The sequence below is a fragment of the Mytilus edulis genome, chromosome 6, assembly GCF_963676685.1.
Source record: "Mytilus edulis chromosome 6, xbMytEdul2.2, whole genome shotgun sequence".
Lineage (NCBI taxonomy): Eukaryota > Metazoa > Mollusca > Bivalvia > Mytilida > Mytilidae > Mytilus > Mytilus edulis.
The window spans coordinates 11,780,950-11,925,128 of record NC_092349.1 but is presented as its reverse complement, the minus strand read 5'-3'; the positions used below and the strand labels follow the sequence as shown (position 1 = coordinate 11,925,128).

Below are 144,179 nucleotides of genomic sequence, written 5' to 3'. Positions count from 1 at the left end.
CAACACCAAAAAAAAGAAAATGCAGCATACATAGACACGAATTATTAGATTACAACTGCCATATTCCTGGTTTGGTACATGACATTTTAAGAAAAAAATGATGGATTGAACCTCATTTTGTGGCTAGCCAAACCTCCGTACTTTATGGCAATGTTACATATACCGCTAAAAAGACAACAAGCCATGACGAGAATACAGTTCAAATAAATGCAAGAACATCCAAGACAGAGAACTACATTAATAAATAATAGTACATTTCGATATGTCAACCACAAAATAACAACGAATAACTACATTAATTAAGTAAGTAAAAAACCCAGCTTAATGGAATTACGAATTGTGTGTCTAAATAAACTCATCACATATAACACGATTGAAATTTTGAATTGGAGCCAGACGCACGTTTCGTCTACAAAAGACTCATCACTGACGCTAGCGATCGAATAACAAAAAGGTTAAAAAGGCTAAATAAAGTACGAAGTTGACGAGAATTGAGAAGCAGACACTATTGGTCATAGTGACTTACTTTTATTGAAACGTATATTTACAATATGAGACGATTGTTTACAGTAGTGAATATATTGTTGGCACCAGGGTTACGGACAAATGACATGAATGCAAAACTTCACCAAATATAAGCGGAAGGACAGAAGGACAAGGGTTATATATAAACCAATTGTCATTCACGGTCGGGAACTACAAAAAATATAATTAGTGTTTTATCTGGTCTACATTTGTTTATTGTTGTATACGAAAATAAAAAGGAATGATAGTGTTTTGCTATGTTGCATTAACGCTTGGTTTGGCTTGTCATACAAACAGAAAAGTTTATATTGTATGTTGCCCTCTTTGTGATGTGTGCATGCCTAAGTATATACGATTTCAAATGAACACACAATGTGCTAACCATGAAACGCACACGCAGTCAATCGACAAAAATTAACAGAAAACGCACGAAGTTCAAACGATGATTACAAAAGTAAATGGCACACGGAACGATGAATTATGTACGCAATTATATTAATTGAATGAATCATGACGCAAAACGTACTCTGGACGTACGAAACACAACGAAAGAACGGAGAAATGTCAGTTTTCAAAGTTTATATTAAAAACAAAAAACTTCATGTACATTAAAATAATATTGATATTAAAGAAGATAATGACGTTGACTGATAACAATTCTTTGTAATGACGTCAACGTTTTTTTTAGAACTAAAAGGGAAAAGGAAAAGTGTTAGTTATCTTACCTTTTCTGAAAACCATAATTTTAAACAGCTGACATCATGATGTACTTTGTGTTCTGAACATTTCCATTTTGCTGCTGTTGGTATTTTGTTGTGAAGGAAAAAACATAATTTGTTTTTGCAATGAACTCCAAACTCAATTTCAAATGGCATGACCAAATGTAACTCCGATCTTTTATCTGTGGTAAATGAGTCTTCTGAAAGAGTTGAGTAAAATTCTGAAATTCTGTGAATAGCTGCAGTCAGGCATTCTTGGACAGAAGTTGCAATTGTTGGGACAATGTCCTCTTTCATTTCTGCATGGATAAGTGACACAATCACTCTATTTTCTATAACCTGCACTGCCACATCATGCTTTTCGTCTACTTCCACAACTGCTAAATCGCTGAAAAGCATTTGCTCCTTGTTTTTATAATTTTTCACTGACCACATGTCTACAAAAGACGCAATAAATCTGTATGGAAAGGCTGGTGGTATTACTTTCTCAGTAAACTTGTACGACAGCAAAATTGATTTTTCAGTCTTGCAATTTTTTCTCAGGTAATTCGTGTTGTTTGGCCTTGTAATCATTGATGGAACAATAAATTTTGAAACTTCATCAAGCGAATTGCTTAAATCTTCTGTGTTCCTACTTTTAGCAACTAGTACATCAAGATGAACCAATACTTCAATAATGAAATCTTTATATGACAGAATATCCTTAAACGTTTGTTGGTGCCAAAGGACATCAATATCGTTGCGACTGAGTGCTCCTGTTTTCTCCATGGTATGGAAAATACTTTGTAATTGTTTCCCTTTTGGCCAAAATTGTTTCTCTGTGACAATGGATCTTAGAACCTGCACCAAATATGTTGGTGTTATGATAACAAAATCTCGAAGATTGGCTACGTCAAAGTAGAGCAATTTACCGAGTGAATGTTGTGCTTTAAGGAAAGCTTGCAACTGCTTATCTGTCAATACCGTTGACTCATTTTTAGCATTAAACATCTGTAGTTGTTCCATTGTCAATATGTTCACACCTTTCTCTACTTGTTGGGCTAGATGTATTTCTAATGGGACCCATGTTGTTGGCAGTAGTTTAACCCATCGAGGATGCTCTTTAGCTCTATCCATCAGACGTTGACGTAATGCTTGGATCTCTGGATCCGCTTCGTTCATAGCATTGACGAAAATCAATGGTTTGAATTCAAGATGTTTGAGCCCTGCGTGTGATTCAAATATATCATGAATGACTGTCTCCAATTTCTGCCTGTGTTTTTCAACATTCTGGAAAAAAATATATGGTTGAAGAAAAGTATGATTTTAACAGTTGCTTTGTTTTTTTAATAGTAACTTATGAGTTTCCACTAATGTGTGCAGTTTTCAAAAAGTAAACAGGGACCTAAATATAAAACTAGTGGAACAAAAACCACAATGAACTCTACTGCATAAACAGTTTGGAAGATAAATAATAACACTCTAGTGCTTCTTATCATTGCTATTTATTAATACTTATCCGTGAATTCCATAGAAAAAGTCAACAATTCCAGAACACGTAATATATTAGATAAAATACAGAACGGAAATGGGGATTGTGTCATAACCGACAAAAGAGCAGAAAACATCTGAAGGTAATTAATAGGTCTTCAATATAGCGAGAATATCCCGCAACCGGAAAAATGATTTAGTAGGACCCTAAACAAAGATGTGCACTAGTTCAGTGATAATGTACGTCATATTAAGCTCCAAAATTAATAAGTGAATTAAAATAAAAAATCATACAAGACTAACAAAGGCCAGAAGGTCCTGACTGCGAAGAGGCGAAAACATTCGACGGGGCTGGATGCCTAAGTTAAAAACAAGTTAATAACAATGACCTTGGACGATTTTCAATCTTTGAAATTACATTGCATTTCTCATTTGACTTCGTTAACATTGATATGCTATTGACACAAACAAAATATTCCATCAAAAGTATGAGGAAGAACAACAGATATTGAATATCTATAAAGTGTTCGGTCAGCCAGAAAATTAGTAAACCGATATGGTGGATATTCATCTTTAACACTAGCGATAATGTGTCGCAGTATAAGTTTTTGGGTACCATAAACATGGCTTGTTCTATAATAAATTAACCGATAGTTCTATTCCACATCTGGTGACATAAATTGGAACAGGCATGCAAAAAAATGCATTATTAGACATATATATATCTTATCAACAAATCATGTTGCTCCTTTTTGAGTTCAAACAATTCCATCAGGTTTTGCTTTTCACATTTGATTTTTATATGCATTCTCTATACTCAATTTGGCGATTTGAACATCGGTAGAATACTGTTGCCTCTCAATATAACACTTGTTTTTGCATATATGTTTGTAATTTATCATGTTTGAACATTTGTAAATATATATCATTTTGTTAAACATGTTTAATCAACTTTTTAAATCGCTGTTTTTGTTTGTCTGTGAGCAGTTTTTTAAAAATGTTTACCTTTAACATTGTTTAGGTGTTAAATTCTGTGTTTTAATGATTAAATAATTCAAAGTATGAGTGAACCTGGTACAGATGTCGTATTTATTTTTATATTCAACGAATGACTCAAATGATATTTCTCAATCAAAGATGACAAAATCAAGTGCAAACCCTTCGTAATAATAGCGCAAAAAACATTTTTCATATAAAATTAACAATTTGAAATCGAAACGCGTTAAACTTGGAAAGCAGAAGGTCACTCATTCAATCAACTCAATATTACGGCAGACACTTACTGTATTATTACATCATTGCTCAAATTCAACATTCAAAGAAATACAGTACCTTGTGGATCTTGTCTTTATGTGTTGCAACGAACACTATTCTTGGAAATCCATCATCTGAACGCTTGCAATATGTCAATATTGAGTTCACCCAGTGCCGAAGATAAACTGGAAAGAATATTATCAACAGAAACATAATAAATTAAAATCCAATAACACGTAGACTAGTGTCAGCTTCAGGGATAAATATACAATAAACTTGCATGTTGCATTGGGACTACAGTAGAATAAATTCAACAATAATCAGAAGATCTCCTTAATTTGTCATCAGAATCTCGTGTAAAATCAATTGCACCTGAAATAATTCATCATTGCTGTTCATTTTTCATTGATTTCATATTGTGCCTGGTGTCTTAAATACAATACCTTTCCCTTTTAACGATTGTAACCTACCGAATTTTCTTGTTTTGTACTAACATGAGCAATACGACGGGTGCCAAATTTGGAGCAGGATCTGCTTATCCTTATTGTTGGAATAATTCAATAATGGTAATACAAAATAACGCTTGAATACTTGACAACAGGAGACCTTACACGAATATATAAATTCACCTAATTTATTTTTCCAAAGGAAGTTTGAGTCTCAGTTTCTTAATAATATCTAAAGTTTATCAACAGGTGATTCTAAAACGATGTCTTATTGATAATGTGAGTTGAGAAACACAGAGTTTCGAGGGGATGATACAATCGAAAGCAAAAAGTCTGACATCATCGGCATTGAACCACTGTGCAAACAAATTGATATTTCACTTGAACTTCATCAGAGTGACATTTATCCGTAGACAACACAAAAGATCATCGATAATAGTTAACATACGTCAATTGACTACCAACACGTCACTACATACCTGGATACAGTGTAAACCAACTCATTTTCGCAGAAACTTTGTAACTCGTTTCACCCTTTCAAGACCACTTTGAGGCTATTCAATTTCATGATTTTCTTATTCACATTATGTAATTTAGTAAGGAAAGATCCAAGTTTTACATATTCGCAGCAATTTATATTCGCGTTATTTTTCAACCCCGAAAGTTGCATGCGAAAATGTTTGTTTACAGTAACAGAATTTAAAAGATACCAAGGTAACTATTACATTCCATAAACCGAAAGGAAACCGACAACTACCGATATTATACACACAAAAAAGGATGACGGGATTTTGATTATTGCAATTGGAACATATCTTCGGTCACTTGTGATACATATATTCCGTAATAGGCCACCAATTGATAATGGCGTTCAAGGCAAACTTCAACTTTACCTCTCAAAATTTATGGTTTAATAACATCATAGGAAGCAGCTTTTTCTATAAAGAAAACAATGACATGATGCTTGGGAATTTCGCTTCAACTTGGAGATATACACTATACAAGCAGGCTTTGCTGGAATATTACACGTATGTAGAAAAAGTTTAGATCTGGATGATATTTCTATACCAAAACGTGCCTAAAAAAATTATGAAACTTTAATTTTGAACCCAAGAGAATCAGTTACAAGTTTTTTGATTTTCTTATTTTACAACGTGTAAAGTCGTAAGTGACTTTTATACATGCATTAAACATGTTAAAGGATGCGTCTTTAATTATTCGATTGATAAAACTAGATAAATTCTGATAATATTCTTATATAACAATGTTATGATCTACTGTTCACTCAGTCAGATGTGATTACTAAAAATAATACCGCTAGTTACGGGTCTTTATCCACGTTGTCCAACATGCAAGTAAAACAACAAATAAAAACGCACTTCGAGGGAAATTCTAAACAGAAAGTCCCTAAGCAATTGGCAAAATCAAAAGTAAAAACATATCAAATGGATTGCAACAAACTTGGTATAGACATTTTCTTATGTGGAAAATTGTGGATTAAACCTGAATTGATAGCTAGCTTATGCTCATTGTCCATATAGTTATTCGTTATGCTTTGTTAGTAGAAGAATTCGGACACCACTGAGTTCTAGATCCAAGATAAACAGATCCACTCCTCTTGAACATAGGAATACCACCCGGTCTAGCTTACATATACGACAAACAGGACTAAGTATTTCCATTTTCGAATTATCAACTTCCCATTTCTCAAAGGAAATAGCATATAAGCCCCTATCGTATGGTGTTTACATATATAATCGATAAGTTATGCTCATATACGCTATACAGGAGCAGCATCAGCAGGGGTGAGCTCATGAAAAAAATTCTCAAGCAGGATGATGAGGAAGAACGACTGGAATCGACACTTGGTTCAAGATGAGCATTAGTTTCTCCATAGGCGGTAATGGTAACGTTTTCTTCTGTTGCTCAGACCATATCGTCAACTTGGATATGTATGATAGCTCGTTTTGAAGATGAGACATTTTCACATATGTGGTAAAATTTTCGGGGTACGAAGTGACATTACCTTTTCCGTAAATTAGCAAACCCCGAGTATCATTTTGTGATGCGGCTCCTCGTGGTAAAAAATCCCATTTTTATCGCAATAAGTTCTTTGAAAATTGAATACTTTGAACGCATTTAATAGCTCCATCATGTTTACACATTTATTCTGTGTTCCCATACTTTCTAAATTAACACAAATGGTTAAGCTTAGTCATTTGTTGATCATAAAAATGTGTCAAATATCACACTACACAGAGTTTTTTTGTTTACACCAAAGGCTGCAAAACTTGTGAAATTTTAGTTACAGATGCTGAATTCACTAGCAATTTGACCAAGCAGTCATATTTTACAAGACGTAACGGTGACCTGAATTGTAAATCGATAAATGTCGTCTACGGATTAGAGTGCAACCTTTGCGGATTGATATACGTCTGTGAAACGAAAGTAAGCCTAAACAAACGTATGTGCAGTCATAGATCAGACATTAACCTCAATGCTAACGACATTCTACACCAGCATTTCAATCAGCCCGATCATTCCATCGTTTCTATGACAGTTTGCATTATCGAAAAGATATAGCATAGCTCTAACAATCCTAATCTTTCAACGACTCTCCGTAGACAAAAAGAGGACTACTGGATTAGACAATTGGGAACTGCGAGACCTCATGGTTGCAATGACAAAATTGATGGTGTAGGTATTCTATCTAGTCCTTCGTGTAACTCGGTGAATGTGATGAATATTTTCTACTCGACTCCTCGACGTAGACGCAGTCTTGGTCATCGTCATTATACATCACCTTCTCTGCATGATGTCTCTATTACTGATTTGCTGCCATTTATACAAAAGCCGTAAGTTATTCATCACATTCGCACGAAACTTTATTCATAACCCCTTTCAAAACTTTATTCTCTGTTTAACATTTGTTTGGAATCCACTTTTATAAACCCTCATTCAAACCAATACAAACTTGAAGCTATAATTTCGGATATTGCAAGTCACAGAATTTTCAAGCCAGTCCGCATTTGAAAAGATGAAAAAGAGAAAAGATTTTTCCTTAATATTTCCTTTGCCAACAAAGGTATCGATGGCGTCAACTTAGGCAATATCCTTCATCATAAATTAGTTCAATCGAAAATACCTCCTTATTTCAAAGACCAGTCTGTACCAATTATTTCTTATTCCTATACCAGACCTATAGCAACTTAAACTTTCAATTACAAACACGTTTTGCAGGATCTCGATATTGACGACTTCAAGTCTAAACCTCCTGATTGCACTTGTGCTAGTTCCCAATTCATATATAATTCGGCTGGCCACGTTATTACCGGTGACCTCAACATTGTTAATAACACTCAATTGGAAATACAACTTTAAAATTTTGATGGATTCAGTCGAGGATTATGCCAGACAATGGGCAGAGCGCAAGAAGGAAGACGTAGACACTCATTTCCAAATGAATTAAGGCAGTGAGGTCGTTGATACAAATCAGAATTGAGAAACTGAATGGGTCTTTAAATGCCCATGATACGTCAATCATAAAGGACCCAAATGTTGCAAAACACTTATCCTACCTCCATGACAAATACGTTGTTGTCCCCGCAGATAGAGCCCCAAACAACATCGTTATTGTGTGTAAAACTCATTACATTAAACTCTTGATAAACGAATTAGGTATTGACAATTCACTTGGAAACTCAACATATACCCTCACGACACTTAACAAAGAGGCAATCCTGGATAATCATAGGTCTGTTCTGTGTTCCAATTGGAATTTTAACCAAAGATGAAGAACTGGATATTCCATCACTGTATTGGATACCTAAACTACATAAGTGTCCTGACAAAAAAAAAACGGTATATTGCTGGGTCTTCCAAGTGCTCCACGAAACCTCTTTCTAAATTATTTACATCTATTTTATCAGCAATCAAAGACGGGCTTCAAAGTGATTGTGAAACTGCCTATTCTAGAGGTTGCATGAATCAGATATGGATACTTAAAAATTCCATAGATCTTTTAGAGTACATACTAATCTAACTCTCTTTCATCTTGTAACAGTATTAAAACATTTGACTTTTCTACTCTTTACACAAGTATTCCACATTCCAAACTAAAAGTCAAATTGAATAGTCGGTATTGCTTTGCTTCATAAAATAGAATGGCCAACGTAGATACAAGTATCTTGTCTTAGGGATTCAAACAAAAAATTCTCTGAAACTGATATTATCAAGATGCTTGATTGACAACATTTTTGTTACGTTCGGAGGACGTGTTTTTCAAAAGACTTTCGGCATTCCAATGGGAACAAATTGTGCCAATCTACTTGCGAACTTGTTTCTTAACTATTATGAGGCTGACTTCATGCATGAACTTCTTAGAAAGAAAGCTTAGAAGTTATCGATATCCTTTAACTCTTTTTTCCACTATATAGATGATGTTCTTTCACTAAATAATTTAAAATTTGGTGACTATGTGGAACGCATCTATCCCATCGAACTAGAGATAAAGCATACTATAGATACAGTAAAGTCCGCCTCATATATTGACTTATATCTAGAAATTGACAATGAGGGTCAGTTGAAAACAAACCTTTACGACAAAAGAGATGATTTTAGCTTTCCAATTGTGAACTTTTCATTTATAAGTAGCAACATTCCAGTAGCACCTGTATACAGGGTATATCTCCCAATTGATACGATATTCCCGTGCTTGCATTTCCTATCATGATTTTCTTGATAGAGGGTTGCTGCTCACAAGGAAGCTATTAAACAAAGAGTTCCAAATGGTGAGATTGAAATCATCCCTTCGTAAATTTTACGTACGCCATCACGAGTTGGTTGACCGTTATGGAATAACCGTTTCACAAATGATATCGGATATGTTCCTTACCTCGTACCTACAAACCCATTCCCTTTCATGAATTTGACCTACCGAATTATATTATTTACCGGATTTGTTATAACATAAGCAACACGACGGGTGTCACATGTGGAGCAGGATCTGCTTACCCTTGCGGAGCACCTGAGATCACCCTTAGCTTTTGGTGGTTGTTTATTTTTTAGTTTTCTATGCTGTGATTGTGTACTATTGTTTGTTTGTCTTTTTCATTTTTAGCCATGGCGTTGTCAGTTTATTTTCGATTTATGAGTTTGACTGTCCATTTGGTATATTTCGTCCCTCTTTAAAATATGCAATTATTACGTTACATATATTTATATTGAAATGCATGAGTCCTTCATCATAAAACCATAGATAGTATTGTTCTAAACATCATAGTGATCGAGACGTAAGCCAAGCTTGAAGGTGTATGTTAGGAAGACAATGCTTTACCAGGTACCAAAATGACATAGAAGTTAACACTTACAGTGATTGCATTGCCGGCAACAATGAGCGAAATTCATTCTTATAGTCGGCTTTTAAAGTCTCCGAAATGAAAAATTAATAACAATGCAAACGAGAAATCTACAGGAACAAACAATAACCGCTGAATTACAGTATCTATACTTTGGACAGGCACATTTTGCATATTTGCGGGCGCCCAACCCATTCGCTTACATGTGATAGTTGTTTGATAGCACGACATATGAACAAAATAAAGTTACATATTTAAGTGCTAGGTGAATGATACTAAGCTGTAGATTAACAATACTAACACTAAGATATGCGAGTACAACCATATAAATTGGAAACAATTTATTATCAATATTGTATTCGTTCTACGAAAGGCAGTTAATCGTTGATACTGTACCATATGTTAAACGTTCTGTTATGCACGTCGTTCTTTAGGAATTGTATACTTATGTGTTGTATGAACACATTAAAACAAAATTGTATTCCTGGTTTTTTTTTTTATCTTCATGGCGTTTTGAATATTTTTATTCACAGCAGTTTTAAATTAATATAGCTTAGCTTACCTGCGATGGTTGGTTTGCCGAAATGTCCTGGTAAAAATGATAAATTAAGCGTAGGTTTAAGCAGATTTACGCTACCATTAAACACCACCACAAATATTCCTCTGCTAGTGATGAAGAGTTGATGAGTCATGTAGTAATCTTTCTGCCCTCCAAAATCCCATATATCAAACGGGATAATATTCTGCTTATACATCCCTGCCCGTATAGAGCTGATAACCATTTCATGGAGTTTGCCATGCGACAATTCATCAGCTACTTCTTTCATTAAATTTTCTTTGAATTTTTCTCTTACTCTTACAGATTTATTACCTTGACTTCTATCTGTTTTTATAGATGAGGCAGTACCGGATTCAGACTTGGTCGATGTTTGTGATGTCTGGAATCTTCGCTTTAAAGTTGAAACAGTAGGCATTCTTATTCCTGCAAATGAATAACGATTGGTCGACTTATTTGTTCTAAAGCAGTTTCAACTGTTCCGCTACCTACTGCTGATATGTCAGTTGAAGCATGGCTTTCTGAATCAGCTGCTATTATTTTTCTTTCCACATTTAAAACGTTAGCAGTATAACAGATTTGGCTGTTTTGCTCTGAAACACAAGCTGGAAACGTGTAGTCATGGTCATCACAATTTTCCCTCGGAGGACTTTTGAAAATGCGGTCTGTATGCACGTCAATTTGAGCAAAGTTTTCTACTGTTAAAGCTTCTACTTTGTTCCTGTCCATACTACTTTGCCTGCTATGAGGGTTTATCTCTGATTCATTTAAGCGTGTTGTTTGGTTTGTTATGTCCATACACTCAGTCGTTGATAAAGTCCTCATCATGTTAACCAGTATTTCTTCAACAGCCTTACCTTGAAAGTAAATTTAATTGTACAGTATGTTTTTAGAAACCAGCTGAGGATAAAACACGAAAGAAAATTCAAGGTCTGTATGTTTAAATTTAATAATTTTCATCTACACTATTGATTTGACTATATCTTGAACATTTTAATAATTTCAATTATTAGTTCAGCTCCATATAAACATGTTAAAGACCGTACTTTGATTTATAATGATTTAATTTAAATTGATAAATTGTAAATTGGATGGAGACTTGTCTCATTGGCACTCATACCGCATCTTCTTACATCTATAAATAAATATTGTATAAGTACTTCTCACTCACTACTAATAATTGTATATATATATGTTCCAGACCGTATGAGTATTTGGACCGTACGCGTACGGTCTGGACCGTATGCGTACTTTTTCAAAATACGCATACGGTCTGACTGATATTAAGAAGTAGGTCAAGTTTATTATATACAAATGTATATAACAGATCAACATAACTTATATCTCCAATTAACATAAAATGTTCAACAGCATTTGACATAAAAACTTAATATTTTAACTATCTAAAAAGATCACGCTTATTTAATCTGTTAATCTCCTGTATTTTGCAGGCCGGTAATTCATTAATTGCAGCTCAGTATGCTCATTGAAATTGAAGTTATCGGAAGTAAACATAATGTGGGAGGTCAAGTGTTTTAGAATATTTATGAACTTTACAAAAGAAATGCATACGCAAAGGAACATGCATTAACAAAACATATAAATGTAAAAAATACGACGTTCTTATTAGAAGCAAGTGTCACCTTTGACCAGAGTAATAAAATATAATTCACGGATATACAATTAAACAAATATTCAATTTCAATTGTTCGCTTATTCACTTTATCCATCTATTTTGTAATAATAACAATTTGTATAACTAAAAATAAAGATTTTGATAAATGTTTGTTTAAATTTAACCCATATGATCCCAAAACATGTATGATCAGCTGGACCGTACGCGTATACTCATACGGTCCGACCGTACGCGTATGGTCGGACCGTACGAGTATACGTATATGGTCCGGACCGTACGCGTACGGTCCAAATACTCGTATGGTCTGGAACATATATATACATATAAACAGTGTATTATCACTCTTATGATCACATATATATTAAGCATATATTATTTGGATTGTCTTCTTATTATTACTGGCTGGTTTTGTTTTCAAGTTGAACATAAAAAAAGCAGATATGTCCTATACTATACTATAACTATACCAACCAACTAACTATACATATAATGTTCGGCTTAAACCATTGTTTGTTAATGTATTATTCATTTTATTCATAATTATAAATCATTTGTGTAAACAATGCAACAAATGAAGATCAGAAAAAAGTTATATACAATTTTTAATGTGTAACATATGTTCTTTTTACAATTTCACCTTTCGGAATAACAATCCATTCTTCACCATTTACATCCATACCGGCTCTTCCCATATATATCAATATACCATCCGTTGATTCGCGTTCCCTAGGTAATACATCCCCTACCAGAAGTTTTGTCAGACAACTTTTTCCAGAAAAAGAAGGCCCAACAATATATACCCTGTTCCAGTAGCACTTATAACTGCCTAATTTCATGACCTTCTTAAAATCATCTTTTGTTTCCATACCAAGACCTCTCAATTCTCCTTCTAGGATTGGAAAATGCAAGATTAACATAGTTTCCGTTTTGCATGCTTAATTATAAATTCAAAAAAAGCATTAGAAGAAAATAATTTACATGTTTTAAATACAAAGTAGAATTTGTCTTTAAAAGAGGAACAAAAGATACCAGCGGGACAGTTAATCTCAAAGATCGAAATACACTGTCAACGCCATGGCTAAATATGAAAAAGACAAACAGACAAATTGTAGTTCACATGACACAACATAGTAAACTAAAGAATAAGCAACAAGAACACCATCAAAAACTTTGGTGGGCTGTTTGATTGATTTTAGTTGCATATATGTTATTGTTTACAAAATGGATGCAATGTTATAACTAATAACACGCCAACCATTAGAGCCCCAATGACGTGTATTGAAGTGGGTGAAGGTAACTGTACAATGTTTCATGATGGATAGAGACGTACCTTAGTTAGATATAAAAGACTTTGACATGCTACGGAACAATTCATACGATCAACAGACTAAAATGTGCCAGGCTCAATCATATTTGTTAGTGTTTAACTCTTTTTATCACCTCACCTGGTTACAGCACAACATAAACACCAAAGATAACAATCATTTGGATAGAGTAAAACACACGAACAAACCAACTAACAAATAGGCAAACGCAACAAAATACCTTGCGAAGAGTACTCGCTGCTACTGAATGCTGATTCAAGGCCAATCACAACTCATTGATACGTTATAGACAAAATACTCAACACAGTAACAAAGGATACAATAAACTCATCATAGATACCAGGATTGAATTTTGAATTTACGCCAGACGCGCGTTTTGTCTAAAACAAGATTCATCAGTGACACTCGAATCTAAAAAAGTTTAAAAGGCCAAATAAAGTACGAAGTTAAAGTGCATTGAGGACCAATATTCCTAAAAGTGTTGCAAATACAGCTATGGTAAACTATTCATGAGGTATTAGTATTTCAAAAATTCAAAAGTTTAGAAAACAGTTAATAAACTACTGTGCTAATAGTAATTGTTATTACTGAACAAATGAAATTATAAATAATATTTTTACATCTTTCTCAGGTTTGCTTTTTATCTTTTTAGTTTATACTGGTAAGCATGCAATCAGTTCAATGTGAAATCATCAAATTATTAAGTCTGGCTCTACCAAGGATATGTTTGTATTTTTTTTCTCTTTCCATGAAATGAAAACTCCCATGTGTCTGCGTCGATTTCTCTCAGCTCCAATCAGTGATCTAGATACATATTTCGTTTACTGTACAGAAAAGGCATATACAAATCGCTAGCTCGCTGAATGTGTTTCTGTAAATCAAAAATTATTCCATTCTGCCTATGAAACCGAATGATTCCATAGTAGGAAGTTACTTTTTTTTTATGTCAGATAATATCGAATTGTCGGAAGTTAAGAATCAGGCCTAATAGCTTGAAACAAAGAACCATTGATTAGTTCATCTAAATATTTGATAAGTTTACTCGATTTCAGAATGCAAATAATAGTCTCCCGTATATGCGTTAATGACTCACTATTTAACACGTCATTAAACTAATGTTTAAAAGCTACATATTAGAGATACACTTCCTTTAAACCAAAGTCAATGAAAATAAAAGTCTTTAAAATGTTATTTACAAAAAGTGAAACAAAAATACAACTCAAAAGCACATCAAAAAGGGGAAGTCCATAAAAGTGACGCAATCAAAGGCTTTCTATAAAACGAAAAACAACTGCCATATTACTGATCAATTTTGTACCTTCAAGTAAGATCAGTGCGCGCGCACACAGAGAGAGAGAGAGAGAGAGAGAGAGAGAGAGAGAGAGAGAGAGAGAGAGAGAGAGAGAGAGAGAGTCATAGAGAGAGAGACATATAGTGTTAAGTTATTCAATTTATAAGACATTTTTTATTACATGTACAGCAGTTGATGAGTATCTATCCTAACAATTTCCTACTATTGTTATACATGTGTTTATATATATACACAGTATTTTAAAACCAATAAAACTTTAAAACAAAATAATAACAGAGATATAATACATTTGTATTATAGTTAGGATTGATCGATTTTAGGTAAACACGTTGTCTCGTTTTTATTTTGAAGCATTGTGTATTTGCATTACGAGCATACTTACTTAAGACATAACACTGAAAGAAAGAAGAAAAAGATTTTTATGTTGTTTTGTTGCTCATATAGTCATGTGATATAAGTTACAACAGGCTCAACTAAATACCCAACAACACGCAGTCATGATTAATTTTACAGTTTTGTTGCAAGAAATAAGTTTTATTTGCCGGCAGATATTTTGAAACTCGAAGAGGTGTAGGTAGCAATCTCACATTGATCAGCAGTATAATTAATACAACGCTACCCATGTCAATTCAAATAACACATGTTACATTTTGTGTACTCAAGAATTGATTAAGAAATAATCCATTGGGGCTTGAATATATCGTGATTTTACCACAGGTTGGTACTTTAGGGCAAATATTTTACTCTGAGCGATAGCATATAGTGATATATTCAAGCCCCCGTGGATTTTTTTTCGATTCTAATAGGACAAATACGGCAATTCTTTTGGATCGAAGCGCTCTAATTGAAGGCTTTATTTGTGGTTCCAATAAATAAATGCACTATTGAATTGACGTAAAAGAACGGAGCAAGTTGAATAAGTGACATGCTTAAACTATTTTCAGTAACATATTTAGAAAGGTTTGGATGAATGTTTATGATAATTGTACTTATACGTTTTATATGTAGGCTAAACATGGCTTATATAACACACATTTTAGCATCGTTTGTTTACGTTTCCTTGTGATGATTTTCAGTTTCACAAGCGTGTAATTTCCTGTAAAACGCTTATTTTATTATTTCATTGTTCTATGAAGTCGGGTAGCTCATTAATAAAAAAAAAAAGCATACGACGTGGGAGTACGATCGGAACAGCCCAAACAATATATTCATATTTTACCACGGGTGTGTTCTCAAAGCGTTTGAAGGACGTAATGTTAGAATGGTCAATTAGCAGTAGTTTCAAACAGAAGATATAAAGATATCCGTTTAAAGATTTACATAAACATGTCAAACATTTTCAAAACCATTTTTAATGGGTTTCGTGCAAATCTTGGTCATTCAATGGCATTCAATCATATTGAGGTCGAAAAAAGCTTATTTAGAAAAGAGTGTGTAAAAAGAATGAAACGTGAACAAAACCAAACACAGTAACCGAATCCCATCCAAACATCTGGAGGAAATTAGCAACAATTATTTACAGACACAACGGCTTCAGTTCTTTCCTGCTTGTTTTGCTAAAAAAAACACACTGAATACATTTCTTTGCAATAATATTGGAAAATTTGAGAGAGTCGTCTTTATTTTTTATTTAATATTTTAAGTTTTTGTTTCTGTATTCCATTTTCTTCAACTTGTTATCAATTTCCACATTTTAAAATATACGTCAAGCAATGAAACACAGTGCATATTTTTTTATTCTGTAGTTATTAAAAATCTAGATTAGCACATAACTCATTGATAACGCAGTCTACGAATACATATTAATAATCGTAGTAAAATAACATATATGTATATATGATACGTCAAGTGTACCTTTATTAAGTCTGTTATTGTTCTTTCAGTTTTGTTATCTTCTGTTAAATTCCAATCCCTTGTCTCAAACACATCAAATGTTTTCTTATTTTCCTGGATTAAAATCAAAACACAACAGTTTTTAAAATATTCCCATTGAATACATGTTTGCACTAATACAACAATTACACCAATCTATCGAAAAGAATAAATTTAATAATCATGTTTTTAAAAAAAAATAATAAAGTGTAAACCCAAATAACAAACCATACATCTTAAATATTAAAAACGCATCTTCAGAGTTCAACATGATTAATAATTGTGATTGTTTTCCTTGCACTATCGCCGTCTTACTCAATAATTGGAAAGCCTAGTTTGTGGATGAAAACTATAACGACTCTTTAAACTGATTATTTATGAATAGCGGTAAGTACACGTTTTTACAGATTTCAATGAAGTCTATTCAAATTTATTCACGTTATTGTATAAATAATTTTCTAAGCATGTCTTTCTTATGAGAACGAATCGATATATATTTGTGTCTTTTAAAAGTGGTCTTTTCATAATGTTACAAAAACAGATGGACGAAGTCCTAACATATAGAAAGCTAATTTAGAAAAGACTTTATGGCTGCTTTTGAAGTTATCGTAAGAAACTTTAAGCATATAAGAAAATTTACTTCTTTGGTAGTAAATCAAACCTAGTTTTGCTTTTTTAAGTTTGCTGCTGACCTTTTGACAACTCTACTGCAAACCAAACCTTTGAGCACATCTCTGTTGATCAGTCCTGAGGATATGTCTGTTTCAAACAAGACATGGGGACATTTCTGCCAAAGATCAGTTTTGTAAACATGTCTGCTATTGACAAGACCCCAGAACATGTCGTGTTTAAAACTTGCATATTAAGCCTGAGCTTTCATCAAATAAACTGTAATCAATTACACTGTAGTTCTTTAACCCCAATGTAGTAAATAATTATCAAAGTCGTTATTGACGCTGTTCACATATATTCGACAAAGTTCAAACATATTTCGACATGAAGAATGACAGGTGTGATATATTGTTTTATTTAAACTAATTCGTTCGTCCAATGGTTCGCGATTGCAAATGTCTGGTGGACTCTAGCAAATCAAACATAAAAAGGAACATTCCACTATTTATCAATATATCGTTTCTATAAATGCACCCTGTCTATGCTTAGTGCAAATGAGCAGGTGAAATTAGTAATTCATAATCATTAAGTGTCTCCTTCGTTGTTCCATATTCCCGTAGAAGAATTAAGATCGAGGGGAAAGTGAAAAGCATTCAAATAGATCAGTGTGTCGATATTAGATTTATAGACAATGTAACAAAGAATGATCTACCTTATTTACTTTATCTGCATCTATATCTCTTCTCTCTAATAACAATTGGACCATGCTAAGGTTCCGACGTCTAACAGCTATGTGTAATGGAGTGTCGCCGTTGTACTGAAGTTAAATATTAATTTGTTCGATTTTCGTGTTTAAACGTACACTTGTATTCAAAAGTATCTGTCAATTCTTAAAGAGCAAAAAATCAATTCAGACTTGTTAATGAAAATCAGAATATAGTTTGTATCATAAATATCGCCTTTCTCAATGAATGAGATTCATTCATACAATTGCCGGCTCATCTGCATATTTGACTAAAGACTTGTCCATTATATTGACAAACAGTACGTCCACAGTGAATGAGGGTCTCAGACACACTGTGAAACTGTTTAGTTGAGTAGTGTATTAACCATTGATAGATTAAAAAAAAAAGACTTAGTTGATAAATATCCCTTTCAATTTATACACGATGGTCGGAAAGTATTCCAGGTACTGACGTTGTTTATCATCTTAATAACGTGTGACAGTATTATTATTATTATGGCACCCTCAACGGAGTTGTGGTGACATATTGTTATTGTTCGTTAATTTGTTTCTTATATTTATTCTTTCACACCTTTTTGTCCATGCTATTTCTCAGAATTAGCTTGAACAATATTGATGGAACTATACCATAATGTAGAACACTATATGAAATTGTGCAATCGGGGTATGGCATCATCAAAATGGCTACCGTTGCCATGGAAACTGAGAAAATGTGACAAAAATGCAAATTTTAAATTTTTCATTACAAGACCTAGCTGGATGAAACTTTATGGCAATGATTCTTGGTAGGCCTAGATGTTGTGACAATATTAAAAATTCCAAATTGGCCGCCATTGTCATGGAAACAGGGCGAAAGTTTAACATTGACCCTATGGGAAAACACATTGAAGCTGCATTTCCTGCAAGATTATTAGATCAAGATTTCTGCAGCTTAATGGATATGTAACATGGCATTTCCAACCTGTCTTTGGAATTTTGAAAATTGTACCCGTTACAATGGAAATAGCAAAAATTGGATATGTGTGTGTCTCAACGATTTAGCAATTATATTATCCGACTAATCTATGCATACTCTATATTTCTATTTTGCAAATCATAATAACATTTTGACTATATCCAGTTCTCCTCTTCTTAGCTTTAGTTTGAGGATTTAACAAAAATTGGACAAGCATGTAAAGAACTTCATCCCTTACCTTATATCCTTTATTTGGATCTATATCTGATCTTTCTAATAACAATCTTATTATGTTTTGGAATCCACGTAAAGCTGCTATGTGTAACGATGTAGCATAAGACTGAAATAAAGAAAAGCATTCGATGTTTTAGACAAATAACATGCTTTTGGTGGTCCTTTTGATTCTGTTGACAGTGTTTACTTTTCTACTTTTTACACTATACTTCCTCACAATCTTATCAAACAAAAGTGTTCCTATTTGATTGAATGGTCGTTTGGTAAATCTAAATGAACTCTTTGATGCCTTCTTCTCAAATAGACTTACAGGAGGTGTGATGAGATGATTAAAGATGTTATTGTTTTCCTTAATAATATTTGTGTATGTTTCGACAACAAAGTTTATTGACAGGTTGTAGACATTCCAATAGCACCCCTTTAATAACATACTTGTTTTTTGTACTGTAATATATCCTAGTGTATGCTTAAACTCAGTAAAGACCCCTCTAAGTCCTTTACGGGTGCCGCATGTGGAACAGGAGCTGCCTACCCTTCCATGGGCATAAGATCACACCAAGTTTTTCAACTACACTCTATTTGTATTCAGCTGATAAGTTATGCCTTTTTCAACTGATTTTTATGGTTCGTTCTTATGTTGTAATGTTACACCATTGTCTTAGGGTAGGGGACGGTTGGGACCCCGCTAACATGTTTAACCCCAACCAAATTTTGTATATATGTGTCTGTTCAAATTCCGGAGCCTGTAATTCAGTGGTTATCGTTTGTTGGTGTGTTACATATTCGTTTTTTTCGATCATCTGTTTATACATACCTAAGGCTGTTAGTTTTCTCATTTAAATTGTTTCCCATTTATCTTTTCATGGCTTTTAATAGCTTACTATGCGGTATGGGTTTTGCTCATTGTTGTAGCCGTACGGTGACCTATAGCTGTTGATTTCTGTGTCTTTGGTCTCTTGAGGAGATTTGTCTCATTGGCAATCATACCGCTTCTCCTTTTTAAATTTGCAAACTTCATTGTATCATCATAATAAGAATAATATTGAAAATGGAAATGAGGACTATGTCAAAGAGACAACAACCCGACCAAAGAGCAGAAAGCATCCGAAGACTACCATTGCTCTTCAACACAGCCAGATAATACCGCAGCCGGGTTGGGATTCAGGTGGCCCCTAAACAAAAGTGTATATTAGTTCAGTAAAAATGGACGTCATGCCAAACTCTACAACATATACTTGAACTAAAATCCAAAAGCAAACAAGACTAGCAAAGGCCATAGGCTCCTGGTTTTGGTTGGGCAATAAGATGCAACGGGGATAAACAGGTTGAGTGATATCACTACCCCCTCTTTACCTCTAGCCAATGTAGGTAAACAAATACACAGCAATACGCACAGAAAAACTCAGTTTAAAAGATGTCCGAGTCATATGTTAGAATAGGTGACAATTTTTCATATGTTCATATATATCAGGACTTATGCATTTTAACATTATTTTAAGTCTCAAACTATTCAGCATTTATCCCTTTTTTGCGGGGATGGGGGTGGAGGGATCTGTTTTTCCTTATAACAATTAAACTATTTCCAGTTTTTCTCTTCTTTGAATTTGATGGAACATTTAAAAAAATTAGACAATCTTGTAAAGCTGTCATCCCATACCTTATTTTGTTTATTTGGATCTACATCTGCTCTTTCTATTAACAAGTTAACTATTTGTACATATTCATATCTTACAGCTATGTGTAAGGAAGTATCATCATACTGAAATAAAAAGGTTGCACTGTTGATATCATGAAGTTTGAACTTATTTAAGTTTATTAATTTTCTCTTACATTTGTACTAGTATTCTTTAAAGAAATTCAGCGCACATCATTCATATATACGACTGGGATTTTTTTTATTGTTTGTGTCTTTTTCTTTTAAATTAGTAGCTATAGTGCCTACGCTATATGTTGTTTATGAAAGTCAGGTTACATGTCAATCTGATCCTACCTTGCAAAAGTTTATTCTATTATTTTCAGTTTTAAACGATTTTTTAACCTGTTTAATAATGGTTTCTTAAAGGTAACTGATAGTCCAATCACTGAAATAAGGAACCGGTACAACAATAGTTAAGGGAAACAAGTGAGTGGTTTAGCTAGCTATAACACATGTATAATCCACCATTTTCTACTTTAAAATATGCATGTACAAAGTCAGGAATATGACAGTTGTTATCCATTCGTTTGATGTGTTTGAGTTTTTGATTTTTCCATATGATTAGGGACTTGAATTTTCCTTAGAGTTCAGTATTTTTTTGTGATTTACATTTTTATTTATGGTTTTGTGTGTAATAATCGCGTCAAATGACACTGTGTAACTTCACAACGCATGCAAACACTAAATACTGCATACCTTATTCGTGGAATTGGGATCTACATTTGATAATTGTAGTAACATTTGGACAATTTCGAGTTCCCCTCTTCTAACTGCTTTGTGTAAAATAGTGTCACCATTCTGAAATACCAAGGTTGCAATATTCAATGTACTCACTTTTAATGTATAATGATTGCATACGTTCTGTTAAAGATCAAAATGTAGCTACGAGTTGTTAAATATATGTATTGAACTAAACAATATATTATACAAGGCGTAGTACGTCACATCTTAATGAATACAAAAATACTAAACTCAAAGGAAAATCTAATCGGAAAGTCCATAATCACATGGCGAAATCAAATGACAAAACACATTAAAAACGAATGGACAAGAAATGTCATATTCCCGACTTGGGACAGGCATTTTCAAATGTAGAAAATGGTGGATTGAACCTGGTTCTATAGCGCTAAACCTTGAATTGTGTTTTAAATTTACTTGACAATTATAAGGTTGACAAATCATGAACAATATACATACATGATATATATGTGGCTTTATAGAATATACTGTTATTTCAAGTTATACTTAGTACAACCAAAACAAAAGTAAATATATATGCATTGAAACCTGTTTTAAGAGACCACTTACGGTAGAACATTAAAGTGGTTTCTTAAGACAGGTGGTCCCTTAATACAGGTTCAAACTATACATTGCTATACGAAATGCACTGCAGCGGGACCTACAATTAATAGTCTTAAAATACTATAGTGTCGGGACATGTTTTAGACCATCAAGAATGTGTCGAGATATATTCAGACATATTTTAGACTGTCAAGAATATGTCTAGATATATTCAGACATTATAAGGAATGTCAACCAATATATCTTCACTGATCAAGATATATTTTAGACAGTCGTGAACGAGTCGGGATTAAACAAGAAACTTATCAGATGATGAAGAAAGTGTTGATAAATATTTAAACAATATTTATTCTGTCAAGAGACATTTATAAAAGTTTTTTTTATTAAGAACAATTCATGCATTTTCAGACACAAATTGGTCTTTTGCATAATTTTAGACTTTTGTAGTGAAAGCACCATTATTAATTTCTTATTTTTTGTGTCTATAGAATATTTTAAAAACTTGGGGTTTAATGGCTACTAAAGCTTGTACACATAGAAAAAGAAGAACAATTGATTGGTTAACTTCTAATGATGGTTATTTTTCTATTTGCAATGAAATGTTAAGTGAAATTTTGTCTATAGTACTGGACAAAAAACATACTGAACTCATGCCAAGTACTTCTTTATTTAATTTTTTTTAAATTTTGAAGCAGTAACAACAAATTATTCACTTTAAGGGAGGCTTCTGATGTCTCTCCCTGGAACGTAGTCTTAATTTAACGTTTACCTACTAAGGACTTATTGAAACCTCCTTTGAGTTAGTAAACTTTTAAATGGATAGTTCATTCAGCTTTAATACTTCAATTACTTCATTTATTTGAACATTTTTTTTTATCATAAATGAGTGAAAACTGCCTCAAAATTTTGATTTATTGGCAGAAAAAGTTTTGAGGAAATGAGAGGTATAAATTGACAAAATGAAGCCTTTTAATGAAGACAAAGACGTCCATTAGTGGTATTTATCATCGTAAATTCATATGTTGTGTCAAACTGAACTGTATGTAGGCAGATGAGAAAAATATTTGATCATGTATGGGTCAACAATATATTCATGATATTCTATCATGACACGACTTGATTTGGATTTTTTGTCTAGTCGCGCAAAAGTCGTCTTTAAATATAAAAGATTTTTTTTTCTGAAACTCTTAAACTGATTATGATAAAACTTGACAGTAATGTTTGAAAAAACAGTATTACAAAGGAAAAAACGCATTATGTGTTAAAAAAGTCTTTAAAAGTTATCTTTAGGTGTAATACCGCCAAATCATAGTGCGTCACATCTAGTGGCATACAAAAGAGGGTCGAAAAAAGTTTTCCTTGAATTTGACAGTTGTAGGAGGTTAATCCTATGTTTCAATCGCCGTAAAAAAATTAAGCGTCATCAACATCTAATTTGGGTGATTCAAAGCACCTTTGATTCTATATATTGTGTGATTACTTGAGGTAACAAGTCAGAAATCAATGGTGGTATTACACCTACAAAATGTTTCATGTTATTTTGTAGATTTATTAGATTTTTGCAACATTTTGATTTTATTTTGGACTTATAAAAACACAACTGTCTACTAGCAAATGAATTGAAAGGGATCGCACAACATGGATGTCATTGCAATTTTCCTGGTTCCCGCACGTCCTTTTTATAAAATAGGCTCTGAAGTTTATGTGTAAGTTTGGTACAAACCCGATCAGGCAAATCCTATTAAATAATACATTCCATACCTTATATACTCTTGTTGGATCTATGATGGTTCTTTCATATAACAGTTTGACTATTTTGAAATTTTCTTGATCTGCAGCTAAGTCAAATGGAGTGTCCCCATCCTAAAATAGAAATCTTGCAGTGTTAAAGTTATTTGATAATAATAATACATTCTTTATTTCAAACCAGTAAACACAGTTAGTTACAATAAATTAATCTTCCCTTGGTCTTTACATTCAAACTACAATAAATCAGAAACAAATATTTACACATAGTTAATTCACATTCAAGTAGTTCAATGTATTATTATTAACATGACAAGTCATATCGCTGTTCAAGGTACATAAACTCATGCACTATATATACAAGGATTGAAATTTTGTATTTGCGTCAGACGCATGTTTCGTCTACAAAAGACTCACCACTGACGTTCGAATTCAATAAGTTAAAAGGCCAAATAAGTACGAATAGAAGGTGAAGAGCATTGAAGACCAAACATTCCTAAAAAGGTTTGCAAATACAGTTAAGGTAATCTATTCAAGTACATGTAATAAAACAATAAAAAAATAGATGGGTCTTTGCTAATTTTTGTCAAATATTGTTGCCCATATCAAAACAGAAACAGGTCTGCAATAAATGGTGTTAACGGTTAATCCACATTTGAATTCCTATAACTGTAAGATATATGGAATGTCCAAAGCGAACAAATATATGTTCTAGTACAAATTTAAATGCATTCATCTTGGCAAATAAAAAATAAATACATTAAACCGATTGATGTTGTGTGGCTTTTAACACTTCCCCTTTCCAAGATGATTGTAAGTGAGGACATTGAATAAGATTTAGGGATATTGCTAAGAAAGATACACATTTTATTGGGAACTTTGTGCGGAAATTAGTGTTAATAACTATTTTTCTTTTTTTTCAACTTTAGATATTTTATTTCACTACTGGTTGTGAACATTGTCCCTTAGCGCTACAACAATGACGCTAAGGTTCCTCCCTGTGTTGTGAATTGCTAATGAAACAAGGGGATTTGATTAGCAAAATATATCTTATATTTATATCTTGTGTTAGTTGCATTTTACAAAGTATTCATACGAGCACACAATACATATATATTATTCAGTGATCCTATATATAAAAAATCATATAAGAAAGTAATAAAAAAAAGAATACAAAATAACCGGATTTTTGTCCGTCATTTGTTTTGATTATATAAAACTAGTTTAACCGAAAGTAGAATGACCAAGAATGATCAAGCATGGTTGACCTCATGGCTTGACAAATAATTTCATGAAATGTTGAGTAATTTTTTACAGTCATCAAGTCACTTATCAAATGTGTAAATTTTTAAACTTATAATAATGGAATATTTCAGGAAAGTAAGAATGAAATATATTGAAGAGATTAAAGAAGGAGCTATTGACCCCTGATCTTGATTGATTTGTAAATTATTAATTGATGGATTCTTTGTTATTTAAATGCTGTAGTTTTTCTATAAGGTCTAATTCTCATAAACAATAAATATAATCAAAGTTTTTTTCCTCTGAAATTGTCTCAAAAAAAACTATCTGGATGATATAACATTTGTGTTTCAATTTCATTTTTTAGAACTGACAACATGTTCATAAATTTAGTTCTTTTTTCTGATAAATAAAAACATATATAAATCACAAAGCAAATCATTGTTATGACATGATTAGGTGGATTATATTCAATATCTTCAATTTTATATCCAAGTACAAGATTTTTAAGACAGAAGACATATTGATCTATATTAAAATACATAAATATGTCATAAATTATTGACCAATAATTTTTTATCCATTTACATTCAACGAAAAAATGATTATAGTTATCACATTCGGACCAAATCACACAATTTGGATTATCAGATATTTTCCAACGATGCAAATAATGATTAATTGCTGTAATATTATGCAGTAATTTCCATCTAAACATTTTCATTCTATTATCTTTTAAAAAATGGATTGTAAAAGTAAGGTTCTTCTTTATAAAATAAGTAACATTATCAAAAGTGAAATGATTTTTCCATACATTAAATCCTATTGGGAGCACATTGTTAGATTTAATTAAAATATTATATATTTCTTTGAATGAAATTTTGTCCAGATTGTAATACAATCCATGGCTATTCATCTTTATATCTTGTTGAAAATGAATTTTAGTATTTGTAGATGTTTTACTCTTTAATTTTTCTTTCCAAGATTTGGGTATAGCTTTACGTAAACAAGAGGCTCTCAAGAGCCTGAATCGCTCACCTGGTAAACAATGCCTTATTGAACATATTGAACCATGCCAGGCAAACATGTACAGCTAACAATTCTTCAATATTACAAATATATATGACTTACTGTTTATAAATAAAGAAAATGAGACCAAAACACAAACACTTAAAACTTAGCAATGGACTTTTGCTGATCATTTTTGCTGTTTACAGTTTATCTTTATCTATAATGATATTCAAGATAATGACCAAAAACTGCAAATTTCCTTAAAATTACCAATTAAGTGGCAGCAACCCAACAATGGTTTGTTTGATTCGTCTGAAAATTTCAGGGCTGATAGATCTTGACCTAATGAACATTTTTATCCCTGTCAGATTTGCTCTAAATGCTTTCGTTTTTGAGATATAAGCCAAAAACTGCATTTGACCCCTATGTTCTATTTAAAGTAAGGGCGGCCATGTTTTTTGACGGATCAAAAATCGAAGCACACATTTTGTGCAGGATAATCTAAGGAACTATCATGCTAAGTTTCATCCAAATCCATTCAGTAGTTTCAGAGGAGAAGATTTTTTAAAGTAAGCAAATATGATGAACAAATTGTGAAAAATTGTCATTAAAGGACATTTACCCCTTAAGGGGTCAATTGACAATTTTGGTCATATTAACCTATTTGTAGATCTTACTTTGCTGATCATTTTTGCTGTTTACAGGTTATCTTCATCTATAATAATATTCAAGATAATGACCAAAAACTGCAAAATTTCCTTAAAATTACCAATTAAGTGGCAGCAACCCAACAATGGTTTGTTTGATTCATCTGAAAATTTCAGGGCTGATAGATCTTGACCTAATGAACATTTTTACCCCTGTCAGATTTGCTCTAAATGCTTCCGTTTTTGAGATATAAGCCAAAAACTGCATTTGACCCCTATGTTCTATTTTAAGTAATGGCGGCCATGTTTTTTGACGGATCAAAAATCGAAGCACACACTTTGTGCAGGATAATCTAAGGAACAATCATTTTAAGTTTCATTCAAATCCATTCAGTAGTTTCAGAGGAGAAGATGTTTGAAAAATTGTTAACGACGACGACGACGACGAACGCCAAGTGATGAGAAAAGCTCACATGGCCTTTTAGGCCAGGTGAGCTAAAAACATGTTTCTGCTATCCAATTTTGTTTCCTTTTAAGTTTGTCTAAGATTTTTTGAGAAATTTCTCCTTTATCGTCGATTATATCGTTAATAAAAATTATATCTTCTTCTATCCAATATTTAAAATACAAACTTTTGCCTTGATTCTTCATATATTGATTTCCCCATATAACTTGTTTCCTGATATCTAAAAAGTCCTCAGTTTTTTTTTGTCTTCCCGTCAACATTTTAATATTTCTAAGTAAAAAGTAGGCAGGTTTTTTTATGTTTTCTAATGATTTATGAGAACCCAGATTCATTTTTAATATGAGGTTTTTTCCCCCAAACTCACTGAAATAGTAGGTTGGAATAATTCTCCAGTTTGCCCAAGGTTCATCTGTAAGTCTTTTAACCCAATTTATTTTCATTGCTTCAATGTTAGAATCTAGATCTGTCATTTTTTACACCCCCCCCTTCTAAATATTTTTTTTCTTAGCACTGAGCGTTTAACTTTCTCACTACAACCCTCCCATAAAAAATTATATATCATCTTCTTAAACTTAGATATAGTTTCTTTGCACAGATTTATTAGTGATGCAATATATGTTATATTAGGTTTGATGATAGTGATTTAACAACCATGCTAATTTTCCTTTTTTTCCAATCATTAATTCTTTTTTCTGATTTTCCAACTGTATTTCTGTATTAAGTTTTTGACAATTTTTCTTGTCAGAGCCAAAATAAATACCAATAAAATTGAGAATGGAAATGGGGAATGTGTCAAAGAGACAACAACCCGACCAAATAAAAAACAACAGCAGAGGGTCACCAACAGGTTTTCAATGTAGCGAGAAATTCCCGCACCCGGAGGCGTCCTTCAGCTAGCCCCTAAACAAATATATACTAGTCCAGTGATAATGAACGCCATACTAATTTCCAAATTGTACACAAGAAACTAAAATTAAAATAATACAAGACTAACAAAGGCCAGAGGCTCCTGACTTGGGACAGGCTCAAAAATGCGGCGGGGTTAAACATGTTTGTGAGATCTCAAACCTCCCCCTATACCTCTAACCAATGTAGAAAAGTAAACGCATAACAATATGCACATTAAAATTCAGTTCAAGAGAAGTCCGAGTCTGACGTCAGAAGATGTAACTAAAGAAAATAAACAAAATGACAATAATACATAAATAACAACAGACTACTAGCAGTTAACTGACATGCCAGCTCCAGACTTCAATTAAACTGACTGAAAGATTATGATTTCATCATATGAACATCAGGCACAATTCTTCCCGTTAGGGGTTTAGTATCATACCATCATAACATATATGAGAAGAACATAACCCGTGTCATGCCAACAACTGTTTTTAGAATAAATGTGTTTAGTTCCGATGCAAAGACCTTATCAGTGACTCAATATTAACGCCAAAATATGCAATCTTTAATGACTTGACAACAGTATCGTAATTATATCCCTTCTTAATAAGTCTATTCAAAGGTTTTGTAAGTTTCTGAGGTGAATACTGACACCTTTGTGCTTTATAAAGAATATTTCCATAAAAAATTGGATGTGAAATACCTGAACGTATTAGAAGTCTGCATATTGAGCTATATTTACGAATGATGTCTTTATACCGATGATAAAATTTAGTAAATGTTTATGATTTATGACCAAGATTTTTTACGTTATGTTTCCAATTAATGTTTTCGAATTTGTCCGTGCAGTGTTTAAGTTTACCTAGCCATATACCTTCTGTTTTGTTTCTATTGAGTTTGAGTCCAGAGAGCGATCGAAAGGTTTCAATTATATTAAGTGCATGCTTTATTTCATTTTTAGATTTAAAAAAAAGAGTTGTGTCATCTGCTAATTGTGAAATTTTTAGACTATGACTTTTTTTTATCAATTTTGATTTGTATTCCTTTTATATCATTAGAGTCATCAACTGATAAAACAGACAATAAAGCGCTTAAAGGACATCCTTGTCGAATTTTGCGCTCAATGTTAAAGGTTTCTGAAATCCACCCGTTATTTAAAATGCAACCTTTTAATTCATAATATAGGATTTTAACCCACTTCTGAAATGATTCATTAAACCCAAATTTCTTTAATGATTCCAACATAAAATCCCATTCCAGTGAATCAAATGCTTTAGAAAAGTCGATAAATAATATACCTCCTTCAATATTAAAATTTTCAGAATAATCAATAATGTCTTGAATTTGACGCACATTGAATCCTATATAGCGATTTTTTTATGTATCCATTTTGGATTATTAATGGTAAGATTTGCTTAAGTCTTTGTGCTAAAGTATATGTTATTAATTTCACATCTATATTTAATAAAGTTATTGGACGGTAGTTATCCAGGGACAAAGGGTCATTGTTCTTATAAATTAATGATATAATCCCAATCTTTTGGGTATTAGATAAAGATTCTTTATCATAACAAGTATAAGAGACTTTCAAAACTATGTTCTTCAGTTTTGGCCAATAGTTATCAAAAGTACCAGGATTATAATTTAGTACACCAGACGCGCGTTTCGTCTACATAAGACTCATCAGTGACGCTCATATCAAATATATATAAAGCCAAACAAGTACAAAGTTGAAGAGCATAGAGGATCCAAAATTCCAAAAAGTTGTGCCAAATACGGCTAAGGTAATCTATGCCTTGGATAAGAAATCCTTAGTTTCACGAAAAATTCAAAGTTTTGTAAACAGAAAATTTATAAATGATCACATTATTGATATTCATGTCAACACCGAAGTGTTGACTACTGGGCTGGTGATACCCTCGGGAACGAAACGTCCACCAGCAGTGGCATCGACCCAGTGGTGTAAATAGTTATCAAAAGTACCAGGATTATAATTTAGTAAAATTCTCTGTAAAACTCTACAGTTAAACCGTCTTTCCCAGGTGTTTTTTTTTAGTTTCATTTTAAAAATGGAGGATGTTAACTCTCTGCTTCTAGTGTTAATTTACCATCTACCTGTTTACTTTCAGAAGATGTCAAAGAATGATTTATGTTTGTACCCTCAATATATGATTTTAAGATTTCAGTATCAGGGTTAGTGCTTTTATATAGGACTTTGTAATACTCTTTACTCATATTAAGAATTTCACTTTGATCTACAGTTACCTCCCCATTTTGGGACAATAACTTATTAATATATTTTTTGATTGCCTGTGTTTTTCTAAAGTTAAAAAGAATTTAGTATTTTTTTTCACCTTCCTCAATCCATTTTATTCTTGAACTTATTTTAGTACGGCGGCTTTGTGAAAAATTGTGCACATCCTGCTACAAGCATGAAGTTTGGCATATACCTACCTCAACTATTACTCTTTTATTTCAAATAGGGAGGCATTTAAAAAAAAATGTCTCACTTCCGGTAAAATCCAAAATGGCGGACGTCGTACTTAAATCAGCCCAATATTGAAGGCTAGTGTGTAAAAATGTGTTATTATCATGCAACTATCATAATATTTGGTACAAACCTTTGTCTTTTACTACTTGGTGATAAATTTTATAGATTAAATGTCTTAAGAAACCATACTTCCGGTTAAAATCCAACATGGCGGACATTGTACTTAAATAAGCTTATTTTTTAGGGAGGGGAATTGAAATATGTTTTAACGTATTGCTTCTATCATTACATTGAGCAGGAACCTTTCTTTGGTGCTTCTGATGGATACAATGTATAAGACATATGTCTTAAAAACCCTTACTTCCGGTAATATCCAAAATGGCGGACATAGAAATATCAATTTATTATTCAAATTTTCAACTTTTCTTAAAATGTAAAGAAAATGATTTTTTTTTTGTGCTGGTCATTAAAGTTATATTTTGGCTTTAAGATATCCCCAAAAACGACTAATTCTATCATGTTGTAAATGTTTAAATATAAAGTTGACACTTCCGGTTAAAGGACGTAAATTTCAAAGATGAGTCGATCCTCAATCCATGTCTTTGATATAGATTGATTAAAACAAAATAAAAGCACTATTATAATAGTACTAAAACATTTTTAAAATTACTCCTATTTGGCCAATAATACATGTTTATTCACAGTGACCACCACATGCACACAAGGCAGTGCACGGGAAACCCGATTTTCCACATTTAAAATTACTGGCGGTATCCTTCCTTACATCCATAATGTACAAGCTTCTGACAAAATGATGAGGCCTCAGAAAGAGTTTTTTAAAAGGGACCATCTTTTCCCCTTCGCAATCCATTAGTGCCTGGACTGGGTAGCATAAAAGCCAATCCCAAGCTCGTCTCACTAAACACCTGCATTAGTATATTGCACGTTTTACATGCTTGAAAAGACTAGACCACATTGTGGGAATAGCCTCACTTATAATTAGCCTTCCATTTTGTGCAAAAAATGATCTAACAGTAAAACCCCGGTGATTTAGGTTGATCAATCATCATTCTTTATGTTAAAGTCACATCTTCAAATACCAGCAATGTCTCCCATGCAGTCTTTTTACCTTTTCAAGCAAAGAGAGAACCGTATCACAACCGATAAATGTATGGGTCAGAAATAAGTGTGTGTGATCACTCATTGCCTAGTGCATTTGAAAGGCCATTGATAGATATTAATCCAAAGTTTTTGCCTCCCCAAACACAATCCATAGTTCGTCTGCCCCTATGTCACGGAATAGCGAAATAGTACTGACAGCATCATCAGTGACTGTTAATCATAACTCGTTAAAGTTCGTGTTTTACTGCATCAGACACATGCGCCATGATTTTAGTGTCTGTCTCTTTATGTGAACATGGTGCTACACTTGAAATACATCACGTGGTGGATAAGATAAAACATCTTGAGAATTTGTTGCTAGAACTACCATACTCATTCAAGACTTCATCCACTCTTGTTACAGTTTGAAGGTATTTTGTTAAGGTTAGGACATAATACCCAATCATCATACTCGTTAGGAAACACATTGAAACTGTAACAACAGTGGATGTAGTGTCGGATGCAAACATAGACAATACTGGTAGCTTGAAATCTGCTAAAAGAAGCAAGAGCAACATTTAGGGGAAAGGGAATACACTGACCAATCCAGGGTTAAAAACATCCTCAAAATTGGCAAAGTTTTCCGAGGGATGACGACAATCAGAAAGAACTTTTAAGTTTTCATTCACAGCAGCTTGCTCAATACAATTTTGATTACAAAGTAGTTGTAGCAACAAATGCTCAGGATGTTCAGTGTTATCCACCACTTGATGATGTTTCAAGTTTAGCACCATGTTTACACGAAGAGACTGACACTAGAATGAAGATGGATGTGTCTGATGCAGTGAAACACTAACTTAACAGAGTCATGACTCGAACAGTCGATACTGATGTCATTGCTTTTTCGCTATTCCGTGACATAGGGGCAGACAAATTTTGGTTTGCATTTGGAAGTGGGAAAAGCTTAAGACATATATCTATCCATGACCTTTCAAATGCACTAGGCATTAAAAGATAACACGTTTACTGGAAAAGGAACTGCATTGGTGACATTAATGGCGTTTGAAGATGTGACTTTGGCATTTAGAATGATGATTGACCAGCAACATCACCATATGGATTTGATAAATTTAATGTCATTGAAAATGATACGTGGTTTTGTTGTAAGATCGAAAAAAAAACTTATCAGATTGGGTTAACAAAGCAAGAAAATATGTGTTTTTGGAATTTATGGATGAGAGAAGCAACAGTCTTTGTAAATGTGGGAAATCAGCTCTCCGATTGTGAATGGCGGCCTAACGAGTATGCTGATTGGGTATTATGTCCTTACCTTAATAAAATACCTTGAAACTGTAATACGAGTGGATGAAGTCTTGGATGCGTATGGTAGATATAGCAACAAATGGTCAGGATATTCTATCTTATCCATCACGTGATGTATTTCAAGTTTAGCACCAAGTTCACATTTAGAGGCAGACACTAGAATCACGGTGCATGTGTCTGATACAGTGAAACACGAACTTAAACGAGTCATGATTCGAACAGTCGTTAATGATGATGCTGTCACTACTGTTTCGCTATTCCGTAACATAGGGGTTGACGAACTATTGATTGTGTTTGGGAGGGCTAAAGACTTTGGATTAATATCTACCAATGGGCTTGCAAATGCACTAGGCAATGAGTGATCTGACACACTTATTGTTATCCATGCCTTTACCTGTTGTGTATGGTTCTCTCTTTGCTTGAAAGGGAAAAAAGACTATGTGGGAGACATTGATTGCATTTGAAGATGTGACTTTAACATAAAGAATGATGTTCGATCAGACTAAATCACCGGGGTTTTACTGTAAGATCGCACAAACTTAACAGATGGGTATAACATGGTTAACGAAGCAAGAAAATAAATATTTGCGCAAAAGGGAAGACTTTTTGAGGCTATTCCAACTTGGTCTAGTCTTTTCCAGCATGTAAATCATGCAATATACTTAGGAAGGTGTTTAGGAAGACGACTTTGGGATTGGCTCTTATGCTACCCACTCCAGGCGGGGACAAAGAGAATAACTTAAAAAAAAACTCTTTTTGATGCCTCATTATTTTGTCAGAAGCTTGTACATTGTGGATGTAAGAAAGGATGCCGCGGTAATTTTTAATGTGGAAAATCGGGTCTCCCGTGCACTGTGATGTGTGCATCAGACTCGGACTTCTCTTGAACTGAATTTTAATGTGCGTATTGTTATGCGTTTACTTTTCTACATTGGTTAGAGGTATAGGGGGAGGGTTGAGATCTCACAAACATGTTTAACCCCGCCGCATTTTTGCGCCTGTCCCAAGTCAGGAGCCTCTGGCCTTTGTTAGTCTTGTATTATTTTAATTTTAGTTTCTCGTGTACAATTTGGAAATTAGTATGGCGTTCATTATCACTGGACTAGTATATATTTGTTTAGGGGCCAGCTGAAGGACGCCTCCGGGTGCGGGAATTTCTCGCTACATTGAAGACCTGTTGGTGACCCTCTGCAGTTGTTTTTTATTTGGTCGGGTTGTTGTCTCTTTGACACATTCCCCATTTCCATTCTCAATTTTATATCGTGGTGATCGTTATTTTTGGCCGAAAATTGTAGTAATTTTAAATATGTTTTAGTACTATAGTGATTTTATTTTGTTTTAATCAATCTATCCAAAACTCTACATCAAAGAAATGGATTGAGGGCTCATCTTTGAAATTTATGTCATATTTTTACCGGAAGTGTCAACTTTATATTTCAACATTTACAACATGATAGAATTCGTCGTTTTGGGGATATCTTAAAGCCAAAATATAACTTTAATGACCAGCACAAAAAAAAATTATTTTCTTTACATTTAAAAAAAAGTTGAATTTTGGAATAATTAATTGATATTTCTATGTCCGTCATTTTGGATATTACAGGAAGTAAGGGTTTTTAAGACATTTGTCTTATAAATTGTATCCATCAAAAGCACCAAAGAAAGGTTCCTGCACAATGTAATGATAGTAGCAATACGTCAAAACACATTTCAATTACTCTCCCTAAAAAATAAGCTTATTTAAGTACAATGTCCGCCATGTTGGATTTTGACCGGAAGTACGGTTTTTGAAGACACCTTATCTATAAAATATACCCAAAAGTAGTACATAACAAAGGTTTGTACCAAATATTATGCTAGTAGCATGATAATAACACCTTTTCAAATACTAGCCTTCGATATAAGCCTGATTCAAGTATGACGTCCGCCATTTTGAATTTTACCGGAAGTGAGACATCTTTTTCAAATGCCTCCCTATCTAAAATAAAAGAGTAATAGTTGAGGAAGGTCTATGCAAAATGTCATGCTTGTAGCAGGATGTGCACAATTCGTCTGAAATATGCTTGTAGCCGCCGGACTATTTGGGCCCCTTTTGCCTTTAATGAGTATATATGGTCTAGTTCATTTTCTAATTGTTTAATTTCATTAGAAAGATTATTTGTGTCCATAGGTAATGTAAAAAATGTTTAAAGTTTTAATTTCGCTTTCCAAAACATTGATTTTCTTTTTTCTTTCTTTGGCTTTCGATTTACAATATTTAATTGTAGTGTCTCTGGTATCAATTTTGAACAAGTCCCACTGAGTAAGAAGATTTTCATTATTAAATTTATTCTCATACTTATCAGTCAATTTATTTATTATTTCTTGATATTGAAAGTCAGCTAATATACTATTATACATTTAAAAGTAACCCTTTCCTCGATTACTTGAATAGATATCTAATTTTAAAGAAATAGCTAGGTGGTCTGTACTTGAAATTTGAGCTGGTCTGATGTCAGCTGATACTGTTAGCATGCGTACTTGTGAACTTATTATAAAAAAAAATAACCATTTTTCTTGATTTAACAGAGGTGGACATTTCTGACATGAACTACATTCCATACCTTATTTCCTTTGTTTGGATCTGTATTTGTGTTTTCAAGTAACAACTGAACTATGCTGGAAAGTTCATTTGCAGCAGCAATGTGTAAGATAGTGTTACCTGACTGATAAAAAAAATGTATAGTGTATAATGGTTTGTATATATACAGCAGTATCAATTACGGCTAAATAGAAATATTGAAAGATCGACTACAATCATTTCAGTTTTACTTTAATACAAATTATTCATTATTAAGGTATTGTTATTTTGGATTTTAGGTAAATTTTAATAGGGTAAGGTTGTTGTTATAAAACAGATAAATGAAAATTGCAAACGTGCAAATGTCTCGAACCATATTTGGCAACATGAATACTAATAAGTCCTTAATATAGAAACTAAATTATCATCCTTTGAATTATTATAACTTATTTGATATAAACGCATATATGTAGGAACTGCATTTGTCTAAATAAAGGCAACAGTAGTATACCACTGTTAAAAATTTATTTATCGATTGAGAAAAAACAAATTAAGGTTACAAACTAAAACTGTGAAAAACACGTCAAATATAACACTAAGTTGCAACACGCACAGAAACGAACTATAAGATTGCAAGAGCCATTTTCCCGACTTAGTACAGGACATTTTAAGAAAAAAAAATGGTGGGTTGAACCTGGTTTTCTGGCTAGCTAAACATCCCGCCTTAATGACAATGTTATATATAACACTAAAATGACAACATTACACGACAGGACTACAATATACATAAATGGGACAGAGGAACACACAAATAAACAATACAAACAATACAATACAACATTACGACAAGCTAACAGTTATCAAACATTTTTTAAAGGTTACAGGCTTAAAATTTAATACGTCGGACGCGTGTTTCGTCTACATAAGACTCATCAGTGACGCTCACGTCAAAATAGCAAAGTAAGTTAGCTTTCCAATTGTAACTTTCCATTTCTAAGTAGCAACATTCCAGCAGCACCTGCATACGGGGTATATATCTCCCAATTGATACGATATTCCCGTGCTTGCATTTCCTATCCTGATTTTCTTGATAGAGGGTTGCTGCTCACAAGGAAGCTATTAAACCAAGAGTTCCAAATGGTGAAGTTGAAATCATCCCTTCGTAAATTTTACGGACGCCATCACGAGTTGGTTGACCGTTATGGAATAACCGTTTCACAAAAGATATCGGATATGTTCCTTACGTCGTAACTACAATCCCCTTCCCTTTCATGAATGTGACCTACCGAATTAGACTATTTACCGGATTTGTAATCACATAAGCAACACGACGGGTGCCACATGTAGAGCAGGATCTGCTTACCCTTCCGGAGCACCTGAGATCACCCTTAGTTTTTGGTGGGGTTCGTGTTGTTTATTCTTTAGTTGTCTATGTTGTGTCATGTGTACTATTGTTTTTCTGTTTGTCTTTTTCATTTTTAGCCATGGCGTTGTCAGTTTGTTTTAGATTTATGAGTTTGACTGTCCCTTTGGTATCTTTCGTCCCTCTTTTCAAACAAAGATAAAGAGCATTGATGACCAAAAATTCTAAAAGTTTGTGCCGAATTCGGATAAGGTTATCTGCCTGGTATAAGAAAATCCTTAGTATTTAGAAAAATTCATATGTTTGCAAACAGTAAAAATAACCATATAATTGATATACATATTAACTACAGAATAAAAACGAATACGTAAAACAACCTAGATCAGCTCATAAAAAAGGAAAGCCGAACAAGGCATGGCATGTCAGCCGAATAGATCGACGCACAAACGTGACGTCACAGGTAAATTTCTAAACATATCTAAAAAAAAAAAAGGATAGAATTCGAGATTTAATTTGTAATACTGTTTTGATAGCAAAATATCTGAAAGTCAAATTAAAGAATTTCACAAGATGCCTTTTTTTTTGTCTTTTAGAAGGTTTTGAATAAATTCTGCGAATACGAGTACAAACACTAATCGGCCAGTAGGTGTGCACAATAAGTACCTATTTGAATACCGACTGTCTGTTGAATTATCAATCCTCCAAAATTAACAAATATATTGTCGATCAAAAAGTTCAGCATTTTGATAATATCCTCTTCAGTATATATTCTGGTAGATTCAGTGTGGTTTTTCACAAAAAAAGAATTATTCAAATTTGTATCTATGATTCCCATTGTTATAAAAGCATGGGGAATATTAGTCTAAGCGTAGAAAAATCAAAAGTCTTTATGTTGCTGCAAAATTGCAAGGATTGCGATTGCAGATTAAGTAGTAGATCTTTCGAATTTTTGAAATTCCACATCTGGAACACGGTATTCTAACTTTCCAACAGGTTTTTTTTGTTGCTTTCAATGTCGCATGTGTTGTGAAAATATTTTATTATGACGCTATTTACACAATTTGACCTCTATTTATTAATATCAAAATCCCGTTAGACATGATACTATATGTGTATTAAACAAATGTATTGAATTATGTTGTTTTCTTTATGGCATCTTTTAATCCATGGATAACAACTTTAAAAATGTAGTGTGCTTCGAAAACTAAAATGAAAAACGATTCAAACCGAAACTGCATATGTTTATTAAACGCTAACAATTACGCATTTGTTGAAAAAACAAGCTTTCAGTCTCTCATATCACTACCATTAGAAATTTGTATACCAATATAGTCGTCTGATCTTGAATGTTGCAGCTTATGACATTTTGAAAGTTCCGTCCGGTTGTATTTCATTGTTATAGTTGCAGACACCTTTAAAACTTCAAATATCTAAACAGATTTTCTGGCATCCTGTATCAAGTTTGTAATTTGCAGCGGTGAATGTAATTAACTAACAAACTTTTCCACATACATGACTATCACAACAGATGTTTATTCTTATTAATGTTATTTTTTAATTTATGTTCAGAAATTAACATAACAATAGAATGATAGTTATCATATATTGGCTCATTTCCGAGGTATTATTATGAATGAAATTTTGAATTTGTCAGTTGTAGAAAAATAATCCTACATTTCATTGCAAGGTCATAAATATATATCATGGGTGTTTCAAATTACCATTTATTAATGTTTGATGTTTCTATAAAATATTTTGTAAACTTGATGTTACATGGTTACTAAAACTTGCACACAGGGAAAAAAGAGGTGACAATTTGATAGGTTAACATCCAGTGATGGTTATTTTCTTATATGCAATGAAATGCTTTGTGAAACTTTGTCTGTACAAATCCGGTCGAGCAAAGGTTGAAAATCATTTTGAGTAGTCAATTGCATACCTTATATACTTTTGTTGGATCTATGATTGATCTTTCAAATAACAATTCAACCATTTTTAAATTTTCTTGATCTGCAGCTAAGTCAAATGGAGTTTTCCCATCCTAAAATAGAAATCTAGCAGTGTTAAAGTTATTTTTACAATTGAAGTTTGAAATTGCTCACTTTTTCTGTCGGCATCTATCAATGGCGCCGATATTTCCCTTTTTTTCATTACCACCAATTATAAAGAAAAAAAGAAATTCTTAAAATAAATCGTGTACAAGCATTACATGTTGTATGTATTTTTTTATTCCTCCACAATCTAAGCTATATGTTGTTGGTTTTTTTTCTTTGTCTGTCTGCATTTTGCCATTTTTGTATGTTGCACACATTCAACTTTGGTTGGCAATAATCAAAATTGCTTACATTTATTCTTGTATTTTTTGGCATTATATTCAGTACTTTATATATATCAGAGTAGAAATCTTTGATAAAACTGAAGCAATTTAAATTTACAATTGTAATAAATTTTGTCACCAGCTATTAAAGGGTCCAATATGTTCGTGTTGGTGTCTGTACGTAGGCAAAACATTTAAGAAACTGCAAACGTTAATTATATATAGATTCTACCACTGCATCGAGTGTAATACGATATTTATCCACTCGAGATAGTTAAATTTTCAAATTTAAAACTGTCGAGAGTGGATAAATATCGTATTACACGAGATTTGGTGGTGGAATCTGTTTCTCTAATGATTTTCTAACATTATGCAGGCAAACTTATTCCTTCTTTTCGAATGATCTGCAAAAAGATGTGTTCTTTCTATGTGACGTCATCAGGCATGGTCGCCTTTTTTTCATGCCGTCACAATAGGAATTTCAGTGGAAAGCAAGAAATTTCGACGTCATAATCGGATTTTAACCAATGAAGTACTGAGATCAAACGAACCACACGTTGATTTTTTTTATATATAATGGGTGCAGAAAGGGATAAATTGACGAAGAATTAGAGAAAAATGTTTATCTATAATTCGATTAAGAATATATACTTCAAATTGCAATGAACCATGTACTACAGGTAGATTTGTTATGACTGTATTGTCTGTAAATAATGTTTTTGAGACACTTATATTTCATGTGTTGTAATTTCAGTCTTCGAAGTATTTTGATTGTTTAATTGCAGGTCTTTACGCATGGCCTAGCTGAACGAAACCGACAGAATGTTTAATTTACTACACATACAACTAATGCTTACATAAATATTTCCTGTATCTTATTTTTGAATGATTTTTAAATGTTTGTGTAAGCGAAATTTTATTTACTTATCGTTTCCAAAATATGAAAAGAACATTGAAAATTTACAAAAACCTATATAATCTGATTAGGAATTGAATGAACTATCAAAATCACTGAATCCAAATACTCATGTTTTTACACACAATAAATTTCTATTTCATTATTTTCATATGCTGTGTTACAAATATTATTAAATATAGGAGCATGAAAATTACTTACAGCATGTAACAATTAGCCATAAAACACTCACTATATTGTACTAGAAGCCGGGATGTAACGATGTATACATCAATCCAATGTAGTATTGCAAGTTATCTATTTACAGGATTTTATGAATCGAAACATACAAATTTGATAAACTTCGACCTTCTCTTATATAAACATAAAGTTACGAACATTTCCGTACTGCATATAGTTTGTAGACTGGATTTGTTTTTGCGTAATTAAACAGCAGTATGCTACTGTTGTCTTTATTTATATGTCACTCAGCTCTTGTTTTAATATTGTACGTCAGAAAATCATATGCCATTATAGTCCGTAAGAATTGTTAAATTGTAACTTTATCGAATTATAGAGAATAAGGTTTAGTCTTACTTTTTACAAATTCCACTTATTTCATTCAAGATTGATGGGCTTTAAGATTTGATATGATTAGCAATATTTCCTGCTTTGCGAAATTACAATTTACTTAACTCATCAGATGAATTTGAATACAAAAACATATAACAAAAACACGTATACGTGACCTGGTATGCATATTATTTGTTTTCTGTTGTGTCATATGTACTATTATTTGTGTGTTTGTCTTTTTCATTTTAAGCCACAGCGTTGTCAGTTTATTAAGGATCATATTCGTATCATCTGTGAAACGGATATTCCATAACGGTTAATCAACCCGTGATGGCGTCCGTCAAATTTACGAACTAAATGATTTCAATTTAACCATTTAGAACTCGTTGTTTAATAGTTTTTTTGTGAGTAGCAACCCTCTATAAAGGAAATCATGGTAGAAAACACAAGCCCGGGAATATCGTATCAGTTTGGAGATATATATTCTGTTTTCATGCGCTGCTGGAGTGTTGCTACATAGAATTGGAAAGTTCACAATTCGGAAACAGAAATCATCTCCGTTTTATTGCGTTAATATTATGTTTTCAATTGACCCTCATTTTCTAGATGTAATTTAAGATTTGAGTTCGATTTAACTGTATATGTTGTATTCTTTACATCTAGTTAGATGTGATAGAAGCACTTAACATAGTCATCAAATTTGGAATTATTTAGTGACAGAACATCATCTATATAGCGAAAGTCAATTCGAATTATATTGCTAACTTCCTTTCTTTCTTCCAAAGACGTTCCTGTATGAATTATGTCTCATAAGAATAAAGAAACAAGTCGGCAAGATGAGGGGCAAAATTGGTTCCCAAGGAAATGCCGATAGTTGGTTGTAAAAAAAGGTCCCCCAAACGTACAAATATGTTGTCAATCGAGAAAAATCAAGAATCTTGATAATGTCAGTTTCAGAGAATTTTTTTTTGAATCAGAGTGATTTTTTTTACAAAGCATGACTTGTCTCTCCCTAAGACAAGAAACTTGTATCTACGTTGGCCATTCTTTTTTTATAAAAACAAAGCAATACCAACTCTTTCAATTTTTATTTAGTTTGGAATGTTGTTTTGGTGATTTTCAAAAGGACGTGCACTGTTAATTTGTTTAGAATAAGACATATTAGTTAGCCGACCATAAACATGAAAATATATATAACTCTACACCAATATTGCTCTCATTTATCATGATTATTTTATACAATCTAGATACAATTCGTTATTCATTTCATCTGATTACAAAGTTTATAAGATTAATGCTGCATTTTAAAACACATCAGAACTTATAACATTTTATATAAAATAAAATATAAACGACTTAAAGAAAGTGATAATTATTGGAGTAAATATTCAATGCCATTTAGAATTGTAACCAATATCGTTTTAAATTTATATAAAGGCAGATCACAGAAAAATTTGTATAACAACCAATGGTGTATGCGAACTTTATTTTAAATATATGTTTTTAATCTGTCTTGTATGTCAAGAAACAAATACATTTAAGAGATTTGAAAAAAAATAGATGTCGAGCAGTCCTTGTCAAAAGTTAACTAAGGGTTGAGCAGACCAGCTAAAAGTTAACTCAGTGTTGAGCAAACCAGCCAACAGTTAACTTAGTGTTGAGCAGACCAGCCAAAAGTTAACTTAGTGTTGAGCAGACCAGCCAAACGTTTCTCTGAGATTAGTTCTGGGTCGAAGGAAGTTGTCAAAATCAAAATAAAGACTGAAGGCAGGATACTGGTTTTGAAGTAAACTTATAAAAGAAGCGGACATGTATCAAGGTTTCCTTTTTTCTAGTCATTAAAACAGTCCTAGGACCAAGTCCACTTTTCCATTTAACTTGATTGTGATCCTAGGACTGATCAGGGCAGTCCTTAATCATGTCATACTTTGACCAGTCAAAATGATTGGTTTGCCAGGTAACTTGCTAACAGGTTAGTACTGCATCCATCTGTTGATAGAACATTTCTTACAATAATTATATTTTATGATATTAATGAGCAGTACTTCGACAGGTGAATTTAGGAAAACTATGTAATATAAATGAATTTTATAAAGATGTCAAACTATAAAACACCGACGTAATATTGTTTTTGTCATTAAACTAACATATTTACTTTTCTGGAAACCATTAACAATTAAGATCAAACATTCGATCACTTTCAAATACATATATGGTAAATGGGTTAAATATGTTAATTTTAAAACTTAATTAAGCAAAATTGTTTGATTTTTATGAAACTCAGTCAGCATAAAACACAGAAAATTAATATATGCTGTTTTATATGATACAAAGACAAGAGTGCACACGTTGAAATGTCTCGCCTTCTTTACTAATCGTTGATATTATGTTGATAGACCTAAATATAAAGCTTTATTACAACTGTCAAATAAACTCAACTTTAATTAAGAAAACTAAACATTGATTAATGAACTATGAAAATGAGGTCAAGGTCAGATGAACCATGCCAGGCAGACATGTACAGCTAACAATTCTTCAATACAACAAATATAGTTGACTTATTGTTTATAAATTAAGAAAAACAGACCAAAACACAAACACTTAACACTTAGCAATGGACCGTGAAAATGAGGTCACGGTCAAATAAAACCTGCGTAACAGACATATAAATCATAAAATATTTCCATACACCAAATATAGTTGACCTAATGCATAAAGTATTAGAAAAACAGACCAAAACTCAAAAACTTAACTTTGACCACTGAACCATGAAAATGAGGTCAAGTTCAGATGACACCTGTCAGCTAGACATGTACACCTTACAATTATTCCATACACCAAATATAGAAGACCTATTACATATAGTATAAGAAAAACAGATCAAAACACAAAAATTTAACTATAACCACTGAACCATAAAAATGAGGTCAAGGTCAGATGACACCTGCCAGTTGGACATGTACACCTTACAATCCTTCCTTACACCGAATATACTAGACTTATTGCTTATAGTATCTGAGATATGGACTTGACCACCAAAACTTAACCTTGTTCACTGATCCATGAAATGAGGTCGAGGTCAAGTGAAAACTGTCTGACGGGCATGAGGACCTTGCAAGGTACGCACATATCCAAAAATAGTTATCCAATTACTTATAATAAGAGAGAATTTAACATTACAAAAAATCCTAACTTTTTTATCAAGTAGTCACTGAACCATGAAAATGAGGTCAAGGACATTGGACATGTGACTGACGGAAAACTCGTAACATGAGGCATCTATATACAAAGAATGAAGCATCCAGGTCTTCTACCTTCTAAAATATAAAGGTTTTAAGAAGTAAGCTAATACCGCCGCCGCCGTAGCCGCTGCCGCCGCCGGATCACTATCTCTATGTCGAGCTTTATGCAACTACAGTTGCAGGCTCGACAAAAAACGGCATTTGTTTGTAGATTTATGAAATGTTTTCTAATCGGCATCATTTCGTCAGTTGTTTGTGAATTTTATTAACTGAATCTTTGTAAATCTTGTTTTGTAGTAAAACTACATCTACAGTCACCAAGGATTCTTAATTTCATACTTTATTCAAATAAGTAAAATATACATGTGTTCATGAATGATAAATCTTTGTTTTAATGTATCTGTGCAACTGGAATACATAATAAACTGAAACTAAGAAAACATGTTTAACATGTTTGTTTCCTATAAAATCTCAATAATTTGAGTGTAAATATTTCTTGGGAATTCGAATACTTTGAATATCCAAAGTTATTTCATTCTGACGAATAAAGTATTTTGTGGAAATATGTATAAATTTTAAAAGCAGCATTATGCAGATATTGATTTTGATAAAAGATTTAACAAAATTGGTCAATTATGTACAAAAAGTCATATCGTACCTCATTTTTTTTATTTGGATCTATATCTTCTCTTTTTGATAACAGTTGCACTATATTTAGATTTCCATTTTTTACAGCTAAGTGTAGGGTAGTATCACCATCATACTGAAATGTAGATTAGATAAATAACGTGTGTTAATCATGTACATAAAACATGTGCATGAAGATGTAAAGTTGAATCCCATTCACATTGACAAGGGTTGCCTGTTGTGTAAAAGTTCAGTTGTTATCTGTGCTTATTCCAACTTCCTGCACCAAAAAAAACCTAGTCGTCTTGTAAAAGCCAGTATTAATGTATGTGTCATCAAACTCAACAAACCAATAAATAAACATTGTCATGGTAAGTTGAATCACACTCATGTTATGGAGCACCTGAGATCACCCCCAGTTTTTGGTGGGGTTTGTGTTGCTTAAGTTCTACGTTGTGTATTTTTTTCTATTATTTGTCTGTTTGTCTTTTTATTTTTAGCCATGGCGTTGTCAGTTTATTTTCATTCTATGATTTTGACTGTCCCTCTGGTATCTTTCGTCCCTCTTTTATATAACAAATGATTTCATCACGGGCAGATTTTAAGAAGGAGGTCATTGTGGCGGCTATCGAAATATAAAAAGATGTAGGTAAAGTTGTCAAAACTATATAGCAGAAACAGACAAACCGCTAACATCTACGTCATGTATTACGTAGTTGAAAGCTGTCTCTTTTGCAATCATTTTTTCCCTTTTTTATTCGATGTTTCAAACGATTAAACAATTATACAGGGATGGTCACGATTACTGACACATGTAATCGATTAATCGATTATATCAAGGATTTTTGTGCAATCACGTTTGTCATGTTTGTAAAGTGGAACTTTACCAAAAACAGCATTTAAAGTATTGTGTCCAAATTATAAGTTGGTTGTGTTTCTAGATGGAATCTCTTCTAAGTATCAGAAATATTTAACAAATCTTGAAATTTTGACTTTCAACATGAATGAGAGAACTTATTTATATCAAAAGTATTTTCAACAATTTTCCTTTCGTACTGACTTGAGAGAGCTTGTTTTGTTTTTAATGATTAAAACAATTTTTTTAAGCATAGTTATGTAATGTACAATTTTGAAAGATTTCTCTGCAAACTAGATAAATAAGAAGAATAATTCAATAGTTCAGCTAATTCTTAAGATCAAATTTATGATTATAATAACATGCAAGAATTTGTCCTTTTGTTTGGATAGCCACCCTTATTACAAGTTATAAAACTGTTAATAAAGTAAAAATTAAACTAAAGGCACATTTCTTATTTCTAATATTTTCTTATTTCAAATCAATCTTCTTATTTCAATATAAAAGGTTTCAAGTTTAATTATTGACAAGCACATAAAACAATTGAAACAAAAAGCTACAAATAAAGTAAGATCTGGTTGATCATACTGCAGCTAAAGACAACATATAAATGTAGAAAGAAATAAGGCAGTTGATAAAGTCTTTCGTCATATAAATATATTCTATTTTGTCTGTACTATGAAATGATGAATACATACATTTTAAAATTAATATAGTTTATATTTCATTACACTATTTTACTAAATTAATTGAAATGTAATCGAAAAGTAGTCGATGATTACATCACAATTTTTGCTGTAATCGATTAAATTACGATTACATGTAACTGAAAATGTCTTCCATTAGAGATTACAGTCGATTACTGGGGAAAATGTAATCAATGACAATAGATTACGATAACAGTTTACGATTACCCCATCTCTGCTTCCCGACCAATCTATTCGAACCCTATCTTTGTTTTAGGGTTTCTATATTTCATTTAAAAAGCATGTCAAGTTTTATTCGTCTTTGATTTTGATAGAATATGTTACAAAGTTGGACAATCTTGTAAAACACGTCATCCCATACCTTTTTTTCTTTATTAAGCTCTATATCTGCTCTTTCTAAAAACAATTTAACTATATTAATAAATCCACCTCTTACAGATGCGTATAAGGGAGTACCATCATTCTGAAATAAAAAAGATGCAATGTTCGTATTTTCTAGAGAGGTATAGAAAAAATTATGTCATACAAATGATAAGGGTACAAAAAATCATTGACCAACAATTCGATATTAATGCATGTAATGAATTTCAAATTAGTCAATTTTATTTTTGTGGCAACTGTTCCTATGGATTCGATTAATAACTTGTGTCCACAAAACATTCTTCTGGTGATGAGAATTCGAATCCCATATAAATTGACAAATATTTAGTTTTCCAGAAGGTCGGGTGTTCTGTCCCCATGGTAGAACCAATATCACTGAACGTGCCATTACACTCTATGAATTGCACTTTTGTTAAACTGTAGATCTGTTTTATGCTAAAAACTTGTTTACGCAAAATGTGTTCATGGTGATGTGTATTCGAATCGATGAAATCGATATAACAGCTACTAATGATGTCAAAATATGTCAAAATTATAAAGCAGAAGCAGAAAATCTGTTAATGTCTACGACATTTGTAACGTAGTTGAAAGGTGTCTCATTTGACAATTTTCCGATTTATGTCCAGATCTGTGTATCTTTACCATCCAAACAATCTATTTTGTATGTAGTATTCCTTTTATTTGATTTTTATGGGAGACTTTTACAAAGTTGAACAATCCTGCAAACAACGGCATTTCTTACCTCACTTTGTTTATTTGGATCTATATCTGCTCTTTCTAATAGGAGTTTAACTATTTTGATGAATCCATTCCTAGCAGCTGCGTGTAACGGAGTCGAATTATCCTGAAATAAAAAGCTTGTAATGTTTAAAAAGGCAAAATTCAAAACGGAAAGTCCCTTATCAAAAGACAAATTAAAACCTTAAACACATCAAACACATCAAACAAATGAACAACAATTGTCATATTCTTTACTTGGTACAGGCTTTTTCGTATGTCGAAAATGGTGGATTTAACCTGATTTTATAGCTAGCTAAACCTCACACTTGTAAAACAGAAGTTTAAAATTACATTATACTGACAACGATGTGTGACCAAAACAAACAGACATAACAGCTAACACTTTCTAAATTCTTTGACATACCCCTGGTTCATCAACTTTCTGCTCAGAACATGGTTACGTGTTACAAAGTCTGAGAAGCAGCTGCAAGCTCTTGATAACCGAATAAGTTGGAAAATGTGTATTCAATATGCAGGTGAAGTTGCATGTATGTTGCTATTAAGGTGGGGGAAATTGATAATTTCAAAACTTAAATTGTCGCTTGATCATAAAAACAGCAATGTCATATAAATGATCAAGTACACAAAATATCATTGGCTATCAATTCATGCTTAATAATTTCAAAATCGTTTTTCAGAATTGTTTTTGTTACAACTGTACATGTGGATTATGTCAATAACTTGTGTATATAAAACATGCCCATGGTGTTATGTAATCGAATTTCTTTACAATTGGCAAATACTGGTAGTTTTCCAGGCCTAGGTAGATAATTTTGCCTTTTAACACCAGCTTTATTTACCAAAAACAACTGATTGCCATATCATTGCCGTGATCTGAACAAGCAAATAAACGAACAGTAGAATGGTAATCTTTCTTACATTCCCATTATAACAATTGATTCCAATACGTACAAGTTTAAAGAAAAATGTCTCAGTTAATGCAACCAAAATAAATTTTAGATATAGTTTAAGCTTTCAAAATTATAAAGCAGAAACAGACAATCTGTTAACATCTAAGACATTTTTAACGTAATTGAAAATTGTCTCATTGGCAATAATACTATATTTTTTTTCATATATATCAGGATATGTGTAAGTTTTCATCATGTGTGTATTCGATTTCTCACACAATCAAGCAATAATACTATCTGACCCATCTTTCTTTTTTGTAGATTTAAAATTGAGAATGGAAATGGGGAATGTATATTTTGATTATATTTCCAGTACTGTTCTTCTTTGATTTTGGTGGATGATAAAACAAAAATGAACGATTTCGTTAAAGAGCGTTATCTCAAACCTTATTTTCTTTATTTGGATCTATATCTATTCTTTCTAATAGCAATTTAACTATACTGATGTATCCACTACTGGCAGCTGCGTACAAGGGAGTTTCGCCCACACACTGAAATAAAAAGATTGTAATTTCGTAATGTCCAACAGAGGTTAAAAAAACATTGTGAAAAAAACATTGGCCAACAGTTGGAGATAAATGAATATTAAAACCGTTTTTATGAATCGCATTTTTATTATAAGAATTAACTTAAAAACTTGTGTAAATAAAACATGCTCATGGTAATGAGTATTTGAATCTTATTTAAAATAACAAAGATTGCCAGTTTTCCAGAAGGTCGGTTGTTCTGTCTATTTACTGAAACTTTCTCCACGAACAAAAACTGGATCCCATGGTATAACCAATATCACTGAACGCGGTTTTATACACCAACAAACGAAAAAGTAAACAATATTATGATAAGTTGTATCATCTTCATAGTATAAATAAAGGCAACAGTAGTATGCCAGTGTTCAATAGTTTAAATTGATTAAGCGAAAAAAAATTACAGTCACAAACCAAACCCGACGGAAATACATTAACTATAAAAGGAAAACAAATGAACAACAGAAACACTGAACTGCTACAAACGCCAAAAATAACTGTTGGCAATTCCATGAAAGGGGCCTTAGTGATGGCACTCACAATAAGATAAGATGTTGTTAAAGCTGTCAAAATAATTTAACTGAAACAGACAATCTATTAGAATTTACGTCATTTTTTCGTAAAGAACAAATCAATATATGCAAGCTGTTTCTTTTTTACCTTCTTTTTTTAAACCTTAGAGTCATATGAAACTTCAAAGTAAAAGAAAATGACGCATATGTTTTATAACTAAATGGCTAGTGTTTATTATAAAACTTACGTGCATATACTTTTTTCTCAAGAAAATTCTATAATTTGTCCAAATTTAGCAGAAATTTACTTTTTTAAATTGTTTGCTTCCAATAAACATTTCGCCGATATGTTGTCCGTATGCAGTGACCTTTCTCGTAAAAATCCGGTGATCTCAATACGGATGGATCTGTCATGGAAATAAACTATTATCGTATTGTAAATGCTATACACGTACTCAATATCCATGCTTCTTTTTTTATTGTTTAAACGCGACAAACGGTAAACTACGGCTTTAAAACACAACAATTAATTAGATGCCATATTTTTTCGTCATAACAAACCGAGAGAGAAAAAAATGACAATCATATGATATGGATGCGTAAAAATGATAAAATCGTGCATAGAAGACTACGTTTATGATATATACATGCATTGGTTAAAGAATCGTAAAAACAATACACTCGTTTCATATGACTTTAAAGTACAGAATGAAAAAGAGTACGAATTACTGATATTTTGTTAGTATCCAGTTGAATAGCTGTTCGATTGATCAATCATACTATCTTACCAATCCCTATTTCAAGTCGATATACTAATTGGATACAATCATTAATTTATACGAACTATTACTGGGGAGAACATCATCAACATAACTGTTTATGAAGGTAAAAGATCTAGCTAATCGGTTTTACTTGGGGTTTTGTAAGTGTCTGAAAAAATCCGACTAATGTTAAATTTATAAAAGTCCACAAGGAGAAGCGCATAGTTGAATATAATAAGAATGTCGAAAACTGCTGGTAAATTTCCCTATTTTTTTTCTGCGTCTCAGCACAAAAAGATTATATCTCGTCGAGAGAAAATTTCAATATTTTTGCCAAGGAAATTTTGATATCAGACATAATAACAAATGATGTCATTAAAGAGATATAAGAAGATGTGGTTTGAGTGCCCATCTGACAACCCCCTAACCAAGGCTTATTTTAAAGAAAGCGGTCTCAGCGACGACAATCGAAACATGATATAATGTAGGGAAAGCTGTCAAAATTATAGAGCAGAAACAGAGAATCTGATAACATCTACATGATCTACATCATTTGTGATCTAGTTGAAAGATATCAAATTGGTCACCATATCACTTTTCCTTTTTCAATATGTATTAGGAAATTTGTAAGTTTAAAATCGCTTTTCTTATTTTTTATTCGGTGTTTAAAACGATTTAGCAATTATACTACTCGAGTAACCAATCCATACCCTAGTTGTTTTATTTTTTGTATTATTTGTATATTTCAATAAATATATTCCCAGTTCACTTCTTCTTTTATTTTGGTTGAAGATATAACAAAGTTTGAGAATTGTGTAAGGAACGTTCTCCCATACCTTATCCTCTTTATTTGGATCAGTATCTGCTCTTTCTAATAACAATTCAACTATGTTGATGAATCCACCTCTAGTAGCTGCGTGTAAGGGAGTACCATCATACTAAAAAAGATTGCAATGTTCGTATTATCCTACAGAGGTTCAAAAACAATGCTATACAAATGAAAAGAGTACATAAAAAAGTAAGGGTAATAAATTGAGAAGTTCATGAATTTCATAAAGGTTTTTTAATCGCATTTTTGTTGAAAATATAAATCTTTCTGAACTGAGGCGACGTGAAGCAATCATCAATTAACTCGATTGTAGAATTTACTTTTAGTTAAGTAGAATTAACTATTAGTAAAGTAGAATAATTTATATAAAACTGAAATATTATCAGTATTATCATACATTATTGATATAAACGAATATCAGCAGATTAAAAATCATGTTCCTTTTTAAAAATGTGACCTTTCGAATAAGCAAACTTACCGATTTTGTCATAACATTAGCAACACAACGGGTGCCAAATATGGAGCAAGATCTGCTTACCCTTCCGAGCATCTGAAATCAATCCCAGTTTGTTTGTGTGTGTTTTTTTTGGGGGGTGGTCGTGTTGCTTAGTCGTTAGTTTTCTATGTTGTATCTTGTGTACTATTTTTTGTCTGTTTGTATTTTTCTTCTTTAGCAATGACGTTGTCAATTTAGGTTCGATCTATGAGTTTTAATGTCCCTCTATTATGTGTCGCCCCTCGTTTCAATACATTCAACTTAAACCTGTTAAAAAGTAGTAAACCTTACTTGCAATCAAAGCAAAAAGTAAAATCACAAAAATACCTCATCTCACTAAGATAATTCCCTAATTAAATGGCAAAATCAAAAGCTTAATCCCATTAAACAAACGAATAACAAATGTCATATTCTTAAATTGTTACATGCACATTCTTATGTAGAAAATGGTGGATTAAACTAGGTTTTATAGCTAGCTAAACCTATCACTTGTATGGCAGTCATATACATGTGACATTGACAACGATTGACAACAATGTGTGAACAAAACATACAGACATAATAGGTAGAATTGTAAAAAATAGACAGCAGTCAACATTCAAATATATAAACAAACATTCACCATGGCATAAAAACACAATGACAGAATGTATAAGTACAAAGTCAAATCCTATTTTACAAAGAAACACATAAATATATATAGATAAAGCCTATTAGCAAAAATGAAAGCTAAGAATACAAAAATTATCATCTACTAGTGACGGGATGTTTAAGTACAGAGCAACGGCGTATGCAACAAAGAAACACCAAAAGGCATAGAGACAAAGACTATTAGCAAAAATGAAAGGCAATCCAAACACTATCATAAAACAATAACACAATAACGGGATGTATAGGTAAAGAGACCACGTCAAATGGATACCACAACAAACAGACTAAACAGTAAAAGTAATATTAATAAAAATAAAACAAATAAAACAATTACACGTTATTAAAATGATAAACAACATCAGTCCAAATAATCTATACTTCAAGACCATCGTGCATTTATTTATAGGTGAACTCATTATCATTGTTCATTGATCAATGTTATTTATGCATGTTTCTTATTCACTGTAAGCAATAGATCTTTTGAATTATTCCATCGAATGACAGACGAGTGTGAATTTCATTCTACCATGGTTCATCTTCCTGGCCTTTTTGTCATGGTTCAGTGGTTAATATTTAGTTTGAATTATGTATGCCTATATCTGAAATCCTACGCTATATATTGAATATGAATGTAAAGTTAATTTAAATGTCCATCTAACCTTGGGCTCACTTTCATGGTCCATGGGTCAATATTAAATGTTCTTGGTTTTAGAAGCCTTTTTTTGCCCTGATACTATAAGCTATAAGCAAACAATACTTATTTTATGGGAACTTTAAAAGGTGAAAAAGTCAGAGTGTAGTGTTGATCAAACCATGACCTTATTACCAACTGTCATATATTATGGTAGCTGTCGGAAAACGTTGCCTAAACTTTCAAATTAAAATCGTGTTGATTACAGCAACTAAAAGGTTCAACGGTCGCATTCTAGTTTGTCTTTCTTTAACAATGGTTTTGGTACATTATGAAACTGTTGGGTTTGTCTTTATAGAGTCAGACCGTCAATTAAATGGAAATGTTCTACATATCGCTGATTATTTAGTCTAATATGCTTTGAACAATAAACTATCATGTTTACAATGTATCTGGAAATGAGAGTTGTCTCATTGGCACTCACACCACATCTTCCTATATCTAAAGCTTCCTTTATAATTGTCAAACAGAACAACACTCACAATCCATGATCAGAAATGTAAACAAATTAATAATGCATATCAACTTTTCTTAACAGTCATTATCACGTATTATGTTACAATTCAAATTAATTACTTATAATAATATGTATCCATTATAACAGTTCATTCTATGAAATTAGCCCATCACTGTCCCATTACATAAGTTACTTTAAATTATTCAAAATTAAATAACACAAACATCTTTATACCTCAATTTCACAAAATAAAGAAGCAAATTTCACATTTTCTGCATCTTTCAACAAATAGTTTAAAATCTTATTAATACGCATTAAAATATTGGGAAGAGAAAATATGTTTTTTATTCAACACAATATATGTACAGAACATATGTATGAACAGTATAGAAACAAATACGGACCTCTAAAGATAAATTCAAAAACGAGAAAGATAAAACAAACATTTAACATGTTCAACCAACGTAAAGAGTGAATAAAACAAACAACTGTCACATTTTTGACTTGATATTGGCATTTTCTTAACGAAAGAGTATGTTAACTCAATTTTGATGGCTAGCAAAACTTCCTAAGTATAGTAAAGTTGTTAACAGTTCCATTAAATTAACAAAATTGAGTGAGCCACCCAACCATACTTACTGGTTTACGTGACAATAATTTGGAGCCAGTATGACTGTGTAGGACATACTTCACAGATACTTACACATATAATATAACTGAATTAAAATCTAACATACTTAAAAGATATATATAACAAACACTCCAACAAAAAAGTTGCTGCACTTGAGAATAGAACTGACTACGATATATAAAAAACAGTTGTCGATGACGAATACGCATGGCAAATGAGGAGAACGCAGTAAAATCTCCTTCAATTAAACACCGTTTTTGAGAGGTAAAGAAAGGCAAGAGTAGTATACCACTGTTCGAATTTTATTAATCGATTGGGAAAAAATCAAATCCGGGTTACAAACCAAAACTGAGGGAATCACATCAAATATAAGAGCAGAACAACGACACAACAGTAACACAACACTAAAATGCAACACACACAAAAACCAACTTTAATATAACAAACGCCATCTTTCTGACTTGGTACAGGACATTTTAAGAAAAATTGGTATGTTGAACCTGCTTTTGTGGCTAGCCAAACCTCCCGTTTTTATGGCAATGTTAAATATAACATTAGAATGACAACATTACATGACAGGATTATAATATAAATAAATGAGAAAAAATACAGTTGAAATAGTTGTTAATTTCTGTGTCATTTTTGTCTCTTGTGGACGGTTGTCTCAATGGCAATCATACCACATCTTCTTTTTTTATATATAAGGACAGAGAAACACACAAATAAACAAAAACAACAATGCAACACTCACAGAAACAAACTGCAGGATAACAACTGCCATTTCTTGACTTGGTACAGGACAATTTTTAGAAAAAAAGTGGGTTAATCTGATTTTGTTGCTATTCAAACATCCCGCTTTTATGGCAATGTTAAATATAACAAGAAAATGACAACATTACATGATAGGATTACAATAAAAATAAATAGAAAAAATACAGGTCAGAGAAATACACAAATTATAGTTATCAAAAGGAACCAGGCTTATAATTTGATACGTCTGATGCGCGTACCGTCTACATAAGACTCATCGGTGACGCTCAGATTATAAAAGTTCGAAAGCCGAAAGAAGTTCACATGTGAAGAGCATTGAGGACTAAAAGTTCCAAAAAGTTGTGCCAAATACGGCAATTTTGAATGAATGTTATTCAGAATTTATTACAGAAGGTATTACTAATCAGAAGAACAATTTTATAAATTTCTTTAATTTGCTTTCTCACAAAATATTGGTAAAGAACTAAGTCGATATTGATTCATGACAAATAGAGAAACATTCAGAACAAATATCTAGCTATTCTCACTTTAGTAAAATCTATAAACCTTTTACACTTGAAAGAAACTGTTGAAAGTCATAACTATTATTAAATCTTATAAACAACGAAATCTAACAGAATTATAATTGCAGATTAATGTTAGGGAACAATGAAAAGTTATTCTCTTTGAATTCATTGTTCTCTGTCAATTGCATGTTATATTGTTATCGTGGGATACAATTTATTTGATTTGGTAAGCTGTCTAGCATATTATCCTCACCCAGCCGTGTCTGCTGTTTATATCTGCACCTTCGGCTAGATAATTTCTGACCTTTACTAGATGTCCGGCTTCAGCTGCGTGAAAGAGATCCTGTAAGAAAAAAAACACATATGTAACAGAAAAACAAAGGACATGATTTATTCTTTTTGATAAAATTTCAACTTAAGCAACAACAAAAAACCGACAAGCCAAAAATATAGAAAATGCACTTGTATTACTGTTATTCATCTCAAAGTAACTCTGATGCCTTTTATAATGAGCAATGAAAACTTTCACCTCACTGCAAAGGAGTAGGTCCAATAAGACCCCTTTTTGGTCCCAAAATATAGCAGTTTTACAAAATTGTTATAATGTAAACTTTTAGTTATTTATTGGACAGAAGAATGCTTCTGCTACATAAATATGGGCTGTTTTTGACAATACAATGCACTTATATCGGGTACTAACACCATTACGTCATGCTAAATTACTGAAATCTTCAAAATTCTCTCGTTTTAGTTAAATTTTAGACGGTTTTCGTGTAAAACGAAAGTGGCCGCATTCGTGTTCATCCTTAATATTGAAATGTAGGTTGTATTTGATAATAACACGTAACATATATAAAGGTTGAGAATGAACATGGATGCGGCCATTTTCATTTTTGACAAAAACCATCTGAAAAGTGACATTTTTCGGTATATTTGGTATATTTTTCATATTTGAGCTTGAATCGGATCGTTTTTAATGACTAAATCAGTTAAAAATTACCAAAGTTACAGTAAAAATCTATTTCAATTAAATTCAAACAATTATGGTCAAAATTAAAGAATGGCATCCAAGAAGCACTTTAATAAGATTAAATAACATCAGTACATGTGTGTTTTACAGGTAAAGCGAAAGCCCTTTTTTCTTAAACTTGTATTTTACTAATTGAGTGAATACAAAAGGCCTTGCGATTTAAGTCAAACAGGATGTTGCATTTTTGAATGCATGCTATTTTAGAATTTATTACAGAAGGTATTAATAATCTGAAAAACAATTTTCTGAATTTCTTAAGGTTGGTATCCCGTTTTGATAAATATTAAATATAGTAACACCCAAATTATAATAATAGATATATTTCTTATATAAGGTAAAACAATTTCATTGATGTTGTTGACTGTTGTTACCTCATTTAAAAGATAACCATATAACTAGTGGATGTAACCTTGAAACCTATGTAGGTTTTATTTAAGGATTTAGTAAATGAAGTTTTAAAAAAACACACATGTCAAACAAGAAACACCTTAGTGGGGTTAAAAAATCTAAGTAAAGGTATTGTTTTTAGGCACCAGAAAATCTTTTTTTTAACAAAACCCTAAAACTTCAAAATTGATATAATTAAATTATTATATAAGATAATTTGATCTAACTTCATCATGTGAATATGTAACAATATATTTATATATATCTTTATTGTATGGTGACTGTTGTCATTTCAGTTGCAAAAACAAATAATTAACAGTTAGAATTAAGTAGAGGTTATTTGGTCAGGTTTGGTTCAGACTGACAAAATAGGTCGAGTAGAGGTTGAGAATGGGTTAAATTAAGGCAACAGAAGTATACCGCTGTTCGAAATTCATAAATCGATTAAGAGAAAACAAATCCGGGTCAGAACCCAAAACCAAGGGAAACACATCAACCATAAGGAAAAAACAACAAAACAACCGAAACACTTAAGTGCATTAAAAAGATTGTTTCAGACTGGTCGGAAAATAGTTCAGACTATTCTCAATGAGAAAGTTAAGGGTCAAGTACAAATCAGTACAGTCGAGTATGGTTAAGACTAGAGACGAGTAATGACGAATAAAATTCAGACCAATTCAGACTGTTCCAATACAAATCAGTACAGACGAGTACAGATATAGGCGATTTCAAACTTTTACTTTTGCAAATAGTTTCTTCGTTCGAGTGTTTAACATGCTAATAAATAAATAGATATATTGAAAAGGATATACATCGGAATATTGAAATAAAACCAATGTTACGTCAAATCTGAATTCGGAATACCAAATTCATGCAGTTTGTTTAATGAAACGATGATACCGTTTCATACAACAAAATCGAATCATATTAGGATGTTTTTAATGGGAAAAGAGGGGCAGAGTTATAACAGTTACCTGATTTAGCGTAGCTCTGTCCATCTTCTTTCTGTAAAACAAAAAACAAAATTGATTTGAGTTTTGAATATTTTTAGAACATCGTTTTGATAGAGACGTACGTCAAAATAAAGACCAGTTGACAAAAAAAAACTCATCAAAGATACAGGATGGAAGTACGCACGACGCTGTTTCGTCTATATTAGACTTATAGGTAGCTCTGAAATATCGACAGTTAAAAGGTCAAGTCAGTTAGGAATGATGCAGAGTATTGAAAACCAAAAAGAAATAATTACACGTAGTGACAAATTAGAATTTAGCGGTTTAAAAAGAAGCATCTAAATATATGGAATGGTTTTTAGTTCAAAGGTATACTTAACAGTTTATGACGATTAACATGATTAACTGATATATTATGTCAGCATAGGAGTATAACTAATTATTGGGCTGCTGATAAACTCGGGCCCTGTTCTGATAAAAACTCACCCAAGATACAATATAATATTTAATCTAATTTTGTTTTTCTTGATAAATATTAAGGAGTAAAATCAACCGGAAAATGTACAAATTGCCGATAAAACTGAATACTAATCAATATTTACTTCTCATAAGTAGTTTCTCTTACAACGAAATTATCACAAACTTTAACATGTAAACTAAAGAAAAGTTATAAAGTCAGTAGACCATGACATAGGGGCCCGTGAAATGATATACGTGGATTCTAATACATTTGCAAATGAGATATCATAAGGTAACTATTAGTTGTCCCTTTAAAATGCACTAATCAAAATCTTTATCTGATCGTTGCCACCAACGTCGATTCCTCCACCACCAGAAACATCATACATATGTTTCGCTTTATAATTTCGTCAACGCAATAACAATAACTATTTGATATTTCTTTGATTGATAAGCGAAGGTCAATGTTGCCAGATCGACTAGGAATTTTAGTTTCTTCGAAATATATAAATTCCTAATATGATATAAACAAGACAGAAACTGAACCTTACCTTGTAATACTGATTTTCTAACCCATCCTGAAAACTTAGATGTGAAGTTTGCTATGTGTTGTATAATTCCATTATCATTGTTAACATAATTATAATAAATGTACAGAAGTTGGGAAAAAAAACTTCCTGATAACAACCGTATGGAGGGTCAGGAAAGTGGTCCTCATTTTTTATTTATTACGTTGAACGTAATTATCTATCTTTTCTTTTCTATTTTTTACTTCTACTATCAATGATATTTTTAACAACCCCATTATTTTTTTGTTGTTTTGTCTAGTTTGTCTATTTTGTTTTACTATCTATTCTCTATAGCCCCAATAGAGACCCTCATGAAATTAAGTTAAGTGGCCCGTTTTAATCAATTCCTGTTCAATGAAATGCGTAGATTAATTATAATTATTTTGTGTTTTCTGTCATGTTAAGTATTTGATATATATTCAAAATTCTTTATAGAATTAACCAAATTCACTTTTCTAATTTCTGTTGCTTTATTATTTTATAATACACATTACTATGCATTTCATATATGTTTCTGTTAAAATTAAACAAAAATATGTTTTTAATGGTCATTATGACTTTATGAGAGATGAATTTGATTTTACCTTTAAGAACCAATGTTCAATAATTTCCTTTCAAGATGCAAATCTATATCATCAAACTCAAGCATAACATGTATTGCAAATAGTATGTTTGCCGGTTAGGTTAAGGAGTTTGAGAGTGTCAAATCAAATACTTTACATTAAAATATCTAAAAGCTAATTGAATTTCTATTTGGTTGTTTAATACCTGTTCATGAACGGTCCAACAGTTTGAAGCTTTTTTGACATTATTCTTTCATTTTATATTAACGTCAATTCCTAAATTGAACAGTTGGAATTCTTCACACTTTAGAATCAAATGTTTTGCCTTAAATGATTGAAACTAATAAAATTAAACAGCAAGTTTGTGTTATTACTTTTGGTCTTGTTCATCCTGATAAAAAGGATTGGTTAACACGTTTCAAAGCTTTATAGACTCATATCTCTTTTAGAAAATTTACCAAACCTTATGCAGTTTGAACCCAAATGTCCTAATTACTAATAAACTCATCATAGATACCATGATTGAAATTTTATATTTGCACCAGGCGCGCATTTCGTCTACAAAAGACTCATTAGTGGTGCTTCCATTATACTCAAATTTATTGTCGTCTTCCAATTACTATTAAAAAAAATAACACACCAACGATACTTGTCTTATAATTCGGTATGGCAAACGCGCATGTTGTTAAATTACGACTCAACAATGGCGGTCGAATGAAAAAAGTAGGAAGGCCAAATCAAGATGAGGAGCATTTGGGGAAAAAAAGCATAAAAAAGTATGTTAGTACGGCTAATGTCATCTACGCCTGGATAAGACTTATTGAATGGCTGTTTTAAAGACAGATGTGTTGACTACTAGGCTACTTTTATCCCTATTTGGACAATTTTCCCTTTTATGTCTGTTTTGTTCACGCATCGTAAATATACTTTTAGTAATGGTATTTGAAGCGGCTGTCATACACGTGAAAATGCCTGTACCAAGTCAGGAGTATGACAGTTATTGTCCATTCGTTGTTGGTTTTATCATTAAATTTTGCCATTTGATTTTGCCATTTGATTAGAGACTTTCTGTTATAAATTTTCGTCGGAGTATTTTTGTGATTTTACTTTTTACAAGCAAAGGCTACATCGCCCAATGAGCAAAGAAAGCCAATGATGGCAAAACTAGCATGGTCCAATGCAAAGTAAGCTAATATTGGTAAAACTAACATAGCCGAATTTGCAAAATAAGCCGATTGTCAAAGTAAGCCAATGATGGCAAAAACTGAAATGGCCCGATTGGCAAAGTAAGCCAACGATGGCAAAAACAAAAAATGACCCAATGGGCAAAGTAAGCCAATGATTGATAAAATTAACATAGCCAAATTTGCAAAATAAGACAATGATGGCAAAAACTAAAATGGTCAAAGGGTAAAATAGGCCAATGATGGCAAAAACTGTTTTGGCCCTATGTGCAAAGAAAGCCAATGATGGCCAAAACTGTTAATGCCCAAAGTGAAAAGAAAGTCAATGATAGTAAACCTAACATGGTCAAAAGGTCAAAGTTAGTCAATGAGGGTAAAAGATAACATGGCACATTTGTCAAAGTTAGTCCAATGATAGCAAAAACTAATATGCTGCAACAGGCAAAGAAGCAGATGATGGCAAAAACTCATATGGCCAAATGTGCAAAGTAAGCCAATGATGACAAACACTAACATGACCAAATGTGCAAAGTAAGCCAATGATGGCAAAAACTTACATGGCAAAATGTTAAAAGTAAGTCCATGATTGCAAAAACTAACATGACCCAATGGGCAAAGTAAGTCAATGAGGGTAAAACATAACATGGCCCATTTGTCAAAGTTAGTCAATGATAGCAAAAACTAATATGATGCAACGGGCAAAGTAGGCAGATGATGACAAAAACTCATATGGCCAAATGTGCAAGGTAAGCCAATGATGAAAAACACTTACATGACCAAATGTGCAAAGTAAGCCAATGATGGCAAAAACTAACATGGCCAAATGTGAAAAGTAAGTCAATGATGGCAATAATTGGAAAATTAAGCCAATGATGGCAAAAACTGAATTGGCCCAACGACAAAGTATAAAAATGATGGCAAAAACTAACATGGCCCAATGTGCATAGCAGGCTAATGACGGCAAACAATAGCATGGTCCGATGGATAAAGTAAGCCAATGATGGCAAAAATGTAATGGCACAATGTGCAGACTACGCCAAAAAAAAATTCTCTAATTATGAAACGTTTTGATATTGTTTTTTTAAATGTGGATTTGTTTGTAAATGTACTACTCATAGATCTGATAATTATGGGATCAAAAGTTTACCTTAAGATGAGGTCTTCTGAAGTATGTTATCTGGTCAGGTCCTTTGAACACAAAGGTCCTTAGACGAAAATCATCTGCGCTAAAATAATAAAGGAAATAACCATAGCATTGTAAGTGCTGACAGCCAGCCAATCCCACTTGATCATAAAAAGCAGTGTATTATTACATTCAATCTTCATTTCCCCTTGAGGGCCTCGGTGGTCGAGTGGTCTAAGTAGTTACTAATGTAAACATTAGCCAGTCAAAACTAAGGTTGTGAGTTCAAACCCCGCTCGTGCGTGTGCACTCAACTCCAATTTTTATTGACTAGGATTGTCAGTTTTCCTATCAAGGGTCGATGGTTTTCTCTTGCAACTCTGGCTTCCTCCACCAATAAAAACTGGCTGCGACGAAATAGCCTAAATGCAGTGCTTGCACCAAAAATCAATCAATCTAATCATTTCACGATTGCTTTATTCAAAGTATTAGAACATGTAGAAAGTACAGACATACATCATAGGAATAGTTATCAAAGGTACCAGAATTATAATTTAGTACGCCAGACTCATCAGTGACGCTCATATCAAAATATTTATAAAAACTCTTAATTTTGTTAATTCTATTCTAACAAATATAAAATTTAGGAAAATCAACATGAGTTGAGGAAAGAGGAAAGTTGTATTCATAGTTCATTTGTTGAAGAAGAACTAACAGGATGGCAAAAAAGTGCAAATTACTTCTGCCTTATATTTCTAAATAATAAATTAATGAGATTGAAATTACTCATTTTAAAACTAATAATCATGCCATTTCTTGTAAAAATAGAAGTTAATGAATTTTACATTATCTCATATTAAGACTTTAGCTTAGTATTTAGCAAAGTCACTATATTTTGACAATGCTTAAACATCATTAACATACAACAGAAAGTCCTCTTATGTTTTGTGATCGTATCATATTTATAATAAAACAAGAATGTGTCCACAGTACACGGATGCCCCACTCGCTCTATCCTTTTCTATGTTTAATGGACAGTGAAATTGGAATAAATTCTCTAATTTTGCATTTAAATTAGAATGATCATATCATAGGGAACATGTATACTAAGTTTCACGTTGATTGGACTTCAACTTCATCAAAAACTACCTTGACCAAAAACTTTAACCTGAAATTTGCACTATCATTTTATATGTTCAGTGAACTGTGAAATTGGGGTCAAAACTCTAATTTGGCATTAAAATTAGAAAGATCATATCCTAGGGCACATGTGTACTAAGTTTCAAGTTGATTGGACTTCAACTTCATCAAAAACTACCTTGACCAAAAACTTTAACCTGAAGCGGGACAGACGGACGGACGAACGGACACACAGACCAGAAAACATAATGCCCCTCTACTATCGTAGGTGGGTGGGGCATAAAAAGGTCTACCAGGAAAACAATGATGAAATTTCATAAATTCGGATTTAAATTATCTTTTTCTAATAAAACTCAGTAAATACGGTGAAACTTTTTGATATCATTGTTGTAACATGATTATATAAGGAAACAAACAGAATATATCACAGTTTAAATGAAGGTTTTTATCATAAAATCTTGAAAAACAGGAAACCAGAATATTTGTCAAATGTAATCTATTTGAAACATCACTGATATGACTGTACATGGAAAGGGAATCTCACAAAATCTCGTTACCGGAAATGAGTTATTTGAAACCAAAAATATGAGATTTTTATCAAGTTTCGAAAAACAGGAAACTAGAAAATATGTCGAACATGTCGAATGCAAATAACTTAAACAGAAATTAAAAAATGTGTGTTTGATTTTGTTTTGTTGCATTGCGGTGTTCCTGTTGTTCCGTTGTTTTCCTTTTATATATGATGTGTTTCCCTCGGTTTAAGTTTGTAACCCGGACTTGTTTATCTCATGACTTTTGAACAGGGTATACTACTGTTTCCTTTATTTATTGGCAGATTGTCAGTATTCCTTTGGTTGTGTCGTGCCTGTCATAGCTGATCATATAGTATTGGGTTTTCTTATTCTTTACAGGCGTACTGTGGCTAATAGTTATTAAGTCAACTTCATTTCGACCTCGCTGAATATTTTGTTTGTCATGGCTATCGTACCAAATCTCCCTTTTTCATAATATTCTTTCTTTTTAAGATTCCAAGTTTATAGTCAATTTGAGTAAACATATATAAAAAATCAATTGGGAAGATTGAAGAACATTTAATGCTAGTACCCTAATGAAATGTGTCGCTTTGAATAATTAATCATTACTTGATTTTACTGTGTTATATATCCTAAGGAACTAAAACAAAGGTAATATGAAAAGTAATAGTTTTCCTTATTTCAGTTGAATACTTATCAAAGGTACCAGGATTATAATTTAGTAGAATATTTGTTTCGCATTAGAAACCCTGGATCATATCAACCAACAGGCCAGACCGCCAATGGTTGATTTATGTAATGTTATATTTCACATGGCCATAAAAGAGGGAGGTTTGGCATGCCACAAAACCAGGTTCAACCCACCATTTTTTCCTTTAAAAATGTCCTGTACCAAGTCAGGAATATGGCCATTGTTATATTATGGTTCGTTTCTGTGTGTATTACATTTTAACGTTGTGTTTCCGTTGTGTCGTTTGTTTTCTCTTGTTTTTTTAGTGTAAATTTACATTACTATAAGACGTGTCACGGTACTTTGTATTTGGTTTTGATGTTATATTTGTTATTCTCATAGGATTTTGTCTAATGCTTAGTCCGTTTCAGTGTGTGTTACATTTTAATGTTGTGTCGTTGTTCCCCTCTTATATTTAATGCGTTTCCCTCAGTTTTAGTTTGTTACCCCGATTTTTTTTTTGTCCATGGATTTATGAGTTTTGAACAGCGGTATCCTACTGTTGCCTTTATTTACATTGACCAAATACAGGTTGCAGAAAAGCAGATATTATAGATTTATCTTATATCCTTAGGTAGTCATAAATCTATTTAGTCTAGCTATTCCCTGAAGGATATTAGTCTACCTCATCGGCTGACTGGATTTTTCTTCGTCCAGATTCTGTCATCTCGACAGAGATCTGTATATGGTGTCTGCTTTATCACTTGTCTTAGCCAGTTCTTCGCGAGACACATGTAAGATGCCTGGCTCGTACAATGATAAGACAAACCAATTTGACACTGGGAGTCGGATTGTGACATACTCATGTTATCAGTATTCAACTAAAGGTATCAATTAAATTATTTACAACTTTTCTGGTGACTTTCATGGATTTCGTATCTTTAATGAATGAAAGTAGATGTGGGAATACCTTAATGGGACAGCAACCAAATGACACAAACATTTAAAAGACATCTAGATCGACACAAACAAGTGGCTATACAATATTGCAAGCTCTAAACTGTTCTGGGTCTAATTAAATTGAGAATGAACGATCAGAATTCAGGATACATTTAAAATGTAATCTACTGCAATCAGCTATTTTACTATACAGATAAAGCTATACGGATAAACGTAAGCTTTATACGTCAATGACCTCAACTAACCTTTAAGCCCCGCCTACTTACTGGAACTACTGTATTTCATCAACAACGTCACGTCACAACCATGACAACGTGTAGTAACAATGGTCAAATTTTTATGAATTTAAACTTGTTATGTCTTCAAATTGGTAATTTATATACCATGTTTATTAAATGTTATTAATTAAGTTCATTTTCCCTGTTTAATTCATTAAAATGTCAATGTCTTACCGCCTGGACTACGGTCATAGGGAAATACCCCAAAATGGTACCCCAAGAGGGAAACACTTTTTTTAACAATATTTGTTACATATTTTTTTTAATTTATTTTTTTATTTTTTATCGATTTAAGTATAAAAACAATATACGTATAGTGTCTTGAAATATGAAATTTATTTGTATGAGGCACGAAACAGGAACCTCGCATTTCCCCCGTTTCTAAGCCTCATACAAATAAATTTCATATTTCAAGACACTATACGTATATTGTCTAAATTTAAGTAAAAAATTAACAGAATACTTTATCATTGTCTTAGATACATATGTATACTAATAAAATTTGTTGTTAGTCTTTGTCGTAACAAAATTTGAACTCGACAAAACAGTAAATGTTATTTTGTTAAGAGTGCAAGACATTTCAAAATATACCAAGAGACTTTCAGTTGAAATATGATGTATTTTTCACACTACATTTTATGATTTCAGTAAGTATCCAAATACTTAACTCATTTCTAAAAGTCGCTATAGTTAATGAGCAGTCAAGAAGGTCAGATTACCTGTCTCTTTGACAACAGATTAGAGTTTATAAAGTAAAATCATTCCTGATTTTGATTTTAAAATCCAATAAACTATCAAATTTTCCAGTAACACGTAGGTACATTGTGGAATATATGCATGTATCAAGAAAATTTATCCTTGATAACTGAACCAGGAAAATGAATCAGTATAATCCTGTCTGCAGACATTTATGCCTACCTTAATGAAATAGAGCAAAGCTAGGTTGCCTTTAACTCACTGTGTACTTATAACTTAACTAATGCACGAATATCAGGTCAATTTACAGTGAACTCTACCAGATGGACATGTACAACTAACAATGGTTCTATAGTCCAAAAGTATGTAACCTATTTGAGCAAAAATAAAGGCAATAGGAATATACTGTATTTTAATAGTCATACATCGACTTAACTTAAACAAATCCGGTTCAAATACCAAAACAAGGGAACAAAATAAACTATATTAAGAGGAAAACAACAGAACAACAGAAACACTGAACTGCTTCAAAAACAAACGCCAAAGCATGAAAGTACATAGAAACGGACTATTTGATAACAACTGCAATATGTTTTTAATTGGTACAGGATATTTTAAGAAAATTTGGTGGGAGTGATTGTGTGCTACATGTAATTTTTATATGGCGAAAACGTTTCATTCTTAAAGGGGCACTAGCTACGAGATGTATAAAAATCTAACGTATGGTGGTTTTTTTTGTTCAATCAATAATAAAAGCGAAATAGTGAAATAATAATTCTCCTTTAACAGCCGAAATGGTTCAATTTTGTCAAATTAAGCTAAATAATATTGATAATGAATGATTCACTTGCAAGTGAATACGTCGACCTCAATAAATCCGTATTCATGTGAACTTCAATTTAACCCCTTAACTTGAGATGGACAAGCATGCTTTGTACGTGTACTGTTTATTTAAAGGAAAGGAATGTCAACATTGAAAGTGAAACAAAGGTAAATCATTTGATGACTGATTCGATCCACTAAAAATATTTCTTCTACATGTAAAAACGATGAGAAACATATATTTTTAATCTATAAAATAAAATTAAACAGACCTATAAAAATTCAACTGCACGTGTTGGCTTAATCTATTTTTTAAGACAGATAGCTAGATACCATAAACATACTATGTATACACATGCCAGAGTCTGAGCTTGATTTGCTATATGATATAAAAACTAAACTGACGAAAAAAGGTCATTTATTCAAAATCATAAAATGCAAAAAATACAGTTTGCAAATAAAACATTTGACATAAAAGTTCCTATTTAATATGAAATAATAATACATAATTAATACGAAATTACATCAACTAATATCATATCAATTGAATAAATGACAAAGAATAGCCAAGGTGGGGAGAAAAATCTACCCCATAAAAAAACATATATACATATCTACTTCAAAAGATAACATTAAGGGAAGTTTGTGAGTGGGAATTTAGAACAAATAATTTGATAAGAATCACAAGTTAACACATCAAATGCTGATGATAAAAGGAAGTGACCACAATGCACTTACACGTGAACTCGTGCTGACCCGCAAGATCATTGACTAATAAGAAAGATGAAATCCAATCATGCATTGGTCATAAGTGAAATTTCTCTGCATGTGAAAACATGTTATCTAATTTCAACAATTTATCGTTTAATTAAGTAGGACACTCTGACCCTTTGACCAGACTAGAGACACCATACATTTAGAGTATTAATAGCTCACTCTTTTATTTAAGTCGGTTAGTATTAACCAATTAAAACAGAATTATCTTCTCTGCTGTCTTAAATTATTTTATTCGGCTTAATTTTCAATTAGCAAATAAAATTGGTTATATCTAATCATTAGTATATTTATGTTTACATCGCTTATATGGTCATCTGAGGCCAACTCGATATTTAATTACTCGATATTTAATTAGATGGAATCTAGACTAAAATACACACGAAACAAAACTACATATTATTGAACCTATGCTCTGTAAACTGTTTATTTCACACTTTTGATAGTTTGGATAAATGTTTTACATTGTTATAAATAAAATTGAAAATTTGAGTCAAATCGGTGACCATGAATTTGACAGTTAGTGCCCCTTTAAGGAATAACTTTATCTGTTCTGTGTAAATTTGTTTTATGATGTGCTGTTATAAATCTTTTTAATGATTAATGGAGTGTTGATAATTCCTAGAGAAGTGTAACCCCGTCACATTATCTGTGTGGCTGTCCTAACGGAAGAGCTTAGCTGTAAGATAGGAATTGTCATTGTAAGCTATATTTAGTTCTTCATTTATCGTTTTTAGAATAAACTGGGCCTTTTTCGACTTGTTTCACATTCTGTCATGCCGGAGCTTTTTATAACAGTATTTACAGTTAATATTTTGCTCATCCGTGCTTTCGAAGGCCTTTGGTGGATTACCTTCATCAGGAACGCTCAAACCCAAACATTTGAAGTGTGTTTTAAATAAAAACAACCGAAGACACCATATACCCTGTTAAGGTGCAGTATTGTAATTGACTGATCCATAGGCTTACATGCAAAACAGCTGGTCTTTGAAAATGAAAAATAAAAAATGCTAATCTGATGTACAGTAGTTGTCGTTTGTTTATGTAATTTATACGTGTTTCTCGTTTCTCGTTTTTTTATATAGATTAGACCGTTGGTTTTCCCGTTTGAATGGTTTTACACTAGTAATTTTGGGGCCCTTTATAGCTTGTTGTTCGGTGTGAGCCAAGGCTCCGTGTTGAAGGCCGTACATTGACCTATAATGGTTTACCTTTTTAAAATTGTTATTTGGATGGAGAGTTGTCTCATTGGCACTCACACCATATCTTCCTATATCTAATTAGAAAAACAAATTATGTTCATATCATGTATGTACTAATGTGAAATTGTGATTTAATCGAAAAAAGGTGGGTCATGCACGAAGAAGAGAAACGTTAACGTTATGTAATCCTGAAGTCAAAAAGATTTTTTTTCTACTTTCTGTTTGCTGTTTTTACTATGCCGCACCACTTCTAGTAAAGATGATATCCTTCCACTCTCCTGGATTGATATCCCTAAAAAAATGCAAGATTTTTTTTAAATCTATATATATGTTTCAATTCAGCATAAACCTATAATCAAACAGCAAAAAATTTAGTCTAGAAAAAATGGCCTATTTTGTTTCCCTCCATGTTTTGACATGCACCGGGAACTGGCGTTGTAATACAAGACTGTACCTTAAGTCAATTCATATTTTCTACATTGAAATTATAATTGAAATACCTAAACGCTTTCTTAATTTAGAAGTAAATTCTTAGGGTTATCTCGATTCTTGAATTCCTTTCCTTGATAGTCATATTCCGTTAATCTACTTGAGTGCATTTTTTTTATTGGTTTTAGAAGATTTGCTGGTGTCTGCAATGTCATCTTAGTTTCCAGGAATTGCAATATCAGGAATACTTTTTTAAGATTTTATAACAAATGTAGATATTCATATATATATAATTCAATCTGCAGGAGTTTAACATAGAGTGACCTTTCTAACTAGCCTTTTTGTGGTTATATAATTCATGAAGTTGAGGGATTGTGTTTTACTACATACCACAAAATAAACAACTGGTAAAATATTTTGACATAGTGCTTCAATGAAAAGTTGTTAGCATGAAGTAAGTTCGGTGAATCAAAATACATTTCATCAAATTTCAAATAGTTGGTGTCTTTATCAATTCAAATAAAAATATCGATTGATTGATTGATTGTTGGTTGCTTAACGTCCAGTGGAGAATAAGATGAGTCCATGGTTTAAAAAAACTTTTACATGAAAACTTCGATCCTATTTCATTTTATAAATAATTGATTTATATGTCAATCATTATATAACTTTGTGTTCTAAGAGGAAATTATTTTGCAAGTGTGATTTGGATAATATTTTCTAAAGAAATTACTACTGATCTGCTGGCATTAAAGGGAAATTATGCCTACAAAAAATTTATAAGTTCGATTCAAATCAAAATATGCAATTAGTACTAAGTTGGAGAGCATTGAGGAAACATAATTACGAAAGGTCTTGCCAAATTATGCTCATCAATACCCTAATCCTCCGGGTAGAAAATTATTAGTATGTTGAACAATTTAATGTAAAACAGTTAATCTATAATTTTGACCATATCAATAACAACTCATGTCTCACCAGGGTTAGGGTTATAGACTCGTTAGAGTAAGTGTTATAGACAGCATTAGGGTTAGGGTTATAGACAGCATTACGAAAGGGGTAATAGACAGCATAAGATTTAGAGTTATATATAGCATTAGGGTTAGAGTTATAGACAGTATTATGGAAAGGGTAATAGACAGCATTAGAGTTAGTGTTATAGACAGCATTATAGTTAGGGTCATTGATGTCATAAGGGTTCGGGTTATAGACAGCATAAGGGTTAGGGTCATTGACATTTTTAGGGTTAAGGTTATAGACAGAATAAGGATTAGGATTATAGCCAGCATTACGTTTAGGGATATAAACAGCATTAATATTAGGGTTAGAGTCATTGACAGCATTGGGATTAGGGTTATAGACAGCATTAGGACTAGGGTTATAGACGGCATTAGGGTTAGGGTTATAGACAGCGTAAGGGGTAGGGTTATAGACAGCATTATCGTTAGGGTTATAGACAGCATTATGGTAAGGATTATAGACAGCGTAAGGGGTAGGGTTATAGACAGCATTATTGTTAGGGTTATAGACAGCATCATGGTTAGGGTTATAGACAGCATTAGGGTTACGGTTATAGACAGCATTATGGTTAGGGTTATAGACAGCGTAAGGAGTAGGGTTATAGACAGCATTATGGTTAGGGTTATAGACAGCATTAGGGTTAGGGTTATAGACAGCATTATGGTTAGGGTTATAGACAGCATTATGGTTAGGGTTATAGACAGCATTATGGTTAGGGTTATAGAAAGCATAATGGAAAGGTTTATAGACAGCATTATGTTTAGGGTTATAGACAGCATTATGGTTAGGGTTATAGACAGCGTAAGGGGTAGGGTTACAGACAGCATTATGGTTAGGGTTATAGACAGCATTATGGTTAGGGTTATAGACAGCATTATGTTTAGGGTTATAGACAGCATCATGGTTAGGGTTATAGACAGCATTATGGTTAGGGTTATAGACAGCATTATGATTAGGGTTATAGACAGCGTAAGGGGTAGGGTTATAGACAGCATCGTGGTTAGGGTTATAGACAGCATCATGGTTAGGGTTATAGACAGCGTAAGGGTAGGGTTATAGACAGCATCGTGGTTAGGGTTATAGACAGCATCATGGTTAGGGTTATAGACAGCGTAAGGGGTAGGGTTATAGACAGCATTATGTTTAGGGTTATAGACAGCATCATGGTTAGGGTTATAGACAGCATTATGGTTAGGGTTATAGACAGCATTATGATTAGGGTTATAGACAGCGTAAGGGGTAGGGTTATAGACAGCATCGTGGTTAGGGTTATAGACAGCATCATGGTTAGGGTTATAGACAGCGTAAGGGGTAGGGTTATAGACAGCATTATGTTTAGAGTTATAGACAGCATTATGGTTAGGGTTATAGACAGCATTATGGTTAGGGTTATAGACAGCATCGTGGTTAGGGTTATAGACAGCATCATGGTTAGGGTTATAGACAGCGTAAGGGGTAGGGTTATAGACAGCATCATGGTTAGGGTTATAGACAGCATTATGGTTAGGGTTATAGACAGCATCGTGGTTAGGGTTATAGACAGCATCATGGTTAGGGTTATAGACAGCGTAAGGGGTAGGGTTATAGACAGCATTATGGTTAGGGTTATAGACAGCGTAAGGGATAAGGTTATAGACAGCATTATGGTTAGGGTTATAGACAGCATTATGGTTAGGGTTATAGACAGCATCGTGGTTAGGGTTATAGACAGCATCATGGTTAGGGTTATAGACAGCGTAAGGGGTAGGGTTATAGACAGCATCATGGTTAGGGTTATAGACAGCATTATGGTTAGGGTTATAGACAGCGTAAGGGATAAGGTTATAGACAGCATCATGGTTAGGGTTATAGACAGCATTATGGTTAGGGTTATAGACAGCATTATGGTTAGGGTTATAGACAGCGTAAGGGATAAGGTTATAGACAGCATCATGGTTAGGGTTATAGACAGCGTAAGGGGTAGGGATATAGACAGCATTATGGTTAGGGTTATAGACAGCATTATGGTTAGGGTTATAGACAGCATTATGGTTAGGGTTATAGACAGCATTATGGTTAGGGTTATAGACAGCATTATGGTTAGGGTTATAGACAGCGTAAGGGGTAGGGTTACAGACAGCATTATGATTAGGGTTATAGACAGCATCATGGTTAGGGTTATAGACAGCATTATGTTTAGAGTTATAGACAGCATTATGTTTAGAGTTATAGACAGCATTATGGTTAGGGTTATAGACAGCGTAAGGGGTAGGGTTATAGACAGCATTATGGTTAGGGTTATAGACAGCGTAAGGGGTAGGGTTATAGACAGCATTATGGTTAGGGTTATAGACAGCGTAAGGGGTAGGGTTACAGACAGCATTATGGTTAGGGTTATAGACAGCATTATGGTTAGGGTTATAGACAGCATTATGGTTAGGGTTATAGACAGCATTATGGTTAGGGTTATAGACAGCATCATGGTTAGGGTTATAGACAGCATTATGGTTAGGGTTATAGACAGCTTAAGGGATAAGGTTATAGACAGCATCATGGTTAGGGTTATAGACAGCGTAAGGGGTAGGGTTATAGACAGCATTATGGTTAGGGTTATAGACAGCATTATGATTAGGGTTATAGACAGCGTAAGGGGTAGGGTTATAGACAGCATCATGGTTAGGGTTATAGACAGCATCATGGTTAGGGTTATAGACAGCGTAAGGGGTAGGGTTATAGACAGCATCATGGTTAGGGTTATAGACAGCATTATGGTTAGGGTTATAGACAGCGTAAGGGGTAGGGTTATAGACAGCGTAAGGGGTAGGGTTATAGACAGCATCATGGTTAGGGTTATAGACAACGTACGGGGTAGAGTTATAGACAGCATCATGGTTAGGGTTATAGACAGCATTATGTTTAGGGTTATAGACAGCATTATGGTTAGGGTTATAGACAGCATTATGGTTAGGGTTATAGACAGCATTATGTTCAGGGTTATAGACAGCATTATGTTCAGGGTTATAGACAGCATTATGTTTAGGGTTATAGACAGCATTATGGTTAGGGTTATAGACAGCATTATGGTTAGGGTTATAGACAGCATCATGGTTAGGGTTATAGACAGCATTATGGTTAGGGTTAAACACAGCGTAAGGGGTAGGGTTATAGACAGCATCATGGTTAGGGTTATAGACAGCATTATGGTTAGGGTTATAGACAGCATTATGGTTAGGGTTATAGACAGCATTATGTTCAGGGTTATAGACAGCATTATGTTTAGGGTTATAGACAGCATTATGGTTAGGGTTATAGACAGCATTATGGTTAGGGTTATAGACAGCATCATGGTTAGGGTTATAGACAGCATTATGGTTGGGGTTAAACACAGCGTAAGGGGTAGGGTTATAGACAGCATCATGGTTAGGGTTATAGACAGCATTATGGTTAGGGATATAGACAGCATTATGGTTAGGGTTATAGACAGCATTATGTTTAGGGTTATAGACAGCATTATGGTTAGGGTTATAGACAGCATTATGGTTAGGGATATAGACAGCATTATGGTTAGGGTTATAGACAGCATCATGGTTAGGGTTATAGACAGCATTATGGTTAGGGTTAAACACAGCGTAAGGAGTAGGGTTATAGACAGCATTATGGTTAGAGTTATAGACAGCGTAAGGGGTAGGGTTATAGACAGCATCATGGTTAGGGTTATAGACAGCATTATGGTTAGGGTTATAGACAGCATTATGGTTAGGGTTATAGACAGCATCATGGTTAGGGTTATAGACAGCATTATGGTTAGGGTTATAGACAGCATTATGGTTAGAGTTATAGACAGCATTATGGTTAGGCAGGGGTCGAATTTAAGCTTTTTAGTGCACTGGCCAGCCGGACCAGTGGACTTAAAATTTACTGGTCCGGCTCAAAATTTACTGGTCCTGCAAACATGACATTCATTTGATAACCACTAAAAGATATGACAGATGTTTAGTTTTATTTTCCTAAGCTGCTTTCCTTCCTTTTTATTCCAGTAGATTTTTGTGCTGTTCTGTTTGTTCATGAGCAAATACACAATCTTATTTAAAATTTGAAGATCCCGTTACAAAAATACATTTCTCATCTAGGTCTGTGACTGCAAATTGTTCACATATTTTACAATGCATTACATTACGATCGACTTTACAATTCAACCATTCAAGATCTTTACCCCAGGATATTTTATATTTACGTTTCCTTTTGTCAGTTTGAAAAATCTTCCTTTTGAATGTCGCTTAATTAATTAATTTGTTTTGCCCGGCGTTTTAACTCCATCCAAAAATTTCCACATTGTGTGTTGTTGTGTAGTGCGCTCACCTGAGATATTAATTAAATACTTTTAAGATAGTACCCCCAGTACCCTAAAAATAATTTCTCAGGTTTATTTTTTTGTAAACAAACCGAGATAGAGATGCAATCAGTGATTTAAACGACAAATTTCTACTGGTCCGCCGGACCACCAGCTGACAAAATCTACTGGTCCGACACAAATTCTACTGGTCTCGGACCACCGGACCAGCGCCAATTTCGACCCCTGTGGTTAGGGTTATAGACAGCATTATGGTTAGGGTTATAGACAGCATTATGGTTAGGGTTATAGACAGCGTAAGGGGTAGGGTTATAGACAGCATCATGGTTAGGGTTATAGACAGCGCAAGGGGTAGGGTTATAGACAGCATCATGGTTAGGGTTATAGACAGCATTATGGTTAGGGTTATAGACAACATTATGGTTAGGGTTATAGACAGCGTAAGGGGTAGGGTTATAGACAGCATCATGGTTAGGGTTATAGACAGCATCATGGTTAGGGTTATAGACAGCATTATGGTTAGGGTTATAGACAGCATTATGGTTAGGGTTATAGACAGCGTAAGGGGTAGGGTTATAGACAGCATCATGGTTAGGGTTATAGACAGCATCATGGTTAGGGTTATAGACAGCGTAAGGGGTAGTGTTATAGACAGCATCATGGTTAGGGTTATAGACAGCATTAGGGTTAGGGTTATAGACAGCATTATGGTAAGGGTTATAGACAGCATTATGGTTAGGGTTATAGACAGCGTAAGGGGTAGGGTTATAGACAGCATCATGGTTAGGGTTATAGACAGCGTAAGGGGTAGGGTTATAGACAGCATCATGGTTAGGGTTATAGACAGCATTATGGTTAGGGTTATAGACAACATTATGGTTAGGGTTATAGACAGCGTAAGGGGTAGGGTTATAGACAGCATCATGGTTAGGGTTATAGACAGCATTAGGGTTAGGGTTATAGACAGCATTAGGGTTAGGGTTATAGACAGCATTAGGGTTAGGGTTATAGACAGCATTATGGTTAGGGTTTTAGACAGCATTATGGTAAGGGCTGTAGACATTTTATAATAAATGTTGTAATACGTATTGATTCATTTGGACAATAGATGGTGATTTAAACTGTGTAAGTGACTGGTCCGTATCAAATGAAATTTACGTGTTTGTTTATTTTGCTGTCTACTTCAGACTGGTAAAAAAATGCATATCAAAATCCAGGTAAGTTTTTAATTTTATGAAACATAGACCATATAAATCTTATAAATCTAGGTCCTGTCATGCCTTAAAACTTTCCTAGATGCATCAGTTTGTCTGTACTAAGGGAGCTACCATTTGATTTTTATGGGGGGGGGGGGGGGGGGGGGGGGGGGGGGGCTAAGATGAAATTAGAAAAAAATAGGCAGGACAGGAGTTTTGGGTTAAAAAAAAAAGGCAGGATGAGACACTTGCAAAAAAAAAAAGTCAGGACGACAATTAAGGTAAAAAAAAGTCAGGATAAACTAAAAAAAAAAGGCAGGACCGAACAGAGTGAAAAATAAAAATGCAGGACAGAGATTACAGCTAAAAAAAAATGCAGGACAAAATTTTTCATCCTAGCCCCCCCCCCCCCCCCCCCCCCCCATAAAAATCAAATGGTAGCTCCCTAATAGTCGATTGTGTGATGTAAAAACGGCCATGTGTTTCTATTCCCTTTGATGAACCTTAAAAGCTCTTATGTTATGTCTTTGTGCTGTTAACCATGTCCGACGGCTCTAAATGTATTTAGTATGTATTTACTGTAAATCAGGCAGTTGCTTTTCTAGTTTTAATTATTTTACATTTTGTCATGTAATAGTGTACTATACGCCATTACGATGTGGGGTTTGCTTATATTGAACGCCTTAAGGTGGCATATAGTTATTCATATCTACGTCGTTTTGTATAATATGCTAGATAGTTATGACATTGGCAATAATACACCAAATTTTAAAAATTTAAGAAAAAATATATAGATATTTGCAGTAGCTAGAATAATTAACCTACAACAAGTTAACTCTATGTTAATGAGTCACACTACTTTTCAACAGAAGGTTCTTTAATACTTGTAAATCTTCAACGGGATGATCTTCGTTAATAAATCTGGAAGCTATATATCAGTCTTCGGAATGCTGCGTAACACTCTCAATCAATAGAAGTCTTAGTTGATCAAATAACTAGTAACTTTGAATAAGTCACGACGTATATGTCAACAGATGAAGTGGTGTGGAATATCAACTTTGAACGAGTCACCAACTGTATATGTCAACAGATGAAGTGGTGTGGAATATCAACTTTGAACGAGTCACCAACTGTATATGTCAACAGATGAAGTGGTGTGGAATATCAACTTTGAATGAGTCACCAACTGTATAAAATCAACTAAAGTGGCAATGTTTAAACCATCAACGAGTGACAAATAAACTCATCATAGATACCAGGATTGAAATTTTATAAATACGCCAGACACGCGTTTCGTCTTCAAAACACTCATCAGTGACGCTCGAATCCAAAAAAGTTTAAAAAGCCATTTTTGAAAAAAATATATCAACAGATGGATTATCCTGGAAATTCAACTTTCAACAGATGTGTTATGGCAAATCGACTGCTGTTTGATTGGTTTGTGTTTTAAGGCAACTGTCAACACTATTGTTCTATTTTGTGGCGGTCAGTTTATATTTAGAGAGGAAGTCGAAGCGACAGGAGAGAACCACCGACCTTCGGTCAGACAACTTACAATCCTAGACAATTAAGATTGGAGTTGAGTGCGTGTGCCAAGTGCAAAATTCGAACTCGCAACCCAGTGTTGACTTTCTAGTGATACAGAAGTTAGGCTACTTAGACCACTCAACCATCAAAGAGCCCCATCTCCCAAATTCAACGGTCAACGAGTCACAAATTCTATAACATCAGCTTGAGTAGCACAGAAAACATATATTAAGGGAGTCCCAAACTCCATACATTTATCAACATGTCACAAAACTTTTGTCAACAGATGGAGTAACCAACTCTAATCAACAAGAGCACCCTGGCAAATCAACATTCAACGAGTCTTTATCAACAATTGGAGTATTTTCTCCCAGTTTTTGGTGGGGTATGTGTTGGTTAGTCTTTAGTTTTCTTTGTTGCCTTGTGTACTATTATTTGTCTGTTTGTCTTTTTCTTTTTAAACCATGGCGTTGTCAGTTTATTTTCGATCTATGAGTTTGAATGTCACAACCTCCATATCAATAGTTAGAGTAGCGTGGGAAATCATAATCTGATATAAAACATCCAAGATGTTGATTGATAGATACTTTTATCTTATTTTGAAGATGACAATACAAATGAGAGGTCTATTGTGGCAACAAGAACTAATTTGAATATCTTTTGAAGTACATGTCCTCTGGAAATTATTATTTTGGTCTCTTACTGAGATTTTAGAAAGAGTAAACATTCATATACAAAATTTCAAGAGGATTACATTTAAAATGAAAGCGATTTGAACGACAACAATGTGATAGCAGACGTACAGGCGAACTGTCAAAACTAATGAAAAGTATCATGTCCTCTATAACTGCATTGCTTGAGGTTAAATAAGAACAAAATTAAAGGATACACTGCATCCTCATTAATATTGTTAAGGATGACATTCCGATCAACAAAAGCATATTTAAAGTTACATTAATATCATACAAAAACTAAAAGACAAATAGCAATTTAATATTTTTATTCTTAATTGTCAGAAGCTCTTAAATGACAAATACAACTTCTGTTTTGTCAAGTACAATATTACAATTCAAAAAAATGTAAACAAAAATATACACCAAAAAAATTTGACCATTCAACGAGCTTCAAGTTAATCACCACAGTGTATAGAGCTGTCTACCATAGACACAACAGCTAAAGATTGAAATGTTCTAACACAATATAATTACATAATCAATAGTAGATACTGTGAATTAATTAGTATTGGTTGGATACCAATTTTCGTAGATTTCGTAAGTACAGGGGAACCACAAATTCAAATGATCAGAAAATTACAAATGTTCTAAAGGAAAATATGCAGACTTTGTCAAAACCACAAAATTAAATATCCATGAATATGCAAGTGTTCTTTAAACCACGAAAATTGGTACCCATGAAAATATATGAATCCACAGTAGTGCACCCTTGGTAAAGTGCCCCCTTTCTAAACCTCAAAGCTATTCATCTGGTATTGGAAAGGGATAAAAACTCAAATGATAGAAAATAACTGGACAAATATCTATTGATATATATCAAGATGCTGCTTGAATAGGAGATGGTTTTAATAATTTGTTGTAACAGGAATTCTTGTAATCTTCTACTAACAGTAAACAATGGTAGAAATTTAAGTAAAAATTAAATTAAGCACACTGATACGAGGGAGCAGTGATTTATAAACATGACCTTTCATTTCATTTCTACTCTCCAGTACCATAAAAATTAAACTGTTGATTTGTCAAGCCTGTGTGTAGTTTTGATAGAATACTGTAAATATTGAAATTAAAATGGTGTATAAACTATGAAAATATTTAAAGTAAAAATTTGAACTACACTAATGGTTCCCCTTAATCTGAACTCATCACTAACTAATACATGTCTGATGCCACTGCCAAATCCACTATGAAATGTGGAGGCATGACCAAAACCGGGTTTTAGTACTTTACTTCAATTCAACTCAACCTAATTTTGATTCTAATCTGAACTAATAACTTTGTACAACACACTTTAGTCTGTTAATGTAATCTTTTTATGATGTGAAGGAAATAAATTAAAAAACCAACTTAAAAATCAAATATTGACCATATACAAGAAGTTTCCAACATGAAATTTTTCTTCCATCTCACTGTTTTTACTGAAGTAAACAAAAAGATATCCATTATACAATTACTATGTTTACAAAAATAACAAAAAATCTTACTCCCCAAAAAATGTTTATCAACTTTCCTAATCATTAATACCATGTATACAATGATATAAAAAAATATTACACAAACATAGAATATACAGTATAAATAAGATACAAGTATTGGTGCCTACAACAGGAATGTTCACAAATGAACTGAACTGGGATGAAATATTTCTTACAGCTAATTTCCTAATGCTTGTAGAGCAAGACTTTGGTTAGCTTGATTGCTTAGTTTGTAATTTGTACAATTAAATTTGAATATAATATATACAGGTTTAACTATGCCTATATATACTGTTTGAAGATGTCAATCTTAATTATAAAGCTTGAATAAACATTTATACAACAAAGCAAGCAAGCTTACCAAAGTTTTTCTCTACAAGCATTAGGAAATTAGATGTAAAAGAAGTGATAAATAAGATGGTTCCATTGGCCAATATAAATTAACCTCACACTTTATACTGATTTATCTCCCTTTCTTTCAGCCTGATTTATCTCCCTTTTTTTCAATAACTTTTTATAATATTTATAATTTCCTAGGTGGAACTAGCGTTTGTGGTATTTGCATACAACAAACAACATGGCAATTTAAAATGTCAGTATCCATGAAAATTCAAGATGAAATTAGTCAGGCGCTAATTTATTCTGGATGAAAAATAAAATCAACTCTATTTCTTATTTAACAAATAAATATACAAATAGTGACATAATATCCAGAACCTTTTCCACACAATTCACTTAAAATATGTTCATTGCAAGAAAAGGAGAATTCTAAAAACTGGTAAAATTGTTACTGGTGCCTAAATTTACAACAGGGAACAGGAAATGTTACAGGATGTCTTTACATCTCATCATTACTACTCTAAAACTTCAGCAGCTTAATATTCCTATATTAAGGCATCAATACATCTAATTTTAACAAGATTCTTCTATGGTGTTAATCTAGAGTAAGGGCTGTTCCTTTGAATATTAATAATACCAATGGTAGGTATTTAGAAAATTTGATAACCATCTATATCGGTAAATGTATACACTTTTACTGTACAGACACCTACATGTTGGTGAAAGTTGGACGAGTTTTCTTCATGAATGTTTTTATGAAACAGACTTGTATTTTCTGTGTCAAGATCATTTATTCTTTTATTCTGGTCCCTTTTTATTTTCCAACACGGGATGCAGTAGTTGTTTGTGCGAATAACATAAAAATAAGCCTATATCTGTAGATGGAAGTGAATTTGCAGTATTTTAACAGTTTAGGCAAACTGGAAGGCTAAATATCAATGACACATTTTAAAACTTCATTTTTGCATTGGGTATAAGTTCTAAATTAATCTGCTCACATTCTAATGTAATATAAACACAATAAACAGAGATTGAAAGTTTCTTAAGTAACTCCTCATAGACCAGAAATAAAATTTAGAACGGAAATGGGAAATGTGTCAAAAAGACAACAACCCGACCAAAGAGAAGATCGAAAACTATATTTAAGTGAAAATTTATTGAATATAATATAATATATACTTCACAAGAGAACTGAACCAGGTAGACCAATCATTCGTCCATATTTACACAATCCAAGCATACAAATGACAATGTCATGAACCTGAGACAAATATCACAACTAAGAGCTTCTTTCTTAGTCCAACTTCTTGTAAGAAAGTGTTGTTCCTTTCAAAACAAAATACTAAGCCTCAGAAGACTAATGAAGGAACTGTATGTCCAAAGACGCTATCAAGGCTATTTTTTCATGAAGTTTTTCTAAATGACACCCCCAAATTGTAGTTAAAAGATGCAATAGCTGTTTCCTTAAATTTCCCACAAATTATCTTCAATGCTGTTATACTGTAGGCAATCAATTTTCTTCTAGAAGTTTTAATTTTGTTTGTTTCCATGGATAGAAATTGTTCTAGAAATTTAAATTTTGTTGTTTTTGTGGAGAGAAATGTCAATACAAAATAGTAATATAACGGCCTATAAATCTAAGCCAGTAAAAACAGTCCTTTCGAAAAATTAAAGGTTTATCAATTTTGTTTCACTTCTATTTATAGCATATGAGAGCTTATAAACTTAGCAGCAGTGGTTTTATTTTTTTTCTTCAAAAATTATCTCTTAATGACACACAGTATCAAAAAATATCCACAAACAGATTTACCATAAAAACATTTATTGGTTAGGAAATGTATATAGAACTTTGGAGGAAAGAAATTTAGGATACACAACCTTTCTTTAATCAATTAAACTATGTATAATACATTCCCTTGTTTCAGAAAAACTTTAAATCGATAAAAAAAAAAAAAAAAAGTACCCATTCATGAAATAATACTGTAATTCACTACTTGCATAAAACATACAGAATAGGTATTTTTCTCTTGTCACCATTTAACACAAATATTTTTACATTAAATATTTAAAATCACATCAATTAAGGAATGACTAATATTTTTTCTGTCTATGAAGAAATAACATTAAAAATTTGGTGCACACTGAATAACATGCGTAGCGGGTTATTTAACAGTGTGCAACCACATTTTTTATGTTATTTCCAATAGACAGAAAAATATAACAGTCATTTTTTATAATTTAATTCTAAATTCCATTTTAAACCGTAACCATAAAAAAAACGTTGATGACGTCACGGTCACATGACTAAATTATGTCTATGGGCTGATAACAAAATAACGTCAGCTAATCAGAAGACGTGTTACATCCAGAATTAAATCATTCAGTAATAGAAATGTATCCTTGGATTATTAGAATTCTTTTACCAGAACAATAAACAAAATGTGCAAACAACTTCCTTGCAGTATTTAGTTTTAAGGATTTTAATGTCTCTATCTTTATTGGCAGGGAAGTTAAATAAAACTTTCCATTGCAGCTGAAATATATCTGATGTCATGGAGTACTCTTCATCATTGAAATATTTACAAGTAACACCAGCCTTCAGTTTTATGGTGTGCATTTCAGGGCATAAAGTTACAGAACGAAATTACCACTTTTCCCCCCAGTAAGTGGCAAGGTATTGCCCTAATACAAAAAGAATTTTTTGTGTCGCCCTCAATCTATTTCCCGAGAAAACTTTATTTTCTAACACTCGCCAGTCAACCTTAACCTCTACTAGACAATAACAATCAAAACCAAGGAGTAAACTAGAAGTGAAAGATCTTTTTGGTCTTAAATTGGAAAACAGTTATGATTTTCAGAATAACATCATTGAGTGATTGTTGATTGCTTAATGTCCAGTGGCTAATACATTATTAAATACCATAGCGAATTTTTAGCACACTCTATTTATAGCATTGTGACCATCGTTCTTTAACAGTGGATTTAAGAACAACAAATTTACTCAAAATCATAAAATACTGCAAACACAGTTACCCTAATTGAACATTTTATTGATTTTCCTTTTTTTTTATACATTTTAAACTTTAATAAAAGATAAAAGACAAAATTACATTTGCAAGCACTTTTTATCATAAATACACAAATTTACTTTGAATATAACATGTAATACTAGATATGTCAACATTATCTGATAAAAACAGGGAAAAAAAACACCATACACACATACATGGACGCATTCATCTGCAACTTCCTTCCAAAATCTCACAATCGTGTACCCTTTCCTACCAAAATAAACAACACGCAATAGTTCACAAAAAATGAGTAAAGGGGTGTCTCAAAGTGTCCTGTGTTTACTTCTAAACTTGTTTTAACCAATTCTTGCTAGTGTTCCATTCTATTTAACTTTGAAGAAGAATTTAACAAAAGAAATCATATGTTAAAATCAGAGTCTCTCCACAGAACTCGGCTATATCTAAGGTTTAGACAATATGTTCTAATTAAGCAATACCAGGCTTGGTTTTTATAGTCCCACAATTTGTAAGAATTGAACACAAAAAAAAAACAATCTTATTTTGTTTAAAGTTAGCCATTACATTCCATTAAAATATGCCCAGTCAAAACAACAGATTTTGTCTTCTGTAAAACTTTCAATCCATGTTAATGAGACAGCTATTGCAATAATAAAAGTTGTTTAAATGTTTTGATTGACTAATGGCGTAATCTCCCTTTGAACGTTCAGTACTCCCCTTTAATCTGAAAGGTAAATACTTAGAGAGAAAAAATATCTTATAAAATACAGATGTTTCAAAATAGTCTGAGAAAATCACAGCAAAACATTAATAGGTTTGTCCACTAAGAAAAAAAATCTACATGACATTTTGAGACACTCAGTAAATATTGAAAATGAAAATAAATTCTTACATCATCAAGTTTATAACATTTTTTTTTTACTATTTACACACTATTTACAGGAATTTACTATACCATTACAAAAGAAATATGTGCAAAACTGAAAATGACAATAATGTTAGCATGTGATACGGAACTGTTATAATATGAAGGTATATCAATTGCACAAAACGACCACCGATATAATATGCCATTTATTTTTTAGTATTTATTTATGGGCAGTTGACGTTGATTTGAAAGGGGAAGACAAAATATTTAACAATTTGAATAACAGTAAGGTATGACATTTCTATTTATAAACATCCATTTCTATTTATAAACATCCACTTCTATTTATAAACATTCATTTCTAATTATAACACAATCATTTTTATTTACACAAAACAGAGCAATATATTGACAACACATACATGTACAAAATAAACAAATAACAATTAATGACTATTAATATGAAAACCCAAAAAATAATTTACTTATCTCACGGAATTGTAAACGGTATTTAACTTCTTTAAAGTATGTTTGAAAAAAATGATCCAAGTAAAAACTTTTTTAAATTAAAAAAAAAAAACATTTCCAGTGAAATCAGGGAAACATCTTTACTGAGAGTTTAGAACCAAGAATTAATTGTAAAATTAAGACATTGTTCTTAATTTCACAGAATTCTACTAGTCTATGTTACTCTCATTCCAGAAGAAAAATGCATCCAGCAATAATTAACTCAAATCAGTTAATACAGAAAATGCCCCTAGTGTATGGTTACATACATTGTACATATCTTAGTGTAATTCCTATGTAAACAAAGTAATCATACAATGATCAATGTACGTATTGGAAAATAATATTTACAACATTATATAAAGTATAAATATTCTATAAAATCTCAATTCTGTTAGAAGTCATAACTGTTGTTGTTTGTCTTTTAGCATCTCTTGCTTCTGAGGCAAATTTTTTCAAAACGTCAATTTTATAACTTTTTAATAAAATTGAGATTTTATAGAAAAAGCAATGTTTTGTAAAACTGAGATCATAAGAATAATTCAAACAATTTTCATCAATTTTCTCTCAGATTTCTGACATTCACAAAAATAAGTTATCAGAGGCCAAGCAAATTTATAAAAATCAAGTTTTCTCATTTAATCCTTTTTTCTTATCAAAAAAACTGTCATTCATTTTGAATTACTCATGAAAGTCATTGTCCACAGAAATTAGAAGTGGCACTATAAGAAGCCAATCTTTGAGTTGCATAAATTATGTTTCAAATAGATAATAAATGATAATAGCAACAAACTGCTTAAAAGTTATAAAGAAACCTTCTGATTTGCTTGGCCTTTGACAGAATTAAAATATACATCAGCACAAGAAAAAGATAAAAAATAAAACAACTGTTAAAACACAGCACTAAAATATTTAGAAAACCTTATTCACAAAGAATTGACCAGACCACAATAAGAGAATGTTCTTAAATCTTAAGCACTGTAAAACAATAACATATAGAGTTCACTTATTCTCATCATATGAACACAAACTTATACATGTAAATAACATATTCTAATGATAATATAATTGTGATGTACTATCATGAAGAAATTTTTGAATCATTTCACATTTTCACGGTTTTGTTTACTAGTCTTAATCTAAATTCCAAACCAATGGCTTTCTATTGTGTAATTCCATTTAAAACTTTTTTTTTTACCTCCCTATGCAATACTAGACTATTTTCTATTGAATGTCCTAAAATAACTTAAGACAATAAAAAAAAAATTATAAGATGAACTAATCTTGAGGATGAATGTTACCAAATTTACACATATTTACTGAAACATTACCTCTCATTTTCATAAAAACAAACCCTAGTATAATAATTTAAAAACATTGGCTTTTATATTTATATAAAGCACTTAAACCAAAAGCAGAGTATCCTAAGGGTCTGAATGAAGTCACTGATTCAAGGATCATATATCTATTTCTGTAAGCATGCTTGGGGCAAACCACATATCAATTAAAGATGGCTTTTTAATGTATACATCATGTATGCTTAAAGCTTGAATAAGTTAAATATATGCTCCCTAATGCAGATTGGTCAAAATTTGTATTACTAATAGTACATCTTAATACATAAAACACTAAAAACTTTATATGCATGAAAAATGACCTTTTGTTTTCAGAGAAGTTATAAGTAATGCATGTATTTATTTTTCTAACATACAAAAGTAAATTCTTTACAGCTATGTACATACAACAATGATTTTGTTTGCAAAATCTAAACTGGAATTTGATTTGTAAGATAAATCTAAATATCCATGTTTCTTTGTTTTAATTAAAACCCCCAACTTTGTTCACCTCTTTTAATATAACAAATTTAAAGCTTGAAAATTTACCAAACCTACTGCACATCTATCAGCCCCATCATATTCAAACTGAACAGGATTATGCTTTGGATACCATCAACTGGAAAACTACAGTATCCTATTAACATAGTAAGCTTATACTTGGCAGTGATATCCAAACTCCAAAGTGAGGCTCAGACCATTGATAAGACCTCTGACTTGCTTTAACATTTGCCATGTTTGTTGAAAACCAGAGTACAGAGTAGATATATGTTTAATTCTTTTACAAACAAAATCAAAACAATAAATAACACCACAGACTATTTACAAATGTACAGAAAGATGACTTTGTCAGAAAAAAATATTAATAAAACAAAAAATATATATATAAACATCTGTTACGAAATGCCAAGCACTTTTCTTGTGTTCAAAAATAATGAAATGACTAGTACAGACACAACTGGTCTGTCTTACAATACAGAAACAACTCTCTAGCACACAAATAACAGTTTCTAAATAACATTTGAAATATTCATGGAGGTTTTAACTGAGAGATGATATACTGTTTATTTACAGTGAAACTGACGAGTTGATTGTGTGATATGTTACATCTGCCAAGTAAACAACACAAAAAAAAAAGACATTCTATTTACAAAATCAACCAATCGAAAAAGAAATTAACACATATATACATACATTTTCATTTCAAGGATATACAATCAATATTACATATTCATGGGAAAAAAAATATACACTCACAAAATAAATCTGAGCGAAAACAACATTTCTGTACACAAAATTAATATTTACAGAGACAAAAGAAAGTTTCCGAGTTGTAACAAAGCAATCGAGCAAAAAGTATGTATCACTGTTTCATGTATTAGGTACCACACTAATGAAAACCTGTAATTTATAAATTGACAAAAAAGCTTATTAAAGACCTTGTGCCAAGCTTACAAAATCGTTGGATTAGATAACAAAGTTGATGTCATTATACATAAATTTATAACTTGTTCATGAGTCTGTCTGAACACCACATGAATCTATCACCACTATGCCATTGTTCTCTCCCCTCTTCCAATGACAACTATGTTGTAAGTAATGAGAAGTCTATTATAAAATGATGCCACCATATTTCCTGTTAAGGACCTCACAGATCGTTAAGAAATAGTGCATCATTCCACCACTGAATTTAACACCGTTCAATTTCGTCAACTGTCATGACTCTGGTTCCCTGTTGAGGAAGCGGTGGCATGTTTGGAATTTGTCCTTTCAACACATCATTACCAAACCACTTGAACAGATTGGGTTCTCCTGGTTTTGTTAGGTTGTTGTTCCCGTTATATAATCCTGGAGAAACAGGTCCACCCATTGCTGAAATGTTAACATATATATATGAAATTACTGATACAAAAAAGACAATTGCTATCTTAATGAATTTTTGGTAAAAGAATTTGTTTTCTAGAACAAAACTTTACCCAAAATTATTCTTTTTCAAAGAAAATCACTACACTAACTTTCTTGATGATTAGATGCATGGTAAAAACAAAAACAAGTTTCCTAAAGCAACAAACATGGAGTTCTGCAAATTTCAGTTTATTGCTGCTGTCACATTAGATCTTTGATATAGTGACGGTGTCACTGACCTGAAAATATTCATCCCACCCCATGGCAAAAATTGTCGCTAAAGTAAGTTTAAATTGCTATATCAAGGCTGACCTTAGACCCATTGAACTAAAAATCACCAGGGGTTTTCTTCAACTCAAGACACAATATCCAATAAAGATATTGTCGTCCCCCTTCTCATAAATGTGGTATCTTTAAACCCATCGTAAATATACCATTGAAATGCCCCTCTTAAGCAGAAAGTATCACTAACATTGTTTCTGAGATAGTGCATGTGGTGACAAAGCACGGCTCATGGCAACGTTGACTCCCATTGAGTTGGGTATATTAAGTCCCGCCGACTGCAAAGAGGTCCGTGGACTCATTGTAGAAGGTGGATAGATTCCACGAATACCTTGAAGTCTAGGGTCCATCATCCTTTGCTGCTGTTGCTGGGCCTGTAGAGCCATCTGATTCAGGTGGTTTATTTGGTTAATCTGATTCAGTGCATTCACTACAATGTTACCATAATCAATTAGTTATATTAAGAGTATTTTCTAAAATATAAAGAATAAACCCTTATCATGCTTATGTTCAGTGGTCATGGTGGTTGTCATTTGTTAACGTGGTTCATAAGTGTATGTTTTTTATATATCGATTAGACTTTTGGTTTTCCTGTTTGAATTGTTTTAAACTAATTATTTTGGGGGTCATTTAGAGCTTGCTGTTCAGTGTTAGCCAAGGCTCCGTGTTGAAGAGCATACTTTGACCTATAAAGGTTTACTTTTTTTACTAAATGTGACTTGGAAGAAGAGTTGTCTCATTGGCACGCAATCAGCTGAAGTTACAAATACCATTAAACTATTGCATCAAAATCTCCCATTTAGGCAGAAAAATACATGTCTTATCCATTAAAACTGTCTTAAGGGCATACGATACAGTTACAGGGGAGGTAATGACGTTGCTAACGTAAAATGTTATTTTCGCGACGTCAAACTATGACATATCGGGAAAAGATGCATTTTTCCACTGATTTTTATCATTCAAACTGATTTAATTTGAAAACGAGTACATGGACCCCTATTTTTTAAAACGACATTTTTTTTTCATTTTGCAGGGAGATTATGTGGACCAAATTTTATAAAACTGTAAATAGTGCAATTTTTTTAATTTTGATAAATATACAGCAAAAAAGTACGCTTTTTTCTCAATTCATGACCATTTGATAAATATGAGTTACTTCTGAATAAAAAATGCATAATTTTTTAGGATACTTATAAAATACAGATATTACAAATTATTTAACAAAAAACAATTTGTGTTTATCTTTTAAAACAAAAAAGTTGTGCCTTTCTTTCGAAAGGAAAAATACGGCCACAATTCCGAATTTTGAGCAAATATACAAAATTTCGACCTCATTTAACTCAAAAAGTTGCACATGAACGTATATTTTTCATTACAAATTTGATTTAATCAGGCAAAAATAGCCTACATGGAAATTTTCATCAAACTGTTAATATGGGATCAGAACTGTATCGTATGCCCTTAACTTGTATGTAATGCTCAGAAACACTAGAATAAAATGTCTTAAATTTATGGTAAGTGCTAATTAGGTTTTCATTAAAAGATTAAACAAAAATCAGACAAATGGACAATAAACACTTTTCTGAAATTTCCAACAATCAAAATTAAAAATTCTCAAATGGTTCACTTCTAAAACACTCATCAAATAACTCCCCTATCATACCTTAGGACAATCAATACTCATTCGAATCCCTAAACTAACAACATTCATCTGTATAAATTACCTCTAGCTGTAGCTGGTGATATACCTCCCTGCATCATCTGTTGTAGAACAAGAGGACTTGGGCTCATATTAACACCTCCTTGTGGGATAGGCATCCGGCCAGTTATGGGAATACCCATTGAAAAGTTCTGAGACACCGGAGTCCCAACGATCGGTCTTGTCAGTGGATTGGGAGAAATGTTCATTGGTCTGGGTGGCATGTTGGGTGATGCCGTCTGTAACGTGTTCTGTCCCATTATAGCCCTCTGTTGTATACTGGCAGAGGACAGAGGAGTATTTAGTTGCTGTGACACAGAGAACTGTCGCATAGGTACCTGGTTTGGTGTCATAACACCTGTTACACTACTGGTACTAACATTCACTGCTGCAAAGATATGACAGAAAGGAAATTTAATAATTTTATATTTATCCCATTCTTCCAAAAGACTACAGGTGATCAAAATCTTAAAAATATTTAACATGCTAGATCAGTTTGAAATATTTGTGATACTACTCGAAGATTAACTGGATGAAAACATGCCCTATTAAACAGAGAACTTGCCGGATTAAACAGAGAACTTGAATGAAAGACTTAGCAGTAATGTAATTTTTGATAGACAACAAATCTGAAATTCAAATTATACCTTTATATTTCACACTACACAGTCTTTTAAAAACATACTCTTGACCTATCATTAATGCAACACCATTTCTCAATTGGTCCCCAAAACAATAAGTCAAACTGTTCATTCTTAATTAAGTATTTAATGTAGCACACAACATTGCCGCCATTTATAGTAAGTTATTCTGTAAAAACATGTAAAAACGCACCTTTGACAATTGGTCTACCAGGAGTGGATAATTGTGTTGACAAAAGTGGTGGAGGCCCACTCATCTGTGGAAGTGGTCCATTGGCTTGCATCATGTTAGACATCATATTTGGTCCAGGACGAGAATTTTTATTTGCACCTGTTCCCTGTAAGTAACATAAAGAAGCCTGTAGATTTTTCTTCAAATTTATTGTAAAGATATGAAGCAGCACAAAAATCAAATCATGGAAGTCCTTCTTTGTGCACAAAATAATAAAGTAGATTGGTATACTGTAAATTCAGAAATTATTGCGAGTTTTTAATTACTGCTAAAAATGAGACAGAGTTATAATCGTTATAAATTAAAGTCGCGTTTTAAGATTTTTTTTATATGAATTTCAATAGGACTTTTCTCAATATCGCAAAAAATTAAAACACATAGTAGTCTAAACCGACAAAATCGCAATAATAAGTGCACATAATAATTTTCGAACTTTCAGTAATATATATAGAAGAAAGCAGGCAGAGCTTTTGTTTGATTTATATGGGAATTATCAAAATAATGATTTTAGAGTCAAATACAAACAATTACTTTGTAAAGTTGCTTATTTTGAGTATTAACAAGGCAAGCTTCTTTGAAATGGTTTTTATTATGGGTTTTTGCTTACTCCAATCCTGCTACTCCTTGATGAACAAATGAACATGAGGGTACATTTTTGTGATTTTATCTTAATCAAAAATACTAGCGAAAAATATATTCCTCATGAAATATACATAGAAATAAGAAGATTTAGTATAAGTTTTAATGAGACAACTCTCCATCCTAGTCACAATTTGAAAAAAAGTAAACATTTATAGGTCAAAGTACGGCCTTTAAACATATTTTTTGTCTTTGTTACCATAATGCACACAAATATGGGTGTTTTATTTACCTGTTCAGTGTTCCCTGTACTGGACCCCATAGAATATCCAGGAGGAGGCACATGAGTGTTGAACTGTTGATCTGACTGAGGACCATTCCTCGACTCTTGGTACTTGTTGTTCAGGTGTCTATCAATTTCATTATTAGGACTATTGTGGTCTTCGTCATTTAACGATCCATCAGGTCGTATTAATTGTCTGATTGGTGGAGGAGGTGCTGGTGTTCCTAATAAAAGGAGTGAGATCTTATTATCATTTTAGAAAAGATCACAATAAATAGTTAAGGATCACTGTATTGTTTTGCTGAACACCTATTTTTGACGAGGATAATTCTATACCAAAATTTCATACTTGACTGTAGAACAATGTTGGAGAAAATTTCACATTAGGACAAAGCTCTTATCTGTTGATATTTTTTGTCATACTGTATTCTCTTACAGATCTCTTGAAAGTATAATTGCAGAAGACTAAAAAATCATTATCACTAAGAGATAACATATTTAATGGGAAAAATAGTCATGAAAATATAAAAACAGAAAGAATGAAAATATAAAAACAGAAAGAAAACTTAATAATAACTTGGATAATTTATGTATACATGGTATTCAGTAACAATACCATCATCTATTTAAAGGTCGAACTATAGTTTGAATGCCGATTGGATACCAATGGTTTCAGGGTTCTTAAGATTTAATAGTTAAGGCAGACCAAAATGCTTCTATCGATGTAAAACATTAAACTATTCATTAGAACCATTTATTCAAATATCAAAATTTATCATCTTAGATATAGCAATTTTTGAAACTATATAAGTTGGTATATGGATTCCATCATCTTTCAGTTTTCTTACCTTCTCCCATCTCTGGTTTCTGTTTGTCCTTTTCACTGGCTTTGTCTGAATGCATCTTTCTCATCACTGAAGTTGGAGTAAAAGCTACTGACACTGCAGGCTGAAACAAAAAAGGCCAGTTCTTTACTTATCATGTACCAGTCTCTGCTCCTACATTTGGTTATAGCTGGACAGGTTATGTAGTAAATACATCTTTAAAAATTTCATGTAAGATGTGTTCTTTTGCAAGTTTAAACATTTGCTGAATGTACTAGTATGTCGGTTATTTTTTAAGAATGACAAGTTTTTAATTGAAAAAAAGTTTCAGAGTTGATTCCTAGATCATGTCTGAGTTGTGTAAGACCTACCTTTGGTTGATTATTAACAATGACTGGATTGTTAGACATGGGCATCGGCATCATACTTGGTGACTTTGATGGAATAGGTGTTCCTGTAGGGTTAGGTGACTTGGCCCTACAAATGTTAAAATTACATATTATTAAAAATTCTTCTTTTTAAAATCAATTATTATTTTTATTTTTTTCATTACAAAGGAGTAGGGAGGGGCATTAAGGCCTGGTTTTGGCCCAAGAAAATTAAAATGTTTGATAACTTTTTCAAATTGGCACATAATCTTTAGAATTGCATAGGGTCAAGAAATATAAATGAAAAACATTAAGATTCTTATGTGATGACGTCACAATTACGTCATAATATGTACTGTTTTCACAAAAACGATGAAAATTCATAATTTATGCAGTTTTCCATCTTTATTTCTGTTGTGGAAACATCGTGCGCAGCCAAGAAACAACAAAATAATTAAACTGAAGCTTTATTATTACTATTGACATAATCTCACCAAATATAAAGTTGTTTCTTGGGTGCGCACATACTTTTCCAATGGAAAATATACTTTAAATTTGATGAAAAACAAGGAAAATCACAAAATTTTACAAAATATGCAAATTAAGGCATGATTTGTTGCCATGATAACTTGTTCAATGTCCAAAACTATTTTGTTTTTCTGAATTCCTTCTACCTGAGATACTTTTCAGTAATTTAAAAATATGTATGATAAGTTTTAAATTTGCAGTAAATTTTGGGCCAAATAAGGGCCTTATTGCCCCTACTCCTTTATATTACAATATAGTTTTTATAAGAGGAATAAGTATGATAAGACATATTTTCCCTGCTGACTTTTTACAATAAAACTGTATCAACATATTCTTAAAACAGCATTATCTAATATTTCAACAGTTTAATTTGAAAAATAATTAAGTTATTTTTTCTGGTTCCAAACATTTACAAGAACACAATATTTAGGAGATAACTGTATTGTATTTTAAGCTCCGACGGCATCAATTGGGGATTTGATGGTCGCAAATTAAGTTTACTGGCGACGCGTTAGCGGAGACAGTAAACGGGTATTTGCGACCATCAAATCCCCAATTGATGCCATCGGAGCTTAAAATACAATATTGTTAACTCCATTCTAATGAAACTGACAGAAAATAACGTTAAAACATGTATTTAAAATCTGTCATATGCCGTCTGCGCTTGCGCATACGTCCCATAGCATCAATTGATGCCATGTAAGAAAGTGACGTTATCCAATCAAAATGAACGTTACAAACGTTGTTGCATTAGAATGAACAATTATTTGCTATAAATCGTCAGCTTCGTTCAATTTTTGTCAAAATAAATTAAAATCATCCATGATATATTATTGTCTTGCAAGTAATAAATTTGACTTCATGTCATCTGTTTGCATGCAAAGTTATTGTAAAAAATCTGTCGCATGATGTTACTGCACATAAGTGTATCACACATATAATCCAAATATTTTTCAGCCACTATTGTCAGTGTAACCAGGAGATTTTAAGAAGGAAAAAAACGTCAAAATCCTATAGAATCAAAACCTATTATAGTTTACTCTTAACACATTGTGACCTGGATGGAGAGTTGTCTCATTGGCAGTCATACCACATCTTATTTCTATCTAAAACATGCAGGTATAAATAAATTTTACAAAATTCCATCTAGTCATACTAAAACTCAGACATAAATGAGATTGCTGGTACATTTACATGTAATTCTGCTCAGATAGTTATTGATTAACCAGCTACTGCAAAGTCTTATCAATATTCATTTGAAATGCAAAAGAGATATATTAGTAGAATACCTCTCTTGTTGTTTCTTCATAAATCTTTCTTTTTGATCTTCCAGTTGTTTTTTAAGTAAAGCTGTCTGCATTATGGCTTGTGTATGAGCTATAAGTTCCTGTGGACTTGGTCCACGGTGGATAACAGGTGGCCTTATTGAAGCAGTCGACTGAAAATGTATGGTTAAGGTAAATTAAATAAGGCACTTTTTTAAAGGTTTCTTTAAGTTAAAGTGTCAAGCAATAGCTAGAAATAATCAAAACATTTTATTTGACCAAAATATCATTTAACAAATCTAAGGATTTAAATGAAGCAAATGAAAAACCCATCAACAGTTTAGGCAGATACCTTTGTATGGTGCAGTTATCTCAAAAATAATTAATTTTCAGTCTAAAAATATAAAAACATCTTGGTTGCTGCACGATTTAATTGTATAGTTATGCTGCCCTAGCCAGGAGACATGACAACTGTTGGAACATTAATGGGTAATTTATTTATCAACTTTCATATTGAAAGTTTGTGTACTCGTTTACTTTGACAATTTTCTTATTGTGTAATGTATTTGCCAACTTTGGATGTGTACTTACAGACATAGAGACCGCTGGTACATTGATGGATGATGTACTTGTCAACTTTGGATGTGTACTTACAGACATAGAGACCGCTGGTACATTGATGGATGATGTACTTGTCAACTTTGGATGTTTACTTACAGACATAGAGACCGCTGGTACATTGATGGGTGATGTACTTGTCAACTGTGATGGTGTACTTACAGACATAGAAACTGCTGGTACATTGATGGGTGATGTACTTGTCAACTGTGATGGTTTACTTACAGACATAGAGACCGCTGGTACATTGATGGGTGATGTACTTGTCAACTGTGATGGTTTACTTACAGACATAGAGACCACTGGTACATTGATGGGTGATGTACTTGTCAACTGTGATGGTGTACTTACAGACATAGAAACTGCTGGTACATTGATGGGTGATGTACTTGTCAACTGTGATGGTGTACTTACAGACAGAGACCGCTGGTACATTGATTGGTGATGTACTTGTCAACTGTGATGGTGTACTTACAGACATAGAGACTGCTGGTACATTGATGGGTGATGTAATTGCCAACTTTGGATGTTTACTTACAGACATAGAGACTGCTGGTACATTGATGGGTGATGTATTTGCCACTTTGGATGTTTACTTACAGACATAGAGACCGCTGGTACATTGATTGGTGATGTACTTGTCAACTGTGATGGTGTACTTACAGACATAGAGACCGCTGGTACATTGATGGGTGATGTACTTGTCAACTGTGATGGTGTACTTACAGACATAGAGACCGCTGGTACATTGATGGGTGATGTACTTGTCAACTGTGATGGTGTACTTACAGACATAGAGACCGCTGGTACATTGATGGGTGATGTACTTGTCAGCTGTGATGGTGTACTTACAGACATAGAAACTGCTGGTACATTGATGGGTGATGTACTTGTCAACTGAGATGGTGTACTTACAGACATAGAGACCGCTGGTACATTGATGGGTGATGTACTTGTCAACTGAGATGGATGGATTGGTGATGGTGCATTGAGATGCATTGGTGGTTGCTGACTAAACACTAAAATAACAAAGCATACAAAATAATGTACAACTTTATTTCATATTTATTATTATCTTAAATATATATAGATTAAACTTCAGGCATATACTGTAGTGAAGCTGATAGAGATCTAGATTTAATGTTTATATTTTAGTTAGAGAAAGTTCAGATTTCTGACAACATCATTGCTGAATTTGGCAAAATTACAGAATAGGCCACTTCATGGTTATATCAGCCATATTGAATAGGGCACATATTTTTTTTTAAAAGAGAAGAAATAGAATGTAAAAGTATTTTTCAAACCATTTTTACCTATTTGGGTAAAACCAGGCTATATTCTTAATTATTTCAATTTAACCAGATACTTTTCTTTGACAATTCAAAGTAACAAATTCTATAAAAAATATTGTATGGAAATATGTATTTGGATGCTATAAGATCATCTGAACATGACCCTTTACAGTATGTCTTCAGATCCTACTTAGGCCTAAAAAAAAAAGATATGTGTTTCCGGTAACATCATTTTGAAAAATAGGGTCGGTAGGTCGGAATTCTTTTTTTTTTTTTTTTTTTTTTTTTTTTTGACATCGTAAATGAAATCCGGAAAATTATCATGGTTTTTCCAAGTCCGGATCCGTAATTAGTTTCAAAAACCGGAAGTGTGCCATTTGCAATGTTTTTGAAGCACCTGCTGTGCAAATTTCTTGGATTTTAACCTATTTGGAATACCTTTTGACATTAATAAAATGTTTTACTGGCTTTCTATGCAAGTAGAAGCAAGAGAGAAAAAATATTATGTCATCTATCAGAAGCCTGTGTCAAAAACGGGGTCGGTTGATACAATTTTTTTTTTTTTTTTTGAAGATCCAATAAAAAAGTTAGGGTCGGGGCTAAAAAACAGGGTCGGTCGGGTTACCGGAAACATCGATCTTTTTTTTCTCGGCCTTATCTGTGACGATGAAGTCTTACATATATGACATAGCAGAGTGAAAGATCTGATTTTCAACAGTTGGCCAATAAAGCCTATCCACTGCTATTCATTTTTTTCTGTTAATTTTCATTGATTTTGTGGGTACAGGGAAACCAGGAATTTCAATGTTCAATAATTGCAAATTTGATTAAATTCAGACTTTTGAAAAACCATGAATTGACGAAATCAAATATGAAAGAAAATTCAATGTTTCCTCAATCCATGAAAATAAATGAATCCACAGTAATTGAAAACAAAACTTGTGACTTACTGATTGGTGAAGGTACACGAGGTGATGATGTTGGCTGTGGCATGAAGTTTGGAATGACTTGTTGTGGTGTCGGTGATGGAGCTCTAGGTGTGGATGTGTTCTGTATGATATTCATCATGGTTGGAGCCTGTGGCTGTTGAAGGACAGTTTGAGGCGGAGGGGTTGGGGAGGCTGATTTTGTAATGATGGTTGGGTTCTGTTTGATATAATTTGCCAATGATTCGGGCAAGGTTGTTCGTAAGCCAACTGGTGTCTGCTGACCTAAAGGTGTTGGCTGGGCAAGAGGCGTGGATTGTTTTGTCATGTAATTCATCTTCATCAGAGCCTGCTGTCTAATCAGGTTCTGTTGCTCCTTGTTACGAAGTAAAGCCTGAAAAGAAACCATATCATTGTAAGAAGGTCTTGTTAACTAACAGCTTGGGGTTTAGATTAAAAATATTTTATATGCCCAAAAATGCAAAAGGAATAAGACAAGTTAATCAAACTTATACTTGTGGTTGTCCCTGTGTCATAATTAACTCCATATCTGCCATTAAAACATGACTTTTGAATATTTAGGTACTTGCAGTCAGCACATTTTACGTGAAAAAGAAAGTGGATTTATAGAAAATTGACTCAAATCAAACTCAAATCTGTAAAGGCAAACATACATTATTCATATGATTCATAAATCTCCAGTTTGTTGTCTCTATGCTAATCATGCCTGTACCTATCAGCTGAACGTCATGCCCTTTTACATGTTAACTGAATATTTTTCCCTCTCTATTAACTAGTATAAATAAGTGTGAAAAATTCTCATTTCCGAGGCAGTACAGATTTACTCTTGCTTGTGACCATGCAGAAAGGCTATCTACTATTTTTAGTATCACCCAATTTTAAATTATCCATTGGCTCATTCACATAGTTTATGAGCAACTAATTGGTAGCTATGTAATAAAGTTTAGTTAGTACAGAACAACTTTAGGGTCAACAATTTTTTATGACACCCAATATAAAGTACAAATATATTCAATCTGAAAATTAAAACGTAAAGAACAAGGATAGAAATTTCAGACACTTGAATCAGCTCAGACATTAAGCCTCTATTGATATCATATTATTTTAACATAGATATAAAGGGGCTGTCTGATTTTTCAAAGTCCAGCTCTCATTCCTGATATGGTAATACAGATAAGCTTACCTGTAAGAATTCATTTTGTGCAATTTGAGCTTGAGTCTGTTGACTGTTTGGAGTCTGAGGTCTAGCCTGCATCATCTGTTGTGGTGGGGAAGGAACCCTGGTCTCCTGTCGAGTCTGAAATAATAAGAATCTGGATTGGAGATTGTACAAGTACTATAACTTATGGAGTATCAGTTAAAGGGGGCTCGCGGGTCTAAATCAATTTTTTTTCCAAATATAGGATTTCTCTATATTTTTTCATAAATGAACTTTATTTGTCTGCCCTATGGTCGGGTTGTTGTCACTTTGACACATTCCCCATTTCCTTTCTCAATTTTATTTAATATATACTTAATAAAAAAATGAAATAAAAAAATGGGGTTACCGTTCATTTAAGCTCACAATCTGCCTCCAAAAGAAGCATACATTTTTGTTAATGTCCTTTTTTTCTATTGAACTAATAGGAGAAATAAAGGTAATATCGAAATAAAAAAAGAACTTAATTACAGAAATCGCTAAAACTTTACAATTATTTAGTTTATGTAAAGCTTTTTTGAAAACAATAATAAAAATATAGGTCACAATGAGTTAAAGAAGATATTTCAATTTTAGTACCAAACGAGCCTGTGTCGCTCACCTTGGTATATGTGAATATTAAACAAAGGAAGCAGATGGATTCATGACAAAATTGTGTTTTGATGATGGTGATGTGTTTGTAAATCTTACTTTACTAAACAGTCTTGCTGCTTACAATTATCTCTATCTATAATGAATTGGCCCAGTAATATCAGTGGAAATGTTAATAAAAATTTACAAATTTTATGAAAATTGTTAAACATTGACTATAAAGGAAAATAACTCCTTAGGGGGTCAATTGACCATTTCGGTCATGTTGACTTATTTGTAAATCTTACTTTGCTGAACATTATTGCTGTTTACAGTTTATCTTTATCTATAATAATATTCAAGATAATAACCAAAAACAGCAAAATTACCTATTCACGGGCAGCAACCCAACAACGGGTTGTCAGATTCATCTGAAAATTGTAGAGCAGATAGATATTGATGTGCTAAACAATTTAACCCCATGTCAGATTTGCTCTAAATGCTTTGGTTTTTGAGTTATAAGCCAAAAACTGCATTTTACCCCTATGTTCTATTTTTAGCCCATGGCCATCTTGGTTGGTTGAACGGGTCACGCCACACATTTTTAAAACTAGATACCCCAAAGATGATTGTTGCCAAGTTTGGATTAATTTGTCCCAGTAGTTTCAGAGGAGAAGATTTTTGTAAAAGATAACTAAGATTTACGAAAAATTGTTAAAAATTGACTATAAAGGGCAATAACTCCTAAAGGGGTCAACTGATCATTTCGGTCATGTTGACTTATTTGTAAATCTTACTTTGCTGAACATTATTGCTGTTTACAGTTTATCTCTATCTATAATAATATTCAAAATAATAACCAAAAACAGCAAAATTTCCTTAAAATTACCAATTCAGGGGCAGCAACCCAACAACGGGTTGTCCGATTCATCTGAAAATTTCAGGGCAGATAGATCTTGACCTGATAAACAATTATACCCCATATCAGATTTGCTCTAAATGCTTTGGTTTTTGAGTTATAAGCCAAAAACTGCATTTTACCCCTATGTTCTATTTTTAGCCGTGGTGGCCATCTTGGTTGGTTGACCGGGTCACGCCACACATTTTTTAAACTAGATACCCCAATGATGATTGTGGCCAAGTTTGGTTTAATTTGGCCCAGTAGTTTCAGAGGAAAAGATTTTTGTAAAAGCTAACAACAACGGACGACGACGACGGACGCCAAGTGATGGGAAAAGCTCACTAGGCCCTTTGGGCCAGGTGAGCTAAAAATGGTATTTTTGCACCAAAGGGAGATAATTTGGAGCTTTTTCAATGATAACCAGGGTGCTCTGCAGGGCGCAGCTTCTACGACTGCAGAGGTCAAACCCAGATCAGTTGGGGCAAAACTTGAAGTATGAACACAACATTCAAGCTTAATACAGCTCTGCATTTGGGTTGTGATAAAATTTTTGACATAATATGAGTTTCTGACACAAAACAAATGTCAAGATCTTACAAACCTAATGCACAATATTGTGTAATTAAAGATTTCTTCTTCAAACTTTGAGAAATTTGGGGAAAAAAAATGAAAACTACTACCAGCTCCCTTTTGTTTTGCAATTAGTTCAAAACCTGACATTTCTTTATACATAATTTACAAGGAAGGTAAATCTGAACATACCCAACATTGTATGTTAAATATTCTTGAGTTACCTCCATTACACTGCTTTTTTAAATTGTCTTAATTGTCCATTGACCAGAAAAACCTAGCTTTTCACCCTCTTTTGGCTTTTCACCTTAAAACATTTTCAGCAATAACCCCACCCCCAAAGTCAATACTAACCATCCCTTCATGGTATGGAAACTTGTGGTATTATTTCAGAGATATTTATACACTTAAACATAAGTTATTGTCTGGAAAATACAAAAATGCTTATTTGGGCCCCTTTTAGGCCCCTAATTATGAAACTGCTGGGACCATAACCCCAAATATCAATCCCAACTTTCCTATAGTGGTTCCTAAACCATTGGGACCATAACACCTAAAATCAATTCAAACCTTCTAACTGTGGAATGAAACATTGTGGTACAATTTCAGAGCAATTGAAATACTTATACACAAGATGATATCCTGAAAGTAGAAAAATGCTTGTTTTGGGCCCCTTTTGGGCCCCTAATTTCAAAACGGTTGGGACCATCATCCCTATAATCATACTCATAATCCCAGCCTTCCTTTTGTGGTATTGAACCTTCTTAATAAATTTCATAGAGATTGATTCACTTAAACTTAAGTTATTGTCTGGAAACTAATGTGTCTTTGGACAACGACGCAGACGATGACGACATCATACCATTATACGAACGCAAAAATTTTAAGTCATCTGGGGCCAAACCGAATCGATTTTTTTGGTTGATTTTTGTACCATATTATAAAGTAATAACTAATAGTGTAATAAATAAAATTTGTAATGAAAAAAATGTTGGTTTTTTTTCCCATGAGCCTCCTTAACCCTTTCACCGATTGCTGCCCAGACAGAAGCTACTCTGAGACGACGGCTTCCCTGGCTACTATTACTCAAGTGGGAGATCTTCATAATAAATGTCAATAAAAACTTGTTTGTAGTTATTTGTGTATTTATTTCATTCACTAACACCATGTTCACAGTTTTGTTCATGTTTTGATAATTTATTCTTCATAAAATATTCAACTTTTCAAATTTTCAGCCTTATCTAGGTGAAATTCTCAAAATTCTGCTCTAAGACCCCAAATCGTAATTTTTTAACCCAAAACGGGAAAATTTTGAAAAATTTTATGAGGCTGTACAAATTCCTCGCACTGAACGATGTCCATTCCAAGTGTTTTGTACATAAAACGACATTTTATGTCAAAAAAAGTATACTAGTTTGGCTTCAATTCTTCCATATTCTTTCAAAAAAAATGTTCCCTCATTTCAAATTCTCGTAAATTCCGTAAATTTCGTCTGATTTTGACACGGTTTTCAACAAACGGAAGCCCCATGTTTACACTTTCATCCAGGTATTCATAAAAGAAAGATAACTCATGTTTGCACTGTTTTGAGCGGGAAATATAAAAGAGGTATTCCAATCCCGGTAAAACGGGACTCATCGTCAGCTGTCTGAAGCGTGAATCCCGGTAAACCGGGACTTATCGGCGAAAGGGTTAAGTGCCATTCCAGGAAAATTTGCATTGAGGGAAACATTGCTTTATACAATATAAAACTAGAACTGTGAATGAACTCTCAAAAGGATACCCTCTGACAATCAAATAAAGAATTAAGTTAATTCGATTATCTACTCCTTTCATTTTACATGGATTATCTCCCCTTCAACATTTCACAAATCCACATTCTTAGGTAATGTTTAGTGTAAAGTTTCGATATCTGTCTAAAGAGTTATGCTTGCAAGACATATGAGAAATACTTTGATTAGATATAGGAAGATGTGGTGTGAGTGCCAATGAGACAACTCTCCATACAAATAACAATTTAAAAAGTAAACCATTATAGGTTAAAGTACGGCCTTCAACACAGAGCCTTAGCTCACACCGAACAACAAGCTATAAAGGGCCCCAAAATTACTAGTGTAAAACCATTCAAACGGGAAAACCAACGGTCTAATTGTTTTCATTAGGGTATAATAATGTTATCTTTTTCTTGCTCCTGTTATATAGTCGTCTGTAGTCTTGTGTGCGCAACTGGCAATTGTAAAATGTGTTTGGTTTTTGCAATATTAGTATCTAGTGTGTACCATAAGTTTTATCTAGTGGAGATCAATTCTCCTGTAAATGCGCATATCTTAAAATTTGAATATTTTTTTTCTTTCGGTTTTTATAATTTCTATTTCAGTTAAACATAGTAAAACGAATATCTTTGTTGTTAGGAAAATAATATTTATAGATTATCATTGATCATCTCAACCAGATTGATTTTCTTGCTGGAGCCAGTAGGGAAAAAATGAGAATTACAATCGAGGTGAGATGACCGACGATAATCTGTGTATCACTATTTTTCTTATGACGATGTTGTCAATTTCATTGACAAACCAAAGTGCGCTCACAGTTTCTAGCAATAACTTTTCATATCACTCTACTATGTCTACTGTGCTGAGAAAGGAAATAACCAATCAGTAAGATCAAAGGAAAATTTTGTAAAAGAGCGATAATAACACATATTACAATATTCAGATTTCAAACATTACAATGAAACAGAAACTTACTGGAATTTTAGGTGACTCTACAGCTGCGGCTGCCCCAGCTTGCATCAGACTCAATAATTTATTAAATGCCGTCAAATCTCCTTCATCTTCACTTGATCGTCGGGAAGATTGTTGAGACGAGGGCTGCTGATGCTGCTGATGTTGTTGCTGGTGTGGTTGGTGATGGTGAATCACAGTAGGAGGAGTCATTCTCACACCAGGAGGAGTCATTCTTGCACCAGGAGGCGTCATTCTGTTCTGTCTTTCAATCTTGTGATGATTCATTGCCAGTGGGTGGGGGATTGGTTGCTGTGGGTAGTTATGTCCACCAGGTGTGGTCGTTGGCTTCATATCAGCTTCCAGTTCCTGTACAGTCTTGATGTATGGCACATCTATTAACAAAATTAACATTGTCAAATCTTTTTCAAGTACATAAATAAATGGAGAATGAATCTATGGGACACAGATTAGGATGCCCCTGCTTGCATATTACATTATAAAGGGACATAACTCTAAAATTATGTAACCCAAATTTAAAATTGATCTGAGTTTTGTGGTAATTAACATTGTGTATAAGTTTCATAATGTTCATCTGGTTGAGGCGCAAACTTTAGTTAGAGAACAGAATTGAAAAATTCAGCAATATTTCCACTTGTAACAGAGTATTACTCTAAAACCGGAAAGTGACACCACCCAAATTAGAACTTGATCTGTGTTTTCAGGTAACAAGCATTGCATTTTAAGTATCATAACATTTGGTACAGGGGTGAACTCACAACATAGCAATGACAGGATCATAATCATTGTAGGCAAATAAGTGAACTTGGCTACTGAGGCCCAATGTATAGATGTTTATGATTTGATTAAACACAAACTTCAGTAGGAATGTTAACCACTAGACCAATGAAACAGTTATGTTGTGTACAATGGAGACTTACTTCTAGGAGAGGACACAGCAGGACTGTTATTACCACTACTAGAGGCAGTGGAGTCTTTCCTTCCAAACAATAAAGCCTTCAGCTGGGCCTCCACATCCTGTACACTGTAATTACTGCTGTCTGTAAACAAATAAAATACTTTAATGAAAAATTGTGATTTCAGGATTGACTGTTTGATATATAGAATTAGCTCTCAAAGGATGTCAGTTATTTTCATTTTTAAGTCTTGTTCTAGGTTTCCATTTCAAATATGTTAACTTAAATATTACGATAGATCTATTTTAACAACTACTCAATTGAAGTTTTTGTCCTGTAAATTGCTGCAATCTATACAATTACTGTTCAAAATGATTCACTATTCAATTGCAACAACTTTTTGTGTGCGGGTTAAATTCATGGATGCAAAGACAAATTTGCACTAGCAGTGTTCTCTCCAGGGTCTTTTAGCATCATGGTAATGTGATGCTATATTTCTTAAATGGGATGCAATTTGACTTGGTTTTCTTATAGATTGTATTATTGATGTGATGCAATAATTTTCAGAAACAAGATGGTTTTTCAAATATCCATGTTTACCAGGATGCTAAATTATGGGGGGAATATTGCACTAGTGAACCTCAGCATTTTAACTACTTACTGCTATCATTACGCTTGTGATGAGAAGATCCAGAATTCTGGAATATACTGTTTAACATTGGAGCTATAATGTTTTTCTGTGAGACAGACATGTCCATACTTATACACTGTGGTTTGTCAGAGAACGTGCTGTTGCCTGGTGTCATGAACACAGACTTGTCGTACATAGAATTAATGGTGTTAGGTGGTGGTGAGGGAACAATTGGACTTTTGGTTCCACTTAGTAGTTCTGAAAATATATTTAAAAGAGACATACAATACACAAATGCTAACCCCAAATTGACCCTAATTCTTCAGATTCAAAATTTTGGAAAACTTTTAAAAAAAATCCAGGCCAATCCATTAAGACTTTTAAAAAAATTATTGATTAAATATTAAATTTAAATAAATAGTCATACAGTGATGTACAGCATGGAATTTATTATTATTATACCAACAACTACTTCAATTGAATATAAGTGTAAAATTAACTGACCATTGAGATATCCAAAGTCTTCATTGATTGACGATCTACGACTGTTCTCTCGGCTATTACCCATACTGCCTCCTCCATGCTGGGAGGAGAACCAGCGACTGAATCGACTCTGGAATCCAGTCTGTACTTCAGCAGTGGGACTACCCCCTTCCTACAAAGTCAATAAGTCCTATTTTAATACAACAATCAAAATTAATTATGCTCAAATGTAAATAACAATTTGATATCTAGAGAAAAAGCAGTTTATTAACATAAATAGCAAAAGTGTAGTGTAGTGATGCCAGCTTTTATTTCTTCTCCAATATCACTTTTGCTGGATAAGATACAAGGTATAGCTAATCTTTTCATTGTGACCCACCAAATTAAACTGAATTTTGCACTTACATGAGCAACATAACAGGTGCTACATGAGAAGCAGTTTCCTTTTTATCCTTATGGAGCCCACAATATCACCCGGTCTTTGGTTGTCAGTTGTGTTTTTGTGCTGTTGTTTGACTCTTTGTGGTTTTTTGTTTGTTTGTTTGGCATGGCAAAGTCAATGTTCAAAAAGTGATTATATTAACGAATTAGAAATACAATTTTAAATGTTGATACCAAAATACATACATTTAAGCCTGGAAGGTTTTCTATCTTGAAGAACTCATTAAAGTCAAACAAGTTTGTTGCCTGTGGTGATTGGACATGTAGACTGCCAGAGTTATTTGATTCTTCAGGTGAACTTGACTCATTTGTCTCCAGACTTCCATTTCTTTCCTTCACATCAGCTACTTTTACTTCTGAACTTTCTGTAAAATGAAACAGCATAAAAAATGTGCTTTTATAATACAATAAATGTGTCCATAATACACAGATGATGCCTGTTTGCATATAATGTTTGAAAGGGACAAACTCAAGAACATTAAAATGAAGCCAATCAAATTGGTTCATTATCTGACTTTTGTGGTAGCAAGCATAGTGTATAAGTTTCATAGTATTTGAATGAGGCAAACTAAAGTTACAGAACAGAAACCAATTTTGGGACATACTTTCATAAGGACAGCCATACAGTCAGTCTACTGACTGACAAGGTAACAATAAATGCCCCATCAAATATGTTTGTTTGAATTCAATATCTGAAATGAAGTTTCCTTACTATTTGATTCATCCTGTTGAGCCTCTTCGTGATATTCCTCATCAAATCCAGTATCCATGTTGTTATCGTCTTCTTCATCGTCCTTGCCCTTCACATGTTCCTCTTTGACCTCTCTGGGGCCTTCAAATCCGTGAAGTTCTATGCGATCATTTTGACTGGTGGGTCCCTCTGAGAACCATTCTGGCTCCTCTTCTTCACGGTGACGGTAAGAATCGTGTCTGTTACGACCTACAATTGACACAAAACACTCAGATTTACATTTATCACTAGACAATTTTCAAGATTTGGACAAGGTGAAGGTTAATTTCAAGTCAATGTATATTCATTTCAAACTGAAAGGACAGACTTAAACAATTACACAAAATCTGATTTTTTTTTTTCTAAAATCAAAATTTATATGGCTACCAATTTATTATTTTTTAACTCTGCCACATGACATACATGAAATGAGATTTCAACAATTCAAGAAGATTATAGTTTAAAATTACTATGTAGGATGAATAGTATTCACTGTTGAATTTCTGACTTAGTAATGAAAATGAAATATTGCTAAACAATTTATAAGTATTTGATATTAAAATAAGCTTTGTATTTACACTTATAACTATTTATTTATTCAAAAACAAACTAATAAATAAATAATAAATGTATCATACTAACCATTGTCTCTGCTGAAATGCCGACTGAAGTCCCTCTGAAAAATGATGGAAAAAAACTTTTTAAATTATGTAAATGAGATAGTTGGTTTTTCAAGGCAATCAAAATGGTGACTGTCCAATCAAATCCAATTATGAGATTTTTAGCATTTTCAAAATAGAGCTTTGTACAAGCAAAATTAGGTAAATTTAATAGTTTTTCCACACTTTAGTATAGCAAGGTTACTTTTTCATGTAAAAACAAACTTTTATTTTGTTATTTATAGCCTTTTAAAGCTTACTATGCGGTATGGGCTAGCTCATTGTGGAAGGCCGTTCGTTGACCTATAGTTGTTAATTTCTGCTTCATTTGGCCTCTAGTAGAGAGTTGTCTCATTGGTAATCATACCACATCTTCTTTTTTATATTTACCCTGTCATCATACTCCCTTCTGTAGCCTCGATTGTCTCCCCTGTTATCATATCTCCTATCTCTTCCATCATCAAATCTATCACGGATCGCCCTATAGTCACGTTCTCTCTGAGGTTCACGCTCCCTTTGAGCATGCTGAGGTTCACGTTCTCTTTCTCCTCTATCTCGGTCGATTTGGATTCTACCACTACCAATTCGTCTGACATTTCTGTAAAATAGACATGTGATTGTTTACATCTTTCCTTTTAAACCTTTAAATTGATAATTGGCAATTCTACCACCTCTATTTTGTGAAAATTCTGTGGCTTATTAAAAAACAAGAATGTGTCCAAAGTACATGTATGCCCCATTTTCACTATCATTTTCCATGTTCAATGGACGGTGAAATTGGGTAAAAAATCTAATTTGGCATTAATATTAGAAAAGATCATATCATAGGGAACATGTGAACTAAGTTTCAAGTTGATTGGACTTCAACTTCATCAAAAACTAACTTGACCAAAAACTTTAACCTGAAACTCACACTTTCGTTTTCTATGTTCAGTGGACCGTGAAATTGGAGTCAAAAGTGTAATTTGGCTTTAAAATTAGAAAGATCATATCATAAGCAACAAGTGTACTAAGTTTCAAGTTGATTGGAATTCAGCTTCATCAAAAAGTACAGTGACTAAAAACTTTAACCTGAAGTGGGACGGACGGACAAACAGACGCACAGAAGGACGGAAGCACAGACCAGAAAACATAATGCCCCTCTACTATCGTAGGTGGGGCATAAAAATAATGTAGAATATACAAATCTATACTAATTATTTATCCATTAACTATATGTTTTGCTTTGTTTGTTTTATAAAATGTTATGATTTTCAGAAACAATTTTGCACAGAGGTTTATTGTTTTTTATTTCATTATGAACAAGAATGTGTCCATAGTACACGGATGCCCCACTCGCACTATCATTTTCTATGTTCAGTGGACCGTGAAAATTGGGGTCAAACCTTTAATTTGGAATTAAAATTAGAAAAATCATATCATAGGGAACATTTGTACTAAATTTCAAGTTGATGTAACTGTAACTTCATCAAAAACTACCTTGACCAAAAACTTTAACCTGAACTTCGCACTATCATTTTCTATGTTCAGTGGACCACAAAATTGGGGTCAAAACTATAATTTGGCATTAAAATTGGAAAGATCATATCATGGGGAACATGTGTACTAAGTTTCAAGTTGATTGGACTTCAACTTCTTCAAAAACTACCTTGACCAAAAACTTTAACCTGAAGCGAACGGACGCACAGACGGACGGACGAACGAACGGAGGCACAGACCAGAAAACATAATGCCCCTCTTCTATCGTAGGTGGGGCATAAAATCATTTTTAAATAAGATTTAAATGAATATTTATTCATCCACAAATTATATTTTTTTTTGTGTACAAACATTTAGCAGTATAATAATACAACTGCTTTCAGGCTTTCAAATTTACTTTAGGCAAAGGATGGTCCAGCATATTAGACCAAAAATACTTAAAGGTCCTCTTTTATTTTTTAAAGTTACATTTTTAGTAAAAAATTGTTTATAAATAACCAAACAAACCCACCGCTAATTTAAACCCCTGAGCTTGGATTGTTTTGAAAAGAAAACCACAAAGAGAATACAGATCGTACATGTCTGCCTATACATGATAAAGTACCTGTTGTCGTCCTTATAATCTGCAGGACAACTAACTTGTCTTGTCATCACGGGAGCTGTCACATGGCATCCTGTCCCAAAACTCCTCCTCTGGGGACTCAGTACTATACCATCTTTTTCTTCCTTGAGTCTCTCTTTGGGATCTGTCAAAAATAAGAATGAAATACATAATGAGGGCTCTCTGTTATAAATAAGAATGAAAGACATAATGAGGACTCTCTATCATAAATCCTTACTCTTTCCACTCTTCTGCTTATTTCTTGGCATTAAGTCTTTCAATGCTTTTGTAAAGATTTTTTAGATTGAAGAAGAGAAAAGAACATTTTTCTAAATTATTTAAGATATTGGAAATGGTGAAATCAAAATTTATAAATCTGAAATATAATATCAAATCTCTCAGATGAACAACAAACAGTGTACAACTCATACATGTCATATCAGTCTCAATTTTATGACATTTAATTGATATTTGTCTCACAGCGATGAGGTCATAAAATGTTGACCAGAAAACACCAACAAGTATTTAGATAGAGAGTTGTCTCATTGGCACTCATACCCCATCTTCTTATATCTAAGTATCTGATTTATTCAATATAAAGAATCTACTTTTTACATTTCAAAACAACTTTTATACAAAAACCTTCTTTTCATCCAAAATGTCATAAAAATCTTACTTACCAGATGGTCTTCTTTTGTTTAGATATTCAGTTTTCTTTTCTTTCTCTCCTACATTCAGAGGAGACAATCTGTCACCAACACCACTGTCGAAAGATCTAAACCATTTCTCTGGGTCCCATAAACCCTCGGTGCTAAAAACATAACAAAATTCCTTTCCAAATAAAATGTAAAACAACTTGGTCTACAACACTTTATTTTGTAATTGTATAGAATATTTATCTTTAGAAAGATATATACAAATGTAAACGTTAAGGTGGTACCAAACACCTTGACTGAAATTAATTTGGTTCATTTAATTTTCATTAAATTTTGACAAAATATTTACTTTGACCCTTAGACAAAAATATGAATAATTAAAAAAATCTTGAACCACTCACATGACTCACTTTATTGGAAAAAAATTGTTGGATATATACATGTAGCAGATCTACAAATACTACTTTTTATCATTCAGAAGCTTAATATTTCAATAAACAATAGAAAGTGATTAAAAAATACAGCTGATTTTTACAGAGTTATCTCCTCAGTTGTAAAAGCAGAGATTCTGCATGCAAACAACTATTGTATTTTAACATGTGTAACTACAAAATTATTTTCATATCAAGCTTCTAAACTGAGATTTATTTTTAATTTTTTTAATTGCAGAAGTGAAACTACCTTTTGCTTCAAAACCCATATATAGATCATCAATGCATTTTTTAACATGTTCAATGACTTCATGGTAAGGCTCATTGTTTAAGATTTTAAAATAGGGGTCAATACATTTAATATTAAAATGTAACTAGGGGTCGTTGTATTTAAAATTGGTGTTGGAGGCTCTTTATTACTGGATATGGGTCCTCCACATAAATGGATTTAGAATAGCTCTAACATTAGAAGTAAATACTGCATACTTATCATAATCAGTAGACAAACAAACTGGTCTTTTCTTTGCTGTTTTACTGTTGGCAAACTCATACAACTGGTCCTGTAAAATCAAGATACAACCAATTACAATGTATCATTTTGTTTTCAAAAACATGTACCAGTAAAGTATAAATAGGAACATTGTTGGTGTTAACAATTTGAAGTAACTTTTAGACTTGACAATAGAAATATAAGAAAATATAGTTATATATCGTATACAAACATAAACAAATAGATTATAAATGAACATCAAAAAAAGTATGGCATGTTAAATTTCATTAATATACTGGTTTCAAACTGGATATTGAAGGATTTCAGGTTTTTATATGATATGCTTTTACAATAGTAATTTTAGGGGACCATTTATAGCTTGCTGTTCGATGTGAGCCAAGTGTCTGTGTTGAAGACCGTACCTTGATCTACAATGGTTTGCTTTTATAAATTGTGACTTGGACATGTTGGATGGACAGTTGTCTCATACCACATCTTCATATATATCTATCAACAACTATCATGCCCTTCTGTTTTCATCCTAAAAATGAGTTTCCTAGAACACATTTTTGTTAAATTATCAGCCAATGTGTGAAGTACATGAAGTATGACTACGGAACCTTGACCCTGATGATGTTTCCAAATACCCTCTTATTTGACCAAGTTTCTTGTCAAGACTGCAATAGTTTTTCTTTTACATTGTTTTGCATATTGTAATACTAAAGAGTAAATACAATGTATTGTGTTTTGATGCAAATTGGTCTGGCAGTTCTGTACTGCGACTCTTCTGAATTGTTTCTTTCACAAATGGTCAAAGATTACCATATGTTAGACCTCAGATGTTCCTCTAACAACTTACCCTACTGTAGATATATGCTGGTGTAGGTCCAGGTGTATCAGACCTTGTCAGAACAACCTCTCTTGGGGTATTCCTGCCACTGTCATCAGAATTAAATTCTTTTTCCATTCTGAAATAATAAACATTTTACAGTCACATATCTCTCCACAAAAAAATTTATTCATACAGAAAATGTCTAATGTTACACCAGGAAATCAATTAAATATTAAAGTCAACTGATTAGCCCTCCATGACCAAACTATCAACCTACTATGAAAGTTTGCATTTAGTTAATGCTTTACATCATCATGATCATAATGCTTTTGACATGGAGTCTAGCATGCTATATTCAAAGACTGGTTACAAAATGTATGTCTTGAAAAAGAAAGCAAAAGATACCAAAGAGGCATTCAAACAAAATTGTTAGTCAGTAGGGCCTTTAAAAGCTGACTATACCCTATAATATATATGTTTTTTTTCATTATTGAAGGTGGTACAGTCATGACAGTTGCCTATAATTGCTTACATCCACATTATTTAAAACTCTTGTGGATAGCCATTTTCTTGGCCACAATACCACCTTTAATCTTTAAATTGATGAATCCATGGCAAAACATGAAAAAACACAACATAGACAACCAAAGAATAAGCACATGAATAACTGATACTGGTTTCATCAGGGATCTCCATGGCCTGTTTAACGATGGCACCCCGCCATCGTTCAAATGTCTTGCGCCATCGTCAAATGACTTGCGCCATCGTTAAATTGTCTTGCGCCATCGTTACATTGTCTTCCGCCATCGTTAAAAACTTCATCGTTTTTTGCAGCCCGACGCCATTTTTTTTTCAATTATAATCAAATGCATGTAATTGCATAACCCTTAGGCTTTTTATGTTATAATCCAATACAGTTCTAACGCCTGAGGGATATCCGGATTAAGATCGCTAATCACTTGTACCTGAGCTTGTACAGGTAGATCAACAAACCACACAGGAGAATACTATCTGAGGAAAGACGATCCATTTGTCGAATTAATCAACTAAGTTTTAGCAAATGATTATGATAATTTAGATTAAATAAAAAAATTAATAATCCAGTTACAAAGAAAACAGTTTAACAAGTCGAACACGTGCTTTATTTTGACTTACGTAATCAGCATCCCCCTTTTTTTAATTAGAAGTACAAAATAAGACGCAAAACAGTAAATATTATTTCATTGCAAATAACTTGAATACTAGTACTGCTGTAACGATAATTTAGAATTACTTTAAAAGTTTAAAAGTAAAAACTTAAATATTTCCTGTAAAGAAATATCGTATCGTAATTCCGAATTCATTTCGTATATTACAATCAAATTGATACATCCGCATTTCCGGTTTCTATTCAGACTCGAAAGATGCATGTTGCACAGCATCAATTTGACAGATAAAGTCATTAAAAACGTTTTCATTTGTCAATGTTTGCTTTACAAATCTCTTTAACCTTTTACATAACCCGTACGAATCGTTTTGTTGTTGCTGCAAATCAGCCATACCGGTAATGGGTTCTGAATTTCTGAATATGACAACTGTCCATGAAAAATAAGCTCCACATCATTTGATTTTTAACCCCCATAACAATTACCAAAAATACAAGAAATCTACATGGGGACCTTCATGACAGCTTTTGGTCATTCTCGACTAAAGGGGGACCACGAAGACTTGGCATTTGAATGGTTAAAAACGGCAATAAATGAAAATATTGATACTTCAAATTCTATAATGAAAATTCAAATAAATATAATTTAAATAAGCAATGATTTAGCATGTTCACCATTCCTTGTATAGAGGGATAAAATACTTCAGATCGCGCTACACTATACAGCGTAGACACGGTTTGTGATATGAAAGTTCCTCCATCGTTCAATTTTCATCCATGGAGATCCCTGTTTCATTATAACTAAATTCATCAAAATACAATGGGAAATAATCGTGATAAACTACAGACCAGTAAACTATGAAATTCTTCAATTTGTACAGGTCTGTTTTAAGTTTTAAAAGACTTGTATATAATGCTGATACTAACGTAAGTGACACAGGTTTGTGCTGAGGTACATACGTAAAAAGCGAAAAAAAATAACTGAAGCCCCCAACCAGGTTTGGGATTTTTAATCTGTCATTTGTCTGTGTTGAAGACCAAATGTGGCCATGGGATGTTTTTTTGTTCTTTCGATGAGTTGTTGTCTCTGACACATTACGTTTCCATTATCAAATGTATTACATTTATGTAATAAGGATTAAGGTTTATAAGGGCAGGCAGACTTGCCAAATATCCTGTTACATCAACACATTTCGCTTTTGCCATATTAGAAAATTGTTTACTACACAGAACTCCAAAGGGATTATTAAAAGTGTAATCAGATTATTTCCTTGATGATGATGAGGATGATCGATCGATTGCTGCTTAACGTCCAGCGGCATGATAATAAGCATATTTAGGAAGGGAACATGTTAATAAGAGAACATGTTAATGTAATATTAAGATTTACCCTGCTTTGTATGTAGACCGACACATTGAGCCAGATTTTTAACGTGCTAGCTCTGAAGGAATGTCACTTAACCAGGACACATTATTTCCACCAGTCTCTGCTCTTATTCTTAAATGCAGCGTCCTTAGCGGAGAAGAAGCAAATACCAATTTTAAAGTGTTTGGTTTGACCCGGCAGAGGTTCCAACTCACAACATCCCTCACTCGAGGCTAACACTCTACTATGACACCACCAAGCTGTTTACTCCGTTACAGAGGATAAATAGCTAAAAGTTAAATAGCCTTTAACAGACATGACAGATTGGCAAGGTAAATTGTTACTTACTACTGATAAAACTATACTTGGGTCTTTCTTGGAAAGACATCATTTGAAAACAGTCGAAAGGTTTTCTGTAACCCAATATTATATTTCACTTACCATGCTAACACAATTTTATACTAATTTAGTAATTAAATTTGTAAACAATTTTAGACATTTCTTAGTATCTGAAATAAATCGAAACGGAACAATTAAAATGATGTAAGAGTCATGTCATTACAACAAATCAAGATTTCCAAAAAGATTGACTTTACACAAAGAGGGAGAACAAGAGTATAAGTGCATTGTTTTCATCTCTGTCGATTTTTGATTGATGGCTTACCTTCAGCAGGGCAGAGCCCCGTTTGTGAAGTTTTACACGAAAGACAATACACAACGAAAATGTTATATAATAGGAAACTAAAGTATATCTAAATATGGTCTGGTTAACTATAATGTCGCCCTAATACACGCTGAAACAGATGATACATAGTCCACTTTTGAACGGTTGCAGTACAACATCGGAAAATGTTGGAAATCGCCCGGATACTTGCATGCGCAGAGCAAGATTGACCTAATTTTCATTTCTAAGGTCAAATTTTGCAAAATTTCACCAGTAAATGCAATTATTGATTGAATAAAAAGAGAGAATAAATAATATGCCTTCTTGCAAAAGCACCTCTGATTTGAAATGCACACGCTAATCTGTCTCCCAGATTTTTTTCTCGATAAAAGTCGTCTCACAGACTGCTTCCGGGTCATTTACTTCATTTGGAAATCTTTAGATTTTTCCATCGACAACCATTCCGAACGAACCAAAAATTACAACACATTTCCCTCAGTTTTGTTCAACACATTTTCTCATTTTTAACACTTTTATTAATTGAGACTTTACAGTAAACTTCAAAATGGGTATATTGGAAAGAATATCAGAAATTGAGGCTGAGGTAATATGAGTTTTTGGGCTTTGTAAAACTTCTGGAGTACCCCTTTTTTCATTCATTTGATACCATGGCCATGGGCATGGTGAAATATTACCCACCCATGGAATGAAAAGTCCTATGTTTCTCAAAACTTTCTACTACCAATATGTGGGATAAGCCTTTGAACATGTTGAATACGCTAGTGACATATATGTCCTGTGGCTGTGTTGATAGACTACGTTTGCTAGGAATGTCAGATAAATAATTATACCATATTATGCATGGGGTTTTGCGCTATTTAAAATGTATTGTCACATCTCCATTAAGGATATGATGAACAGAAAATATATGATCTGATGATTTAGTGCCTTAGATCAAGAACATATATATTGATGGGACTTGACTCTATCTAATAATAGAGGATTTCATTGTCGCGTCATTTTTTTTGGGTAAAAAAATAACACGATATGTAAATGAAAATGTGTAAAATATGAAATGGCTATTATCTTAATAATATCTAGTAATATCAAGACATGCCATTCAAACTAGGTAATGAGTGAGGCCAGTGTATTGAACTTGATTTCTGTCACTTCAAATTTGTCATTTATATAATCGAATTCATTTCATCACGGAACTGAATGCAAACAGAGTAATAAAAAATGGTGCAATGGCTTCACAGTAACTGTGAAATTCACAAACCAATATAAAGATCTTTGCATCAGATAAATCACACTTAAATGTATACTGCTTATTTTATATGACAAAATACATTGTATATCTACTTGAAAATAAAACTTTAATTTGTTGTATATTTGTAATAATGTGGTTAATTTATTGAACATTCTCAATGGTTTTGCAGTCAGACGCTTTCAAAATCCATCAATCTCTCGACATACTCAAGGTCGCAGGAAGTTTGGGATTTGATCAACTTTACACTGAAAATCCTATCAGATTTATTTCCTTTTAGATATATATATTCTGTTCCCAGCTTTAATTAATACACCATATATATCTTTGTCTGCCATAACTGGATATCACATAGGTTCCTTTAAATTTTAGTATTATTAAATATGGTGACCAATAACTTCTATGAATTTTATCTCTTTAAAGTTGTCTAATTCATGTCATTGGGAATGATTGCAAATAGTCTTATTTTTTGGTAAAGTGTCCTGAAATCAATTTTATGTTATCATGGTTTTGTTCTAGTTTATGAACTATGGTCAGTTTACTTTATTCTGATGACCTGCAGCCCTAGTGTGCCCAATATCACATGGGCAACATCTCGTTCCTTTTCTAGTTTAATTAGGATCCCATCAAATTATACTAAATTTCTTATTAATCAATTAATAGCAACTTATAAGAAAGTCTTGACTCTTGTACATTTTGCTTGAATTTGTTAGAAATACCTAAAAAATCTTCTGAAATATTTTATTTAACTGGTATTCATATTTAATATTCTCAAGGTAGTCCTAGCTAATTTATTTTAGCACTTAGCAGAGTATACACAATTTGATTGTGAAATAAGATTAGACTAAAAAAATATTATTTATAAAATTACAAATAACAGAAGGAAAATATTAAGGGCTATTCCAGAAAAAAATGTATGGGGGTGGGGGTTGGAAGGCACATTGTATTAATAATACATGGGTGATGGGTATCAGAGCAACTTTTCACACTATAATGCACTATAATTCTCAGTTACAATTGTCTGGGTGGCGTGTGCTGACAAAAACTGCCTTCCAACAACCCCCCCCCCCCCCCACCCCCTACATTTTTTTCTGGAATAGCCCTAAGTCATCTTGAGCAAATCATTTATTTAATTAAAATGGCTTAATTCGTGTATTTTAAAATAAAAATTGAAATTGAAATCAAACTAAAACTATCAAAGACTAAAAAAGTTTAAGTGTGTATAGGAAAAAACTCTTATTTTATTCCGAACATTTTTATTTCATTAAGAATAACAACAGAATAAAGAAATCAGCTATTCTTAACACAAGCACTGACTAAAAGAAATTGTTTTCTAAATAAAATTAATATTTAAACATCTAATTTTATAATGATTAATGGAAATAATTTAAAAAAAATATATGATTATATTCAACATGTTCAAACATATTTTTAAACATTTATATCTGTAAAAATATAATTGCAATTTAAAATAAAACTAGTACATGTTGGTGACATTCAGTTATTATTTGATTGTATTGTGTCAGTTATGTCGATAATAATGGTGTCGTCCTGTAGCAGGTATTTTCTTTGTAGCTGTTTTGAAACTTGAGAAACAGAACAGACATTTTGTTTATATAGATTAGACCGTTGGTTTTCCCGTTTGAATGGTTTTACACTAGTAATTTTGGGGCCCTTTATAGCTTGTTGTTCGGTGTGAGCTAAGGCTCCGTGTTGAAGGCCGTACTTTAACCTATAATGGTTTACTTTTTAAATTGTTATTTGTATGGAGAGTTGTCTCATTGGCACTCACACCACATCTTCCTATATCTATGATAACATTTCATAACATTTCCCAAAAATTTCATAACCTCATTTTTTGGAAAATGACGCAGTCATTGTTCCATAACTGCCGACCTGATTTCTCTGCCTACCGCGCTTGGTTTCGTATTTACTAATTTCAATACAAACTGGAATGTGCTTGTGTTATCATTATGCATGAGCATTGTGTAGTAATCAGCCAGGAACCAGTTTACAAACTAACTGGTTTCTGTTTGTATTCCACTACATTCGAACCAAAGTGTTGTAGTTTGACAGGAACCAGTCCAGAATTTTGTAAACTACAAAACGTAATCGGTATATTATCATTCCGTTTTGGTGTTTCATACCGACTTATATGGTTTGAATAAGCTTAAGACCCTTCAAACATTAATGTAATAGGCATATTAAAGACTGTTTTACAAAAGGATGAAACTGTTTTGCTTTAAAAGTCGTACTATAGTGATATATGTTATGTACGGATTTCCACTCTCACCGGTTAATTTCTTCTTTTACACGTGCTTTTGAAACTTCCTGTTTAAACATCGCAAGTTTTAAAATTGTTTTTTGAGTGAATTAAACTTATTTTAACAATCACGAAGCGTTCGGGAATCATTTCAAGCAGTTTCTTCTTCTGTTTGATGATGGAAAATAGGTTTTCTCAAGAAAATACCGCAAACGATCGCAGAGGAATTGAAACGTACAAGTCAAGTCGGCACCTGGTTAAATTGGCATCTAGTCAAATCGGCACCTATTTGACGTCAATTCGGCTTCCAATAATATTTATTATAATATTTTCTATTCAATTAATTAATAACTGTTACCAAGTACATAGTGAATATTAGGTAAACAACGAAACCAAAGTGAATATGTTGTTGTGTATAAAAGTAAACAACGAAGCTATTGTTTTAACCATTAGACAATTATTAAAATTAAATGGAAAACTATGAGTCCCTTTCAATAAATCAAACTTTCATGCCAAATAATTAGCAAATTTAAGGTGGGTTTTTTTTCAGTAATGTTTAAACAGCATTAAACAAACAATCCTGTAAAAGACTCAACTGGTTAAATAATGCATAAAAATATCCAATATCTCATGTATTAGTCCAAATAATAATGACGTCTGACAAGGCTATTTTATTTTTTTCTGGGACGCCTTCCTAAGACGCTCGTAGGAAGGCTTCCTAAGAAGGCGTCCCAGAAAAAAATTAACATAGCCTTGTGGTCATAGGAAGGTGTCCCAGAATAAAATTTAAAAAGCCTTGCCAGACGTAATAATTATTTGGACTACTCATATATATCATTAAAAATACACCAAAAAATTCATGTAGTTGAGAAAAATAAATACATACAAAATGTACATGAACATCCAAAAAAGTGAATGTTAGTATTAACTCTTTTTGCTTTAAAAATTTACAACTGCATTTAAGTATTGAATGCTTTTTTTTTGTAAATTCATTGAGGTGTAAAAGCGTTGACCGAAGTACTTTTTGTATGAAGCGCGTAAGCGTAAGCGCTTCATTCTAAAAATGTGCACACGGTCAACGCTTTTGCAACCCTATGAGGTTACAAAAAGAAACATTCAATACTTATAATTACTTTTTTTAGCTAGGATCATGAAAACACGAATTTTATAACTTTTTTATTCAATTCATCTGTGCACTTTATTGTGGGACCACGTGTTATCATGAATGAAAAGTTTTATTTAGTGATGCAATTGCTTGAGGAATAACATGTGATGTGCAGTTAGCCAATCAGAATAAAGTATTATAATGAAACATATATCAAATGTAATTATAACAAAATACATTACGTTGTAAGAGTTATCTCCCCAAACACTGTTTTTCTTGTGGCCACCTCTCCTTCGTAACCGTAAAAGATTTTATTTTACCAAATTGCTCGTTACATATTTAGGATAAGAATATTCGTTTGAACCATAGCTCTATGGGGACTCCATATGAGAGTTATTCCCCCTTTTTCATTTGATTCAAGCGATATGCATTTTCAACTGGTAAACCATAACTGATAGAGACCTAGGGTCTTCATGAGGTCATTGGTACTAAAAATGAAAATGAGGTCAATGTCAAAGGTCAAGGTCATATTATAAATTTTGATTTTGGCTTATTTTCACTTCTTTTCAAATACTGTATGACATTTTGACAAATAATTTTTCATAAATTATTAGTTGCGACATGTCCTTACTTGTATATTTTGGTTGAAAGGCTGCGCATACAATAAAAGGGAGTTTTTGTCCATCTTACATTTAAAATTACGCGTCAAGTGGTAGTACTCATTAACCAAACATATTAAAGACCTAGGATATTTTGATTCAAGGTCCATGGTTTGTGACCTTGAAATTGAGGTCAAGGTCATAGGTTAATAGGACGTCATAAAGCCATAGGAACTAACATTTTAAACTGATTTTTCATATTTCAATATAAAAATAGATCTTTTCTAGTGGAAAGACTTCAATTGTTCTCTGAACAATTTGTTTTTAATTTACTTCATATTTTGTGGGAGAAGGGGGTTCAGACAATGTGGTATCAGGTCTGTTTGCGCCCAATACACTTTCGCACCTCGCACGTTCACACCCAAGGTCCGTTCGCACTCTACTCATTTGCGCCCAATTTTAATTCAAATTCAAGTTGAATAATTGGAAAATCATGATTGTTGTTTTAAATTGCTTTGGTGTAAGTACTGAATGTATTTATAGCTTGGTATGAGTAAAACATTGAAGATTTTAAAGGAAAAACACAAAAGATAATTGTTTTTAAGCCCTTTGATCTGAAACAACGAAACAATAAAATATAGGAACCAAAATATAGCAATCCACTATTATAACCAAAACATGATAAAATTTATTCAACACACAGAAAAAAAAATAGTCAGAATCTCACTTCATTATGAAAGAAGTCAATGAAACAAAGTATAGCAATACACTAACCAAAACATGATTAAGAGTTATTCAACGCTAAATAAAACGTTGACAAAATACCACTTTATTTAGAAAGGATTATTATTATCTTTAACAATACGCTATCCAAAACATGATTAAGATTTATTCAACACAAAAAAAAAATGCTGTCTCACTTTATTTTGAGACAATGACAACAATTATACTTATAAGAAAACACTTGCTTACAGAGTTATTAAACACAAAACCAATTAAGATTAGTTGCGAACATGTAGGGTGTGAAAGTGAAAGGGGGCGAACATGAGTTGGCGCAAACGTGAATGGGCGCGAATGGACCCGGATTCAGCCTATGTACCAGTGAGAAATATAGAAGCCTTTCCATGGGATTTATTTGTACAATTCAGGTAGTCTTGACCTATTCATTTGTCTTTAAAAAAAAACCAGCCAGTTGGCACCTTCACTTCACACACACACATATACGAATATCAATTATATGCTTACGAGACATGTTGCATTGTTAAACTAATTACGGTATGTGAAAATCAAGACTTGCATAAAAACTATCCCAATATTAGAGACAGTGGCGTCATTTTTCTTCAGAGCTTTCAGCTCTTTGATTACAAATACTTACTAAAAACACTGCATATTTTATTTCTGGATTCTTTTTTTGCAGATGGCAAGAACCCAGAAAAACAAAGCAACCATGGGACATCTTGGGTTACTGAAAGCTCGCCTCGCTAAATTAAGACGTGAACTTATTGAACCAAAAGGTGGGGGAGGTGGTACGGGAGATGGTTTTGATGTGGCCAAAACTGGTGACGCAAGAATTGGTTTTGTGGGTAAGAAATAAGTTTAAATTAATTAGTTCCAATTTGGCATACACATGATAAAAGGCAATAACTTGTCATAAGCATGCCTGATAATGTTGAATATTTTGTAAATGTAGCTATGACATAGGTTGCAATGAAACACTGATTTCCCAGTTGAATAAAAACAGATTGTGAATGACTTTAACTTTGCATCAAAACATTAACAAATTGAGGAAGCTTAGAAAAAGATATATGTCTTTGTATTTTTATACTTTCTTCCCATCAAAAACTGAAAAAGACCGAAGTCAATGTTATAAAAGAATAAATAATGGAAATTTCAAAAATTCAAGAATATTGATAATTCAACTTTTCAACATTGATAATCAAAGTCTTTCACCAATGATTACTAGGACAAACAATGCATACCTGCCAACTTTTCAAAATCCCATGGGGGTTTTACGTGAAAGATGGTTCTTGTAGTCCTACAAAACCTTCAAGGGGGCCTTCAAATATATTCAAATGTGTTTTTTTGGTTTCTTCATGCTTTAACAAGCTCATAGCCATAGTTAAATTAATTGTTTTCTTTAAAATAGTGGACAAAATTGCTCTTACAAAATTTCCACTTGGGAGCCTCCATGGGGGAAATCCCCCGCAAATAGTGACAGTTGGCGGGTATGACAATGAAGAGACAACACAGTTAACCCATAATATTAAATAATTTCATATATCAGTTATTTCATATGCCTGATGAAACTGGACAAAGTATGGTAATTTATAGATGTAAGAAGATGTGGTATGAGTTTCAATGAGACAACTCATCCACCAAGTCACAATTTATAAAAAGTCAACCATTATAGGTCAAATATAAAAAAGAAGAAGTGGTATGATTGCCAATGAGACAACTATCCACAAAAGACCAAAATGAAACAGACATTAACAACTATAGGTCACTGTACGGCCTTCAACAAAGAGGTAAACCCATACCGCATAGTCAGCTATTAAAGGCCCCGATAAGACAATGTAAAACAATTCTAACGAGAAAACTAATGGCCTTATTTATGTAAAAAAATGAACAAAAAACAAATATATATGTAACACATAAACAAACGACAACCACTGAATTACAGGCTCCTGACTTGGGACAGGCACATACATAAATAATGTGGCGGGGTTAAACATGTTAGCGGAATCCCAACCCTCCCCCTAACCTGGGACAGTGGTATAACAGTACAACATAAGAACGAACTATAAAAATCAGTTGAAAAAGGCTTAACTCATCAGATGGACAAAAATACAAGTGGACGTGGTCGGGTACTTATACATCCCGACACAAAAAGACACAATGAACAGATCTGAGAGTACTATAGCCTTCAACCTGGAGCCTTAGCCCACACCGAACAGCAAGCAATAAAGGGCCCCAAAACATGCAAAAACAAGAATGTGTCCCAAGTACACGGATGCCCCACTCACACTATCATTTTCTATGTTCAGTGGACCGTGAAATTGGGGTCAAAACTTTAATTTGGAATATTAAAATTAGAAAGATCATATCATAGGGAACATGCGTACTAAGTTTCAAGTTGATTAGACTTCAACTTCTTCAAAAACTACCTTGACCAAAAACTTTAACCTGAAGCGAACGGACGCACAGACGGACGAACGGACGCACAGACGGATGGACGAACGGAGGCACAGACCAGAAAACATAATGCCCCTCTACTATCGTAGGTGGGGCATAATAACTAATGTAAAACCTAGAAAACAGGAAAACCAACACTGGCAACAGTCTTATCTTTATAAAAAATGAGAAACGAGAAAAACTTAGGAACCACATCAACAAACTCCAACCACTGAACAACTTTTTTCTTTCATCTTTCGAAGCACATCTGGTGCTAAATTTAAGGTTTTATTTTACCATACCTTACAAAGATTAATGGTCATATTTGCCAGCACAGGACTGATTTGAAATTGTAATGTAAACTGAAATTAAATTCTAAAATCATTTATATTACAGGTTTTCCGTCAGTTGGCAAATCAACACTTTTGAGTAACTTGGCTGGAGTGTATTCTGAGGTAGCTGCTTATGAATTTACAACTTTGACAACAGTACCAGGTGTCATTAAATATAAAGGGGCTAAAGTCCAGGTAATATACCTTTTATTATGTTTATCTTTTAGTATAAATATTAACTGTTACTATATAATGCCTTAAGTAGTGGTTATGCAGTAGGATCATAAACAATTACATACCTGGCTACAGACATGAAAGGTATTCACAGTTGTCTTTGAAAGAGTTAGAAATATTGAAAATTAATGGCAATAACGTTGTGTTTAACTTGAAAACAACAAACTTGATGGCAAAACATGTTAACCAATAAAACAATGACTGTGGTAATTTGATAGTTGTTGTAAGTCTTTAGTCTCTATTTGATTCAAGAAATTTGAGTAAAATTAATACTCACTTCATTTTATACTGTATTTGTTCTGAGATATCAAAATATAATTTTTTATGCCATTACAAAGCTGATGTTTAATTGTTTTATTCTTATGAATGTCTGTCCATCCTTTCAACAATTATTTATCATAAATTTTGATGTTAATTTTTTAGCTCCTTGATTTACCTGGTATTATTGAGGGTGCCAAGGATGGAAAAGGGAGAGGAAAACAGGTCATTGCAGGTAAAACTGAAAGTCAATTTCTTTTAATATATAAAGAGTTGGAAGGATGAAAGCACCAATTATCATGATTATGGATTACCATTTAGCTTTAACAATGAGCAAAACACATCAGCTATAAAAGGTGTCTGGTTAAAAAAAATGAGGGAGAAAAACAAACGGATTTATTTTAGCAAATAGAAATCGGTAAAATACAGACATCAACCAAAGACAACAACTGGATGACTGGACAACAGGATTTTGATTTGGAACAAGTACATAATAAAGGAAGCTTAAGGGACGACATCAAAAAATCAATGAAGGATAAAACACTTAATTCATATAGTTTTTTCACTGACCCCCCTATCCCCCTTCTTAACTTATTTTTGGAAAAATTCATTGACCAATAAGGATATATATAAAATGAATGTCAATTAAACAAAACTTGCAGCAATGTTTACCCCCACCCCCAAACTATTTGAATTAAGTTTTTTATCCTTCATTGATTTTTTGATGTCGTCCCTAACATATTGGACAGTTTTTTAATAGAACAACATAAGAGGATCTTAATAAGAAGTCTTGGTAAAAGACCTCTGGTTATATTATACATATTCAATGTCTTTTACAGAATGAAAAATGTCATTTTATTGGAAATTTTGCATTTCTGTGGATCCATTATTATTATTTAAACTTTAGATTGCTGCATTAATTTAATAAGATTGAGATTAACATTTTAATTTCTATGACTTACACATATTTTATTTAACATTCCTGTTTACTTTCATACCTTCTTCCCCTATTTACATTGCTACTGAATTTATCACTTCCTCATTTTATACTTCTGCACGAAGTCTCGCTTGATGGAGTTTTGACGGATCAGCACCTCAATATTTGTATAAGATTTTGGATATTTAAATATTTCTGTCCTAGAGCATCATTGAAGAGACAAATGCTAATCTGGTGCATTTAAAATTGGTACAGGAAATGTTATTAGCATCACATGTAATTGAAAATATATCTACGTAAAAAGAAGGTTGTTTAAACATATGTTTGAGTGTAAATGTTATTTCATGGTTGATAAGACAAATGTTGTATAATACATTCTTTTCTTATTACAGTGGCCAGAACGTGTGGTTTGATTTTTATTGTGCTGGACGTGTTGAAACCTTTACAGCATAAAAAACTGATAGAAAAAGAATTGGAAGGCTTTGGTATACGGCTTAATAAACTACCACCTAATATAGGATTTAGAAAGAAAGAAAAGGGAGGAATAAATCTTCAAACACTTGTAAGTAGCAAAAACATAAAAGTCTTGCGTGGCATTTGATTGTTTCAGTTTAAAGAAGAAATTTCTAAAGTCTATTTCTAAGAGTTGAATTTCAAAATAATTATTTATTTATTTTGTCAGTAGCTTGAAAAGGCTAATCAATAGTACAGAATAGAATATTTTATTTTAAGTCTGGGTTACATATACATTACAAATATAAGCTCTATAGTAGTTTTTGTTGACATTAATAACATATTAAGACATATAGGACATATAAAACATACACATTAGACATACAAAGTAAGAAAGATATATATTCATAAGCAAAATTGTTCATATATAAACGCAAGCACAAACAAGTAAAGCACTAAAGTAGATTATAAGCACATGCAAAGCAGATGAAATAGATAAAGCAAAACTAGTTCTAAAAAATCTTTTTGCAGTTGTCTACCTTATACTGTGTAAAATAAAGTTTTCACAATCAGTTATTGTCTTGAGACTTAGCAAGTTTGGCATGCTCCTTCCAATCAATTCTGGCTCAGAAGTTCAAAGCTGATAAGGGAATGATATTTAGAGTGCAGTTATATTAGCATATGCATATTTGATTTCCACAAAGATTATTTTGCCGAGCATCTCCAGTCAAAGTTCCTGAAATTAGAAGGTTGTGCTTAGTTTCAATGTTCTAATGTTGCAATTTTGATTTCAATTTTTATACGCCCGGTGTCTGTCCGTCCGTCTGTCCGTCGACAACATGTCGGACATTAATTCAAAAACAATTTCACCAAATTGCATGAAACTTTTGTGAATTGTTTATATCTACTGACAAGAGCTCCCTTTCGTTTTTTATAAATTTCTGATTTACCATTTCCTAGTATTGGGGTTTTATTCATTAAAAAAGGGGGGGTTCTAGTTTTCAGACAATAGCTCAAAAACAATTTCACCAATTTGCAAGAAACTTTGATGAAATGTATATTTCTATAGACATGAGCTCCCTTTTGATTTTAGTAAGTTTTATACTTTACCTTTCCAATTTATGGGGTTTTATACATTACAAAAAGAAGGATTTTCCCGTTTTCAAACAATAACTCAAAAATACTTTCAGCTTTCAGCATTTTTCATATGAAACTTTGGTAAATTGTTTATATCTATTTGTGTAAGCTCCCTTTTGATTTTTATAAATTTCCGATTTTACATTTCTGAGTTTATTTATTTGTTTATTGTCTGACAACAGATTTACTAAGTACAATGTATTGTGCAACAGCACAGTGTATTGCACAACAGAAAGAAATGTTTAATTGAATGTACATTCAATTCATATAACCAATTTCAAGTTCTTTGACTACATTTATTCAGAAACCTATAATATGTCAAATATTATAATTACAATCCAAATTCAGACCTGTATAAAGCTTGAATATTGTGTCCATTCTTGCCCCAACTGTTCAGGGTTGGACCTCTGTGGGCGTATCCAGCTGCGCTCAGCAAAGCAGTTTATTTGCATTTAGTATAAAAATGAATAAACAGACAGGATAAAGTTCCTAAAGTTAGAAAGTTGTGCGAATTTTTAATGTTCTAATGTTGCATTTAATATAAAATAAATATACAGTTAGGATAAACATATTTCTGTGTCAACAGTTTATATTTTATTTTTACTTGTTTTGGTTATTATACCAGTTATATATATGGTGGTGTACTTTTGACCAGTTCTGGTTACAAGGTTGCAGATTAGTAATTTATCTACTGCATCACTAGCCTGTAAACACAGAGGTTGTGAGATCAAATCCTTTTAATTTAGTATGAATGCCAGTTTTTTTCTCTCCAGCACTCCAGATTCCTCCACCAATTAAAGATGTTCACCACAATAGAGTGAATAGTGCTAAAAGTTGTGTCACCTCATCTCCTGATTTTTATATAAAAAAAACACCAACCAGGGGCGGATCCAGCCATTTTAAAAAGGGGAGTTCCAACTATATGATCCCATTCAAATGCATTGATCATCAAAAAAAAGGGGGTTCCAACCCCAGGACCCCCCTGGGTCCGCCAATGCCAACATACAATTACTCAATCCTTAAATACTTCTTGATATTATACGTAGATACAACATTATCAGATGTACAAGTGCTGTGTATATTGTAGGCCATAGTTATCATTAAATTCCTGTTTTTAGGTTCCACAATCTGAATTAGACATTGACACAGTGAGAACAATCCTAAACGAGTACAAGATAAATAATGCTGATGTTGTGTTGAGAGACGACTGCACAGCTGATGATCTGGTGGATGTTGTGGAAGGAAATCGTGTTTTTGTTCCATGCATTTATTTACTCAACAAGATTGACCAGATTTCCATAGAGGTAATTTATAAGAGTCTGAGATTTTATTACACTCCTAGCTCTGGATGATGGGTTAAATGTTTGACTCCTGTCATTGCATTGAACCTGTTCATTAATTTTCTCCCTTCAATGAAATTTAATCAAATAATTCTCTCATAGGAACTACAAGTTTCTTTAGACTTGGTACAATGTATTAGGTTTTGTGTGAGGTTTAAACTGTGTGATGCTGCATTGTATTTTCTTTTCATTGTTAATCAACTTTCTGTTTACTCTGTACTTTATAAATTTGTATCCTTAACAACTATCTATGACATTTTTCAATGCATTTTACCCATAAAGTACTTAACAGTTTCTTGAAATTTTAAGCAGGCTTTATGTTAGCATTCTGTACGGTGACATGATTTTGCACGTCCATTGCTCATCATTGTCTTGTTTACAAAATAGTTTTAGCTGTTTTATTGCGAGTGAGAAATAACAAACTCACTCTTTGGTAAATAGAGCTGGACACATTGAATAGTCACTTAAGTACTTGTCATATAGACCTTAGGCCAACTAAAATTAATTAGTAGATTTTCATCCAAATTTTTGAAAAAAATGGGGCGGGTGGGAGGATTTTATTTTTTATTTAATTTTATTTCATATGAAACCTTCTTGTCACGTGTTATTCATATATGCAAGTGTAATAATAAGCTTATATCATGTAAATACATCCATAAGGTATCGTGTATAAGACAATAATAATCAAAACCAAGGAGTAACCTAAGACTCATAAAACCAAAAGACATTTACATCAACAGTTACAAATAATAAGTAGGAAACAACACGAACTCCACTAAAAACCAGGAGTGAAATGAGGTGCTCCGGAAGGGTAAGCATTTCCTGTACCGTATATGGCACCCATCATGTTATTTCTTTGTTCAGTTCGGTATTGATGGAAGGTTGTTATGATTGAGGAAGAATATCACTGAGATATGATTTCTGACACTCTTTTGTCGTAATGGCCAATCAGCTCATGATGGCGACCATAAAATTGCTTGAGTAATGACCTTAATTTGATAGCCCTGTCTTAGCAACTTTTGAGAAAGCAGTATTCCTTGTTCAACAAAATTAAGGTACTTTTAGCTAGCTCTAGAGTAACGTATCAATTGAGACACATATACTCCATATGCTGATGCCGCTTTTTCAAATTCGTAAATATATATATCTGATTGGCAACCACTGTTCTACATGTAATTGCCACTTTAGAAACCTATTTTATAGTAAACAACAGAAATGTGGAGAAATGCTCTCTTAAGTTGGACTATCTATATCAAATGTATTTTGCTTTCTAAGCAATGTTTTTTTTTTGTCCTAATAAAATGAAACAAAGGCATTGGTATGCAACACGAGTACGATAAGTATGGAATAAAATGAAAACTCAAACAGTGTTGAAATAATAGGGTTGGTCCTTAATATGCAAGATGCAAATATAATTACAATGTAGAACATAAAGTTGTTTAATGACTCTATCGTGGGTATTGGGACAGAGGATGTTTGCTGTTTTTCTACAAAAAACGAAAGGCATGAATAAATTTATTAAAATCTAAGAGCTTGCTATAAATTAATAAATTAAAAATGCGTATGTTTGTCGATTTTCTGAACTCAAAATACGGTCACCAATCTATAAAGTGCATGCTTGTGTCAATTTCTGTATTCTAGTCAAACGTGTTCCACGATTCTTACGCTTTTGGGTTTCATTCACAGTCCAAATTTCTTGACACAAAGTCATTGTATAAATAAAAGATATCCAAGGTGTTTTACTCACAAACATTTGTGTCATTTCTGACATACTGCGATTTGCGTTCTTGGACACAGCGTATTACTCGTAACCCGAATATTTCACGCCCTTCTCGTAATCAATCTCTATTCTCGGTAAATGATGTTGTCATCATATATCAGCAGAATATATCGACTTAATCATTCAGTACGAATTCTCTAAGAAATACGCAAAACCGAAATTAGAAACAGGAAGTTTCACATGAAACGAAATTATCGACGGTTACCGGTAACGGAAATGAACAAAATCCGGAAATAGTAATTTTTTCAAAAATAAAAAAAATCGGGGCGGGAAGATTTCAGAGGGGCGGGCGGGGATGAAAATCTATCAATTAATTTTAATTGGCCTTAATGATAAATTCTAAATGTTTCTTGGAAGGGGTGGTTGATGTGTTACTACATGTATATCATTGTTGTACAGCCCTGTTCTTGTTTTGTTTATTCATATTTACAGAACATTTCTTCCAGTGGCACATTCCCTTTCTTTTGATACATGTAAATAATTTATAATTGATATAATTTTAGGAATTGGATATTATTTATAAAGTTCCTCATTGTGTTCCCATATCAGCTCATCACAAATGGAATTTTGATGATTTACTAGAAAAAATGTGGGAATATTTACAACTTGTCAGAATGTAAGTACATGTATATACATATATTACAGCAAAATGCATTGATTGTGTAGGTGAAGGTAATATGTTAGGTTACCGTGAAGTCATTATTATGTTTGGTATCCTAACCACCCTTAAGAGTAGACTTGTCTGACAGATAACCAATCTATCTCTCTCTAGGACTAGACTACTCCGAAAGGAGGGTAGTATACCTTAATATGATATACTATAATAATAAATTCCCAGTTCAGGTAGTAAGCAAGCTAACCAAATATATTACGTTTACCTACACACTCAAGGCATTTTGCTGTAAATGATGTACTAATATAAAAAAAAAAGAACATGTGACATGATTGCCAATGAGACAACTGTCCACAAGAGACCAAAATGACACCGACATTAACAACTATAGGTCACTGTACAGCCTTCAATAATGAGCAAAGCCAATGCTGCATAGTCAGCTATAAAAGGCCCCGATAAGACAATGTAAAACAATTAAAACAAGAAAAGTCCTGTTTGAATGTTTTTGCATATATCTTCTAGCATTTGATTATTTCATAGCAGTGATGATTATGATTATTTGGATACTATCAATAAATAATCTACATTTTCATGAATGTGACTTACCGAAATAGACTATGTACCGGATTTGTTATCACATAAGCAACACGACGGGTGCCACATGTGGAGCAGGATCTGCTTACCCTTCCGAAGCATCTGAGATCACCCCTAGTTTTTTGGTGGGGTTCATGTTTTTTATTCTTTAGTTTTCTATGTTGTGTCGTGTGTGCTGTTGTTTGTTTGTCTTTTTAATTTTTAGCCATGGCGTTGTCAGTTTGTTTTAGATTTATGAGTTTGACTGTCCCTTTGGTATCTTTCGTCCCTCTTTTAATGGTGAATATTCCAAGTAGTCATGAAAAACATGGTACTGGAGATAGAAATAAAAATCCCTTTACTGCATCAAGTGTATTTCAATATTTCCCCACTCGAGACACTTTAGATTTTAAAATTTATAATGCGATGCTTGTCAAGCTTTTTATACATTTAAAACTTAACTGTTGAGGTTGATGAAATATATATGTTTCTCTAATGATTTTAAGACAATTTCTAAATAAGTTCAACCTTCCACTCCAAAGATTTGCAGAAAGTTGTGTTCTTCGTGTGTGACTTCATCATGCATGGTCGCCTTTTTCATGATGTCACAATAGGAAATTCAGAAGTAATCAAGAAAATTTGACATCTTAATGGTAATCTGACTAATCATTTTCTATAACAAATTTTTCACTAGAGAGGAGAATTATTTTTCTCACACTGACAAAGTTCTTGACTCTCGAAGATAATGTAGCATGAAAATTAGAGAAATAAACATTTTACTTTTGATTTATCTCCCTTTAACCATTTTAAACTTCTGATACCTTATCATAATTTTAACTAAAACTAAAAGGGCTTTTTTCCAACATGTACTTACTAGTAATTCTTTTAAAAAAGATAAGAACCTTGAGTCAGTTTTTCCTTGATTATTTACCCTTAAAAAACAGATTTTGAAGCTCATCTAATCCAAATAACCCATGTTAAGTTTTGGCATCACTTGATTTCTGTCATGGTGTGGATGGTGTCTTCCTCGAATGCCAACATTTTATATGTTACCTATTCCTTGAATGCCAACAAAAATATTTCAATAGTTGTATTTATAATAACAATAGGTGTTTTTATAAGTATTAAACTATTAAAAATAATTAGTGAATTTGATAAAGTTGCAACATTTTATCATTTTTTTAATAGAAAAACAGTAGATTTGAGGGTTAGAATTATTATGAATCTTAAAGAAATAAGAAAAATTAAAACATTTTATTACTTTTTATTAAAAAAATACTTTCGGAAGATTTACATAAGACATCAACGTCAATAGAGTCTAATGTAGAATTTCAAAGAAATAATAAAAGAAAATTAAAACATTTTATTACTTTAAAAAGAAAATTGGAATGGAAATGTTTATTAACATAAGACATATGTGATATGTTAAAGATATTTTAGTTAACTATTTCAAACTTAAAAAGGGATAAGAGATTGTATTTAAATTCATATCATCTTAAATCAATTTATAAGTTAATATGAACTTACAATAAAAAAAGGTTGTAATATCATTCAAGTTTCCATCAAGTGATATGGGAGGATATTACATGTACAGCACACACAACTATAGAAATATTGCAAAGAAACATCAGTGTTCAAGGAGTCTAAAAAGAATTTGTGCAAATTTGAATTCCTGACAATATGCACATGTTGGCTTTTGTGATGCAACACTTTTTTAAGTTTCATTTGAAGAGAATCCATATTTGTTCAAACATTAACAGCAAAAGATTATTTTCAACAATTTGAATTTACCTATATGTTTAATTAGTATCATTGTTTTGATAAACATGCACTTTTGTTGTGATAGCTACTTACACCTATTCCTTCAACGCCAACATAATTTCACAGGTAAATTTGCCGGTAGATCAAAGGATGTTGGCATTCAAGGAATAAACCATCTGTCATCTGTCTGTTCATTGTCAACCACTAGAAAATCTAATATCTACGAAAATGCAGGTTTTAATCAATCCATGAAAATTGGTTCCCACGAAAATAAATGAATCCAGTATTGCGTATAACTTAGGACTTAAGGATATAATACATTGATGATACAATCATATACCAATATACCTTGTACAAGGTATGGTTGATTACCTAAACCATCATCAGGCATGGCCTTTCATGATTATTCACACTAAAAGTTATGATTTCTATGGGGGGAAAATGGAAAAATCACTTGATCAACAAATTTGTTCCTGACCTATGAAAGAAGTTTTAAGATTTTTTTTAAAGTTTTATGGTTGATAATCCTTTCCAACTTTAGACAATAATGTTGCTGCCATCAAATAAAGAAAATTTGGCAAAAATGCAAAAATACTTGTTTATCAAACAGACAATTTTATGTTGTTATGTTCCTGTACTATCTCAAGTTAGGGTGAAGCTTGGTGTCTGTTAAAACATTGAAACTTGCAGCATTTGTCATGTTTGTTTGTACCTGTCCTAGCCTAGAGCCTGTTGTTTGTTAGTGTGGTTCATAAGTGTTTCTTGTTTCTCCTTCTTTATATATAGATTAGACCATTGGTTTTCCTGTTTAAACTATTTTACACTAGTCGTTGGGACTCATTTTGGGGGCCATTTGTAGCTTGCTCAGTGTTGAAGGCAACTTTGACCTATTATTGTTTACTTTAAAGTCTTTTGATACATTGTGACTTGGATGGTGAGTAATCTCATTGGAACTCATACCACATCTTCTTATTTATAATCTTTGGTGATGTTCCTGACTTTGGACAGGCATGCTTTAGTTTGCCAATGTAAACAAGTTTTACATTGTACCTAAACCTACCCCTTGACAATACTTATGCTTTTTTTTTTTTTAGATATGCTTTTTATTTTATTTAGATACACAAAACCTAAAGGTCAGTTACCTGATTACACAGCACCTGTTGTACTGAAAGGTGGAAGGAATTCAGTGGAAGATTTCTGCAACAAACTACATAGAAGTATTATGAAAGAATTTAAATGGTAGGTTAAAATAATAGTTTGAACAGTCCAATCTCTCAACAAATAGATATAGGACTTTCCTAATTAGTTGATATTGGTTAGTCCAAACTCTCAACAAATGGATATAGAACTTTCTTAATGAGTTGATATTGGTTACTGTATATTCATTATTATTTGTGGAATATCAATTTTCCCCCATTCCACAAAATTGTTAATTTATCAACAGTACCTTTACCCTTGAACTACTGCTATATAACATGTATTCTGTAGAAGAATTAGACTTGATTGATGTTGATAAAACATGGTTAAAAAGACAGGACAACAACTTGAAAGTCATCTGAAAATGACAGAAATCGTTTGAAAGAATTTCTGGATCCTATCAATATAAAATCATATTTCTGTTGGTGTAAAATTTTGTGGTTTAAGCAGTAGGTTCAAAAGATATATATCTGGAAAAAAAAATTGGCTGATTTCAAAATTATGAATAATCAGAATTAATATGTTGGAATATGGGAGTGAATGTGTCAATATTTGGAAAATGGATAGTCAAATCCTGTCAATATATGATATAATCCTGAATGGATTAAACAAGTTAATTAAAAAATATTTATTTTGATTATCAACAAGAAAAGTAAGCATTAGATACAATTGTGTTTCTTATGCAAGTAAATTTCATGACTTGTTAAACATCTTATTTATTTATTTAAAATCACTTATGGAAAATTATAATAATATCTGATTGACTGATCATCCCATTACTGTGTATTCAGTGACTTATAACATTATCCATGTATTTGTCACTGGTATACAAAAGGCTTACAATTGTTATAGTTAATTATTTACAAATCTTACCAGACATTTGATGTACTTATAAAATTGTGTTTTTTTAAAGATTATTTTAATTGACAAACAACTACATATGACACTAATTAATATTTTGACAAATAATATTTAACTTTATAAAAGTCAAGTGAAAGAAATTTGGTTATAATTGTGAGGGAATTACAAGTTTAAAGATGTTTCTCTTTGAATTTAGATTGTTAAGACTAACTTCTACGTCATTCAGCCTCTAGAAGAGAGTTGTCTTATAAGTAATCATATCTTATTTATATATGCCCAAAGCCAGAAGCCTGTAATTCAGTGGTTAGAGTTTGTTGCTGTGTACTATGTTTGTTTTTATGCCACACCTACGATAGTAGAGGGTCATTATGTTTTCTGGTCTGTGTCTCTGTCTGTTCATCCGTCCATTCGTCCCGCTTCAGGTTAAAGTTTTTGGTCAAGGTAGTTTTTGATGAAGTTGAAGTCCAATCAACTTGAAACTTAGTATACATGTTCCCTATGATATGATCTTTCTAATTTTTATGCCAAATTAGAGTTTTTACCCCAATTTCATGGTCCACTAAACATAGAAAATGATAGTGTGAGTGGGGCATCCATGTTCTATGGACACATTCATGTTTGTTCATTATTTTAATGCCCCCGCTGTAGCGGAGGTGGCATCAAGTTTTACCCTTGTCTGTCTGTACATAAGTATGTACGTACGTCCCAAAGTTGGTTTCTGTTCTCTGACTTTAGTTTGCCTCAACCAACTGTTATGAAACTTATATACAATGCTTATTACCACTAAATTTCGATCAGATTTGAATTTTGGAGAAGTCATTTTTACCATTTTAGAGTTGTCCCCCTTTAATTAGCAATTTCTATTAGCAATTTTTCGTGTCCGTTCTTGAACTTAACTTTGCCTCAACAATTTGTTATGAAACTTGTATACAATGCTTATAACTACAATATACAGATCAAGTTTGAATTTGGTGCCATCACTTTTAATGTTCTACAGTTATGCCCTTTTCAAATGGAAAAATTGCTAAAATAATATCAAAAATATCAATCAAGTATTTTGTTTTTAAATTGAAGTTATCTTTCTTTGTCCAGAATGGTAGTTGAATCAACTATAAGCAATGCTTTATACAACATGTTCAATGCAATATTAAATTTTACTAGCTACCAACTGATGAATAAAAGCAATCTTTACCATTCAGTGCTTACAAGCACTTGGATTACCATTCTAGGTTTATGCCCCTTTACAAATGGAAACATGGCTGAAAGTTTCTTTTCTAATCACTTAACTTAAGTTTGTCTCAACTAAATTAATAAAATAGATATAGGAACATGTGGTATGAGTGCCAATGAGACAACTCTCCATCAAAGTAACAATTTAATGTATATATATTGCGTATTAAAATTAAACTTATTTTAAGTTCAAATTTTGGCAGCTTCACTCAGAGCTCCAAATAAGCTGCGTATTTGCGTGATCACGCAATACAAATAATAAAAAACCCAATGCAATTGCCCATTGCAGGGTTCAATAACCCAATTAATTCAAAGGAAAACCCAATTATATTCCAAAACCATGAGTTCTCCACCCTTTTATTGGCTACCATTTGCGTTGTTTACCCTTATCTGTTTACAGTCGTCGTGTAAACTATTTTTATTTTTTATAATATTTATAATTGGAAATTTCCTTTTGTTCTAAAAATAGATCCCTACATCAAGTAGCTGAAATAGATCCCTGTTAGAGTTTGCCGTTGCTCAATAGGTACACGTGTTTTTGAAAACATTTCGATCTTCTCGACGTCTATCCAATTAGCGTGTGTCATGTAGTCATATTTTTTTCCCATTGCTCGGGATTTATCATAACAAACATTCAATTAAAACGAAAGTGAATGTTCGGTTAAAATATTGAATAGAAGCATGTTTTCTGCTTCTTTTGAAAAGCTGAGGGAAAGTTATGATGATAACAAGACTCAGCCAGTGTTTTTAGGAAGCCGTCAAACACACGGGCGTGTGTGCGTACCTTAACGAGAACATTGCTAATAAAAACAGGGTTTCCTCAAAAAGAAATCAATATGAAAAAGTGAAAGGCCAAACACTTGAGGCCAAATCAATTATGACATGATAAAGCATCAGAAACCAAAAGTTCTAATAAAAGACAACTAAACCCAGATTTATGAAAATTGGAATAAAACAAAAACATTCAAGTATAATTAGAGTATATAAACTATTTTTTATACGACCGCAAAATTTGAAAAAATTTTCGTCGTATATTGCTATCACGTTGGCGTCGTCGTCTGCGTCGTCGTCGTCCGAATACTTTTAGTTTTCGCACTCTAACTTTAGTAAAAGTGAATGGAAATCTATGAAATTTTAACACAAGGTTTATGACCACAAAAGGAAGGTTGGTATTGATTTTGGGAGTTTTGGTCCCAACATTTTAGGAATTAGGGGCCAAAAAGGGCCCAAATAAGCATTTTCTTGGTTTTCGCACTATAACTTTAGTTTAAGTTAATAGAAATCTATGAAATTTTGACACAAGGTTTATGACCACAAAAGAACGGTTGGGATTGATTTTGGAAGTTTTGGTTTCAACAGTTTAGGAATTAGGGGCCAAAAAAGGGCCCAAATAAGCATTATTCTTGGTTTTCGCACAATAACTTTAGTTTAAGTAAATAGAAATCAATGAAATTTAAACACAATGTTAATGACTACAAAAGGAAGGTTGGTATTGATTTTGGGAGTTTAGGTCCCAACAGTTCAGGAATTAGGGGCCAAAAAGGGACCCAAATAAGCATTTTTCTTGGTTTTCGCACCATAACGTTAGTATAAGTAAATAGAAATCTATGAAATTTAAACACAAGGTTTATGACCATAAAAGGAAGGTTGGTATTGATTTTGGGAGTTTTGGTCCCAACAGAATAAGGGGCCCAAAGGGTCCAAAATTAAACTTTGTTTGATTTCATCAAAATTGAATAATTGGGGTTCTTTGATATGCCGAATCTAACTGTCATGACTGTGTATGTAGATTCTTAACTTTTGGTCCCGTTTTCAAATTGGTCTACATTAAGGTCCAAAGGGTCCAAAATTAAACTTAGTTTGATTTTGACAAAAAATGAATCAGTTAGGTTCTTTGATATGCTGAATCTAAAAATGTACTTAGATTCTTGATTATTGGCCCAGTTTTCAAGTTGGTCCAAATCGGGGTCCAAAATTAAACTTTGTTTGATTTCATCAAAAATTGAATAAATGGGGTTCTTTGATATACCAAATCTAACTGTGTATGTAGATTCTTCATTTTTGGTCCTGTTTTCAAATTGGTCTACACTAAAGTCCAAAGGGTCCAAAATTAAACTTAGTCTGATTTTAACAAAAATTGAAATCTTGGGGTTCTTTGATATGCGGAATCCAAAAATGTACTTAGATTTTTTATTATGGGCCCAGTTTTCAAGTTGGTCCAAATCAGGACCTAAAATTATTATATTAAGTATTGTGCAATAGCAAGTCTTTTCAATTGCACAGTATTGCGCAATGGCAAGAAATATCTAATTGCACAATATTGTGAAATAGCAAATTTTTTTTTAATTAGAGTTATCTTTCTTTGTCCAGAATAGTAAGCAAGAAATATCTTATTGCAAAATATTGTGCAATAGCAAGATTTTTTTTTAATTGGAGTTATCTTTCTTTGTCCAGAATCAACTTAAATCTTTGTTATATACAATATACAATGTATATTCACTTTTTACTACCAACTGATAAATTAAAATAATCTTTACCATTCAGTGATAACAAGCGTTTTTTTTACATCTTAATATTTTATGATGTATTTAAATGAGTAGTTATTGTTGCAAACTCCATTAGAAATTTTAATTGAGATTAGTTTTGGAATAAGGGAAAGGGGGATGTTATTAAAAAAATTGGGTTCAATTTTTCTCATTTGAAATTTCATAAATAAAAAAGAAAATTTCTTCAAACATTTTTTTGAGAGGATTAATATTCAACAGCATAGTGAATTGCTCTAAGAGAAAACAAAAATTTTAAGTTCATTAGAACACATTCATTCTGTGTCAGAAACCTATGCTGTGTCAACTATTTAATCACAATCCAAATTTAGAGCTGAATCCAGCTTGAATGTTGTGTCCATACTTGCCCCAACCGTTCAGGGTTCAACCTCTGCGGTCGTATAAAGCTACGCCCTGCGGAGCATCTGGTTGTTTCATTTTACACTGGTCTCAGAATTTATTATATAAAGGTATAAGACGAGTGCCTGTGAAGACACATATCCGTTTTATACAGTATATATGAGAAAATACAAAACTGGCAGAAGGTTTGAAACGACCAAAAATTAAACCTACAATTGCTCCTCAGTGAATAAACCAAATAAAACAGCTAGCAAATAACCCTAACCATAAACCAAATAAAACAGCTAAACAAAGAAAGAAACATATTTAAGATGGAAAAAAATCTGGGGTTGATCTTGCCTAAATATTTAATATTGTGTTGATGAAAAAACCCAATACAATAAGGAGCTTGGTGGTGAAAAACCCAATTTGATATTAACATGAGGGGTGAATTGGAATTGATAATGCAATCAAAAAACTTGATCACCCAATTATATAAGAAAATGTTGGGTAAAAAACCCAATTTGTGAATTCTTATCTGGAGCTCTGTTCACTTTTACAATTTTTGACTCGAGTTATGTCCCTTTATAACATATGCTAGCGGGGGCATCATCTGTGTCCATATGGAGACATTCCCCATTTATTTGTACTAAAATTAGGCCCTCAGTTTTCTCCTTTGAACTGTTTTTCATTTGTCATATTAGTCCCATTTATAGCCGACAATTGAGTATGGGCTTTGATCATTGTTGAAGGTCTTATATGTGACTGTTGTTGTTAATTTATATGTCATTTTGTCTCTTTGGCAATCATACCACATCTTCTTATCTTCATATATTATATACCATTGTTGTTATCAGGGTAAGATATATAATTCTAATGATTTTGAGCTCCTGATGTCAATATCGAGGATATACTATTAAATAATTGAATAATTTATTTAACAAATATAAATCAGGTTACGTCATTTTAGTGCAGAAATGGTCTCTTTTGTAAAGAAAACAAATCAACATTGAGTTAATTGGTTTAATGTAAGTGAACTCTGTTGAATTCAGGATAATTTGAAATTTTAATAATGCATATCTATGATCAAAGCAAATAGGCATTTGAAATAATTTTATTTAACACATTTTAAAAAAAACCTATATTTACAGTCAGATTTCAACTTTCAAAGATAACAGTAATATTTTTTTCTCAACAGTTAATTTCTACACATATTGAACATGTTGAATGAATCAAAGTGATAATTTTAAACGTTATATCCCACATATCTAGAAAAAAACTATTTTGAATTGCTAACTTTATTCAATAAAATTTAAATTGTACAAAAAATAAAGCGTGTGCATGTCGTTCATAATATAAATATACATTATATGCATCAAAAGAGCAGTATATGGAATTTAGCCAAATGGTTTAAGCCTTTTATAATTAACTCCAGTAAACTTGATCATAAGCTTTTTTTACATCTTTCTCAATTTAAATCAAAGCATAATTTATAGGGAGTTTCTTAAGAAATAGATAAAATTTAAAAAGAATAGATTAGATATGAAATTTTTATATTTGTTTAGGAGGGAAAGCAGTGCAAACAAAAATTAAGACACCCATTTATCTGTGTATTTGAAGCTTTATAATTCATATATTTGATCCACATTTCATTCAACACGATAAATGCAATTTGTCATGTATTGAATTTTTTTGACAGAAATCTATAGAAATTAAGAGTTTCAGTTTCATATCATTTGACAATTGGCACAAGAATTATTAGTAGGTGCAAGATATTGAAAGGTCAAACATATTAGACAAAACAAATAATATAATACAATAAATTACATAATAATTACACATTAATTGAACTTCCTATTTTAAGAAGATTCACTCATACAATATGAATGTATAGTACAATACAATTGTTTGATCTGTGTGAATAGAATGGTAGGTGCATGTTCAAAGAACGAGTGATCCAAATATACAATATATATGCTTCATTAATTAAATTGTAAATTCTCCTCTAAATAATTAATATTTTAGCACAGTAAAAATGATTTGTTCTCAATTGAAACTATTGATTATTATAATTATACATTAAAATGGTAATAGCTAACTTGAAGTAAACTTTTGACCATTAAAAAATAATCTTGATTACATAATGGCTAATCTCTAATAATGAATTATTTAAAACATATTTTCACAATAGTAACACATTAAACAACAAAAAAACTTTGGTTCATTCTTGGTTTCAGTTTGTGTTTGTTTCTCAATCATTAGATCAGCTTTTTTTGCTCTTATAATTGTTTTTTTGTTCTTTTCTTTTTTCCAATGGTGTTGTGTGATTTTCTGAATTGGTAACCATGTAAATAAATAATCATCGGTATACAGACTTAGCAAATATTAATATTGAAATTCACTGCAATATTTATTTTTTCAGTGCCTTGGTATGGGGAACATCAGTTAAACATCAGCCACAAAAAGTAGGAAGAGATCATGTGTTATGTGATGAAGATGTGGTACAGGTCATAAAAAAGTAAGTAGTAGTAATTTTAAAACTAACTCAACATTTTTTTAAAACTAACTCAACATTTGGGATTATTACAACTTTTAGTCTCCAATTTAGGAAGCCATTGACATAAAAATTAAAACTTTGTAAATGGAAAGTGTCTGTTTGAACTTGGTTTTAAAAAATTATCTTCAAACTAAAATTACCTCTGTTAATAAATGATTACAATACAAAACAAAAAAGGTACATAAATAACATTTGTCATTTTTATACTGTATCAAAAAATAGCATTGAAGGTATATTATAAATTGAATGTTTGATATAAATAGATTGTACTCATGGCCATTTATTGACATGAGTATAAAGGATATTCTGTATCAACTCATAGCATAGAATCACTCACACTCTATAAAACTCAAACAAAGGAACATGGCTATTTTTGCTTTTCTTCTTAACTTTTATCAGTGAGGCCTTCATTGAACATGAATAATACCTCACAACTCACTGCTGGTTCATTATGGTCCCTCACACTGTTCAAGTAGGAGTAGTTCATTGCCATCCAATGATCAACTGAAAGAAAATATCAATATAGAAAAAAAAGTTATAAAAGAGAAAAGAATTTAGCAGATATTAACAATACAGAGATAGACATCTCAAAATCAGAGATTATACAGTAAAAAAAAGTAATATATTTACACTTTTTTTCTTTTTTTTCAGGATTTAAGAAGATATAAAGATGTCTACCTTTACTTTATCAAATGGAAGATTTATAAAAACTGTCTGAACTTGAACTAAAGCAGGATCATTTCCCCATAAACTTACTGACATGTTATTTGTGTATAGTGAACTGTATATTTTTATAAGGACTATGAGAGCTCTGTATATTATTGATATATGGGGTAAATTCATTTGGGTACATTTCTAAACTACCACCAAGTTAAATGATTATGTTACCATCATTGGAATTCTATTCATTTACTAGTATTGTTCTTTGAAATATTTACATGTTTTGAACCAGTTGTTAAGGTTTATTCTAAAAAAAAAAGTCAGTTTCTCATGAAATGTACATTTTTTATCAGAATTCAGTTGTATAAAAGAAATACAAAGTGCTTGAATGTTTGTTATTTTTAAAGGCCCATGAGTTAAGTCCTTTTTCTGTCATGAAGTAAGGCAGGGTACTCAGTACAGCTAGTTAAAAAGTCATGCTGATGGGTCTGACTGAAGGACTGTTTCCTAAAGACTAAAATGGCCCACAAGGAATCACTTGGAAATCTCTGCTAAGTGTGGTGTGGTATAGGATAAATGTGAATAGAAATAATAAATTTGCTCCTCAAGATGGTTGGCCAATTTTCAAAGTGCCTTCCAGGTAACCCTATATGTTTTAAGGGAACAGTCATAAGTTAGAAATAAGTGAGTGGTTCCCTATGTTTATATTTTTAACCGGATTTTTGTGACAAAAAAGTCGGTTATTGAATTGGGGATGTACGGCGGGCGGGCGGGCAGCATTCAAATGTTGTCCGTGCATTAACTCATGAACCATTCAACCAAAACTTTTAAAATTTTAATATGTTGTTACTGACAACTAAATGAAGGTCAAGTTCAATAATGGCAATTTTGACTTTTACCGTTCAGGTGTTATGGTTCTTGAAAGATTGCAAAATGGAGTTTCCAGTCTTGTCCGTGCATTTACGCATGAACTGTTCTATCAAAGCTTACGAAATTTTAATATGTTGTTACTGATGACAAAATGGAGGTCAAGTTCAATAATGACGATTTTGACTTTTACCGTTCAGGTGTTATGGTTCTTGAAAGATTGAAAAATGAAGTTTCCAGTCGTGTCCGTGCATTTACGCATGAACTGTTCTACCAAAGCTTCCCAAATTTTAATATGTTGTTACTGATGACAAAATAGAAGTCAAGTTCAATAATGACGATTTTGACTTTTACTGTTCAGGAGTTATGGTTCTTGAAAGATTGAAAAATGGTATTTCCAGTCGTGTCCGTGCATTTTCTCATGAACTATTCAACCAAAGCTTTTAAAATTTTTATATGTTGTTACTGATGACAAAATAGAGGTCAAGTTCAATAATGACGATTTTGACTTTTACCGTTCAGGTGTTATGGTTCTTGAAAGATTGTAAAATGGTGTTTCCATTCACGTTGTTGCATTTACTCATGAACCATTCAATCTAAGCTTTTCAAATTTTAATATGTTGATACTGATGACAAAATGGAGGTCAAATTTGATATTGACGATTTTCACTTTCACCATTCATCAGTAATGGTTCTTGTGATATTGCCAGGACACAAATAAATGTTAATAAATCCGGTTTGCTGTCGATGTGACAGCCTCTTGTAATGAATTTGTCATTGATGATAAATCAACTTTTAACTTTGTTATGTTCCCCATGATACGTATGACCTTTATAATTTTAATGCCAAATGAGAGTGTTTACCTCAATTTCACGGTCAAATGAACATAGAAATAAACTTATCATAGATACCAGGACTAAATTTAGTATATACACCAGACGCGCGTTTCGTCTACAAAAGACTCATCAGTGACACTCGAATCCAAAAAAGTTAAAAAGGCCAAATAAAGTAAGAAGTTGAAGAGCATTGAGGACCAAAATTCCTAAAAATGAAAGTGCAAGTAGGGCATTTGTGTACTACATGTATGTACACATTCTTGTTCTTTTTTTTTTAATCCCAATGATAATGCACGCAATAATTTCTGAACTTACAGTAAACACTTGTATAGTGTTGAACATTGTATGTTGTCTTTAACATTTTCTGGTTTTATTGTGTTCAAAGGTAACTATGGTAACCTGGTCATCTAGTTATATCATATTCATTTGTTAAATTTGACTATAAAATATTATTATTGGTTTTCACTGTGAAGAAAATTGCAGAGCCAAGACATTAGAATTCTGATATTTGTTATAAAAACACCTTTTATGGCCTGTGGTATTCTGCTCGCCTCAATTTGTACCCTTGGGTATTTTTTTCTCCGCCGAGTCAAACCAAAGACTTCAAAATTGGTATTTGTTGCTTCTTTACTCATGGCAGTTAAGGTGGTACCTAACACTACAGGGAGATAACTCTGTAAAATCAGCAGAACGTTTTAATGACGTTGTGTTCATAAGGGAATTATTAAGCGTCTCAATGATCAGAAAAGGTATTTGTCAAACTGCTATATAACCAGTGTATTTTTTCTGATTAAACGGTTGGTTCAAATTTTTTGAAATTCTTATATTTTTGTCAAAGGGTCAAAGTAAATACTTAGTCAAAATTTTAAGAAAATTAAACGAGCCAAATTAATTTTAGTTAAAGTGTTAGGTACCACCTTAAGAGTAAGAGCAAAGACTGGTCGGCTCAGAGTTAGAATAATTTTAGTAGGGTGACATGTCTTCTTCTTACTGTTACAATGTTAGCTAGAAAATAAGATGTGGTATGATAGCCAATGAGAAAACTCTTCACAAGAGACCAAATCACATAGAAATTACTACTAGCATGTATAAAAATCTATGTCAGTGTGTCATTAGAGAACAAAGCAAGCTCTATAATTTTACACACGTTATTATGTTCTTGTTCTAAAGCACGTTTAATTTGCCACAAGATGGTAAATGTCAATCCATTC

General features: G+C 32.6%; 3 protein-coding genes across 7 annotated transcripts; 1 reads left to right on the top strand and 2 right to left on the bottom strand.

Moving 5' to 3' along the window:
* Nucleotides 1–18,902: 18,902 nt before the first annotated feature.
* Nucleotides 18,903–59,185, bottom strand: LOC139526200 (ankyrin-1-like). The gene is made up of 13 exons (XM_071321327.1): nt 59,145–59,185; nt 57,370–57,400; nt 55,232–55,321; nt 50,783–50,884; nt 48,536–48,640; nt 47,201–47,302; nt 46,439–46,540; nt 44,546–44,650; nt 38,800–38,901; nt 23,778–23,879; nt 21,411–21,512; nt 20,676–20,777; nt 18,903–19,124 (listed from the first exon to the last, which is right to left on the bottom strand). Exons 1-13 carry the CDS (start codon nt 59,183–59,185, stop codon nt 18,903–18,905), a joined length of 1,308 nt encoding a protein of 435 aa, XP_071177428.1.
* Nucleotides 59,186–82,397: 23,212 nt separating this feature from the next.
* On the bottom strand, nt 82,398–114,489 carry LOC139527133 (eukaryotic translation initiation factor 4E transporter-like). Of its 4 annotated transcripts, none has more exons than XM_071322406.1 (24): nt 114,392–114,489; nt 110,909–111,017; nt 110,046–110,119; nt 109,153–109,283; nt 108,476–108,617; nt 106,783–106,990; nt 106,376–106,409; nt 105,716–105,943; nt 105,190–105,368; nt 104,584–104,734; nt 104,110–104,337; nt 103,473–103,592; nt 102,556–102,926; nt 97,753–97,866; nt 96,573–96,942; nt 95,246–95,349; nt 93,737–93,885; nt 91,923–92,028; nt 91,576–91,675; nt 90,737–90,951; nt 89,827–89,971; nt 89,018–89,380; nt 87,484–87,723; nt 82,398–86,978 (listed from the first exon to the last, which is right to left on the bottom strand). In XM_071322406.1, the coding sequence occupies exons 1-24, from the start codon at nt 114,472–114,474 to the stop codon at nt 86,797–86,799; spliced, it is 4,146 nt and encodes a 1,381-aa protein (XP_071178507.1). In that variant the 5' UTR covers nt 114,475–114,489; the 3' UTR covers nt 82,398–86,796. The 4 variants fall into 4 exon arrangements, with proteins under 4 accessions (XP_071178507.1, XP_071178510.1, XP_071178508.1 ...); XM_071322409.1 differs by having other exon boundaries at nt 87,625–87,723; XM_071322407.1 differs by having other exon boundaries at nt 114,056–114,437.
* On the top strand, nt 114,468–141,648 carry LOC139527135 (developmentally-regulated GTP-binding protein 1-like). Of its 2 annotated transcripts, XM_071322412.1 has the most exons (10): nt 114,468–114,659; nt 120,707–120,872; nt 122,857–122,987; nt 123,450–123,519; nt 124,614–124,783; nt 126,930–127,115; nt 129,435–129,547; nt 132,995–133,117; nt 140,471–140,566; nt 141,257–141,648. In XM_071322412.1, the coding sequence occupies exons 1-10, from the start codon at nt 114,621–114,623 to the stop codon at nt 141,261–141,263; spliced, it is 1,101 nt and encodes a 366-aa protein (XP_071178513.1). In that variant the 5' UTR covers nt 114,468–114,620; the 3' UTR covers nt 141,264–141,648. The 2 variants fall into 2 exon arrangements, with proteins under 2 accessions (XP_071178513.1, XP_071178514.1); XM_071322413.1 differs by lacking the exon at nt 141,257–141,648 and having other exon boundaries at nt 114,498–114,659; nt 140,471–140,570.
* The last annotated feature ends 2,531 nt before the right edge of the window (nt 141,649–144,179 follow it).

What these genes read in the sequence shown, in the direction of transcription:
- LOC139526200 (XM_071321327.1), bottom strand. Translation starts at nt 59,185, where the DNA reads ATGTCAAAAAAGCTTCAAACTGTTGGACCGTTCATGAACAG. An exon ending in ACAGAGCTACGCTAAATCAG is followed by an intron (nt 55,322 to 57,369) that starts GTAACTGTTATA and finishes TTTTTCTTACAG; the next exon opens with GATCTCTTTCACGCAGCTGA. An exon ending in ATCCAAATAAACAAAATAAG is followed by an intron (nt 19,125 to 20,675) that starts GTATGGGATGAC and finishes TCTTTATTTCAG; the next exon opens with TCTTATGCTACATCGTTACA.
- LOC139527133 (XM_071322406.1), bottom strand. Translation starts at nt 114,474, where the DNA reads ATGACCCGGAAGCAGTCTGTGAGACGACTTTTATCGAGAAAAAAATCT. An exon ending in GTGTGCATTTCAAATCAGAG is followed by an intron (nt 111,018 to 114,391) that starts GTGCTTTTGCAA and finishes TTATTATTTCAG; the next exon opens with AATGGAAAAAGAATTTAATT. An exon ending in CACAAAATGAATTCTTACAG is followed by an intron (nt 96,943 to 97,752) that starts GTAAGCTTATCT and finishes GTTTCTTTTCAG; the next exon opens with GCTTTACTTCGTAACAAGGA.
- LOC139527135 (XM_071322412.1), top strand. Translation starts at nt 114,621, where the DNA reads ATGGGTATATTGGAAAGAATATCAGAAATTGAGGCTGAG. An exon ending in GAATAAATCTTCAAACACTT is followed by an intron (nt 124,784 to 126,929) that starts GTAAGTAGCAAA and finishes TCCTGTTTTTAG; the next exon opens with GTTCCACAATCTGAATTAGA. An exon ending in TATTTACAACTTGTCAGAAT is followed by an intron (nt 129,548 to 132,994) that starts GTAAGTACATGT and finishes TATTTTATTTAG; the next exon opens with ATACACAAAACCTAAAGGTC.